The sequence below is a fragment of the Marmota monax genome, unplaced genomic scaffold (genome assembly GCF_021218885.2).
Source record: "Marmota monax isolate L192 unplaced genomic scaffold, Marmota_monax_Labrador192_F-V1.1 WCK01_AAM20220418_F8-fsc00043, whole genome shotgun sequence".
In the NCBI taxonomy this organism is placed as follows: domain Eukaryota; kingdom Metazoa; phylum Chordata; class Mammalia; order Rodentia; family Sciuridae; genus Marmota; species Marmota monax.
This window is the reverse complement of record NW_026691982.1, coordinates 11,416,637-11,560,815: the sequence shown is the minus strand read 5'-3', so window position 1 is coordinate 11,560,815 and position 144,179 is coordinate 11,416,637.

Genomic DNA, 144,179 nt, shown 5'->3' with positions numbered 1-144,179 from the left:
TCTCGCATTATTTCATTGAATAGGTTGCTCATTCCTTTTGTTTGGACCTCTATACCTTCCTGTATCCCAATGACTCTTAAGTTTGGTCTCTTTATGTTATCCCATATTTCTTGGATGTTCTGCTCATGGTTTCTTAACAGTCTTGCTGAGCTGTCTATGTTCTTTTCCAGTTGAAATACTTCGTCTTCATTGTCTGATGTTCTATCTTCTAAGTGTTCTACTCTGCTGGTAGCATTATCTATTGAGTTTTTAAGTTGGTTTATTGCTTCCTGCATTTCTAGGATTTCTGTTTGTTTGTTTTTTATAACCTCTATCTCCCTGTATAGTTGATCTTTTGCTACCTGGATTTGTTTGGGTAATTCATTGTCGAAGTGATCTTTCATTGTCTGATTTTGCTGTCTAATGTCTTCCTTGAGACTCCAGATCATCTGAAGCATGTATATCCTGAATTCTTTATCTGACATTCCATCTGTTGCAGCTGTTACCTCTTCTAAAGTTGAGTTGACCTGCATTGCTTGTGGTCCTCTCTTTCCTTGTCTTTTCATATTGCTTGCATTTATTTCTGCTTGGTGAAACTGTTGTGTTTTTGAAATGTTTTCCCCCTCTATATTTATATTGCTCTTGTATAGTTGAAAAGTCTCCCTTGCAGGGTTGGGCAGTGGTCTGCCTACCTTGCAGGTGCGGGCGGCGGCTCTGCTCTGCCCCTCCTCCAATTGGTGTGACGTGTCTACCACGCCTGCGGACCCCGGGGCCTGTTCTGCCAGTCGGTTGCAGATCTGCCTACCTTGCAGGTGCGGGCGGCAGCTCTGCTCTGCCCCTACTCCAATTGGGTTGACGTGTGTACCATGCTGGCAGGCCACCGGGCCTGATCCGCCGGTTGGTTGCAGGTCTGCCTACCTTGCAGGCACAGGCGGCGGCTCTACTCTGCCCCTCCTCCAATTGGTGTGACTTGTCTACCACACCCGCGGACCGCTGGGCCTGTTCTGGGTGCGGGCGAAAGCTCTGCTCTGCCCCTACTCCATTTGGGGTGTCGTGACTACCACGCCGGCAGGTCGCTGGGCCTGTTCCGGGCGCGGGCGGCGGCTCTGCTCTGCCCCTATTCAAATTGGGGTGACATGTGTACCACGCCAGCAGACCGCTGGGCCTGATCCGCCAGTCTGTCGCAGGTCTGCCTACCTTGCAGGCACGGGCGGCGGCTTTGCCCTGCCCCTCCTACCACGCCCGCGGGCCTCTGGGCCTGTTCTGCTGGTCGGTCGCAGGTCTGCCTACCTCGCGGGCACGGGTGGCGGCTCTGCTCTGCCCCTACTCCAATTGGGGTTACATGACTACCACACCGGTGGGCCGCTGGGCCTGATCCGGGCGCGGGCAAAGGCTCTGCTCTACCCCTAGTCCAGTTGGGGTGACGTGTGTACCACACTGGCAGGCCACTGGGCCTGATCCACCGGTCTGTCACAGGCCTGCCTACCTTGCAGGCGCGGGCGGCGGCTCTGCCCTGCCCCTCCTACCACGCCCGCGGACCACTAGTCCTGTTCTGCCAGTCGGTCGCTGGTCTGCCTACCTTGCGGGCGCGGGTGGCGTCTCTGCTCTGCCCCTACTCCAATTGGGGTCACGCCGGCGGGCCGCTGGGCCTGTTCCGGGTGCGAGCGGCGGCTCTGCTCTGCCCCTCTGGCTTGATGATAAAGTGAGAGAGACTCAGGTGTTTGTACACACTTTCCAATTTAAAAACTTGTAACAAGCTGTAGTAATCAAAAGTATGGAATACTGGCATAAGGATCGGCATGTAGATCAATGGGAAATGAATTGAGAGTCTAGAAATCAACCACACATCTATGGCCAATTGATCACTGACAAGGATGTCAAGAACACTCAGCAGAAAAAGGATGGTTTCTTTAATTAGTGGTGCTGGGAAAACTGAATATAAAACCTAGAGCTAATAACAGATGCAGCAGTGTGCAAAAGAATGAACTTGGTCCCCTATCACACACCTTATGCCAAATTTAACTCAAAAATTCATCAACAGAAATACAATAAATACAAAAATTACATGGAGAAATATTCATGACCTGGATTTGGCAATGGATTCTTAAATTATGACACCAAAAGCATGAGCAAAAAATATAAATTGGACTTCATAAAAATATCATTTACTTTTATATTACCAAAATGACTAATAAATATATCAGTAGTACCCATAAAACTATATCAGGGAAATTAAAAGAATTAACAACTACTTTCACTTAAAACAGAAATTAACTTAGGCACTGTCAGTGCTTTTTCCCTATCACTTGTACTGCACTGAACTATCAAATGCCTATATCTGTTTCTCTATTTCTGAAGGTATTTCATTCTAAACTGTAGGAAGCCACTTTGGTCACAGCAAGACAGACTGGAAGTAACAGGGAATGAACATTCCTGGGAGTAGCCTTTAATCCACTTTCAGAAGTTGGTGTTTAAATATACTGGCTCCATTACCTCTTGGTAAAATTCTGACTCATGTGTTTTGCAGTATGCCCAGAATCTCTGTGGGGTTAATCTTTAGTTGCCTGTGATAGTAGAAGACAGCATAATGCACATTTTATTGCATTTTATTGATGCCTTCCCTTCTCTATATTACTTTCTCATTCCTTTTATCATGACCTAGACTTCCCCCAAAATCTCCATGCATTGAAATATAAATCCAAGCATCAAAATTTACAGATGTTAGAAAACCAACAGGAGAATAAGACTTAGATTTCAGAGGATGATGTAAGACTGAGTAGCAACTGCTTTCTAGACTCATTGGAGAAAATAACAGCCTAAAAACCCAGGAAACATAAGATTTAGAAACAAAGCCTTTGGGATTGAAGAGTGAATGCCATGTTGTGCTGTGTGACTGGGACAAAAGAGAACATGAACTTTTTGCTTGTATGTTGTACTCTAACAAATTATATCACATGCCCCCAAACAAAACAATCATATAGCTATACCTACAATCAGAATTTGAGATGTGTAAGGATAGGTAGTCATTTGACAGAATAAAGTCCTCAGCATAACACATGACCTTGTAGATACAGCACTCCAAGGGTCCAAAGTCAACCACATATACAAAGCCTGTTGTGTGATGTGATTCTCAACATCTCCAACTGCTTCTCTCTTTTTAACTGTTCAAAGATGAAGATGATGGGGCTGAGAAGCATAAAACTCAACAAACAGAAAATACAGGAAGCCTCCATTCCTAACCAGACTGAAAAATCAGGTTTCTCCCTGCTTCCTAATGCATTTACTCTCACAGTGCCCTTTCTGCTATGAAGAATTCAGAAAGCAAAGAGACTTATTATTATTATGGGCAAGAATTGAGCAATAACAGAAACTGAATTGAACTGTTTAGGGCTGTGGAGGAAATCAGGTATTCCCTTCAAAACCAACCTTCATTTTCATTTTTTTTTATAGGAAGAGTTTCCCAAGAATCAAGATTTTTCTATACCATCTCCCTTGACCAAAGAAAACCTGCATTTTCTTCACCTTATGAAAGTCCAGTTACACACATGCAAACACCATCAAGAGATAATAGAATGTTTAAATGTCTTTGGTTTCAAGTTCTGAAGAAAAAAATAAGTAGTCACAGAGAGTTTATATAATCTTCATGTGAATTCTCAGGGTAGAAGAGAGCCCTGGGTCTGGGCCAAGCTAAGAAGTGTTGAGTTCTCAAGAATGACTTGGTTGGTCAGGAGGGTATGATAGTCTGCGACTAAAGCAGTTTCCATAAAGTATTCATTGGCTCAGCTAGAACAGTTGCCTTCCTGTTGGCAAAGAAGTCGTAAGGGAAGCAAAATGTGAAGACCCTGCTGTTTCTCCCATCCATGATTGTTTTTCTTTGATTTGTTTATTATGTCAGAAGGAGAACTCTCCAGATGGGAGCAAGGGACAGAGTCTAGACATCAGTTATTGGCCTCTGACTGGTGGAAACAAGTCTGCAGCGTCTAGTATTTTTCTCCTTTTGGACTTTCCCTCTCAATTTACTACTTGTTTTACATTGCAGGCTCTGAAATATTAAATGATTTTGACACTTAGAATTACTTAAAAGCTAAAAAGATATTCCTAACTGTATTGGGAATGGCTGCTCCCTTTTCCCAAGACAGTTACTCTGGCTAGTTGCTGCATCAGGAAGGACTGTGGGTACCATCACTTCTGTGCTCTGTTTTCCTGGTACCCCTAGAATATGGGTAGCTAGTAAGCAGTAAATAAGCCAGCAGTTTATCACAACATACCAAAAAGCAGCTATTTCTCCCACTGACAATCTTCCCCAAAGATTCTTCGGGACTTTAAGTTGTTTTTCTTCATCCATTTCATAAAATTTTATGTTTACTTTTCACACATAAGATAGTAATATTAAAAGTACAAATTCAGCAAATCAAAGCAACCTCAGTGGATTGACAATCAGTTTGTAGGACAATACCTAAGTCAATAATTTCAGGTCCTTTCTGTGTGGCCTGGTTGTTGCCACCACCCTGTGTTCACCTCTTACCACTTGTTGCTTACACACTGGACTCAAACACACAGGGATCTTCCAGTCTCTCCAGCATACCAGCTGCTTCTTGATCCCAGCTATAGACACAGGGTACTTTTGATGCCTGTGGTACTCTTCCAAATTCTTCATACACCAAAGGTGTATTTAGTCTCCAGGTCTTGACTTAGATAACACTTCATCAGGAAGTGTTTCTAGACCTCTGGGACTGAGTTGAGTGCTCCTCCAACCTATTCCCATGGAGCAAGGTACATGTCACCCCATATCATATGTGCTTAAGCTCCACAAGAGCAGGGATTGAGCCAAGTGATGTATTTCTAGAGCATGACAACATGTCTATTACATAGTATGTAAACTCATAGGAGGTTGGGGAGTTTCTGTGTTAAAAATGTTCTCATTGAAGTATAAAATAGAATCTCAATGTTTATGTCACTATTATATAACATTATTATGTAAATATTTCCACATTTTAATAAATTTAACACTTTTTTTGTTTGTTTGTTAACAGGGAATGAACTCAAGGGCACTTGACCCCATAGCCACATCCACAACCCTATTTTGTATTTTATGTAGAGACAGGATCTCACTGAGTTGCTTAATGCCACACTTTTGCTGGGGCTGGCTTTGAACTCTCAATCTTCCTGCGCCACTGAGATTACAGGTGCGTGCAACCATGCCTGGCAAATTTAACACATTTTTAAGCCACTACAATCTGACAAGAGAATAAAAATTAAATAAGTTAAACTGGAAAGAGGGAAGGCACAACAAGAAATGCTTGTTGAATGGGTGAATGAATAAACCATAGCTATGAAGGAGTCATTTTCCAATGTCTATTTGCTCTGGGTGGTTTTTACCTAGTTTCATGAGTTCCTTCAGTGTTAGAAATCCTCTCATTATAATGATGTATGTTATTATTTCCAAAATGTTAGTTGGAGATATTTTTACAAAGCAAAGCAAAAAAAAAATTATGGTTAAATAAATTGGCCAAATTCTGAGTTAAACAAAATAAAACACGTTTCTTTATTGTAAAAATCTCCAAACCTTCAAAATACTAAAGGTTGCTCTAAAGTATGATCTGAGCTTGCTTGGGCCAAAGAATCCTTTTATAATCTACACATTTACACTATAAATAGTTCTTGGCTTTCTACCCTATTCTAGGCACTGCTTATGGCCCTGAAGAGAAACAGTGACCCAAGGCGTGCCTGTTCTCAAAAAAAACTAGCTGACCAGTGGGTGGATAAACAATAAAAAGTCAAATAAACCCATGATCAAATGAGCAAATAAATAACGAGAAATCATTCCATTGGTGCTACTAAGAAAATCAAGTGTTCAATGAGGCAATGATTGGAAAGGGTGGTTTCTTTAGGAAGAGGGATCAGGGAAGTTTTATTCAACAGGCAAATAAGATGAGAAACAGTCTTTAATGAAAAGATCTGAGGGAACAGTGCCACAAATAGGGACGAGCAAATGTGAGGATCCTGATGTAGAAGGAGTTCATTATATTTAAGAGCGGTAAGGAAGTCGAGTGGGGTGGACCCTGAGGAGCAGTAAGTGATGGGAGATGAAGTTGGAGAGGCGAAGTCAACCAGGTAGTACAGGGACATATGGCTCCAATTAAATATTTATTAAAACAGGAAGTCATTAAAGGATCTTAAACAGGGGATGTATGACCAGAAGAATGTTGTGTTTCTTTTTAAGATCATTCTGTGACCTTTCTGTCATGTTAAAACTTATTATTATAGAATTGAAAGAAGTGTCAATTAGTGAAATGCAAACATGAGTAGCAAAGAGTAGCAATGAAATCATCAGAAATTATGCTGACATTAAGAAGCAAGTTGTAACAACAAAAACAATACTGATCACACCAAAAGCTGTAACTCATTTAGAGGAAGAGACAAGCTTCAAAAAGAAATAATAAATAGCCTTTTGGACTGTGCCCTTAATAAAGAGAGTAAATTATATGAACACTCTGGGAAAAGAATTAAATCTCTTGCTGACACTGACAAATATAGTGAGAACTCATAACACACCACTTCCATGAGGGAATGTGTGTTGTCAGTTCAAAGAGTGTGTAAGATCAGTCATGGCTGAGGCACACTCAATATGACTTGAACTCTTGTGGCTCATATTATATGAAAGAAACTTGATAGAGGATTACCCTAATTTAACAACAATCCTAAAAATCTAATGTTACCAGTGATGCGTCGGAAACTAAAGGTAATTTTTCCAAATTATTTTAATAATTCTGGGGGGGAGGTAAATGCTGAAAGATTCTTTTTCATCTATTTTCTCATAGAAACCGGTTTCACACACACACAAAAAAATATTATATATGACAAGGCAAAGAACAAACAGTCCAAAAAATTAGAAGGAAAAAAAATGTCATGAAGGTGGGTTATACAACTAATGAATCTTATTTGCCTGGATTTTATGATCTTTATATCCTTTATCAATTTTTAAAATTTGTAATTTGTTGTGTTGTTTCTTTCTCTCCCTCTCCCTCCAAAGTAAATTTCACTTTTGTACTAATTATATATTTGTAATTTTATATTATTTCTCTTAAAGAGGGCACTGCAAACCTGTGTCTACCCTTCATTGGGCATAGGAGGCAATTTGAAATAGATGGCGGGAGAGGGGTAAAGAGGAATAATAGACACAAAATAAATAAAAGGGATGAAATAAATCCCCATTTTTAAAACTTAAAAATTTTTTCAAAGATTTAAAAATTACTTCTAAATTAAGGAATAGGTCAAAGAAGACAACATAACATTGGAAAGTTTAGCATGCATTTTTAAACTGTTCTGGAACAAAGACCACTCTCTCTTTTATTCACTGTGATGTTAACTTCACATAACTCATTATGAAGATAGTTCTAATCTTATTATTTAAAAGAATATGTTACACTATAATAATGTTAGTAAAATTTAATTAATAACATTTAGTAAGCTCAATTTCTTAAAATATATTTTAATAAGTACTAGAGAAAGTATCGTCTGAATGCTTAGAAATTTTATTAACATTTTCTCTGAAAAAATATACATAATGGAATTACAAGTTTTTAACACAAAAAATTAAATGCCATCTCTGTGTATTGAAATGTAGAGATTATAATCATATTTCAAAATTTACATTTGCTTTTTTTGAGTGATATAATCATTGCTTCAAAAATCAATAGGTACATAACATTTTAAAATAAATATATCCCTCTGTAGCTGTTTCTCAGTTACTAGTTTCCCCTTTTTAGTGGAAACCAGTGTTGTTTGTGTATTGTTTTTATTTTTGTTGTTGTTGCTATTGTTGTTTATTTTATGGGGCTGGGAATGGAACACAGGGCTTGGCTAATGCTAGGAAAGTTCTATCCCACTGACATACATTTCTAGCCCAGGACTTTTTAAAGCATGTCAGAGATGTTCTATTAATTCTAAAAATGTGTACATAAATATACATACATACATATACATGATACAAATATTACATGTATATATATATTATGTATATGTACATTATATCTGTTATGCTTTTTTCCACATTCTCTACCTTCCTTATTTCACTGAACAATATGCAACAAATTATTTTACATCAGTGTTTTAAAGTTCAAATTGATTTTTATGGATGTGTTGTAGTACATAAGATAGATAAAACAAGCTTCTTATTAATGGATATTTAGACAAGACTAGGTTTACTTACTATTAAGATATATAAAACTATAATAATTGAAAGGGGCACAAGAATTCCTAAGAGATCAATAAAACAAGTCAGAAAATAAAATTTTATATTTTTTGGAAAATTTCTTATTAAATTTACTCTAAAGTGTTTTACGTTAGTCTGATATGGCAAATCAGGTATTTTTTTTTTGGCTGTATATATTATGTATATAATCTGTACCCACATCCATTTCAAATGCCTTTACTTCTGCAAGTTTTTCAGTTAGTTCTCTAGAATATTTCTAAATATTATATTACACAATGTGCCAATAAATAAAATTATAGCTTCATTTTTTCCAGTTTAACTTATTTAATTTAATTTATTGTATTAAATTTGCTGGGCATGGTGGTACACACCTGTAATCCCAGTGGTGCAGGAGATAGAGGCAGGAAGATTGAGAATCAAAGCCAGCCTCAGCAAAAGTGAGGTGCTAAGCAACTCAGTGAGAACCTGTCTCTAAATAAAATACAAAATAGGGTTGGGGATGTGGCTCAGTGGCAGAATGTCCCTGAGTTCAATTGCTGGTACCAAAAAAAAAAAAAAAAGTCTTAAATTTGTTAAAATGTTGAATAACAGTGAAATATATTACATAATAGTGGCATAAACATTGTGATTCTATTTTTTATACTTCAATGACAACATTTTTAATACAGAAACTCCCCATCCTCTGATGAGGTAACATACCAATAAACCTATTGCAGGTTTAAGATATTATAAAACTAAAACACATTTTAGAGAGTGGCACACACCTTCTAAGGGATTCCATTGACTTGGGACGTTGAGTTCATTCTTGTTATCTTAGAGAGATCCTGCCTCAAAACAAAAATTTAAAAGAGCTGGGGATGTAGCTCAGTAGTAAAACATTCCTATGTTATATCCCCAATACTGCAAATAAAACTAAAAACTTACTGAACATCATAATTTAGCACCACCACTGTAGTGGTGTAGAATATCAGTTGGTTCTCAATGTGATCCTGGAGCTTACTGGGAGCTGTGACTTGGTACCACTGTCCAGCATTAAGAAATAATATAAAACTACATGTTACTAGTTAGTTCAAAGTTCAAAATTTGAAGTACAGTTTCTATTGAATGCATAGGGCTTATGCACACACCATCATTGTCAAAAAATCTTTTGTTAAATCGCTGAAGTTGGGAGCAATCTGTTTTTCCTTGTTAATCATGAGGCTAACTCTAGAGTTATTGTAAATATATTTTATCATATTGATGAAGAATTTATCTACAGTAGTCCCTCATTATCTATGGAGAGAGATTGTCTCAGGAATTAGCAAGACCACACTCATTGCAAAATCATGGTGTAAAATTGGAAAATTACTTGGGAGATTGCACAGGATTGACTATAAAACTGCTTCTCAGGGTTTATTTCACCATGATGAGCCTCCTAGGTACTCAGAGGCCACTGCAGCCATGGTCCAAGGGGTCCCAGCTACTGCTCGAGCAGGCAGCCGACCTTGATATCATCCACATGATGCTGGTTCTACAGAAATGCAGGATGCTGGAGTTCAGCGGTTATAGAGGCTTCCACCAAGATTCCAAAGGAAGTTGTGGGAAACTAGGCAAAGTGTGGTAGGTTAGGAATCCTGTGGGCAGCCCCTGAGAGGAAGGAAACCAAAGCTGCAGTAGAGACCCGTAAGACTAAGAGATGCCAATAATGTGGACTGTCTGCCAAGGAAAGTTGCTGGCTATAGATATAACCAGGCTAAAAGAGAGGCCATATTTGCTGCAACCATCATGGCCAAAGGGAAGGAGCTGCCTAAGCCCTTTAGCTATGATATCTCACCACCATGTGCTAGAGGTGAAGCACTGGATACGTTTGGCTGTTAAGGTCTTGATATCTTTCTATGTCCCTATTCCTCTCATTTGGAATGGGAATGTTTACTTTGTGCCATTATAAATTGTATGTATGAAACTTGCTTTTGGTTTTTATGGGGGCTCACAACCCAGAGTTTGCCTTGAGTCTCAGATAATACTTTGGACTTGGACTTTTGGGAAATACTAAAACTTTAAAGACTGTGAGGACCCTTGGAGATGGACTAGATGCATTGTGCATTGTGAGATGGACATGAGTTTTGGTGGGCAGAGGCAGAATGTTATGGTTTGGTTGAGGAGTTGTCTCCAAAACTCCTGTGTTGATGCAAGAGGTAAAATGTTGAGATTATGAGAGCAGTAAGTTCATCAATGGATTAATCCATTTGTCGAATTAGTAATTTGAAGGACTAACTGTGGTAACTGGCATGGGGGTGTGTGACTGCCAAAGGTGGGTTATTGGGGGTGTGCACTTGGGGATTATATCTTGCCCCATGGCTCCTCCTTTTCTTTCTCTGCTTTCCAGCTACCATGAGCTGAGGAGTTTCTCTTTTCCAGCCCTTTTTAGTAGGATGCTTTGCCTTGCCTCAGGCCCAGAGCAATGAAGTTGGCCAACCCTGGGCTGAACTTCTAAATCTGTGAGCTCAAAATAAGCTTTTCTTCCTCTGTTTTTGACAGGTATTTGGGTCAGTGTGACAAAAAGTTTACTAACACACCAGACTACCTAGTGTTTTTAGTAGAATTCTACAATCATCAAGAGAGTCATACCTGAGCTATCTTCTCAGGATGGGTGTCAGGAAATACTAGGCCTGGATTGCCTTCCCTTGTTGGATTTAACAGCCCCCACAATTAAGGACACCCAGTCCTATGTTGTCTTTCACCATGTAGGATCCATAGTCTCTTTATTCCTTTCAGTATTCTGCCTTGGTTGTTTCTAGAGTTTATAACTATATTTAGCAGGGAGCAGTAGGAAGAGAGAAGTCAACATCAACTTGTTCAGTCAGAATTCCTTGAGGAAACTATTGTCCAACACCAGTCTTTTTATACTATTATTTGGTTAACTCAATAAATATTACATGAAATTGCAGCACACAAAAGTGATGTCATTACCATCCATTTCAGTGACAATAGATTTAATTAGGAAGACATTTTCATTCCTCCTTTAAAATACATTTAATTTTTTAATGTCATCTTCCACTCTGTAAATCTGGAATAAACGAAATGATCAGAGAAATGAATAGGTTCCATTTGTTTCCAAATGTTAGTAACTTTGGCTTTTTTTCCCCTAAAACTTATGTATCATTACAGGGGGGAAAATTGGCTTTTTGAATTCTTGCTTTGCTAGTAAAGAGCTAAAAATTTTCCACCCTCCATTTTTTTTCCTGTGTGAGTAGTCCCTTTCTGTTCATATGATATCCCATAATAATTTTGTTAACATGGTGTCAACAATGACCTTATATGCCTCAGCAGACCAGATCCTCATAGTGAGTACTCATATTTAGGCTTCAGTAGCATTAAAATATTTTCATACTTGATGGTGCCTAAAATTATTGGGCCATGAGTGGAAATCTCAGTATCCTAGGGTATGTTTTTTTTAGTTATGTAGAAGGGTCACAAATGTGTGTACTAGGGTGGAATATATGAAGACAAATGAAGCTTCTTTATTTCTGGGGAGTGATATAATTTCTCAATCTGATACACTTAGTCTGATCCCATTGTTTAAATAATTGTTGAGGTAAATCCTCAATGTTCCATAGCTCCCACTCCTCTCCAAGACAACACATAGAATGTTGTAGCCTTGCAGTAACACACATGGCCAGGGAGTGGGTCCTACAAATAACTGCATAATATTTTCCAGTCTCCACAGTATGGTGGGTGTGATCTGCTCCACCTGGGCCTACAACCACTGTGGTCTGCCTAATTCCATGAACATCCAGGTATTTTGATGACTCTCTTTACAAAAATCTTTGGTCCCTGCCACCTGTCACATACTCATAGCAACCTGCACCCTTGGTCTCAAGACCAGATTACTCACTCCTTCACCATTTTTTGCACAGATTTTTAAAATATCCTGTACACCATATGTAGGCAATAGCACGATCCCAGTCATATCCCTGTCCTTTTTGCCCCAGTACTTCTGCAGATAATACACCATGGTGGATGCCACCATGAGCACAACTTTTATTGAGACAAGCAGCTGCCCCACTATTGTACCCACTTTTGAGATGTCCTTAGGTTTTTTTGTCCCACTGTTATCTGCAAATGTCATCCATCCCGATGAAGAAAAGAGATGAAAGGTGAAGACTTTCTATCTTAACTTTCTTTTCTTCTTTTTCTATCAGTTTCCTGAACGTAAAGAGATGAAATATTAGGGCAACTCTTTATTCTGTTTATTATGGTTTGAATTTGAAGTCTTCTCCAAATTCTCCTGTGTTGAGGCTGGTCCACAATACAGCAATGTACAGAGGTGAGGCTTTTGGAAAGTGATTGGATCATGAGAGCACTGACCTCATCAATAGATTAATCCACTGACGGAATCATAATTTGATGGACAATTAGGAGGTGATGGAGACTAAGGAGGTAAGACCTGTTTGGAAGAAATGGGTCATTGTGGGCAAGCCCTTGAGAACTTGGGGATCTTGTTCTCAGTTCCTTCCTCCCTCTCCTCTGTCTCTCCCTCTGTTTACTGACGGCCATGGGATGAGCATCTCTGCTCCAGCATGCCCTCTACACCATGATTCTTTGCCTCACCAAAGGCCCGTAGCCATGAGGCCAGCTGGCCATAAACTGAAACCTCTAAAATCATAAGCTAGAATAAATCTTTCCTCCCTTAAACTGTTTTCCTCAGGTATTTTGTAATGCCAGTGGAAAGCTACCACACTCCCTGTGTTAGGATGTAGCCTCCTCAATTTAATATTTTCTTCCTTGTTCGAATGGATTTCATTGTTTAGGACTCTCATTCTTTAGGACTCATTCTTACAAAGGGAGAAGTTCTCTTACCAAGAAAGACACACATACCAGAGATGTCTACAGCATGGGGCCTGTTCCCCATAGATGCACTCACTGTGTAAGTTATTTTGTTCTGTCCATTTGTAGCACCCCTTTCCCACATTCTATGAACTAATGAACACTATCAAAATTCTTGCGCTCATTTAATGTTGTTTGGGGTGGGTGAAGGTATATGCATGCATTTCAACTTTAAAAGCAATGAGAATTTATAATGAGATAAAATTAGCAACACCAGATTTAATAATAAGACATACCACATTGTCATTTTCTTGCCATAGGAACACTGGAGACATGTTCAAACATTTATTGCTATTTAGTATCCAGTTTTCAAAAAGTATTTTACTGTCATCCCTAATTAATTCTACCTTTCAACAAGAAATTTAGGATTGGCTGCTATTGTTATCCCATTCATACATGTCAGGGAACAGAAGCAGAGAGGTTAATTAAATGACTTACCCTGATACCTGTAGGCTATGTTGGCAAGCCTGTGTCTTTACAGGGTTGCTGGCACAGATGCCCCAAAAGATAAAAATTTAACCAACCCTATTCCAGCAGGGGGCACCAGCTCCATTATAAATTTGGATACGCCCTAGCTGTCTGCTGGTACAAAATCTTACAAGATGGTATACCCAAGAAGAAAATAGACTTTAAGGGCCATGGATATGGCAGACTTTCCCTACATCTCTGACACAGAATATAGTTGAGGGTTTTAAGCAGACTTTGATAAATCAACAATCATTTTCCTAATATGTTTTTTAAAAGTTCAAAATGGGGGTCCTTACCCCCAAGGTTCAACCCATTATGATGTCTAGAATCCCAGTTATACTTTCATTCCTTTGGCTCTTCAGAATTTAAAGTCTCATTTTTAAAGGCTGTCATAAAAAAATCTGTAGGAAAGGCAACTCCATTAGTAAATATGTTGCTTTCAAGGCCTAGGGAATTCTTAGACGAGAACGAAGCATGAGAAAGAAGTGTGGTTACAGGACCAGCAGGAAGGTCTACAAGAAGTTTGATGCAGGAAAGCCAAAAATCAATTTCCTGCTTCACACTCTTGCTCTGGGTTATGTCTTTTAGGTTTATTAAGTTCTCAACTCTTGCCTCTTTATATCCCTTAGGCAATATGGTTTAAAGTAAAAAAAATTAGACAGAGTTGAATTCAAATTTGGGGTCCATTGTGCCAAATAATATTTTAATAATAATATATAGGAAGTATTTAATAGTACTTTGAATAACAATTTGAATTTTCTCTCCTTCTACTAAAAAGAAGGCTCATTCAAATAGCCTGGAGAATTCTTTTTAATTTAGCATAAGAAAGCAAATTGATAAAATGAACTCATCCAGTATCATAAACAAACACCAGATCAGTGCTTCTCCATTTTTAATGTGAATATAAATCACTGAAGGATTTGTTAAAGTGAGGATTATAATTTTGCAGGTCTGAAGTTCTGTATTTCTAACAAGTTCTCAAGTGTGGCCAATGTTGTTGACCCCTATCGAATAGGTATTGAGTGGCAGGATGCTAGAAGACAAAAGACAAAACCCTCTCAAAAGAAATCAGAACCCATTATCTTAAGCTTTCAGAGATATGTTGTGTTGAAAGCATTCTAGAAATCACCAAGGTACCCTGTCTCTTTCTCCCTCAATAGACCATTTTAAAAAGGATTTCATATAAGCAAAGGGCTTGAATGCTTTCAACTCCAATTTAAAGGTGGTGTCTGATGAATGGATTGCTTCTGGTTCTTCTAGAGAATGAAGGAAACATGAAAGTCCCTAGGGACATAAAGACTAAAAGAAACCCTTTTATGTCTTTTCCAGTAAGATAAAGATGCAAAAACTTGAGACATCTATTTCTTTGAGGGGATCGTTTCTTATCTAGGAAAGCAACATAGCAGATGCTCAACATTTATTTTGTTTTAAATGTATTGGAAATGTACCCCAAATAGTTTCTTGGACCAAACTAATTTAAACTAACTCCTATAAATAGTCAATAGATTGGTCTAAGGAAAAGGGTGTGGGGAAGAAGGAAGAAAAATGCTGTGGATGGAAGAGGAAGAAAACATTTATCAAACAATGTTTGTTGTGCCATGTGTTAAGCTTGGTCTTCCTAACAGTTCAATGAGTAGATAATATTAACTTTATTTATACAGATAAGAAAACTGAAGCTTGGAGAATTCAATCTACTGGTTTGCAAATCTCTCCTAAATCATGGCACTGGGTCAACTCAAGCTCTTCAAATTCTGACTCTTGTGCCCTTCTCATTCTTCTAAAAATACTTCTTTGAAAATGAACAGACACAAACTTTCAAGGTGCTCTCATATACCAAAGACTAGGACATCTGTCATTTTTTAGGCTATATTTCAAGAATTCCTTTTATGCTGTCTACTTACTTTCACATCTTTCAGATAAAACCTGTCCATTTTTGTACAGTTTGGTATAATGTTTTTGTATCATTAAGTTGTGTTTAAGAACATACATATCCACATGCTTACACAATACAAATATGTGAAGCATTCATAAGTTCTTTTGTTGAGCTAAATACTATGTTGAGTGTGCAGAGCTAAAGTGGGTGAGGAATATTCAGACAGATCTCCTTTCTATATGGAGCAGAAGTTGATCCCTAATAGCTTATAATGGTTCCAAAGGGAAAAAGTAAATTTCTTTCATCCCATTCAAAAATATTTATTCTCTCTTCTCACCCATCCAAGGCCATAGACCAAGGAAAGGCAAGTTTTGTGCTCTAGGGGTTTGGCTCAGTTACAATATGGAAGTTGTTGCATCTAAGCTCTAACATTTACCTAAGATAATGGTCCTTAAACTTTAGGTTGTATCATCATCATATTTTAGTCCATTTTCTGTTTCCATAGCATAACACATGAGATTGAGTACCTTATAAAGTAAAAAGGATTTCTTGGTTTATGATTCTGGTGGCTGGCTATGGGGTCCAAGAAGCATGGTACTAGCACTCTGGTGAGGGTTCTCTGGCTGAGTCACAACATGACAGAGAAACAGAAAAGGAACAGGCTGTATATAGAAAGGGTCAAGCATGCAGGTTACCCTTGCTTTGTAAGAACCTGATCTTAAAAGTACCACCTCTGTGAGGTCAGCATCAATCCCTGCTGAGGGTGCAGCCTTATGGTCTAATCACCTTCCACTATGCACCAATTCAGCACCACTTACTGGGGTCCAAGCTTCTAGTATATTGGTCCTATTTGGAGGACTAATGACATTCAGACCACAGCACCTGTTAAAACATAGATGTGCAGACCCAATCCCTAGAGTTTCGGACTGATGAGTTTGGAGTAAGGACTAAGAATCTGCCTTGCAGACAAGTTCCCAGTAAATGTTGATGCTGCTGATCTGGGGACTACACTGAGAACCAAGATCTGTGTTAATTTGTTCAGTGGATGAGATCCAGCTTTGTAATTATCCCCGACCCCCCCCCAAAAAAAATCAAGTTCTCAAGTATATACATCTGCTTATATACATTGTTTTCCAAAAAGAGAGTCCATGTCCTTAATTTGATTTTCAAAGAGGTTTTTACTTCCAATGGTGAAAAAACAATGCAGTTAGCAGAATAATTAAAAACCTGAATCATAAAGTAGGTGACCCAGGAAGCATTCATCTTAATGTTATTGTATTTGACATTTTCTGGAAAAAAATTAAAATTTCCTTTGGCTTTATTCTTTATGTTTTTATTATTGGTAGAGAAAAAAGTAAGTATATATATATATATATATATGTATATGGAACAGGACACAAACACAGACCCATAGTCTTTACACAAGAAACACACATATCTTTGGGAGGAGTTAATAGTTTTAGGAGGTATATTCTTCTTCTCCAGCTCAATCTTTAACCATCAGCCTATTTCTGTCTTTATATAGTATAAAAATAATCTGAAGAATTTTTTAAGGCATACTTTACCTCAAAAGACTGTCTCCTCCCAGTAGTGATGAAGTCTCCTCTTCTATATTTCTATATTCTTGAGGAATATTTTAGAATTTGGAACCAGTCTACATGACAGGTCTGTGGGGATCTCTAAAATAAGGCTACCTCTATGTATATGAGTGTGTGTGTGTGTGTGTGTGTGTGTTCCAACTGGATTATCAGCAGAAACCAGTGTATATGAATGGTCTATTGCTGAGTCAATCATATTCCTTTGTGAAGAGGCTTGGAAGAATAAAACCCCAGCACCATCCAGTACTGTGACTTGTACCTTGAAAGTACTCCAAGTGGATCAACCACACTGCAATTCAATACACAATACAGAAGTTGCCTCTGTGAGAAAAGTAAGAAGGAAAAAGAACCACACCTAAGTGTGGAGTGTTGATTATCATGCTCTGTAAAGTAATGGTGTACAATGGTTTAATAATCATTTCTTCCTCTGCTAACTTCAATTTAATCGTATCTTTGTAACATGATGAGTTCTCCTGGGCAAGAAGCAATATAATTCTAGTTTAGAAGCTCCTTGATGATAGCGCAGCCATTTCTTGTGTACTTTGGTCTCCTCCTACTTTCCGTACTGGTCCTTGACAGGTTGCAGATATAATACAGAAGCAAAAACACCCTTGGATGTTTCATCTGCTTCTGTTGTTTTATGCCATCTCCAAGTCAGCATCTTCTACTATCCTTCTGTGCCTACTTACAATTCTTTGGCTGAGAACTGGTTTTAACAATGTGAGAACTGCATTGTTAGGCAGTTGCATCATTGTGAACATCCTGGAGTGCACTCATACAAACCTGGATATTCTAGGCCAGTCACTCAATGTGGCCTCTTGATGCATCCAAGAGACACCATAAATACAAGATGAATGAGACCACTGCTAAAGGCATACAGCTTATAGTAAACTTGTTATATTTTTTAAGTAGAAGAAGGACCTCTAAAATAATAATAAACATTATAGTAGAGCAAATTGTAAACCAGTAAATAGTTGTTTATCCTTATCAAATTTGTGTACTGTACACAATCACATGTGCTATCCTTTTTTACCACTGGCAGCACAGTAGGTCTGTTTGTAACAGTATCACCATAAACACATGAGTAATATGTTGTGCTACAACATCATGATCTCACTAGGGAAGAGGAATTTTTCAGCTCCATTAAAATCTTACGGGAACACCATAGTATATAGAGTTCATTATTGACCCAAACATTGCTATACAGCACATGGCTTTATATACCCTAAACCTTTGGAGTTCCAATGTATTTTGGGGTCTTGACTTTGCTGTTGCCCCTAAGCACTGTCTTCAGTATTCTCTTTTCTTCTTGCCTGATGATATGACCCATATCTGTCCCCTGGGAACTCATACAAAGCTCTTGGAACCATGGTACTGGTCTTACCCTTGTCCTCTGCTGGCCCAAATGGAAGAATGTGCAAGAGAGAAACAGCCTCAATACCTAATAAGTAACTGCATGTCTTATTCAGCTTTTTCACTGCTGTGACCAAAGACCTGACAAAAGAACAATTTTAGAGGGGGAAAAATTTATTTGGCACTCACATTTCCAGAGATCTCAGTCCGTGGCATTCTGGTTCTGTTGCTCTGGGATGAAGGTATGGAAGAACATCATGGCCAAAGTGTGTGGGAGAGGAGAGCAGTTTAGGGCATGACCACCAGGAAGCAGAGGAAGAGAATCCCCTCATCGCAAACAAATATAACACCCAAAAGCATGCCCCCAATGACCCACCTTCTCCAACCAAACCCTTCCTGTTTGTAATTAACCCAGTTAATCCCTGTTCAAAGATTAATACACTGATGAGATTAAGGCTCTCAGAACCCAATCCTTTCACTTCTGAACTTCCTTACATTGTCTTACACATGAGCTTTTGGGGGACACCTAATATCTAAACCGTAACACTGCATGAGAAGAGTTTCATAAGAGATGAAGGAACAAAGAAAGGAAAGGAAGAGGGAGGGTGGGAACATGAGACGCTATAAGGAAAGGTACTCCAGCATGCCTGGGCATATCTATCACCAACAAATGGTTATAGAAAAAGCTGGTAAACAAGGGTGGTCACAAGGTCCAGAGCTGATATCCACATGTCTCCTTTATCCTGTTTCCGCCTTTGCTATTAGATTACAAATTTTGTGGAGATATTTACTTTGATAAACTTAAAAAGGTATTTTTATAAAATCTTTGTACTTTCATACTTCCTAACAAGGCTCTCAATTCTATCCCAAGAAAGGCATTATATTTTGGTCATTTTTTACTTAGACAAGTCTTAGGATAAATACTTTTCTTAATCAAAGACCTTTGTAAATGTTTGTTTATCTTCTGCTGCCATTCACAATCACTTTGGGACCAAAAAAAAAAAAAAAAACAAGAAGTTGAAGATTCTCTCAATTCTCATACTTGTTCTCGAATAGTAAATGTTTCCCATCTCTTATCAGAGTTCATTTTATCAGAGTTCATCTCATTTATTAATCAGAGGAGCATCGTTGAAATGCCAGATTGCTGCTGGTGACCCCTTACGACTTAGAAAAGTTCTAGCTATTAAAATAAATAAGTAAATAGAGAAATTTTATTCATCATCTAATCTATAAAAAATCACAAACAAAATGTGTGTGTATGTGTGTGTCCATTAACAATGATATGGAATTCATAACTTCATTCTCAGCAATCCAAATCTGTTGGTTCCTGTGGTGTATATGGAAAAAGACAGGATCACTGGAAATGCTGCAAAGAATTTTGGAAATAAAATTTTAACTCAGGCTTTGACACTTACCACACATGTACTTTTAAAAAGCTGCATTACATGATGTTACAATTAAAAGGAAAACATCAAAACATGTTGTCACATCCAAATTTAAAACAATAGGCCATGTCTTATAGCATCTGCTTCAAGTTAACTACATATGTGAAATGTTGATAGAAATTATTATCAATGGTGGGTGTTTTGTACTTTACATAATATCACAGTGTACTTAATTGCTTCAGACATATTTTAATAAATTTGACCTTAATCCAATCAGGCAGAAATGTTCTAAAAAATTTACATAATTGTTATAATACCTGAATATTCCCAAGTAAAGTGCTTTCAACAGTGTCTTTTATCTATAAAAATTTGGTGTTTGGTTTTTAGATAATCTATACAAATACCATGGAAATTATAATATAAAGTGTTTATTCTATTTGAAGAAATTTCTACTCCTTTTAATGCAAAATCCCTAAAAGAATTTTGGGAAAAGACAAGAGAGGAAGACAGAAAGACCCTTTTGTTAACATATTTGCCATCAAAACCTGTCCATATCTGATGTGACAGAGGTAGATCACAGCAAAACAGTCCAATTACCTAAGGCACATTGCTGAGAGAATCTTGGGGCTCCAGAGGAGAGTTCTAATAAAAAGCATGTTCAGGTCACCAGAGGGTCAGAGATAGTTTCCTATTAGACTGGGTAGCCAATAAGAGCTCAGAAATAAATACAAGTAAAAGAAATAGGTAAGCATCGATGTTGATGAAAATTGACTTCACACATAAAAAAGCACTTCATAAAATGAAACAAAATAAAAGAAAATGCCACCAGGTGGGATGAGGCATGCCTCTAATCCTAGCAACTCAGGAGGCTGAGGCAGGAGGATCGCAAGTTCAAACCCAGCCTCAGTAACTTAGCAAGCCTCTGAGTAACTCAGTGAGAGTTAAAAAGGGGGGGCTGGGGATGTGGGTTGGTGGTTAAGCACCCCTAGGTTCAATCGCTAGTACTAAAAAAAAATAAAATAATAAAATGCCGTTATCAGTTCACATCCTCAATTTTAACTGAAAGAACAATATATTAAAAATAAAGCATATATTATCACTTGGTTTCTTAGCCTACTCTAAGCAACATGGTAATCACTTGTGACAATATACATTTTAAATAATTAAAATTCAGTGACATTAAAAATTAGTTCCCAGTTACACTAGATACATTTCAGTTAACTAGCACTGACATATGACTCACAGCCACTATATAGAGAGCACAAATGTAGGATATTTTCAATATCGAAAAAGACCTACTTGATAGCCCTCCTCTAAACATTTGCCTGGAAGATATTCCAGGGCATATAACCTGGCTCTAAAATTTCTGATGGAGGGAATAGATACACAAAGTACAGAGGAAAAATGTGTTATATAGAAAAGTTAATCCATGTTCAGTGCCAAAATGAGCAAAGAAAAAATACATTTCTATGGAGATGTACAGAACATCTAGAGATTCATCTAGAAGACCAAATTCTGGGGGGGGGGAACCACTAAATCATCTCCTTCCACCTCTGTGTGTGTGTGTGTGTGTGTTGTAAAATACAAAGAGTAAAAATCATCTTTTTAAATCTTATGCTAATAAGACATTATTTAACTATTGTCATTTTTAGTGTTCAATATAGACTTAAAGTCAACACTTCTCAGAGTGAAATGATCTGTGATACTTGGTGACAAGCAAAAGTACAAGGAAATAAAAATTTATGGTACAAGGCATTAATTCAAATTTAGTTTTTCCTATTTTTCTTTCAGTGAGAAGATAGTGAGTCTCATCACTTACAGGTTTTTTGTGTGACTTATGATGACAACCCACCTTAGTGGTTCAATGCACCATTAAATTTTATCTCCAGTATATTCCCCACATGAAACCTAAATCTCTATTAAGCCCCGGCAATATAATGCAGTAAATTTCTCCGGAGTAGGGATCACCATTATGTCTCTGTAGAAAACATCATTTTTTCCACATATGAAAATGGTTAAACTAAAAATTTAATGACTGAATCTAGAAAAGCTCCTTTAGGCCATAGAAAATGAGTTTAATCTGTGAATGTGATTTACGGCTGTCAGAGCACCAAACTTCATCATGCAGCCATACCTCACAATAAAATGTGCTGTGGTACTTGCCCTTGTTAATGATGCCTGTCTTTGTCCTATGGGTGGCATTTAGTACCTTGGTGATTCTCTCTGAGCTGCAAGAATGTCTATATCCACCACCTATCAAGATTATTGACCTGTGACTGAAAAATGGCTCAGAAGTAATGTTTTTCTACCCTTAGAATTAAAGCATTTTATCTCACCCTGAAGATAATGTAAAATACAGAGGGAGAGGGTGAAAGGATTAAGACAATGAATTTAACAAGACAGCTACTTAAATTAAGTCACATACACACCCAATTAGCCCATGTGCTGGGAACTACAGCCACTTGCCATATTGTTGGGTATGTAAATTTATAACAAATTTTCATCGAAGAACAAATATCGTGCATGCTTTCAAGGAATTTGGAATATTTTTGTTATGCAGGAAATGCTAATATAAAGGAAGGTCGAGGGACATTGATTTGATTATTTATACTGCCTGCTGAATAAGTGAGATTTAATTTAAACTAGGTATTCCAATGATTAATCAGGATTTATGTAATTTCTTAATCATTTACATATGTATTCATAATTTTCATGAAGTTAAATACACCAGGAATGAATAAAATATGGAGGAAAATATCTTGCTGAAACATCAAAAGCAATATGAGCTAAAACACACTATTTTAACACATCCATAGTAAGAGGTATTTAGAGATTATCACTAAGAATTTCCCTCATTAATAAGTTCACAAATTTCTAATTTTGATATAATAATATTTGTGTCTGTTTCTTCTTCCTTCTATTAGCTATCTATCACTAGAGAAACACATTAGTGCCCTAAAACTTAACACCCTAAAATATCACTCATTTGTTGACTTCTAATTGTCAGGAAAGAGGGTATGGTTAGCAGAGTTCTCTTCCTCAGAGTTTCTCATGAGGCTGTGATCATGAGGCCATCTAGAGTCATAGCAATCTTGGGGTTTGACTGAAGTAATATCGGCTTCCTGCCTAACTTTTTTTTTTTGTAGTTGTAGATGAATGGAATGCTTTTATTTTATTTGTTAATTTGTATGTAGTGCTGAGGATCCAATGCAGTGCCACGTGCTTTGCCATTCAGCTCCTATCTTGATGATTGTAGGCAGAATTCCTGTCCTCACAGCCCAGCCGGCTAGGTCAAGGGATTCATTTCCTTCTGGCTTTTGGTCAAAGGCCACCCTTAGCTCCATACCATACGTCCCTCCCCATAAACGAAACCACAGGGAAGAGCAGGGAATATATACCAACAAGATGGAAGCTGAAATCTTTTGTAACCTAATTTCAGAAGCAACATCCCATGTCTACTATATAAGCTAGAAGCAAGTCCCTGGATCCAGCGGACACTCAATGGAACTTGACTCTGATAAGGAAACTGAATGATCAAAACAAGGTAGTTAGCATTTGTCTTCTTAAACATTTTTTAAAATTTTTTGACTAAAGTAAAAATTGCACATTTCTATAGGGTACAGTGCAATGTCTCAATACATGTATATAATGTGTACTGATCAAATCAGGGTAATTAACATTGCCAACTAAACTCTAGAAATATATACAACTAAAATAATAATTTTAAAAATAAAATAAGAGGATTGAATGATTCCAGCACCCTAAAGGAATAAGTGAAAAGCAAAGATTCTGACTCATGTAAAGAATGAAGAAGAAAGCAATGGCTGTGGGTAGAGGTTAGAATGATTCAGTTCTGTTCAGTTTGAAGTTTCTGTACAGTGATAAGGTGAAGAGTATCCTATAACTGCCGCATGAAGTGCCCATGAGAGTTCAAGCTAATCACATGACAGGAAAGACATTAGCACACAAAAGGTAGCTTTGGGAACACTGCAGCAGAGTTAGAGCAGATGTGCACAAAGGCTAAAGACAGAACAACAAGGCACAAAAACATACAAAAAATATTACAAAGGTGGGATCTCCATGACAATAATGTGGCGGGGGGGAGGAGGATGGCTGGGGGGCACAACACAAAACAGACAAAACCTGAAGCCAAGAATGAGGAGAATAACAAGGAAAAAAGTCTCTATTACATTTCTGAAAAGCCATAAAGAAGTAAGGCAAGACAAGAAATTAAATGTGTCCATTTGTTTTGATAACTAAGAAGTCATTAGAGACTATTAAGAAGTACATTTTCATTTGCTTAATGGGGTGGAAGATAGATGGTAATAGGTTTAGCAGCAAATGCAAGGTAGCAAAGTGAGACAGCACATACAGGCTGCATTTCAAGCTTAGTCAAGACAGGATATTGGGGGTATTTTTGGTAAATTGTTGTAAAGTGTGCTGGCAGTGGTATAAAATCATTATATTATTCTTTCTGGAAGACAATGAATATTGACAGCTTCTCATAAGCCCAAAATTTCCTATAGAAATGATCAAGGTTATGTGCAAAACAACATAGATTAATACTATTTTAACAGTGGAAGCCTAAAAACATCTAAAATGCCTAATTGTACACAACATTTCAAACAAATTTTTAAAGTCTTACATGTAAGTAAAAGTAATAATTTCTACCTGTCGTAGTCAGCTTTTTTGGTCACTGTGACAAAAAGACCATCGCTGAGGAGGAAAACTTGGAACTCACAGTTTCAGAGGTCTCAGTCCATAGGTGGCCAACACCATTGCTCTGGGCTTGAGGTAAGGCAAAAACATTATGGCGGATGGGTGTGGTGGAAGAAAGTCCATATGACTATCAGGAAGCAAAGAGAGCTCTTGTTCACCAGGGCCAAGATATATAACCCAAGGGCATGCCCCAGTGACCCACCTCTTCCAGCCATAACCTACCTTCCTAGAGTTGCTACCCAATTAATCCCTATCATGGGACTAATGTACTAATAGATGAAAACTCTAAAATCTAATCACTTCACCCATAAACTTTCTTGTATTGTCTCACACACAAGCTTTTTGGGGACACCTCATATCTAATTCCTAACACTATCATAACAGAAAAACCCTGAATTTTCAGTGGTTTAACAAAGTACAACTCTATTTCTCCATCCAGTCACTAATGGATAAAGTCTGACAGAGGTTCCACTCTGTTCCATATGCAGAACCCCAGATCATTCTCCTGTCATCATTCAGGCACACTCCTAAAGACAGGTAGATTTCATAATGCTTTGTCATAGTCTCTGATGGAGGGAAAAGACTAGTAGGCTATGGTCACATAGTGTGAAAGAAAACATTAAGAAATAATTTAGTGGGTATTTTATCAGCTTTTTTCACCACTGTGACCGAAAGATCTGACAAGAATAACGTGGAAGAGAAAAGGTTTATTTTGGCTCATGGCTTCAGAGATCTCAGTCTATAGATGGCTGACTCCATAGCTCTGGGCTCAAGATGAGGCAAAACATCACAATTGAAGGGTCTAGCAGAGAAAAGCAGCTCAAGACATGGCAACCAGGAAGCAGAGAGAGCTCTGCTCACCAGGGACAAAATATAAAGCCCAATGTCATGCCCCCAGTGATCTATCTCCTATGGCTACATACGCCACCTGGCTGCAGTTACCACCCAGTCTACATAATTCCTTATGTCCATAAATGAGGACTGGTGTTAGGTATGCATGCACGATTTACTTTGTTTCTCACTATTACCCCGGATCTTTCTGAGTCAGATATACTCAAATGTTCTTGTTTCCACACAAAGAGTTCCACCTATCCTTTTTCTTTGAGGAAAAAGGACACCTGCTTTTTATACTTTCCACTTTGAATAAAGAATACCTGCCAATACTCCCAACATGTAAATCAATTGACAAATAAGTCTTAGATACTAATAAAGGGAATACAGAATACAGTGAACTTCACACACTGCAAAAATGCTAGAAGTCCACCTCTCCTTCTCTTTACTCTCTAATGTCTAGGACTTCTTTCATTTGCTCCTTGAAGAAAGGTTTTGCATATTCTGGTGATACATACCTACCAATGTTTATAGCAGTGCAATTCACAATAGCTGAATTAGGGAACCAGACTAGGTGTCCTTCAACAGACAAATGGATAAAGAAAATACAGTATACATACATGAAGGAGTTCAAATCAACCATAAAGAAGAATGAAATTATGTTATTTGCTGGTAAATGGATAGAACTGAAGAATATCATGCTAAGTGAAATAAGCCAGATTCAGAAAGTCAAGGGTCAAATGTTTCCTCTCACGTGTGGAAGCTAGGGAGCAATATGAAATATTTTGAAAAGAGGATCTCAACAAAATGGAAGGAAATGGTGAAGTAGAAGGAGGAAATCAAGGGGAGGGAGGAGGAATGGGAAAGAGAAAAAACTGCAGAATAAAATTAACCAATTTAATATCACAGTAAATTACACTTTACTGCATAAATATAATGCACCAATGTAAAAATTATATTAATAGATGGAAGATCAATAGAATAGAGGAAGAAGAGGAAGGATAAGGGTTAGTACTGGGGATTGAAATGGAGCAAATAATGTTATATGTGTTTATGAATATACCAAAATGAACCCTACAATCATATAAAACTATCATGCCCTAATAAAAATACAAATTAAGAAAAGAAAGATCTTAAACCAATCAATGGGGAAATTTTTTTGTTGTTGTTGAAGCCATTAATCAGGGAGTGAATCCATTATTTGACCATGAATATTCTGCAGGCTATTACTACCGATCCAGGCATGGTATTCTGTGTTATCAAAGTGACTAGCTGCTCTCAGCAAACTGCTGCTATATCACAGCTTGTGCATGAAGAGTTATAAAGACCACAAGAAGTAAGAAATCCAAGCTGTGCCAAGACTACTTTGAAGAGAATTATGATGGAAGTGTTTATTAAGATCCCTGATAAATAAAATACCATGTATGGTATGGTGTATTTGTGAATTTGAGCTGTTTCAGGCCAATTTTCATTATAATCTCACATGTGCTTACCAGCTGACCCATATCTCAAAATCATCTGCTGGATATTACTCAGATAGTAAGAACATTCTCCTGGGATGGGAGTGGGGAAACAAATCAGTTTCCTCAAAGTAATGTCAGTATGTGTGAAATTTGCCATAACCAGAGGATTGTCAAATACTTATCATTTGATAACCCTTGGTTAATTGTGTATTTGCAGCAAGCATGGGATGAAAAGCACTAGTGTATTCATGAGTGCCACAAAACACATTAAAAATTATCTAGAAGCACATTGGCAATATGAAATGTGGCCTCTTTAAACTGTGAAATTATTGCCTTGTAGTCACTACAGAAATCAATGAGTCCAAATTTTATGGGAAAAGAAACATCAGCTAGATGTCTGATTGGTAACAGTTGAGATTTTGATGGAAGTCTATTAATTCCTGTCAGTATCTCTTTCAGACAATTATAATGCAGCTTTTACTGTCAATTTTGTATTATTTGCTAAATAAAGTTTCCTTTTTAATTTACTGTGTAAAATTCATGTCATAAAGGTTATGCCAATTGAGAAAGAAAGTAAAAGGGGAATTAAATCAGTTCTTCAGATAATTTAGGCTCTAATCCTATCCACCAAGATTTTTCTCTGGTGACCTTCAGATCCAATAAGTTAGGGACTTAACTCACACAGATAAAGCTTCAATGTTTCCTTTCATTTTGTTTGGGTAAACCATAGACATTATATTTAAGAGAAGACAGACATAATTTCCTGCTATTCATCTAAGGACAATTCAGGCTTAATACATGGAAACAACATTTTTTAAACAATCACTTAACAAACTAAGCACTTGCTAAACAAAGATATTGACGTCTTGTAATTACCATGGGTTGTAGTCTGTCCCTTGTTGGAGCTGTGCACATCAATTGTAGTACATCTCCATGTTGCTTCCTATATATAAGCAAGGCTAGAGAAGCAGAGGTAAGCAATACCTAGTAACTCCTTCATGGGCTGCGCCCCTTAGTGCTCTGTCTATTAAAGGCAGCTGGGTTTAAAACCCCATAGGCCCAACTTGCAATGACAAGGAAACTAATACAGGCTATAGCCATGGGCACTGATCCACCTTTCGAGGTCAGCAGCTGCTCCTCTCTGGTCTCTAAGACCAAAGCATGGGACCATGATGATGGATCTGTGAGTACAGCATGCTTCACTCTTGCCACCATCACAACTCCAACAACCCAACTTCATTGTTAAAGATATAAATTTTTATCTGATTATTTATGAGAAGATTCAGACAATTGTCTAATTTGGATGAGAAACTCAAACTTAAGATATCAATAAAAGCCAGAGTTCTATGCTCAACAATCCACTTGATTAGTTTGTGAGCTCTCTCAATCTGTAGGAAAACAGGGTAGGGATCCATATATTCTGTAATAAGCCAAGAAAGTGCCAGAGTGGGTAGTAAGGAAAGCCTCTGATGGAATCACAATACACCATCATCAATGTAGTAACATTGCACTGCATTCATTTGACAATATTAACCCAACTCAGTGGGACATCCTTCATTTGGCCAGTTGACAGCTTCTGCTGGCTTCTTAAATTTGAAAGATGTATTAAATTCATACCTATTGAAGACATTGGCAAATTACTCCTGACACTGTGCAATTTTACTCAACGATATCCAGAAAATGTGTCAGCAAGTTGGGTACAGTCACTTGTGAAAAACACTCTACATTCAAATAGAAAACCAAAACATATGTTACACTTCTTTTGCAACTAGACATATTTAAAATTGCATGCTTACACATGAATATATGAATCTGGATTCCCATGTCTCTATAGTGCATATCCCACTAGAAAATGTAATCTTCTTAGATTCTAGAATCACTAGGGGTTTGGGAGAAATTTTTTTTAAAAGCATTTTGGCTCAACTTGGTATTCTCTATAGCTGTCTTTTACTGACAGACAAAGCAGTTTGAGTGATTTTAACATCTTATGTCCTGTAGCCTGTTCATTCTACTAAAAGATCTGCTTTCTTCACAGCCATAGACATAGCTGTAAGCAAGTCTAACCACAGAAGAAATTTTAATTTTTAAGCAGCTGATGAGATGGCGATCTGTCTTGGTTGCTGCCATAATCTTCCATTTACAGCTGACATGTTTATTCTTGGGCATTTAAACTGTGGCCCAGAAAACCATGAAGGGAGGCTGGTTATAAATGTTAGATTTGATTGGAAATGACATTTCAAAATAAACATGCCAAAGTGCAGCCGAGCATTCTAGTGTGCATCTACTCTGCATTATACTCTGCTGTCACACAAACCCACAGACACACAAATGCTCACAGGACATTCTCCTTTGAAATAACACTACACCCATGCATACAAACACCCAGAGAGAGGCACACAATTACCATGTGACTCAGTAAGAAAAAAGGAGAGTGAAGTGAGCCCTGGTCAAGCAAAGGGTGTAAGGAAGGCAGTCAGCCCCATCTTCCAACACCATGAAAACATTTTGTAAAAACAGAGAGGGAAATATTTTCCCTGAAAGAATGGCTGGGAGGTCCCTTTTATATACCAGTCAATTCTTTGATGAGAAAATAAATGAATGAGAATAATAATCATAAAGGAAGGAATCATTTTGAAAAGAATATAGTAGACACAAAGCAATAGAAACCAGACTGGGCTTACTGCCCAGAAAATCAGGTAAACAAAAACAAAAACTGGAGGAAAACGAAAGAAAATTAAAGAAAAGGGGACATTTAAAAGGCATAGTTAGCAAACTATAGGAAAAAAAGGAAAACAGCATAGGAGAATGTATTTAGAAAGTGGGATAACAGGGGACATCAAGAACAAAGGGAGCAGCAAGTAGAAAAGTAAGAAAATACAACTCTTTCTCCATAGCATTCTACCTTTAGGAATTAGCCATTATATCAAATATCACTCAAAGAAGGAAATAACTAAGTTGGAAACACTCAACTAAAACTTTTTACACTCCAGGCCTGTGTTCATCACCACCTGGTCTGGGGTTCTAGAAGGACACATATCTTGTATTTAAGTTATTTAGAAGATAACATTTCTCCCTTTTAACCTTTTAGCATGTGTGAAAAGTGTGTGTGTGTGTGTGTGTGTGTGTGTGTGTGCGCGCGCGCATGCGTGTGTATGTGGGGGCGGGGGCTGGAAGACTTAACACTGGGAAAGGAATATTTTTGCTAATTTGTTAATATTTTCCAACCATTTTAAACCTTACTCTAGGGTGTCATTAGCTTCTTTTGCTTTCATATTTCTTCCAGGATCTCCTTTCCAGACAACACACATTCTACCACATTCCCAAAACATTCTTCACAAAACATCAGCTAAGTGTTCCATGCAAACCTTGCACCATGGTTTGGAGAGCTCAGTCCTTATATTTTATTGTGGCCATGTGTCATGCATTTAATATTAAATGCAATGTTTGGAGACATTAATTTAGAGGATCCCAGTTAGGACTGAGTCATATGCAGGTGAACAATCTGTCATCTTAGATAAGCATATAGAAGGTTCAGCCTTGAGATGCAAAATAGAAATTTAAATCAAATAAAAGCATTGCCCACATTGTGTCTAAAGTAATAACTTTCAAATGAGTATGTTCCACATTGTTATTTTCTAGAATTCCATCATCTCTCAAATGTAAAGTTTTTCCTTTTTATCACTTTTCTTTAATTTTCACTTATTTTTTTGACTTGATCAAACAAAGTATATGCCATTAGACTGTATCTGCAAGAGGTTTCCCTGGGATAGTTAGATGGAGATAATATTATAACAAAACAAATTACCAAATGACCAATTTAGTCTGGGCTGTGGGCATGGATGATGAACTGGTGAAATGCTAAACTGCTATAATAGGGAAAAATTTCTGATAATGTTACATAGGCAGAACCATAAAATTTATGTTTTTGAATGAAGAAGGAATTTTTCTGTTCGGAGTCAAATGCTAATTTAATTCTTCCTGTATTTTTAAAAAAAAGCAAAGTATAAATTTTATTCTTCTAAGTGTGGGCTGCATTCCCAGAGAACTCAGATTAGGAAGCAAGAGTGGATCCGGGTCACCTTCAAAACTGAGGGATCAGAGATTTACCTATAAGCTAACAAGTTGGTCTGACATGATTTCATGGATACCACAGAAGATATGGGATTCCTGGATCAGAGACAAAGAATGTTATTATTCACAGCAAAAACAGTAGCTGATATGTCAACATAATTGCTTAAATTCCCTAAGTCCCACTTGAGCATGGAGATACATGACAACTCTACCCACACTGGATGTTATTGCAGAAAAACTAGACACAAGAATGAGAAGGGCAGAAGGAAACATCATTAACCTAAAAGACATAACAACATAATTTATCCAATATTAATAATAGGAAAAAATGAAAAAAAAAGGAACAGAGCCTGAGGGACATATGAATCTATAACAAAAGATCTAACATTCTTATTGGAATCTTGAAAAGGCAGAAGAGAGAGAGAGAGAAGCTGATAAGTATTCAAAGATAAAATGGTTGAAACTCCCCCAACTTGGCAAAAAACTATAACTTACATTTTAAAGAAACTAAGAGAATTTCCAAAAGGGTAAATCCAAAGAAATCTACCCCAAGACATAGCATAGTCAATTTCTGACAACTGAAGAAAAGGGGGAAAGTGTTTTAAAAATCAATAAACACCAATTTTTTCCCTCAAGGAAAACGTAACTTCAATGATAGCACATTTCTCCTCATTGTAAACTATGGAGGTCAGAAGGCAGTAACCCATCTTTCTAATTGTCCTAAATAAGCAATCCAGTGAAAAATATGATCTTCAGGAATGAACATAAATCAAGGGACTTTTAGGTGGAAAAAAAAAAAAACTAATAGAATTTGCTACCTGCCGATCTACCTTTAAAACTAAAGACACTTAATCCGCTTGAATCAAATGTATGAAATATGATATGTCAAGAACTTTGTAATGTTTTGAACAACTAATAATAATAATTTTAAAAAAAGAAAAAAAAATAAGTAAGAAATGATAAAAGAAGGGATTTCGGAACACTAAAAAGGAGGAAAGGGGGTTGGGATATGGCTCAGTTGGTATAGTGCTTGCCTAGACGCATAAGGCCCTGAGTTCAATTCTCAGCACCACCAAAAAGAAAAAGGAGGAAAGATGCCACACATGGTGGCACACGCCTTTAATCCCAGTGACTCAGGAGGCTGGACAGGAGGATCACAAGTTCAAGGCCAACCTCAGTAACTTAGTGAAGCCCTAAGGTACTTAGTGGAACACTGTCTCAAACGCTGTGGATATAGCTCAGTGGTAAAGCACCCCTGGGTTTAATCCCCAGTACCAAATAAACAAATAAATAAATAAATAGGAGGAAAGAATAAGAGAGAGCAAAAATATGGGTAAGTACATTTCTTACAACTTCGAAGTTTCTAAATAATATTGAAGGTTATGATAAACCTTCTGATGTGGTTCTGAAATGATGTATAGAAAATATTTATGACAAGTGGAAGAAGGCAAAGGAATGTAAAGAGATATAAGAATTTCTTTTTTAATATTTAATTGATTTTATTTTTTAAATACATGAGAGTGGAATGCATTACCATTCTTATTATGCATATAGAGCACAATTTTTCATATCTCTCTATATAAATTATGTTCACACCAATTAATGTCTTCATACATGTACTTTGGATAATGATGTCTATCATATTCTACCATCATTGCTAACCCCCTACCCCCTGCCCCCTGCCCCCTGCAGAAGTAAGAATTTCTATATTTAATTTGAACTGTTAAAATGTTAACACCAGTAGTCTGTGAAGCACTATGGAAAAATCATAATAGTATTATAAAAAATGTTCCAGTGACCCACAGGCAGGCAAGAAAAAGAAAAAAAAAACCAAGTTAGAACAGAAGGAACATAGAGGAAAAAATAATAAAATACCAGACTTAAGCCCTAACATATCAATGTCACATTAATGGTCCAAATACATCAATTCAATGACAAAGATTAGGAGAACAGACTTGAAAACACAACCAAACTATAGTTTTTCTACAATAAATTCTATTCAAATATAATAAGAATAGCCTGAAAGTAAAAGAATGGATAAAAACTCTATTATGCAACTATTAATCAAAAGAAATCAGGAGTCACTATACTAATATCACATAAAGTAGGCTACATAGAAAAGACAGTTAAAAGTCAGAGAAGAAAATTACATAAGTACAAATGTATAAATCCACCAAAACAGAGCTATTCTAAACATGTATAAACCAAAAAATAACGCTATGAAATACATGAAACAAAAACCAATAAAACTGATGAGAGACATTAACAAACCACATTGAAAACTGGAGACTTCAATATACCTCTCTCAACAGTTGATAAAACAACTTGAGGGAAAAAAAAACTACCAAAATCTAAATGAACTCAAAAAATCATACCAACCAACAGAATATCGTCAATGTTTATAGAACACCTCATCCAGACACATTCTTTACCAACACTCACAGACCACCAGAGACCATCAACTCACATACCACAAGAGACCATCAACTGGGCCATTAAATAAACTCCAAAATTTAAAGGAAGTAAAATCATACAAGGGTGTTTTATGACTATAATGTCATCAAATTGGAAATAATAACAGAAAAAGCCCCAGATATTTGGAAATTAAACAACATACATTTCTAAAAACTCACAGGTCACAGAGGAAGTCTTAAGTGAAACTTTAAAAAATAAGTTTACCAAACTGAATGAAAATAAGAATATAGTGCATCAAAATTCATGGGACATACTTAAAGCAGCACTGAGAAGACATTTTATGAAATTAAATGCTCATATTAGTAAAGAGAAATATCTCAAACAAATAAGTTAAGCTTCTACAGGACCCTAGACAGAGAGGGAAATAAACCCAATGCTATCAAAAGGAAGAAGATAAGAAATCAATTAAATTTAAAACTTAAAATTCAAGATAGAATGTTAACATTTAGAGTTGATTTGGATTCAGAGGCTATAAATAGCAGTGTCCAACCATGATCTTCCTTCTGCCTTACATAAAAGATAAAGGACAAAAAGGAGACCATGTTCTGTATTTTTAAATAATGTTTCTATGTGAAGTATCATCTTTTATACTTTATGTAATCAGAAATAAAGTTCTATATTATATTTTTACCATATAAAAACTTATAATATTATATATATAATATATAATATATATTATAATATATATTATATATAATATAGAACTTTATTTCTATATCACATTTTTATATGGTAAAAATGTAATATAGAACTTTATTTATCCTATTAGTTGATTGAATTACATGTATCCTCACTTAAGATATTCATGAATGAACTATAAAAAACGTCTGAAAATTCAGTTTATACCTTCCTAAGTCTGGATCTTGAATGTCCCCCAAAGGGCCATGTGTTAAAGGTTTGGTTATCAGCCTGTGACACTAGTAGAAGATAGTGGAACCTTTAAGAACTAGCACCTAGTGGAGGAAGTTAGATCACTAGGTGCATACCCTTGGAGGGTACATTGTGACCCAAGCCCCACTCACCTCCATTTCTCTCTCTCTCTCCTCTCTCTCTTCACAGCCACCATAAGGGTGAACAGTCCTCCTCTGCCACACATCCATACCACAATGCTGCCACCACAGGCCCAAAGCAACAGGGCTAACCAATCATAGACTGAAACCCCTGAAACTGTGAGCCAAAATAAACCTTACTTCATTTTAAGTTGATCATCTCAAATATTTTGTCACAGTAATTACTTGACACACCTTCTATCATGGAGGAATATTGTGATAGGATGTGATGACGTACACATGTGATTCTGTTCTTTAAATCTTTGTTAAGATTTTTTTGATGCCTTGGTTGATGCCATGAGGTTGTACATTCAAATGAAAGAACAAAATTCAAAGAAAATTGAGGCACATTTGGCATGAATGCAATTTTGTGAATTTTTCAGCTTGAGGCATATCCCTCATGGTACAAACCTTGTCATTCTACCTTAGCTTTCAAATTCTCACGTATTAATATGCTCATTTTAATGATGACAGCATCATTAGAGACTTTTGTTTTTTTGAGGCTGTGTCAGCATTATTTAAATATTAGTTTCACTATTAAGGTATTCTATCACATTTTTCAAACAGTTCCAAAATTAATAAAACCAATGACAGCATCACTGACACAGCTGGCAGGAAGGGGACTCTATATGTGCCAGTGTATCAGTTCCTACACATTGCGGTCATGACACAAAGTTTCCAAAACCTAACCTGATGTAAGTTAATGGGATGATTTACACTTACAAACGTTTATACCACATAAAATTATGCAACTGAAGTAAAGATAAAGTATTATTCCTAGCCATATTAGAAACTGTATTATTAACTTTGTAATCTAAAGGTTGAAGTGAAATCTACTTTTATTTCTAATACAACAAAATAAAAAACAATGCAGGCTTTGGAGAGTACAGACCTGGGTTAAATCTCAGTTTTAGGTACTGTATCTACTGTATTTGAAAAGTTATGTAAACTCTCTAAACGAGGATTTCCCATCTATTAAAAAATAATAACATACATTTCTGATGCTAATTTACTATACTAAGTAAACTAATTTATTTTTCTCATAATTATCCTCTCAGTAAGGTCTGTTCTGCCATGGGAGGAAAAAAATACAGGATTTGGAGCAGTGAATTGCATGTGGTCACATGAGTCACTTGGATAAACCCAGGATTTGGATCTAGGATGTCTGATTCCACATCCTTTTCATGAACCACAGTGCTCTGCTGTTTCTCTAACACATGATTTTATTTCTCAGATCAAATGTGGTACTTCTATAAAGTATCCTGCAAGTACATGGTAGATAAGAGCTATCCATTATTAATAATGTTACCCATATTACTCTTAGTATTAACAATATTTGCATGTACAATATTCCTAATGCCTTCTGAAATAAGCCAATGCCTATACTAATCAAATGGTATTATGGTTTTGATGTGGTATCCCTCTAAAGCTCATGAGTAAGGCAATGCAAGATTTGGAGGAGAAATGATTGGGTTATAGCCTTAACTTAATCAGTGAATTAATCCCTTCTGGAATTTAACTGGAGGTAGGTGGGGTGTGGATAGAGGAAGTGGTTTATTAGGGGCATGGCTATGGGGTACATATTTTGTATATGGAGTGTGGAGTCAGTCTCTCTCTCTCTCTCTCTCTCTCCTTCCTGATCTTCACGTGAGCTGCTTTTCTCTGCCACACCTCAAGCCCAAGGGAATAGATCCAGCTGTCTATGGATCGAGACCTCTGAAACCTTGAGTCTCCAAATAAACTTTTCCTCCTCTACAAAGGTTCTAGTCGGGTGTTTAGGTCACAATGGTGAAAAACCTGACCCCTAAAACAAATGGTAATCATTCTGTAGCCCTTCTCAAATATAATTTAAGTAGTCAACCTTACATATAACATAACTTGTCTTGATGCAGCTTGTGCTCTTCATTTTAAAGCTAGTCCTAACCTGATTCCACTTCTGTTATTCTACCTCTTTTGTGACACTTTTGACACCCATCACATTCCAGCTCAGTACAGAGACATCTTTATATTGTATTAGACATGAAGATCCTTAAAGGTAAGAGAGCATGGTTTTATTAAAACTTCCCAAATCTTCACATAGCACTACCCAGAGTAGTCACACTATGAAGATGTGATGAATGAATGAATGGTGACTTTTTCTAGCAACATCTAATTTTTTATTGTGAGGAAGCAAAATGTCTAATAAAAAGATTACTCACTGGGGGAAGCAAGGATTTCCACCACATCTGATTTTTTATAAAGTGAATAAAATAATTTTTTAAGACAAGAAAGCAGCTTCATGTATAGAACTTGATGACTAATTCACACCCTTGGAACAGCATATAAAGGTAAACATTTGTTGTAATAAGAAAAGAAACATGGTCTAAAAATGCCTGGCTGCTTCCACAGGCAGAGTGATACAGAAATTAGAGGATTTCTCCATGTGTCACATGTTTTGATGAAAGTGAAAAGAAGCAAACATCCATACAATTTTGTGACCAGAGAAGCTCAAGTCCATGAATCCTTAGCCTCAATGCACAGAGTAAAATGACCAAGGCCAGCAACTTTGATGGAAAATTAAGAGTGGAACAGCCACGAAACCACTTCTCAGCTGCCTATGGCACTAAGTGTTTTCAAGAAATTGAAGTCTGTATCAATTATATTATATAGTGATGTATGCATATTATTTAATACACCTGAGGTTACAATTCAAAATTTAGAAACAAATGTAAGAAAGAAATCCAAGTGCCTTTCACAAGAATGTTTGCTTTATGTGAGTGGAACTTGTATTTCAACATTACAGTGAATTCTTAATTCCAAAGTCAGTAATTTGAAAGATATTTTGTGATTATAGGTTCTAGTATGACATAATACAAGAAATAAAATTCCTAGACCAAAAAGGCCTCTTGTTACATTTCTTGGCATGTAATATAGAGACTATTATAAAGATCAGGGATAGAGATTAAGAATTTTGCACATAGGACATAAGCAACAAAGATTAAAGTGTGTCCTTTATTTCTCCATCCAAAGGTACAAGAAATCACCCCAACAATATAGGCAGTTATGTAGACAGAAACTGATTTGTTCCAGCCACAAAACCCTAATAGGTTCAGCTCCAACTCAGGCTGTCAATGAGTCAAAAACAGTACATGTGGTGTCACAAAATTAGTTGTGCATGAATGATTTCATAATTTTAATTACACTAATGATGCATTTTGCCACATTTGTAATGAAATGATCAAACAGCCATGTGCCCCAAACCTTTTGTAACTTACTTTTATAAATTTATTTTTGACAAATAATATATGTACCTGTTTATGGGGTATAGTATGATATTTTGATACATATATTATTTAATGATCAAATCAGAGCACAATTAACATATCCATCACTTCCAACATTTATCATTTTTTGTATTAAGAACATTCAAAATTTTGAATGTTTAGTTATTTTAGCTATTTTGAATTATTATTGATAACTAGGGTCACCCCACTGTACAATAGAAGATGAGAACTTGTTTCTACGGATTGGAAGAAAATAATTGAACCTGACAAGAATTACAAGATTACTACAGAGAATATAAAGAAATTCAAATAACTCAATAGAAAAAAATATAAATAATTGATTTTAAAATAGGCAAAAGACCTGAATAACAAACATTTCTCAAAAGATGTATAAATGGTCAATGAACATGAAAAATGCTTGATATCCCTGTATTAGTTTACCATTACTATAATGAAATATCTGAAAAAATTGACTTATACATAAAAAAGGGTTATTTTGGCTTTAGTGCTGGATGTTCCAGTCCAAAACTGTGTGATCCCATTGCTTTGGTGCTTAGGCAAGGATAGCACCTTATGACTAGAGCATGTGTTGCAGAAAACTATTCACACCTTAACCCAAGGAATAGGGGAAGAAATGGAGTCCCCCCAATTACTTTCCAGGGTATATACCCCATGACCTAGGGCCAGTCTGGAAGTCCTTATTCCCTAAAGGCCCACAGCACCTCCCTCCAGTGCTACCCTGGAGACTAGTCCCTTAAGAAGTAGGCTTTCCAGGGACACTCAACAACCAAACTACAGCAATCACTTACAATTAGGGAAATACAGATTTCTCAATCTTTAAAGCACCTCTTCTGTTTTCTTTACTGCCCACAACTTCCATCACAGTCTTGGCCAATTGTGATGGTTCCTAGCTCAGACCCTAGTTCAAGAGTTGTCCCTCTACCACCAAGATCCTCATGGTCACTTGAGTTTCCTAAAACATAACCTCATTATTTTACCTTCAACCTAAAACATTCAAGTGGTTCCTCATCCATTTCAGGACAGACTGCATTCCCTACACTCCATATCAATTCCTATTCAACTTGGCCTCTGCCTGCTTTGCATGTTTTTCTTACTTCCCTAGATGGCCAATATTCCAGCCATACTGAGCAACCTAGTTTTACACTCTTGCATTTTCTCAAGATATTACTCTGCTTGTAATTCCTCTCCAGCCTGGAAAATATCTAGTCATATATTAAGGTTCAGTTGGAAGTGTTTGCTCCTCTTTGAGGTTTTCTGGACGTCATCTTCTTCAAGGTGGAACTCAATACTCTCATCTCTGAGTCTACTCTATGTCTTATATTTACTTCCATAGTTTCTGTAAAGTCTTACTTCATTGATGTTGGTATTTATTAGTATATCTACTGAACAGTATGACAGGAATATCATCCTACCCGATGGCAAAAGTGATACTGTTCATTTGTATTTATCATATATATAAAAGGTGAATAGGACCTATTTTCTGAATAAATAGATACTCCAACAATGCACCAAGTCAAACCTCTAAATCTAATTTCGTAACACCCTTTTTCAATAGTACTTGGTGCACTGGTATCAGTATATTTCAACAGATCTTGCAAAGTCTGATAAAATTCAGAAGTTTATCCTAAACAAGTGTCAAATCCTTCCCATTTAAATAAATTTGGAGCCTTTATGACCAATTAGACTGTTCCAGAGGTTTGGGGGGAAGGAAAGTCCTTATTTCCTCTTGGAGGGAGTATAATAGTAATCATGTATTCTCTTTTTCCACTGCATCTAGAAAGTCACAAGGATACTAGAGGCCTTCCAATTCAGTAGAAAAACACTCGACCAACTACCTAGAGAACTCTGGAGAACTCCTTGCTGGTATGAGAACTGAAGGGGAAACAAAGTAGTAGACATTGTTATTCAACTTATAGTATTTTAATAGCACTCTGTAATGTTCAAGAGCAGCAGTGCTCAAAGTTTGGTCTTATCATGAGATCTGGGAGGTTAAATTATCTTTATACTAATGCCAGGGTGCCATATATCTTTTTCATTTTACTGACTTTTGCACTAAGGGTACAAAAATTAATGGATAGAATTTTTGGTTCTTGGGGCTGAGGATATAGAGCACTTGTCTAGCATGTGTGAGGCCCTGTGCTCAATCCTAGCACTGCCAAAAAAAATGCATTTAAGTAAGCTAGATGTTATGGTTTAAATATGAGGTGTCCCCAGAAGCTCATGTGTGAGACAATCAAGAAAGTTTCAAGGTAAAATGATTGGGTTATGAGAGCCTTAACCTAATCAATGCATTAATCCCCTGATAGGAATTAACTGGGTGGTAATTGTAGGCAAGTGGGTGTGACTGGAGAAGGTGGGTCAATGGCGACACCCCTTTGGACTTTATATTTTGTCTCTGATGAGCAGCTTTCTCTCTCTACTTCCTGTTTGCCATCTTCTGAGCTGCCTTCCTCCACTACACCATTTCACCATGGTGTCCTCCCCTACTCAGGCACAGAGCATCATAGAGTCAGCCTCTATGAACTGAGGACCAAATAAACTTTTTGTCCTCTGCCATTGTTCTTGTCAGGTCTTTTGGCCAAAGCAATGAAAAAGCTAACTAAAACAATAGACTACTGAAGAAAGAATTAAGATTCAAGAAGCAAAAATAAACAGATTAATCATAATAAAGCAATGATAATCATATATATATATATATATATATATATATATATATATATATATATCAAATTAAGTTAAAATAATTAAAAAATATAAATATAATCATAACAATAACAATGGCTTTTTCTTTGGGTTTTTTTGTTGTTGATGTTATTGTTGTTCGCAATTTAGTTCTGGGGATCAAACCTAAAGTCTTAATGATGCTAGTTCAGGCAATGGCTACGAAGTGATGTTTAGAAGGGTCAATAAATTACATGCATATCTTGCACTAAGCACTGGACTATTTAACAAATAAGACAAAAGAGTTGGGAATTGACAATCAAATATTATCTTTATTACTAAAAACAATTTTTTAAAAGTTGATAATTAAGAAAGTAAGATAGAGAGTACAACAGGTTTTTGTATGCTGAACCCCGAATTGTACCTATCAACTATTGTAATCCCTCTTTCCCATGGAAGAGGGGACAAAATGGCCCTAATTTGGGGAAGCTAGATGCCAAGAGGAGGAAAGGAAGAAACAGTACCCTGCACCCTGAGCTCCATTCCCTAGCTAACTAGTAGGTAAGTTTGATGAGCTGATTGGTGAACATAGGTCAGAGGTGTTACAGATTGAAGTACCTTCCATAGAAGAAAATATTAGAAATGTAAACTATGTTATTTCATTCTGAAAATGACTAAATTGATATGAAAAATTGTGCTCTATATGTATAATATGATTGTAATGCATTCTGTTGTCATATAACAAATTAAAATTTAAAAATAAAACAGAAATGAGAAAGAAAAAAAGTCAGTCAAGGGATTGGGTGGCTCAGCAGTAGAGTGCTTGCACTGGGTTCGATCCAGCACCACATAAAAATAAATAAATAAAACTTTTTAAAAAAGTAAAAAGACTACTACACAAAATTGAGAAAATAGGAATTTAAGCCACATGCATATTAATATCTTGAAGGAAAAGACTCAAAAATGGGAGGGAAAAAGTTTGGACAAATATAAATAAAAAGAGGAATAATGTAAATTCAATAGTCCATAAGAACATTAAGGAATAAAACACAAATAGAAAAAAAGACTTGGTATATAAATATAGGTAGGTAGGTAGACAGATATATGGATACTAAGTGGATAGATAGCAATAGTGATATATAGACTGATCTTTTGATAATTTTAATACGTGGTACTGCACATTTTGTATTACACTCTCTTAACAGGAAGTCTTTATTATTAAAGAGATTTTCAAAAGGTATATATAAAATATTACTATATTTCAAAAAAAGAGGCTATTAAACTAATAAAGACTTAAAAATTCAATATTTTTTTATTTCTGTTTTCTACATAGTCTAATCTATTGGATACAATTTTTTATTTGATTTATTGTATCTTTCTTTTTTTATTTGTTTTAATTAGTTACACATGACAGTACAATGATCTTGACATATCATATATTTGAATCAGATGGGATATAATTTCTCATTTTTCTGAGTGTACAGGTTGCAGAATCACATTGGTCATTCAGTCACGTATATACACAACAGCAATAATAATGTCTATTTTATTCTGCTGTCCTATAGACATCTCTCAAATACATATTGCCAAATGAAAACTGCAGCCAAAATACTGAATGTTATCAGAGGAAATTAAAATATCTCTAATTTAGAAATATCTGATATCAGAACTGACCCACATGCTTTAAATAATGCCAGAACAATAAATGACCACAAATACCTGAAGAATATTCAAAATAAAGGAGATGAAGAGATGTGAGAATTAAGTTCATGATCTTGGGATACACTGCATATTAGAAAGTGTTCTTATAAAAGAAATAATTGAGACAAATGATAAAATTGATACAGACACTGAAGATTATATAACAATATTGTATCAATGTCAATTTTACTAAATTTGATAATATACTTATTCTTGTTTTAAAAAAGAAAAGAAATACTGACATATTAAGATGTCAAGACACATAATGTATATAACTTACTTTCAAAAAGTTTTAAAAAATATTACATATAATGGGACAGCATATGTGTGTGACTATATATATGTGTGTGTGTGTGTGTATTGTATATATATATATATATATATATATATTATATAATATATATATATGATAAAAAATGTGACAAAAACAACTCATCTGCTGAATCAACTAGCCCTGAAAATGGATGGTGCTGGAGCCTTGGGTCCATACCTGGCCATCACTGGCAGTCAGAACACAGTGGACCTGGACAGGGGCCAAAGCAATTCGCAGAGGCTATGCAGTTGCTGGTGAGCCCTGAAGCCTAGGGCACCACCCAGGTGGAGCCGCTGCAGGTACAGATCTTGGTGGTAGTAGAAAATATTCAAATAAGAACTTTGAAGGCTGAAGTGGAGAAGAGTTCTGTGACAAAAATGACCTGTAATATAATTCATTTCTCTTTCAACTCTTTTTGATAAAGTTTTACACATAAAAATTTTAACTACAATATCATCTAATTTTTCAGGTTGTTGTTTATTTCATATTTTTTTGTTTTCCATTTCTCTTCACAAAGTTACACAAATATGTTCTTTAAAATTTTTAGCATTTTATACATTACATTTTAATATATAATAAATCTGGTATGTATATATATATATATATATATATATATATATATATAGCCTGTGATATGAGATGAGGTAGGTATATTTTACTCTCTTATAATTTAAAATCCATTATTCAAGATTCAAGGGTGGAAAAGATCAACTGGAGTAAAAATTGTTTAATAAGGTATTTATAAAGGTAAGGGCAAGGTTGAGGGTAACTAACAAATTTTGTGAAGCACCTTTCCTTCTGTAAACTTAGAAAGGTAGGAGGTGAAATAAGAGAAAGCCATTATGAAAAACTTGTAGGAGAAAGTGACCTTGAAGCTAATTCCCACCAAAGCATGTAGAAACCAACTCACAGTCTAATAGAGTCTTACAGGGAGGAATAAAACACCTCGCTCTACTCTTGTGTATTCTAAGTTTATCTCTTTGGTGTCCCTTTCTAATGGAACTCAACAAGAAACCACATAACAAGGGGACTTACCACGCAACCTACAGCGTATGTCTCACCAAAAGGTGAAAGATGGAGAAAGGTGCCAATATGGCAGCCATTGGTTACATGAATATTTGAAATGTGTCTAGTATGTGAAATGTGTCTAGGCCACTGAGTATTGAAATGTGTCTAATCTGAATTGAGGTGTGTTATGTGTTAAATAGACATTAGATTCCAAAGAATTACTAGGACAAAGAAAATAAACATGAAATACCTTACTAACAATTATTTTATTTGCAAACTATGTTGGTAATCCATTGGGTTAAATGAAAATACATTAAAATTAATTTCTCTATTTGTTTAAAAAAAGAAGGAGAACAAGGTAACATTCTGTATCTTGACAGTAGTACTATCTATCTATCTATAGTTATTTTTATATTTGTGTGGTCAAAATTCATATAATTATAAAACTAAATGGGGTAAATTGTACCATATATAAATTATATCTGAACAAATATGGCATTAAAAAGAAATCTAGTTCATGAAGTGTTTTAACAGTATTGGGCATATACTAACCACCTGATAAATAATGACTATTATTATGATTCATTAAAATAACCAGCATCAAGCTCTTTCATAGTGGGGTAGGGAGGGGGAGCATGGGAGGAATAGACAAACTCTAGATAGCACAAAGGGGTAGGAGGGGAAGGGAAGAGGCATAGGGTTAGAAATGATGGTGGAATGTGATGGGCATGATTATCCAAAGTATATGTATGAAGATACGAATAGTGTGAATATACTTTGTATACAACCAGAGATATGAAAAATTGTGCTCTATATATGTAATATGAATTGCAATGCATTCCATTGTCATATATAACAAATCAGAATTTTTAAGAATGTGACAGAACATTAAAAACTGGCAAACATGAGTTAAGTGTATATGGGAATTGATTATTCAGATTACATAACTTTTCTTTTTTAATTAATACAAAGCTTTAAAATGTTAAGACAGTTTACAATAGAGTTAGTGATCATTTTAAACTTTAAGGCACATGCATATTAAGGTATTAGGAGCTTTCAACTCATGAGTGAGGATATCACTATGTTTGGAATAATGAGCATTTTTGGAGAGGGAGAAAGAAGGAAAGAGTGAGATAAAAGAAAAATACAAAGAAATTTTCAACTATCTTTTCTTTCATTTAAAAAAATGATTTGAATAAAAATTAACAAAATTCTTACATTTAAATCTGGGTGAGAAATCCTTATGTTATTTTCAAAGCTTTTTATGTGCTGAAACTTTTATTATTAAAGATACATTTTCAGAAATTTTATACAAACACACACACAAACTACTACCATACTTAAGAAAAAAAGTGATTATAATACTAATAAGGAGACTAAAACTTCCATACTAACACAGTTACATATTGTAACACAGTACATATTGTTGAATGAAAACAGGTACAGATAACTATACATAGTACAAATCCATTTGAATCAACATTTTTTAAAGGTTCATATGAAAGAAGAGATGTGCCCCATCATAATGTGTGATATCAAATGCACCACATTTGCTAATGTTATTCCCAAATGTCACTGAAAACCAAGAAAATATATTGAGCAACCTTTAAAAAAGTTCTTCCCAATGACATTGAGAACACAAAGATGGGTATACACAACCTCTTCATTCATGGAGTGTATAAACTAATAACAAGCGATGAGGAGGTTCTTCCAACAATGATTGCTCTAACCTTAGGAGACTTTAGTAATGAACATGCTAAAATCTACCAATGTAAGTAAGTGTGGAATAAGGAGGTTTAATTTGGCTACAGAACTAGTAATGGACCATAGGATGGCCAAAGGGAAATGATGATATAAGATTTGATTTTGGTGAGATCCACATCAAGGATGTAAGTGGATAAGAGGAAGCAAAATAAAATAGCAGATTGTATCAGTCATGGCTCCAGAACAAAATATACAACAATCTCAATGGGGAGACTGAAAGAGTTTTAGGAAAGCAGAAAGAGATAGGAGGACCCAGAGAAAATGGCAATGGGAAGCCTCTGCCACCTAGGACAGCAGTGGGGAGGTGGCATGACCCTCCAAGAGCAATAGCCCTGGGAAAGGGGCAGTCGTATTGGAGCTTAAAAAATGCACTTACTTTCCAAAATCATAACCTGACAGGAAAAATCTGAAGAAATGAATGCCTAAAACTCTTGCTGCTCATCAGCCAGTGCTTCTCTTTGACCAAAATCTGACAAGAAATCAGACAACAAAGGAGCCTAGACAATGCAGTCTGAGAGGCCAGCCACCCGGCCATGAAGGACAAGGGCTAAAAATAGATCTGTAGAAGTGTCTCAGTGCATTATGTTACTATACCAGAATGTGTGAGACTGGGTAATGTATAAAGAAAAGATTTCTTCCCTACCATTCTAGAGATTGGGAAGTCCAAGAGCATGGTTGGAATCTGGTGAGGGCCTTCTTGCTGCTTAACAACATCTTGGAGGTCACCACATGATAAGGATATGGGAGTATGCAAACTCAGGTCTCTTCCTCTTCTTATAAAGCCACTAGTCCCATCACAGGAATCCTCAAGACCTCCTCCTAATCACCTCCCTGAAGCCCCAACTCCACATACCATCAACATGTGAATTTGAGGATTAAATTTCTAACATGAACATTAGAAGAACACATTCAAATCATAGTATGGGAAAAGTAGAAAGTGACCAATACACAGGTGACCCTAAACTCAACCTGAAGGTCACAAGTAGTCAGTTGATTGATTATTCTTGGACATTGGTTTGGGGCAAGGAGATAAGAGCCAAGTAGAAGTGAGGTCATAGACTAGGCACTTTTTTAAAATTCCTAGTCCATAGATGGCCTGTAGACTGTACTCCACACAAGGGATAGATGCCAAAAAGAAAGCAAAACAAACAACCGTAATGATGGTGCAGAACGTACAATGAACAAGTGCCAGAGGTGCTGTTCTCGTAGATGTCTATATGATGATGCTCCCTAGTCAGTGCAGTGCACGATCTGTTTGGTGGCACATGGGAGACTTGCTAACTCATTACCTAAACTATAAGAGATTATCAGATATTAGGGAAAGATGAAGGATGCTTTATCTAGAGAAATTTTCTGATTTTTTGTGCTAAAAGTGGATAAAGAAATGAGCAGTCTGTAGTGCTCTTGTTATCATTAATGATCTCCAAAGGCTACATAATAGAATGTTCTCATAACTTAAATGTTAGGATTTCTAGTTAAACTAAAATCCTTCTGAAACCTATCACACCGGAGGTCATTATTCCACAAAAGTAAGATTTCAGGAATATATTATTTGCACAGAAATTTTTCTAATTCATTTTTCTTGCCTTAAAAACTAAGGAAAAATTGACTTAGATTCAGGTTATCTCCCTAAACCACGACTGTTAGAAAGCAAGAATGATCTTCTTCTTTAAGTATCCCCAAAGTACAATATTGGATTAAAAAATAGGTCATTACTAAAATAAAAGATATTTTAAAAATAGAAATAGCTGTTCCCTTAAAATCTGTATATAGAGAAAAATATTATATTTTTGTGTGTATGTATAAATATGAATGTACATATGCACTCCCTCTCTTGCACACACACCCTCAGTACTCAACCATACTTCTTTCTTCCATAAATAGTTGAATGGTATTATGAATGCTAGTCACTGAGGAACAAACTAAGAAAGGACTCCTGGAAGACTTTGTTCATCTAATTGGACGATAATAGCAAGTCACTTGAACAGCCTGGGTCCCTACAGAGCTAGTTATGTGCTGTCCAAAACTGACACTCCACGTCATTTCAACTCAACCATATTGGCTCTCACTAGTGACACCTCCCACTCATTCTGGCTACAGGGTTAGTTGAGGAATAATAGCTCTGAGTTATTTATGCTTTCTGCTTAATTGACAACTCTGTAAACTTAGATCATTTGTGAGTTCAGTTTTGATTTTGTGGAATTAAAAAAAAAAGAATCCCTGGCCTGCTCAAAATTCATATGTTGAAACCCTAATGGCCACTATGGTATGTTAGGAGGCAGGTCCTTAGGGAACATGGAGCATTGTGGATGGCATTAGTGTCCTTATAAAAGTAATCAGAGAGAGCACTAGTTCTCTTTCCACCATGGAAGAATACAATCAGAGGACAGTAGTCTGCAACCTGGAAGAGAGCCCTCATCAGAACCTGACCATCCTGACACCCTGATCTGGGATTTCCAGCCTTCAGATCCATGAGACTAAAAGCTTGTTGTCTAAGCTATATGGCTATATCCATGGTACTATTATTATAGCAGTTCCAACTGACCAAGGACAACTGTGAGTTGAGGTATTTATGCAGAAAAAAGGCTCTGAACCCTGGTGCATTCCAAATGCCTTCAATAAATGATTATTTTAATGAATTGTCATTAAACACATATGAATTGCCCAGGCCCATGGTAGCTGCTGGGGAGAGAAACCCAGCCTCACAGACACTATGTTCAGAGAATTGAGAAGCCAGGATGGCAGAGATATGAGCCCACACCATCTGAGGTCTAGTGTGGGGTGCAAAGGAAGTAGAGCTGACACCTCTCTGGGGTGGAATTGGGGAAATGGAGTAAAAAGAAGGAAGGATGCTTAGCCTAAACTGCCACTTCCAAGCTGGGTAAGAATTGGCAGATGGACACAGAGATACACAAGTGTCCTGTGTGTAAATGCTGCAAAGCCTGAGAGCACAGCAGTTTGAGGGAAAGGGAATGTGAATACAAGGTAGGCAGGGGTCTTGCTTATCCTGGATGAAGGGTACTAATATTTACCAACAAAGAAATGATAATATTTCCACTTGAAAATTGTCTCCATATCAGTTGTTGAGACCTCTCACTAACGGGTAGATCTACCACAATTTAACCATCCAGTCAGCGAAATATGACAAGTTATCAGCAGCACGGCAGCTTACAGAGCTACATTGTACATTCACAGGTCCCGAGATAGATTATGTTCAGGCTCCAAGGCAGACTAGTAAGTGTTATTATCATGATTTGAATCAACAGTTTCTTGTAAAGATATGTATGTGTATGTGTCTGTGTCTGTTTTTCAAATGGGATAATTCTAAATAATGCATAAAGGAACAATACATGAAGTCTCACTTTAAATGTGTTCAAATTTGTATAAGGTGAACATAAAGTGACACTTTTTTTCAGTTTCCCAGAGCAATGTGGCTTCAGAATTTAGAGGTGGTTTATAAGATTCTGGGGCCATGCACCACACCTATGGAATTGGAATCGATGTAATTTGATGCCAGATCCATATTTTAATGTAAGGATACTAAACTTGGTGAATCTACTTTTAGGCCTCAAAGCCTTTGAGAGGCACTGAGCAGGTGAATTCCACTGAAGGTCTTTAGTAGGTGAACTGCTGAACACCCCCTGTACCCCCGCTTCTCTCAGGAATTTAAGGATAATTCAAATATGACTGAACTGTCATGAAGGTCTATAGATAGCTTTTCAGTTCCTCCCAGATCCTAAGGCACTAAAGTTATTTTGTTTGATTTAAAATATTTCAAAACCTTCACCCACAGTTGCAGTGAGTTGAAGGTCAGAGAAGTATAAGGAAATAGGAATTATAAACCAAAACCAGTATCATGAGTGTACACACACATACATTCACAAACACATGCAGGCACATATGCACATGTCCACACAAAAATGAACATGTACACACATGAATGCATACATGCACTTTTTTTTTTGAGAACATGCCACAGAAACACAGAAAAATAGCCAAAAATCACCATCCTACTTTCTAAAATGCATCAAATTTCTTGTATAGAAGAGGAAAGCAACTGAGCCTGCCACAGTTATCACAAGTCAAGCTCAGTGTTTATTAAAACCTTAGGAGATTAAGGCTTCATAATTTGCCAACAGAGGTTTAAAAAAAAAAGAAACTTATACAAATGCCTGTCTGGGATCTTACAATAAAACTCTCAGTGCAGTCAGAACCTGCTTTGCAGAACAAAGCAATAAAGGGAATCCAGAGATATCCTAAGGATCCTGGTGTCAGGGGCAAAGCCAAGTCAAGCAAAATGAAAAACAGAAGCATCTTCTGCTCAGATCACAATAACCCAAAAAGAGTTGCAATTGCTATGCTTGTGAGAGTGGCAGGTTTGGAAACTGTGTGGAGGGTTAGATGGTGGGAGGGTAGGAGAGAGAGAGAGGGTGGGCAGGTAGGCAGGTGTTCAGGTGGGCGGTGAGGGTGAGGAGAACAAAACAGAAACAAGGACACTCTTCCTGAATTAATAAAGCCAGCGGGCACTGGGCCACAACTGAGTGGCTTCTCTCAGTTGACCTGACTGAGTCCCATTTTCCGGGCCCAACCCCTCAGCAAGGAGGGCGGACAAGGGAGAGAACATGAAGGAGGAAGAAGGAAGGGCAGCACTGAGTTCAGAGGGGACCCACTACTGGGAGATGTTTGAAAGTTGAAAACCTATCCAGCAACTCTGAAAACCCTCTCTTTAAAACAGTTCACAGCTTCACACAGAAACATACCCTCAGGGGAAAACAATGCTAAAACTGGAGGTGTAAGAATAAGACAGAGGAGCCTAATTAAGCAGATCACAATCTGTTCCTTGCCTGGGGTCACCAGCAGGCCACTTCTAACCTTTCTGTGAAATGATGCTGGGGAGCTGGGGAGGAGGGGAGGGAGGGCAGGAACCAAACACTTCAAATAACCCTCCTCTGCTCTAGTTCTCAATTAACACATTAATTAGGAAACCACTGGAATTTCAGCTTTGCTGGCTCTTCAGTCAGTCTCCTTCTACTTAAAAGTTTCTGAGATGCTGACACCAGCCTGGAAGATGGAATACCTCTCAGCTCTGCCAGCAGCGCATGCGCTCAAATGGGCGAAAAATCAAGTGGCTAAGATTTATATAAATGAGGGCATTGTGTGTTCAAAAGGAGATTGGTATGTTTGATCTTGGCCATTATTGATTTACCTTTTCCACATGATAACATTCATTGAGTCAGATAAGTAAATGTTTGTGTGTTCCCTTTCCATCATCAACAGGTAACAGAGGGGCACCCATCCCAGTGGGTGTAACTTCCATCCATTACCAATGAACTGAGACAAAAACAATTTTCCTCCTGCACCACTACCTGAGATTCCCAAAGCACAAAACTCCTCTTAATTTCATCATCTTGGTTTGTGGATTTGCATTGCAAGTTCAAAGGACTAAAGACCATCAAGAAAGGAAGCTACTTAGTGAAAGTCTCCCAAGATGTTTCATGCTTGACTCTAACATCTAATTAAAATCTGTGTTGACCCAGAGCAAAGTTGCTTTTATCCCATCTCTCATTTATTTAAGGCCCTGGACCTGAATATCCTCAATAATTTGTAAAACTGGTCACTTTTTATAATCCCATGCTTAAAATAATTTAGTGGTGACTGAGTAGTGTTAATGATTGAGTCAGTTGGATTTCCATCTGGCATTTTTTTTTTCTAATCAAGCTGAGATATTTTAAAGAGCTACTGCCATTTTCCAGGATCATTGTTAATTTAAATTAAGGCGTCCATTTCTCCATACAGCCCCTAAGGTAGTACCTGTGACTCATTAGGTAGCGCCAGATATCCAGGGCTATCTGGTCTACCACCTAATAGACTCTGGACGGAGAATAATGAAGAGGCATACCAATAGGACTCACTCTTTGGTAGAACCTTGCACATGTGGGAACACCTTTAGTTTTCCCCCAAATCTTCATCTTAGAGTTGCAAAAACTATTAAGAAGTCAGAACATTAGCTATCCAAATAGTCATTTTTTAAAAAAAATTCAATCATCTATATTGAGTTCTCAATTAAATTTCACAGCTTCAGAACATTAAGCATTTTTTTTTGTCTTTACATGTGCCCTTGCCTTCATTAAACTGATATTATTCTTGTTCTTCTTTTTTTTTTTTTTTTTTTGGTTAGTTCCCCCAGGAGACTGTTGACTCCTAAAGACAAAGAACTTTATTTCTCATCTTTGTGTCTCCTAAACTAAAGGCAATACTTAAACTAGTGCCTGGTACCAAGATTTGCTGAAGTGAACTGGGGCTGGAACCAAAAAAGCAGGTCTTCTGATGACATGGGGACTAAAGAGAAGGGGTCTTCAAGTAGAAAACAATAATTAAAAAAAAAATGTTCCCAGGTTTCCTTCTAACCCAAGATGTGCATAGAACACAAATTATTCTGATTACTTAAGTAGGTTAGGGTTGCCCACCTTTCCCACAGGCATAAAAATTAGAAGAGGAAAAAAATGATGATAAAGTGAAGGAATGACAGTATGTGGAGCTGAGCAAGCTGATCACTCAACTCTCTTGATTCCACTTAATCCCAGCAAATTGCAATTTGCAATCTAGAAACATATGTATACCTCTTTTAGGCCCCAGACTTTGTGAAATAAGCCAAAGAATAATTTGAGAAAGAGAACTGAATCACAAGATTTAGGTTCTACATTTAGTTCTGCTACATGACTTCAGGGAAATCACTTTATTGCTTAAGGCCTCAATTTCCTTAAGAATAGAAGAGTCTGGATTATGTCATTCATTCAACACATGCCACCTCATGGGCATTTACCATGTACCAGATCTTGTTGAGATGCTGGGACACAGAAGTGACCAAAACAAAGCCCCTATCCTCAAGGAGTTCATTTTCTGGGGAAAACAGGTAATATCAAATAAATACCTAAGATGTTGAGAGGTGATAGGTTCTGTTAGGCAGCTTTAAAAATAAACTAAACTTGCTCTGTTAAGCCAGGAATCGAGTGCTTATTTGAAAAAAAGTATCATGAGTAGGATCCCCAAATGTTAGAACCGGGAACTACCTTAGTGATTATCTGGTTCCACACTTAATTTTAAATTAAGAAGGAAAAGAAGTAAGAAAATAGACAAGAAGGAAAGTAGGTGAGTGAGTAGAGTGAATGGATGAAAGGAAGAAAGATGAATGACGAAGGATGGACAATGAATGATGGAGAATGGAAGATAGGTGTAGGATGGATGGATGGATGAATAGATACATAGAAAGAATTCAAGTCATGCAATACGTATACATTTATATTCCATTTTTCCCTCTCTACAGGGGTACACGACTATTTTCTGTCATTCTCACATGATCAGCACTGGATAGCTGAGCTGGATTGTACCTTACACAATAGTTGATCTCTTCCCAACTTCACAATCAGAGGAGTAATGACTTCATGTTGGTAGATTAAAATCAGTCATGGTAATATATTTGTACCACGGAAATTTTCAAATACCACACATCAGGGCTTTTTCTCTTTAAAGGTTTTGGAGAGCTAGTTGTGTAATATTTACCAGCATTCCACTGATCTTAATGTCCCTTCCAACTCTATACTGCTCTGTTTTGGCATAATTTGAGCCTATTAAGAGAGTTAATATCTCCTCTGAGAACTATTATAATTTTAATAACTAAAGGGGCAACCATTTAAAACAAAAACAAAAACTTTTCATTCCAAAAAATCTGCTCCTCTGTGTCTTGAGCTAATGTCAGGTTTGGTCCACTTCAACAGACTCCTCCTCAGTCTCTAGAATTTGTCTAGTCGTTTGAGTGTGAGAATCCTTTTTTTAGTTTTATTTAATTGCCTCCAGCTGTAGGAATCCCTTTTGCCTCTGATCTATTGAAACCAGCTTTTTGGTTAACCTTCCTGTTTATTTAAACTCCAAACCCACAGACTGTTTTTCCTTCTTTTGTTTTATCTTCTGTTTCAGACACTGGGAAGGTGGGATAGAGGAGGTGGCTCAAAGGCTATGGGCCGGCCATGAGCTCAAGGGACCTATTCTTACAAGTACCGGGGCTCATTCTTCTGCGGCAGAGGCAAAAGGCTTTCAGATCCAACTCTTATGGGAGATTGCTGATCAAGCAGTTCCAGTGAGTCAGAAAATCCCAGAAATTGAAGTTCATGGTCATACTGGCACTTTGATGCTACATCATGTGGCCTTGAGTAAGTCACCTGCCCTTCTTTTAACCTTGAATTTCTCATATGGAAATGAAAGAGATGGAATTGGATACCTCTCAATTACATTTGGCTCTAAAATTCTTAGATTCTCAAGAGGGAAGTGCAACTTTCCTAATTCAAAGCTCTGCTTATTCAGTAAGGGAGAGTAAGCATTCCCACTGGAGTCCCGAAAGCTCCATACAGCATTGAATTTACACAATAACGTTCCAATTACAGGAAAGCCTCTATTTTAGATGGTTCCATGTATTTCAAATGGATCCAAAACTAAAAAAGAACCCCAAAATAAGTTCTCAGCAGGAAAAACAGCAGAAGTGATGCTAAGTGGTGATGCCAGTCTCTCCCACGCTTACTCAGATTCTGGGGACTCCTGACAGTCAACACAAATGGAGTTACATGCTTTCCCATCTCTCAGCAGATTAAAAACAGGATATGAGAAGGGATTCGTGTTCTACAGTCAGACATGCTAAAAGATGCAAAAAGAAACAAAAAAGAACAACTTAGAGCCATGTGAACAGAGAAAGGGAAAAGATAAAAATAAAACAATTAATTCTCAAAGCTAAAATCCTAGGCCATTTACTTTAGGAAACATCCAGCCCCTAATCTGACTGATGTTATAGTTCAATAATTTTCAAGAATGAGTAGTTAAGAAATATCACTAAATAATGCATAGGACTTTTATGTAGATAGGAAAAATTGTTTTTAAAAATTGTAACTATTTTTCAATATGATAAAAATTTTGCTACTTAAATAAGTAAGTTTTAAAGAACTGTAAAAAAGGTACTTTTTCAAATAATCCAATTTCCACTCCAGGAATATCTTTCTTGTTACCTGTGACCTCCCTCCCTCCACCTGCCATGAGGCCAACTTCTCATCCTTAGGTCACCTTAGCTAAATGTTTGTAGCACTCACTTTATGCTAAGCAGTGCCCTAAGAAATTTTTCTATTAACTCATTCAATTCTTAAAGCTACTCTATGAATCAGTTATTAGCATCATCACTATTTTATAGATGAGAAAACTGAGATCATATATAACAAGTTAAATGGCAGAGCTCAGATGTGGAGGTGGCAGGCTTACTCCAAAATGCACTGTCCACCACAACACACTGTACACACACACACACACACACACACACAAATTGTCCCATTTCCCAGCATCTTCATGTTTTATTATTGTTCACTCCTTTAGTTATGTGCTTGTCTCCTGTCCTTCCTTCTGGAATGTAAACTCTATGAAGAATGGAACCAGAGTGAGCTTGTTCACAAGCACATCCTGTGCATTTGGCCCACAGAATGGCATCCCTTTGCCTGGGCAACTGTTACAGAGCCAAGATCAGCCTCATTTCCAGGCCTATAGACAGCACCTAATCGTTGAAGACAAACTTTTCTTTTTTAAAGATTGATTACTTGTAAGGGTCCATCTTCAGGACAAAAACCAAAAACATGAACAAAAGGTAGTCTATCTCCACAGATATACTTTCAGCTTATTAAGTCCTCCTGAGGGAGAGGGGGGAGTCATACATTTCATCTTTACCCAAGAAGAAATAAGTGAGAGGCTGCAAGTTTTGCTTAGAGTTACTGAATAGTAAACAGACTATTTGTGCCACCAGGCGATAAACTGAGATGCACTGCTCAGTTATATTTGTTGTATTTCTATGGTTCCATATGGTTCTAAGTGAATCTCAGTTCTCAGTTTGTGGATTGAGAAAAAGGGGGTGAGAAGAGTGGACTTACTTTATATATATACAAGAATGGCCCATGCTTTGCTAAAGCATGGCCAACATTTAGATTAGAAGTGTGTGCATTATGTTTTAGGCATTAATTCTTAGCCAGGCAGCAGAGCAGAGTAGGAAGGAAAGCAGCCAGGAAGTTTTGCAAACCTGTGTTTGATACTGGCTTTAACAATTACTAGCTCTAAAGTTCATTTCCCTCATCTATGTGATGGAGCCGGTGATACTTAACCTGACAGAGTTGTTAGGATTATTAAATGAAATGATACTTCTAACATACTTGGGATATACTAAGCCTTCGATACCTGTGGTTCTACCATCTTCTGCCTGCAGTAACTTCTGCAAACAAGGATGAGTCATTAAGAAGAAGAAAAAAAGAACTTGCTGGGAGATAAACTTTTAGATCCATAAGTTTATAAAGTTTAGAATATTTAGAAAGTCATTTTAAACACAAATTGCCTAGGATCCTTAGTCTTGGAAGAATATAGTCACACACAGGTGACTTTGGAGGGTGGCCAGGGGCCCTCAAGGCCTGGGGTTTACTGGCTTTGTGAACAATCCTTTCTGGAACAGCCTTGCTTAAAGGCATGGACACACACTGCTGGAGGGAGCCCTGGTTGCTTCAGCAACTCTGGAGAGAGTCTTATCGGCTTCATTACACACTCTTCAGAGTAGTGGAAGGTCCGCAGGAAAGCACTTTTTCCTGCCGGAGTGGTAGATATTTACTTCTGCTAGCCATCAGTCTGAGAACTCTTCCTTGGTTCAGTTGCCCAATATCCAGGGACAACCTTGAAAAAACCAGTAAATAAATGACATGTTTCTTGAGTCCCTCTGTTTCACTCTTCTCCCATTTATTACAAATTTTAGCCCCTTGTTTTGCCAAGAGCCCTTATCCTATGTCCACATCCCTATCACACCTCTATGCTTTAAAAACTCTGCTATTTTGTTTTCCCCATTAAGTTGACATTTTTAGTTTGATGTTCTAAAGAAAGCTTTAATTAGACTAACTGATTTCAAGATAGCAAGGGTTTAAGCCACTTGAGAGGAGTGTTGGCCTGTTAAAAGAGAATCTGGTTATCTGTAAAATTAGATCATTGATTGATAAAACTTTCATCGGGGAAAAGTGAAATTAAGAATTTTTGGATGAGCTGTAATGGATTGTTGTGGAGGGAGACATCTCAGAACCTTAGAATGTAACTTTCACAAGGAAGGACCACCTATTCCTCACACATACACCTACTCTAGCACCACACAGTGTGCCCCCTCAACAGGTGCATCTATGTAGAAATACATGCAAATACATGCATACACATACACAGGTGGGACATTCACATACACACACGTGGGCAGCCAGACACACCTAGGCAAGTGATCTGTGCTATAGAAAGTCAGCAGGTACCACCCATGAGTGCATTACCTGAGTGACATTTTATTCTTCCTTGGACTTTGCTTCTAAAGCAAAATATTTCATCATGTTTTTCCATCTGACTGTAAAGAAAGCCTGAGTGCAGTTACCAGGTTCTATGTAGGAAAGGATCTACTTATGCAGACAGATGAGCTAAATCCTCCTCCCCAGGATTGTTGCAAATTTCGTTTTACTTCCTACCACATCTTTCTTTGTATTCACTTTAAGATCAAAAACAAGAGGATCCCTCCTGAGAAGTCTGGAGTTTGGGCTATTTGGCCACATTCTCCTCCTCTGCACCTCTCTCAGCAAAGCCTACAGTTTGGAAGTGAGGTGGGGGCTGCTCCTCTCTGTGCTACTGGCATAGTTCTATCTACCCCTTAGGAATGAAAAACTGTGTCCTCTGTATAACCTGACTTCGTGTTAATCACATGGTGGTGACATCCTCTCTACAGAGCTACAGAGCTGCTGTGGAAACCACTCTTCCACCACCCCCACTCGGCCCCCCACAGAGCCAGCCCTAACAAGGGCCTGCAATGTCAGGGCCTCCCCCTGGAAAGGAAGCCCCTAGTGTCTGGAGCAGCCTGGGTTTAAGAAGCTGTCACCCAACTCCTCAGTGACTCAAAAAATAAAAGCATCTGTTGTTGTTGGTTTTGTGTCTTTTTTTTTTTTTAAGGATATAGAAGAGGAGAAAGGGCTCAGTAACTTGATCCTTTCCTAAACCCCGCCCTTCTCTGAGTGTAATCAGGTAATATCCATTACACAAAGAATTTCAAAGGTTCCTTTTTGGAGACTCTCAGCCACAATGCTGCCCATTGTTTATACTTTAATTAACTTCTGTTTTACTGATTTATTAAAAAAAGAAAAAGATGAATTAGCCTTATGCTTGGAGTTGAATTATTGCAATTTGAAACTCCTCATACCTATCTTGAGAACTTCAAAGAACAGCCAAGGTTGTTTATGTGCAGGAAATCAAATTAGCAAGACTATTACAGTGGCTTAATGGCATAGGGTGGTCAGGCTGATGAGAAACAGTAATTGGAAAGTACCCCCTCTCCACCCCCAGCCTGCATTTGACTGTTTCAAAGCAATTCTCAACTGCAAGTAGGTTTGTTGACTTCTGGTTGAATGGTTACAAAGACATGGATGCATTTCTGTTTGCACATGTAAAATCCTATCTATTTGACATGGAAAGGTCCAAATGAGAGAGAGGGAAGGAGTAAGTAGAAGTTGGTTGAGAGGGGGAAAAAAAAATCTTTTGAAATGTTGTGAATGAAGACAATAAGCTGGAAAATAAGAAACATATTTGAATGTGTAATGAAAAATGAATTGTATAATTCAACAAAAACAAATGCTGGTCCATTCAAAAATAAAATACCACAGACTGCAGAATATGCACTAGAAATCTAAAGAAGGCTGACTGACCACACTTGAGGCAGCCCAGGAGAATAATTATATTCTAGTGTCAGCACATCCTCTTCCCACAGTGGCCATCCATGTAGAAAAGAAATAGTTATTTTGGATGGCTACACAGCTCCGAGGAAACGTAAGTGTGGAAGACTTAGAAACATCCTCGTGGAAATCACACACCCTGATTAACAGTCTTGTCCAAAAGTTTGTGCGTATGGGAATTTAATAAAAGGATGTGTTCTTATGAACCATGATGATGCCTGGTAAGGATTCTGGTTTAATAACATCAAATACAGATCTAATAACAATAATCATAGATTCAAAAACATTTGGCCCTTTATGACCAAAAAAATAACTGCATTCAATCTGCTGTGAATGATGTACTTGCTATAGTCAGCGCAATGTCTATGGAGAAAGTGCCAAACCAAACCTTCCAAACAGCCATGTGCTCTCCCAAACACTCAGGTGGCGCGCTGTGAGAGGGAGTAAATGAGAACAGAAAATAAACCTTCGAAGCACCAAAGCATAAATTACCAGGTTCTAATCCTTAGTTGTTAAAATGAACAGATCCTCCGGAACAAACCTTTTCCTGTAACACTAAAATACGTAATTCAGTGTCTTAAGCTTCTATAAAGAGTGGCCAAAACTAAAGCCTCCATAGACGCGGTCAGACAGCAGTCTTCCAGAATCTGATACAGGCCTTAAAAAGATTAAGCTATAATTTGTTGGCCTCTGTATAATTTAGAATAACTTAACATATGCCTAGAAATCAGGCTAGTCCTGCAGAATTCTATATAATGAACTATAAAGAAATTTCATAAACTGTCTCTCTTTGGGGTTGTAATAAAAGGAAAGCTAGAACTGAAGGTTGGATATTTGTGTTGGTCCCGGTGGTTTCCTTCCACTTAGCTCTGTGACCTTGAGTAAGTTTCTACAAATCTCAGTATGTCCGTATATCAAATGGGTATTTAAAATCGAAATCTACCTTCTCAGGGATGTTAAGATGATTAAGTGAAAGGACATTATAATCTGAAAGCACTGTATACCTGCCAGGGTTTTGTGTCATATAGAATCTGGTTTTGTTAAAATATTTTTGAAGTTTTCTGCCACTGAAAGCTGCACTTTTTAAATTGTAATTATATGGGGAAGCATACATTTTGAGTCAGAAAATTTTTCAATAGAGCCGATTATTTGGGGACCAAGCCTATAGCTCTTTTGAAAGACTCAGTTATATTTAAATAACAATTATATACAGGCAACAACAATGTGTCACAGGAAGGAAGTGACAGCTTTTATCAAGGAGCAATATTGGTTTGCTTTTGCTTTTGCTTTTTTTTTTTTCCTTAATGTTTGAACCTGGATAAGGTCATGCTTTCTCAGAAAATTTTAGAAAGAACAAACTTAGAGACTAGGATAGCATTTTATAATTGACCACTTAGTCCCTGAATAAACTCAATCAAAATTAAAAGACTAGAAAGCATATATTTTTGAATGAAGCATTAGCCTAGATAACACACACTTAATAAAATAGACAACTACTTTCAAAATTACAAATAAAGAGGTGGGTAAAAATTTAGCAGGTAGATTATGGCCAATCATAAAGAAAAGTTTAATTGCATGCTTTAACAAATAATCAAATTAAGAGTTTGTTCACATTCTTAAATAGTATTAAAGTGCTTTTTAATCCAACAGCACTTCATTAAAAGGTATCAAGTGGTGTAATTTCCATTTATTGTATTGGAATCAGAGATCTGGCAAGTTTGAGAAATTTACCCTGAGTCATAAACACAGTGGAGCTTTTGAGTTCAGAGTTTCATTTGTTTGTTTGTTTGCTTGCTTGCTTGACTAAGTTGGCTTTTCTGCCATAATTTTTTTAATATTTATTTTTTTGGTGTAGATGGACACAACACAATGCATTTTATTTTTTATGTGGTGCTGAGGATCGAACCTGGGTCCCGCCTGTGCTAGGCGAGCGCTCTATCCCTGAGCTACAATCCCAGCCCCATGCCATAATTTTTAAATGAAAGGAAACAAGGACATTTGATACATTCAGACATGATTCTATATTTCAGATTTCCCCCAGACTGCTTAATAACAGCATTTTGAGAAGTATCTTAAACCAAAATGAAACTATTATACCTAAAACACCTGGAGGAGTTAGATTCCAGGTCCCATTATAAGTATCTAAATAAACATATATCCCTCCAGTGAATACTACATGAGAGGATCATCCATAACTTTTTTAAATCTTAAAGGAATGGATCCACAGAGAAAAGTCTCTAGACAGGAAAAAGACAAGAGAAAAGAATTTTTAGCTAGAAGGGAACTGGTATGGGCAGTCACTGTCCATGGACCAGCTGAGCCCAGCCTGGCCAGAGTGCAGAAACCAGCCATGCTAGATGAAATGCACTTCCTGAAAACCAAGGGAAGGACCCAGGCTAAGAATAGGTGGGACTCAGGAGGCTGGACTTTGAGCAGAACTAAGAAAATATGTCAGTCAGCTTTGCATTACTATAACAAATCTCTGAGAAATTAGCCTATTAAGAGAAAAAGTTTATTTTGGCTTACACTTGTGGGGGTTTCAGTTTATACTCAGTTGATCCTGTTGCTTTTAGGCCTGTGGTGAGGCAGTACATTGTGGTATAGAAGGCATGGTGGAGTAAGTCACTCACCTCACGGCTGAGACAAGAAAGAGAAAGAGACTGGGGTCCCGCGATCTACTTCAAGGACACACCCCCAATGACCTGAAGACCTCTATAGTTTTTACCACCTCTCAATAGCTCCAGGCTAAGGACTAAGCCTTTCATGCATGGACCTTTGGAGAAATTCCAGATCCAAACTATAGCAAGAACTTTGCAATATAGCTCTTAAACAGATTAAAACTTTAAAACGGAATAAACTGACCCATTGACTCAGAAAATGGGGAGACTAAAACAATGACCACCTAGACTCCTTGTATCATTAAGGCTATTTAACAGTATTCCGTGGACCGCGCTCTAACACTGAATTTATCTGACAGGGAATCCTCTTCAGCTCAGACCTCACTCAGGAAATGACTTTTATAATCAAAAAGTGAATGAGAACAGGAAAAAATAGACCACCTTCTCCTTCTTCCCAGAATAGAGGGCACAGAAAGCAAATACAGTGAAGCCAAGCCTGCTCACTCTAGACACAGAGCCCAGAAAGAAGAGGCCAGCAAAGACGCGGTTGCCAGGTAATGCATCATGGGCATCAAGTATTTATCACATGATAGAAGAACCATTTCCAGAGGTACATTATTGATAAAGATTTGGAATTCTAGTGAACTTAAAGAAATTAAAGATCATCTGCAAAAAGAGAAACATCCCAGTGGGATAAAAACAATTTGAGCAGAAATCAGACCACCCAGAAAGCATAACCTTCATCAAATCAGAAGTCCAATTCCTTAACCAAACTTGGCTAAAGGTTTTCACAATTGGTTGGTGAGTCTAAACAAATTAATGTTAACATCAGAACCCCTAACAAAACTCAAATTACCATTATAGTTATGCGATTTTGTTCTCTTGGTTAATCATTCAACTAGTTCCATTATGCAATACCTAGTAAAAGAACCCATCTAGTTATTGTTACAGATAACAATTTGATCTGGCAAAATCAGATCAAAGACACCTGAGGCTATAAGAAGTTTTGTTACGTATTACAATACCCAAGTATTTTCTGTTCTGTGGACCACTTTATAAAGATGGGTAGGTGAATGAATGGATAGATGGGTGGATGAATGGATGGACTGACTTCACTTATTCTACAGTTACATGTTTACAATCTATGTAAATTGATTTTGTTTCCCTTTTATTACTTTCAACCTATAAGATCCCAGGTGACAGGGCCAGGTCTCTATGTATTCGCTCCATAAAGGAACTAGTATAAAAACCACATGAATTTTGTTCAAAATTGAGAGTTTGATGAGATGATAAATCTACTACTAATTATGCTAATCGAGAGACAATTTGCATTAGTTTCAATCGAAAATTTGAAAGCAAAATGCCAAAGGAGAATTACTACTAGAAGGCTGGCTTATAAATGCAAGAAATATCAGTCAGTAAGAACTAGAGAAATAAATAACCCTAAAACATTCAATGAGAATATGGTGACAAGAGCTTACCTCTACATTCCCTTAAACAGTTCCCCTTGAAGTACAACCATATAAAATAAGAAATTCAGCACAATCAAAATAATAACAGATGTACTTTAAGTGTTCCCAGACCTAAACACCTTGGAAAGCTGAGGTCGCATTCATTAAAACTGATCCCTATCTTAAACAACTTTGACACATCATCTTGGCTTTAGTGGTAAGCAAAAGGAGGTCTTTGAAGAAATCTACACCAGGCCAGCTAAGCTCTGTCATACACAGTTTTTCTGACCTTTTATTTCATATCACTTGTTCCAGTTTTGTCAAAATCATGGAGGTTTTCAAGTGATGTTTCATTGTAATGACATTTGAAAGCCAAATAGGTTGGCCTGTGAGCCTGTACTTTGGAAAATCAATATTGTAGGTTTAAAGGAGCCCCCACTCCTACCTGGAAGCCCTCTCTGCATGGTGGTTGGGGATGCTAGCGCCTTCATCCTGAGCTAGGAACCCACTCTTCTTTCAGCAACACTGCAGTTTACTTCATTAACATCAGAAGGCCAAATCTACCTTTTATCACATCCTGAGATGGTGAGTGTTCAATATACATTCTTTACTGATTTTTGTGCACCTGAAAGCTTAGGCAATGTCTTGAAATCTACTTGAAAATGTTGCTAAAATGATTTCCCTGCTGAAGGAAGAAGAATGGGGAGACCTGTGGGTAATCAGAGGCCTGGGAAGGAAAACCGTCTCTGGGCAACACAGTACTAAGGACACTGGGGATTCTAGCCAAGAAGGAATGGGCTCTGTCTGGAGGGTTATGGGCTGGGGTTATGGGCGCTTGTGTAGAAATTCTGTCTCACACTTCTTAACATTCTTGCTTTTTATCTCCACATGACATGAAAGAGATAGAGTCTCCCATGTCTGGAGATGGCATCCCTGCAGCCTGAGTTCCCAGTAAGCCTGTCCCTCAGTGCATGCAGGGCATACCTGCTGACCATGCTGAGTGGTACTCATTTGAAAGGGAAGGGAATCCTCCTATTCTGTGTGTTTCATTGTTTATTTGCTTCCTTGTTTTTTCCACAAAGTTTCCTAACTAGAATTGTTTAATCAAAAGTAATGTTAACAATGCATCATTTACTTAAGCAAAGATCCTGCATGTACTTGTATTTTTAACAGACTGGATATTCCCCTGTGGCATCGTATTCAACGTCTTCCTAAGTTGCTTGTCTCTTTTAAAATGGAGGCTGTTCTTCAAGAAGCCAAACCTGCCCTATGAAAGTGGGTCCTACCTGCAAAAAGTGGGTATTTTGGCTTAATGAACAGGCTGGAGCTTTCTAATGTGTGTGTATGTGTCTGTATGTGTCTCTGTGTGTGTGTGTGCGCACATGTGCATGTGTGTGCACTGACAAGAATAGTGTTGGCAGGTCCAGTAAACAATTAGACAATTATGCATCTATGAGTGTATAAGTTTCACTGAGAAGCAAGGGTCCTCAAAGAGCCACATTGCAGGTGGTCATGATGAGTGTCAGTCCCAAAGCCTTCACCACCAAAGCAGCCCATGAAATGTGCTGGGATCATGCACTGATGTCAGAACTCAAGGGAGACTGGCTTTGTCCTCCACTTGTTCTACAGGCCCCTGGTGTTGTCTGAGATCAGCAACACTATTACCACCCAGGTAATCGTCAGAAACGCACAATCAGGGAGCGGGTAGAACAGCATCTACGTGTTAACAAACTCCTTGGATGATGCATAAGCACATTAAAAGTTGAGACACACTGCTCCAATGTAGATGGCAGGACTCAGAATTTAGGAACCACTGGGCACATCCTAGAGACATTGCTCTACTGTCATCCCTGAGCTGAGACCAAACAATATTATGGGATTGTCTACAGCATTTCTCCACCCTCTCCTTCGCTAGTCCTGGTTTTCATAGCACAACTGCTCCTCTGGGGTTTCAGAATGTCTTGGACATAATGACTAGAACTGGAATAAGAAGAGACAGTTCACTACCATCAGGTTTGCAAATCTCAGCAATCAGGATTTGCGAAGCTCAGTGCCTCCCTGAATTATCTAAAGGCCTGATAACTGGTAAGAAGTTAAAGAAAAGGGGAGAAATGGCTATTATTATTTGATCTTAAGTGTCCCCCAAAGGTCCATGTTAAAGTATTGGTCATCATCCTGTGGTACTATTGGGAGGTGGTGGAACCATTAGCAGGAGGGGCCTAGTGGAAAGAAGTTAGATCACTGGAGGCTTGTCCTTGTGAGGGATATTGGGACTTCAGTCCCCTTCCTCTCTTTGCTTCCTGCTCACTGTGAGGTGAGCAGCCTTCCTCTGCGATGCACTCCCTAACACGATGCCCTGTGCCACCACAGGCCCAAAAGTAATGGAGACAACTGACCATGGAATGAAACCTCTGAAACTGTTAGCCAAAACTTTTCTTTCTTAAGACCTTTTAATCTCGGGTATTTTGTCATAGTGACTGAAAACTGATTAACACAGTAATGGAAGATTGAAACAAATCTACCCAAGTGTCCAGCAAGATGTGTTTTCAAGTTTCTGTGTAGAAGTCTAGGTCAAAAGGAGATTGATGTACCTGAACATCATTTATTAAATTACCCAAGCATTCAGTCAATATTAATCAAGAAGCTACTCCACACTTGGCTATGTTTCAGCTGCTGTTATACAGCAACATTACTGATACAAGATTTGACCTTATCCACTGGAAAGCACCATCCTAAGAGCCACATGCGACTACATGAAGTTTCCTTCCAGATACGAACCCCTTTAAGGCAGTGTGGACTAAGTATATAACGGCCTCCTAAAAAACCAAGGAATTGTTTGGGGTGACTGGTTTTCAAAGGGTAACCAATTAATCTTTAGAGAAAATGCCCTTTGTGTCTCTGTTTAGGTGGCTCTTAAAGGGTTAACATCATCCTCAATGCTACCCTCAGATCTTAAGCAAAAGAATATTAAAGCACATCTCCAATCAATTGCTATTTTATCCACATGCATTCCCCACCCCAGCCTAATCATGTCCCTACTCCAGTCTTTTAATAAGAAGGTTGGTGTAACAAATGGCAATTTAAGTTCTCCTTCATGAGCAGATGCTTCTTCGCTCTCCAGATTCAAGCGAGGCACCTGTCTGAGCCCCACAGTCTGCCTGCCAGTTTTTTATTCCTGTTCATTATTTCTTAGTTCAGAAAATTAACTTTATTTCATGAGGCAAGAAAAATCCCTGTCATTTTCTGGCATTATTAAGAATAAATTCTTTTTAGTCCTTAATCCCAAGGCCTGAACATCCAGTTGCCCATTGCAGGAGATAACATGTGTCCATGTGCATACCTGAGATAAGGGCCTGTCCTCTTGGCCTTTTTATGAGGACATTATTTTAGATGCCTCTTCTTCCTTCACTGCTTCAACATAATTTCATTTCATGTTAATGGGAGTGGCTCTCCAGAAAACCCAGTCCTGGTGAGAGATACATTCAAGGACTTTCTGGGAGGGGTGTTGAATATGGCTCATAGCCTCCCATGCCCACGTGACCACAGGAATAGAGACTCAAGGGCAGCCTTTGAAGGACATACAAGTATTTCTCTTTACATGTCATCAGTTATGATAAGGACTATGTGGACCATAAACAATCTTCACAATAGGATTTTTCTCTCAATTCTAATAGGCATATTTGCAAGTCATTTCCAAATTACACTGTGGAAATGATCTACTTATCAAATGCATTATAACATAATTAGTTGGCTGCACCCACTTGAATATCTTGAAATTATTTCTACAACAACATCTAAAATGGAAAGTTCCTGTTTGAACAATGAGAACTAGAAAATCACTTTTATTCTATTAAGCCTTTCCAAACTAAAGATATTTTTCTTTCCTATATACAATAAAGTGATTTTTGTGATCATTTTCATGCAAACAATTTGTATAACAAGAGCCAGCATTTAAATACTGTGTCTGTGTAGCTGTCTCCAGGCACAGATTAAGAATGTGGGGCTTTAAGATGTTTTGCCATTCTGTCATTCTTTGACATGAGTGGACAAGGTTTGGATGGAGCCTGGAAGTAGCATTTTCCAGAAGGTGCTGCATATAAATGTGGAAGTGTATATACAGTATATCTGTGTATATATACATATATATATATATACTCATTATAACTGGTGGATTTTTTAGCTATGTCTCCATGTGCAAATTAGTTTATTTTAAAATGCTACATTATTATCAACATAAGGCAGTTGGAATGGAGATGACTCTCAAGATTAATTAAAAGAGATCAACTATTCAAGAGAGTACAATAAACGTGTCTAAATTGGAGAAAGATTAGTTTGGAAGCAGACAGAGGAGTTACCCAAGAGAGGGCTATTGGCTTTCTGCCTGCAAGCCTCTGGTGGGTATGAGCACAGAAGAGAAAGGCTGGGACTGGAAGAGAAGGATATTAAAATTTAAAACAAAGATGAACCCTCAGCTCCTAAAGAATGTTTGCTTCTGATCCCTGTAGGCTAAACCAAGTCCCCCCAAGCAAATGTGCTGAGTTATAAAATCAAAACCGTAGAAAACTCGAACATATGCACCTCAAAGGACGAGATGTCCTAGCTAAACTTATGTAGTTCTGAGTTTCTGCTTTCTGAGCAATGTGGGGCTCCTAGACATGGAGGAGAATCTTGCACGGCCTCACTCCTGCTCTAAGGTGCTACCTAGTGCCCCAAATTCCAGCCCAGCATCCCACAGCTGCCCAGCTCAGAGTGGCAGTGCATCTGTGTGAGAGCACTTGGCACTGAGACCAGAAGGCTCCACCCTTGAGGGAAACTTCTTAGCATGCGTGTCCACCTAAGAGACGGTGGCATGAGAGCATGCTTTCCTGAACACCTGGCCTGATGTCTCATTTATCTCTGGAGCAAAGATTGTTCCCTAACTCCAGGAAGTTGCATCAGGAAAGAAGGCGTAGCTCCCTATGATAGGCTGCATGATGGACAGTGGAAACAGCCTTGAGGATTAGTCTCAAAGGTGACGCTCCCCAGAGTTAACAGTAGAACCCACCACTCTGTAATGACTGAAGGTACTGCATACAACACAGATATCACTGGCCCCTCGGCCGCTGCCTCTAAAAACTCTGTTTTAGTCAAAATTTTCACCACTGTGACTAAAGGATCTGACCAGAACATTCATGAAGGAGAAAAAGTTTATTTGGTGGCTCACAGTTTCAGAGGTCTCAGCCCATGGACAACCAGCTCCACTACTCGGGGCCGAGGGAAGCAGCTTACATGGTGGTCAGGAAGCAGAGAGAGACCTTACTCTCCAGATACAAAATATGTACCTCATTGCCCTATCCCCAATGAACCACTTCCTCCAGCCACACCCCACCTGCCTCCAATTACAACTCGATTAATCCCTTCAGGGATTAATTCACTGATTAGGCTAAGGCTATAACCAATCATTTTTCCTCCAAACCTTCTGGCATTGTCTCACATGTGAGCTTTTGGGAGACACTCCATCTAAACTCTTATTATTATTACTCAGGCCAATCTCATTGTATCAAGGGTCCAGCAGGAATTCTTTACCTCAAATCCCTGCTATTTTGCTGCTGCTTTTCCCACCTGGGACCACAAAAGAAGCAAGAGTTCAGAGAGAAGCACCCAACATACTTGCTTCTCCAGTGACCCATGAAGAGAGGAGAATCCTTGAGTTTGTAAACTCCCATGTAACATAGCAGGGATTGCAACAACTGATAGATGTCCTATAAATGGGATTTCCATTCCTGTCCCCACCCCAAATACATACACAGATCTGCCACCTAAATTCTCTTTATACCACATGACTATGGTTCTCAACACCATGAACTTTAAAACCAACACCCAGTACCTCCAGACCTCTTATTTAACTGGTTTCCCATGATTTCTAATGTGTAGCCAGAGTAGAGAACCATAAATCAGTTTGTCTATCAGATGCTTAAATACCAAAAGGTATAGGTGACAGCAGTCTAAGTTTTATCAGTTCCCATGTCAGGGGATCCCAAATATCAAGTTTTCTTGAGAAACATCAATAGAGATTTTCATATTCTCCTTCCCCTCAATTTTTTTTAAGAGAGTAATATAAGTTATACTAGACATGAATTAACAGGTATAGCTTTAGTTACTGAATATTTCTGAGGCTGTTCATTTTGTGTTACTATAGCAAAATATCTGAGGCTGTATACCTGATTAATAAAAGAGGTTTATTCACAGTTCTGGAGGTCCAAGATCATGGCTCTGGTGAGGGCATAACAGCAGATAGCATCACGTGGTGGCAGAATGTATGAGAGAGAAAGCTCTCATGGCAGGAGAAGAAGCAAGAGAACATGGAGGGACCAGGCTTACTCTTTTATGACAGCAAATTCTCCAGGAAACTAACACACTCTGAGAAACCAGCATTAATCCATTCTGTGAGCAGTACACACATGACTTAATCACTACTGCTAGATCCTACCTCCTAAATTTTCATCCTTTTTCAGCATCACCAACCTGAAGACCAAGCTCCCAGTGCATGAAGCTTAGGGAGTCGAATTCACCATATTCAAACCACAGTAATAGCAGAACTGAGGTAGAAAACTGAGCCATGCCATAGCACCCTCCAGGTGTTTACTACCAAGATACACCCTTGTCCCAACAGAACAGAACAGTTATTTCCCTTATTCTGGGCAATGAGTGTCTATGTAGCCATACTGGAACAAAAGGGTAGTATGGATAAAAAAAAAAAAACAAAAAAAACCCAGAAACTTTAAGGAAAATCTCACTTCCCATCATTAGCTACCTGTAGAACCTGGAGCAACTCACCTACCCTCCTGTACCTCGTTACCTCTATCTGTAAAAATGATATCCACAAGGCAAGATGATCCAGAAATGTGAATACCGTGTATATAAAATGTTCATGGATCATGATGCTTAGTAATGGCACTAGCATTGCTGTAAGGAGAAGTGAGAAGACCCAAGTAGAGCACCTGTTCATTTGCTGGACACAGTAGTACCTGCTCAGAAAACACTCATTTTTATTTCCTTTACTCTTTATTCATTTATCTAGCATTCATTTTAAAATAGGCAACTAAGTCACATTTGCCTCATTTGGTAATTTAGGATTTATACTTTAGGATCTAAGTTTAGGTCTTTGTTTTGATTTCCATTATATTTGGAAGTATTAAAATAATCATTTCAACTTCTCAGACTATTCTTAGACCCTTATTAATTCATCCAGCATAAAACTATACCTTAAAATCCATGCTGTGGGCTGGGATTGTAGCTCAGTGGTGGATAACTTGCCTCACATGTATGAGGCACTGGGTTTGATCCTCAGCACAACATACAAATAAACATACAAGTAAATAAAATAAAGGCATTGTGTCCATCTACAACTAAAAAATAAAATATTTTTAAAAAAATCTTTGCTATTGCAAACTTGATAAATACACTGCTCATCACTTCGTTTGTTTAAAAAATGACTTTAAACCCTTAAAAATACATTGTGCATTTCCATGCCATATCAAACATTATACAACATACTTTCCATTTGCAGTGAATGTAAAGCTGGTTAGTCTAAAATAATTGGCTACCTTTTCAAGGTCAAATATCTCACTTCCCAGTTAGATTATAAGCTTCTGGAAGCCACAGATAAGTCTGTATACATTCTTCCTTCCATAAAATAGGTGCTCAATAAACTTTTATTGAACCAAGTGAGCCAAGTACATATAATCAACTGATTGCCACTGAATTGTCATTAATTTGCTAGTGAAACCAACCCTCAGTTTCCTCCAATGGCTTTCCTTCTCCTGCCTGCCATTTGTGAGAATAGTGTTTACAACTTGCTCCTGAACCCCTGGACTTCTCAAACCATAGAAACAGTCCTTGTTTCTATCTAGTGGGAATAACAGTCTGATCTGCTAGGATGCTCATCTTATATACCCATTAGATAATCTGCACTCACTTTACTAGTCTTTCCAGGAACTATCCCATCTAGAACATCTTTGCAAAAACAAACCACCATTTTCACAAAATGTTTGCCAAATTTTCCAACACTCACTGATCAGGATAGATTCAAAATCTAATTATTCCTGGCTAAAAGACTTCTCGAGATTGATAATTTATAAGCAAGTGATTATTACAATTTAATAATTCTCAATTCTGCCAGGAGTATAAAATGACACAGTGATTTTTGGGTAAGTATACATGTTCCTCATGGACAAAACAAATTCGTTCCAGGGTTTCCTGTTACATAACTTTGGGAATAAATAAGATGATGTGTGCAGCACTTTCGTCCCTGAGACACTGAGAAACATGGAGGTCATCTCCATAGGGACCTATATGAGATAGACAGCATGTTTTATTCTCCTCCCAGAATTTAAAATCCTTTGTATTTTCTGTTCTGATAAGTCCCACTTTTAACACAAGTGGATATTTTTCAATGAGTCAAAGATGGCACCTTAAAAAATGGAAGCCTTGACACCATCTCAATTCTGTCCATTTAAACACATTGTTCCCGTACTGACCTACAACTTCTCCTTTGGGTGCAGTGATGACACAAGCATTTTGCTTTTCACACCTGAGTTTTAACGATTACTACCAAGGGCAGATCAACCAGAGATGGAACTCACAGAGTATGAACGCACACTATGTCTTATTTGAAGTGGTTGCATGGTCCATCAGCCTATTTAGTAGTCTCTCTACCAGTTCTCCTTTTAATTAATAGACTTGTGAATAGCCATAACTGCCTTGTGGGACATGCCAAACACTAAACAGATGACTAAGTTGCAGCAAGCAATCTGCTCAACACGGGGTGGCTTAATTTAAGCCATACGTGGTGAAAAACGAAGGCATGGCAAGCATGCGGCTCAATGTATAGCTTTTGGTCTGTTTCAAGTTATATAAGTCCCTGGCGTACAGAAAGTAACATTCATAAAAGGGAAAGCAAGGGTTCTGATTTATTGCCACCTGTTAGCATGACTCTGACCTGCTTGAACGGGGCAGGCATCATGGTGCAGGAGAACAGGGCTTAGAGTTGGGCAGGAGCTGAGGTCTGGCTGGCCAAGGAAGCATTAGACCGTGGCTGGACCACAGCCCCTGTGAAGGCTTCCTACTGCGTGCTAGCAAGCAGGTAACTGCAGATGCCTGTCACAGGGTGGGCAGCCGAGAATGTGCTGCCACTGTCATCTGGCCCAGTTTATGGACAAAACCCATCTCCTGGGGGCTGCAGGGAGGGGTGGGGGTGTCGGGTCCTTCATTAGAACCTGGCCGGAGGGCAGCTCAGATCTGTAAAGGACAGCTGTCTAATTGGATTTGCTTGTGTGTACTGTCTTAGCTTTTACAATGGGAATAGGCTACCCAGCCTTTCTAATTAGATTGTTAAACATAATAGCTGAATAGCACAGCAGTAAAGAATTTGCCCTTCCCTTTGTAAGCGCAAAATAGGGCTCAGAAAAGATTCAGGATTTTTCCAGCCCATTTCCCCCATCATTGTATCTGATGGTAATGAGACGAAGTTTATTTCTTTTTAAAAGCTCCCAAAGGAGCACAGGCCAGGTTGAAGTTCAAACTAAATGTCAAAACACACACAGGCAATACAGTAGCAAACTTCTGTTTCCCTTTGGCCCCTTGTTTCCCCTAATTGGTGCCTTGTTGGTAGTCTCTACTGAATGACCAAGAATGGAATGGGATTGGAAATTGAATTGCCCTGTCACCCCTCAAGGTGGTCTCCAGACCTGGGTTGAGAGAATTAGAGGAACAGGGTGGGAAAAAAAAAATCCCTAGTGAGGACTCTGTGTCCAGTCTCCAGAGGCTCCTAGGAAGCAGCAGGAAGTGGAAAGAACACTGGGGGACAAAAGAGAAGGAAAGAGCAGGAAAAGAAGAGAATGTAAGTAGAGGGAGATTAAAGTCAGGAGATGTCATTCCAGCCTGCGGGTGCTGCAGCTGTGAAGCCATTCCCATCACAAATGACATTTTCCCTTGAGGGGCCATGGTTCTCTAAGATTCAGTCCTGGTCTCCTTTGTGGCTCATGGTTGTCACATCCCTCTGTTCAGCATCCAGGGAACCTTTATCAGACACTTGGCATGATTCAGGCTTGGTATGGAGAGGATGAACCCATACAATTTTCTTTCTTTATGTAAAAAAGAAATACCTTACACATCCGTTTCCCCTTTTTCTCCTCATCTTTTAGCCTGTCAAGTCCTGGCAGGTGGCAACCTTATCTCCAGGAGCCATCAGAGCAGTTCCCCACCTGACATCTGAAACACCACCCCTCAATCACATACTGAGTTGCCTTGCTCCTTACCAAATGCAGCGTAAGAAGAATTTCTTCTTTTCTGAAACAGATATGCCAACATTGTGTCCCCAGAGTCCCACCAGCCCGTAGATGCTGCAACAATAAAAATAAAAAATAATAAAGAAATAAATTAAGGACTCTCTTCTCAAATACACTCAGGAAAGCAAGGCGTGAACCAGCGTGACACTGTGCAGATGACCCAAACATCATCTTTGCCATTTTTATTCTCTTTCGACATCCTCCTGGAAAAATGACTCTTTGACTTTCAAGAATTATACATAATAAAAGCAGGCAACATAGGACTCAAAACCACCTTATAGTTTAAGAAAACATAAAGGAATGAATAAACGAATGGATAAATGAGGAATTGCCCACCTTTCTGAAGCACTCGTACTGTTAGCCTGTCCTCCTCCCCTTGCTGATGTGAATGCCCTCCTTCTCTGATTGTGATCTTGAAAAATCTTTGCCAAGATTCATCAGTGACTCCAGAACTCAGCTCTATTTATAGTCCTTTGTTCCCCACATGGAGTTCAAACATTCTGTCTGTGCTTTGGGTTTGTGCTATTCTTTTGCTGGGATACACCCTGCCCACAAGGAGCACTTGGCTCAGGACTTGCAAACTCATAGTCCTTGATTTTCATAAGGTCTATACATTCATTCATTCTTTAAATATTGAATTCCAGTCCCTGGAGCCAGGAAAATGTTCTCTGGATTGCCACAAGTCTGCCTGCCCACTGTGTGTGAGATTTGATCCCTTCTCACAGTCAGTTTACCTGTCTGGGTCCTGAGAAGAGTGATGTTTAGGACTCATTTTTTCCTCAATCATCAAGTACTTCTGTCTGATTATATCCCAAGGCAGATTTATCTTCCCACATCATGTGAGTCTACCCTCCACACTCAATAACTCCTCCCTCACAGCAATTCACAGAAAATGTGCATTTGTCAGTCCTCATCATTGTTTTGTAACTTTCCTTAACATTCATTTCTTGGGACTGGAGAGGTGGTAGCTCCACACATGCTTAGTAGGCAGGAAGCCCTGGGTTCCATCTCCAGCACCAAAAATACCAAAGCAAAACAAAACACACTTCTTTGGTTCGTTGCACACACCTGTAATCCCAGCAGCTCTGGGGGCTGAGGCAGGAGAATGGAGAGCTCAAAGCCAGCCTCAGCAAAAGCAAGGCTGCTAAGCAACTCAGTGAGACTCTGTCTCTAAATAAAATACAGAATAGGGCTGGGGATGTGGCTCAGTGGTCGAGTGCCCCTGAGTTCAATCCCCAGTTTAAAAAAAAAAAAGTCTTTGAAATGTGGCTTCGACTTTATTTCCTTCAAACTTTACATAGAGAAAGGATGTAAGAGGAAAAGATTAAGGAAGTGATTCTCTAGAATGGAGGTCTATCACAGCAGGAGAGCCATCCTGTGCCTCCCTGTGCTTTTTGTCTCCCAGCATTGTTGTATGTCTCCTTCGGGTTATGGAAGCTGAATCTGCGTGGGACTGGATCTACTTATGTACATGGTTCTACATGATGCCCGTGTAGAATAAATGATTACTATGAAGTACATTTTTGTGCCATGACGAGAATAAATAACTATGTATAAAAATTGCATAAAGGAGTTAGAATGATCTTTTCCTTATAGCTTACAAATTTTTGATAATCGAACCATAAAATCAGCACAGACCCTGACCCCGGCTCTAAATCTTTGAATCAAAGAGCTCTGCGCCTGCAATGACACTTGTGCAAAAGTACAGTTGTGCAGCCAAGGCAAACCCAAATATTGGCTTTGTTTTGAAATGAGAGCCCCTTCTGCATTCTGAGGCCGTGTGATGTTTCTCATTCCATTCTTCATTCTGCACACATGGGTGACTTTCAGTCGGCATTCATGGAAACAGTTTTAAAAGGTCCTGAAACTGAGAAGTGGATTATGTCAAGGACTAAAATTACTTGAGAACGTTTTGATCATATACGTTTTGGAGTATGATCAATTTGACACATGTGTCCATAACGATATGAAGATGTGCATGCCCATATTCCTGTGATAACACACAGGGTGTGAAAGGAATGAAGTTTCTCCCCATGCTCTCTCTCATGTTTTATTTAGTTTAGGACAGGTGTTGCAAATAGTGTCTGAAATATTACTAGAAATGCTCCGTGACACTCACATTCCTAGCAATCCTGTACTTTCCTTCCAAAAGCTTATTGACAGCTGATTTAACTCCTTGAATTTCTCAGAAAATAACTTTCCATCTATATGTGAATGTATTGTTCTTATTTTGCAAAGATAAGTATCAGACAATGTGGCTCTGTGTAACAAATGGGAGCTGGGAGGGGGGCTTACTAAAGGGCAGGGGGGGATGCCGATAAATCTTTCCTTAGGTTTATCCCACTTCTTTGCCCAATTCTGGACTGAGTTCCAGAAAAATACTAATGAAATTAAAATGCCATGTGATGAAGTTGGTTTCTGATGATTCAAAGTCGTATTTTCCCTACATTTCATTTCATTTCAAAAGTAAAATCGAAAGAAAAAATTAGAGTCTCAAGAATTGCTCTCTCAGAAACCTAACCAGGTATGACATCCAGACTTTTAGTTAGTCTAATGGAAAAGTCCTGGGAATACCTGAATTGCTTGAGTCAGTCATTACCATCAGAAAAAAATGCTGTTATGTGAAGGGGAAAACAACACTAAACTAAACCTCTATTACCCTTTCCTATCCCTTATTACTACAAATTGTATATCCAACAACCTGCAGCAAGACTGGAAAAGACAGGAAGGTGTGCAGGTGAACTCTGTGACATTGAAGACATCTGAAGAGGACAAAGAGAATCCTAGCTGGACTGGCCTGTTTCCGTCTCCTCTCCAACAGCCCCGCTTTGATCTTTCAGTGTTGCAAATGCTGGTGTGGTTTGGATATTGTTTGAGTGTATACCCCAAGGGTTTGTGTGCTGAAGAAACGTTGTCCTCAGTGTGGCAATGTAGGGAGGGGGTGAGACCTTTATGGGGTAGGACCTACTGAGAGTTGGTTGGGTCATGGGGTTCTGCCTCAGAAGGGATTAAGGTGGTCCTCATGGACTCTGAGTTGGTTCTTTAGAGAGTGAGCTGTTATCAAAAAGCCCTTTCCCACACTCTGTCTTCCTGTCTCACCCTCCTGCACGAATTTCTACTATTGTGATGCCATCTACCATGAGGTTCTCACCAGAGGCAAGCAGATACAGATGCCATGCCCTTGAACTTCCAGAACTCCCTTGCCCCCTTTATAAAAGTCCCAAACTCAGGTATTTTTTATAGTGATGGAAAATGGACTAATAGAGATGCCATAGGATAATGTTCTCCAATCCAAAAGCAACTCCTCCCTACAAGCAAAATAGGCACAATAGTCATGATGTCATGTTACAAAGCAAATTACTGGCAGCAATATGTCTTCCACAGAGAAGACACCAGGACTTCAGAGTTTTGACTTGTAGCCTATTAAAAAAAAAAAAAAAAAAAAAAAACGTGGAGGATCAGAGGATAACACAAGCAAAGGCAAAGTGCTAAAGCCTGGAGCAGCCTTAAGAACCATCAAAAATTCATTTGAAATCAATTGAAAGGGTAAACAACAATGCTGTTCTTTCATGCTAGATGATTTCTGCCAGTAGGAGTGCTGTAATTATCCTGATCCATCTCATCTGAGGCTCTAGATTGGTTCCCCCTAAAATAGTAAGTGTGCATTTTGCATGCATTACAGGGTCCCAGCAACATACAGCCCATAAGCTAGGAATGTTTTTTACATCTTTAAAAGATCTGGGGAAACAAATCAAAAGAAGAATTACTTGTGACATGGAAGATTGCAAGAAATTCAGATTTTAGACTTTCCGGAGCATAGGCATGCCCATTTGTGCACATGTATGTTGTCTATGTCTGATTTATGCTACAATGCCAGAATGGAGAAGTGGTGACAGAGACCCAAAGAGAAACAAACTGTAATATATTTATTACCTTGCCCCTTACAGAAAAAAGTTTGCAACCCCTTGGGTATGTGACTGCCAAACCACCAGGATTCCAACATGTTCTAGATTGTGGAACCATGCTAAGTGACTTGATTTGAATTCCACGTAGGGCCCATCAACACTGGATGACCATCTTCCCAACCTGTGTGCATAGGTATTAAACAAAACACATACGTAACCTGTTACTTTTGCAAACAATTCTGCCAGGAAATAACAACGGTTCAAAAGCTGAAATAAACACTTTTAGCACTTGTAAAATAAATGTAATGAAGTATTAAGGAAAGCGTAAACTTTGGCTATTGGTGAATTAAAGAAAATTATGCAACTCCCGAAAGAAAGTTATGAGTGCCTTTATCGGTTATAGAAAGTTGTACTATACTGTTGAGATTCAGGACAGAAATTTTTATGTGAATATATGTTGCTGCAATTAAGAGAAGATGTGTTTATTCTGAGTGTTTGGTGGGATACCTCTGTGTAAAATGATGGTTAAGTCCCCAATGACAAATGTAATTTAGTATTCATTCATTCATAACATAGTTAATTTACTCATTTACTCATTCAGCAAATATTTATTAAGCATAGATGATAGATGAACTAGTAAGCAAGCAGGTTAGTCAATGGAAGGAAATAGACACATAAGCTAAATAAAACAAAATGCAAATATTCCTAAATAGAAAAGAAGACCACAAGTATAAAACACCAGAATCAAGTTCTTGTTTCTTTGTCTGTTTAACGATTAGCTCCCACGGCCTGCCTTCCCAGGGCCAGGAAAAACTGTCAGACAATGTCAACCCAAGATGAGTGCAACTTCAGAATTTACAGCAAACATACCTGCAAAAGTCTAGAGTGGGGGAGACTGAAGCGATGTTCCCTCCCCCCAGGCCACCCCATCAACAAGTACCCCTTCAATCCAGCACAGGAAATATATTTATTTTTTCCACTTAGCAGCTGTTGGCATACAGAATACACAGCCTAAACTAGGCCTCAGGAGAAAAGTCGCGCTGGATCTTTATTCATGGTATGTGGTTAAACATGTTTTCGTGTTGTCAAAGATTAAATAATTAGGAGAACATGGTCAAGATCAAAAGGCAGCGCCATGTCACAGGCAATTAGGAGGCTGCTGCAGCTGGGACAACGAGGGATCCCTGCTGGTGAGGTACCTGCCCTAGCAAACCATGTGGGCTCAATATGAAGCCTAGATGGGGTGCTTCAGAACTTTTCATTTAAATCTCATTAAGAGGGTTACAATCCCATAAATACAAAAATAATAGTAAAATCGGTGTTAAGGTAGTCACGAAATAAAAGGGAGGAGAGAAAAAGAAAGTCACAGGCTTATTAATTAGCAATCTTTCCTCAAAGAAGTCCCAGTGGAAATGTTTCACATATCTTAAAATAGATCTCAACCTGATATATTTGTAAAATAAGCTTGTTCATCAGGTCTGCATATCCTCATCAAGAAAGAAATACGTCGATAAATCAAGCGAGTTCCCCCGCCCCCCCCCCCCGGGGTCCCTACATTGTCATAGCCTCATGAAGTAGATATTTTTTTGGTGATCCTACCTGTTGCCTAATTTTATGGATATGGATTTATGCTTTGAAATATGAACCAGGAACATCTCACCTGAAATTCTCCCCTACTTAATAGCATTACGAAAGTTCAATTTAAATGATATGGGAACCACATGACTAAGTCTAAAATTAAAGTTGTAAAAATGATGTAGTCTCAAACCTGTAAGGTTTAACCAAGGTTTAAATATCTTGTGTGGTCTGACCTGGTCACCAAACAGTTCGAATCTCCTAGACTTCAAATGACTTTCTCTTTCAGGGTGCTTGGGGGGCTGGGTGGGGCTCTGCCATGGGAATCCAGCAACTACTGAGAGCAGGAAGTGAATAGAATTACTAAGAGCTCCAGGATCCACCCAGTCCACACACACAGGTTCATCCCGGACATGGCTCAGCTCAAGAAGTCACAGAATCAAGCAGCTATTTTCTTCTGCCTTATTTCTCTCCACAAAGCTTCAGTTTTGTCCGATGTCCAGATGGCTACCGGGCATAAGAAAATACCTAGGACTCCCAGACCTGGTTATCCATGCCTCTCAGTCACATCTACAGACTCGGATGTTCTCATGGACTTTGGCAGAACCTCATCTTTCCCCATTCAGCATCTTCCTTCCAGCAATTCTCTGGACTGGAAATCACAGAGGTAGCTCATCTACTTCAAAATCACTGTAGCCTACTTCTTGTATCTCTAGGGTGGTTTTGATCCTGGCACTATCCAAACCATCATTTAGAAGACAGCCACACAGCAAAGGGTGGCCTCTGCCCAAGCCAAGTGTCTTATGGCCGCAGATCATACCACCACTTCTCCCGCCCACCAGATATGGCAGGAGGCTCTTACAGTCCTGAGAAATGCCTTTCAGTCCTTGCCTCAGACTCAAGCACCTGCCATGTTCATGTCTCTGCAGGGCTCCAGAATACCTGTGCCTCTCTAGACAGTGGCAGTGCCCCTGGCTGCCCTGTGCTCACCTCTGCCCTCTCCTCCTCTTTGCCTTAAACCCCAAATACCACAACAATGTCCTCCCTTGCCGGCCTCCCAATCAGATGGGCTGTGTTTCCCAGGTTGCCTTCTCTCTGCAGAGATGTGTTAACCACTAGGGGTGGAGCGTTTTTCCTTCCTCCAAATGTGTACCTACCCTAGGGTACTGGGCCCAAAAGGGACCTCCTAACAGATATGATAGACCTCACTACCCTCAGTTCTATTGTTGAGGGTCTCCTTCCTACTGGCTACTCTCCCAGGACCCACTATCCTGCATGGGGGCTCTTTTTCCTGAAACCCTGCAAATCTGTACCTGGAGCACAGACACAAAGCCTGGCCCCAGCTCCCTCAGTTCTAACTCCCTCACCTGATGAGTTTTAGGTATTGGAGCATGGGTTTCAGATGATGACAAACTTTGTATATATTATCTGTGTGACATAATCAGTGACAATGCTAGTGTTGCCTTGAGCTGCAAACCTTTACCCAATGGTACCTGATGGGAAGAAGGAGCAGTTCTACCAGGCAGAGATGCAGTGCATGCTCACATCCACCTCAGGATGCCCTCTAGAGTGCAGGAAAAGCACTTTTAAAAAGAGCTTTATTATTATACATAGTAGTTGGGTTTGTCCCAACAAACTCATACATGCATGGAAATCAATTTCGGTTCATGATCCCCTTTTCCTTCTCTTCCTCCTGCCCCCAGCCCCGTTCTCCTTCCTTCTACTCTACTAGACTTCCTTTCACTCACCTATTAATATTTGATTGGTTCTTTATACTGTCCTATATCTTTCCCTCTTCCTTCCCTTTATTTTACTCTAGCTTCTGCATATGAAAAGAAAATTCAACCTCTGAGTTTCAGAGTTTGGCTAATTTCACTTAGCATTATATTCTCCATTTTCATTCATTTACCCACAAATGCCACAATTTCATTATGTTTTATGGCTGAGTAAAACTCCAGTATATACATATACCACAATTTCTTAATCCATTCATCTACTGATGAACATCTGGGTTGATTCCATAATTTAGCTATTGTAAATTGTGCCGCTATAAACATTTATGTAGTTGTATCACTAGTCTGCCAAATTGAAATCTTTGTGGAAAATACCATTGAGTGGGATAGCTGGGTCGTATGGTGGTTTCATCCCTAGTCTTTTGAGTATTCTCCATACTACTTTCAAGACTGGTTGTACTAGTCTTGCAGCCCCACCAACAATGTATAAATATTTCTTTTCCCCCACAACCTCGCCATCATTTATTGTTGTTCAGATTCTTGGTCATTGCCATTCTGACTAAAGTCAGATGAAATCTCAGGGTAGTTTTAATTTGCATGGGAAATGCCCTTCTAAAAGAGCATTTGACTACTACAGTTTGCTAACTCAGATGGTATGGGGCGAAAAGCAATCCCATCTAATGGAGAATTCAAGGAACTGAGGATGTGTAGAACAGTAAAGTAAAGGGGAAACATGCTTTGGCTTTCATAGTGGAAAGGGCATCCAGCCAAAGAAGGGCTTGCCCAGTTCTGTGCTGTGCAGATGGGAATCCAGGCCAAGTACCCAGAGATCCCCAGAATGTCAAATGCAAATAATCATCCATGTTTTATACCTCTCCCTCCACACTTCTCTTCCTCTTCCACTTCTATTTTATATTCTTTCTAAATATAGGGGTGCTCAAGAAGGGACTCTGACCTAGTGAGGTAGTGATCTCTCTTCAACTGGGAGTGCTCAGGTAGGGTGGAACCATGCTCTCTAGTGGTACACAGGAAACATGCTTGAATTAGATGGAAGCCTAAACTGGAAATCTCTACTATTTCTTCAAAAGCCCAGATCCTATGACCAGGGTCATCTTAACAGAATGAACACCTTGAACCAGCATGGGCCAAATGATTTTATATGCCTTCTTTTTCAATTTTTCTCATAGAAAAATTAAAGACAAAAAGAAGGAAATAAACCACTAACACAATTATTAGGAATAAACACTATTGATGATATGTATTTTATTATGTTCATATGTGCCCATATATTTACAGTAAATACACATATGTATAGTGTATATATACACTATGTATACATAATACACATAATTTTGCTTTAATATGTACATGCATATGTGTATAATATATATACATGTATATGTATTATATTACAGCAATGATATAGTAATATATAGCAATTATGCATATTATATATGTACATATACATAATAATATGTTATTATGTATTATATATACACACACACATATACCTAGTAAAAATACATGTAATCAATAATATTTATATTTCCCTATTTTTTCAATCATGGCAAATTTTGCTAATTATGTTTTCTGACCCCCCCCCCTTTCCCTCTTGCAGAAGTTTTCTTCTTAACTTGTATGTACTGACATTTATTATGTGTTTTTTTTCTTTTGATGCTGTAGGTATTCCTTGGAGATCTCACAGCATAAATGGGGTGCTCTACTGGCAAGAAGGCAGCTGAGGAATTTCCAAATGAATTTCCAAATGAAATGAGGTCAAGGGGCCATGGCACTCTGCAATTCAAGCATGGAAAGGAGCCACAAACATGGGCAGTCTGGCTCCGCCCACCACCCGATGTGCTAAAGGTGTGTTGAAACTTTAGTAAGTAGTGACATTAACTAAACACTATTTTTGCATAAACCCCACATCTGAAACTCTAGTTATGCACATTAGAGGTAGAGGGGTACACCAGCAGAAGAGAAATAAGCAAATTAAGCATGAGGAGGCCACATTGCTGGGCAGGTAGGTGTGTTAAGGAAAATTCTTTAATGCCTTTAACAGGAAGGAGGGTCACTTTGCTCACAGCTCTGCGTGTCTCTCATCCTGGGCAGAAGAGCAGGCCAGGGAGAGAAAAGATAAACTCTGTGCAAAGAGCAGATCCCTCTCAGCCTTCCTTCTACCCTGTCCTGTGTCTAGGCTTTTATTTTAAGTGGAACATAAGAGGCCAGCACCCCAAGGCCACATGTAGGTGCCAGGAGCCTCATCACTCTCTAAAGCTCCTTGGGGGAGGAAGCTCATTCTTCACTAAATTCTTAAGAGTCTGCAACTTCTCTCTCTCTCTCTCTCTCTCTCTCTCTCTCTCTCTCTCTCTCTCTCTCTCTCTCTCCCTCCCTCCCTCCCTCTCTCAATGAGAGGCAAGAGTTCAGTGGGAGAATCAGAGAAGCCTTGGCTCCCTGGGGGATTGCCTTGTTTAGTCAAGTAGATGGCCCCCAGCTGGCCCGCCCAGCCCCTATGAAATTTTCTGGGGGCTTGCTCAGGCACCAGCTTTCAACTCTGCTTCCGAAGTTAGTCTGAACAATGGAAACAATTCCTTTCCATGATTAAAATCTTCCACCCTCTAAAATTAGTCCCAGGAAATTAGAACACCCGTAATTGTAGGAGGCTACACAATCCCCGCAATTTAAAGTGGAGTCATTTACGGAAAACACCAAAGCAAAGTCCTCAGAAGATATTTCCTCAGTAGTTTTTGTCCTATAACTTGAGGCCACTACAGGGTCATCAAATCTCAATGGCTCTCAGTCCCCCAGTTATTAAGTCCATTCCAGTGAAGAGATAACACAGAATTGTTTGCCAAGAGAAGTTGTGACATGCTGGCCTTTCTTTGTTCAAGGAGAGGTGGGTTGATGTATATATACTCTCTGTGTGTGATCAGAGATTTAAGAATTCAAGATTCTGTCCTTTTACGTTTTCTTTTTTTAGTATTTTCTCAAATCACAAATAGAAAAAATCAGAATCATAAGTTTTCCTGTCCAATTTTAAAACCTGATAACAGAAGAGCGTTGTAGAACAGGAGGCATGCCCGTACTTCAATCTACTAACAGACATCACCAGTCAGCTTCACTAATAAGCCAAAGGAAAACGACTGTGCATTTTGCCTTTACTTTTCTAGAATGATCCACATTTTTCTTCTGTGTTCATTTCCTGGCTAAAGAAAAGAGGTGGGGGCACTAAAGAGGAATTGCTGTGAGCTTAAAAAATACAGATGACTGAACCCTGATACTAGGTGATGCCATTAGGGGGCCCAAGTGAGCTTGTGCACATTCAGACTCAGTCACAGCAGTGGAGTTGAGGCTGGACAAGAGGAATAAGGGGTCAATCTCCACTTCCTCACTTGGGATCAGAGTTGTCAAATCATATTCCAGAACACACTTGCCTACTTCTGAGGCCTTCCCACGTGTTTATCTTGTTCCTTCATTTTCACTCACTGAGTATCTTGTTTTCTATCTCTAAGGTGGTCATTTCCAAAGCAGTGGCTGCAGAACTGAAATACTGAGCAGAATTACCCCACCCAGGCCAGGTTGCCTTTTCTGGGCGTAACTTACTATGTCCCAGTGTGTACGATAGACATGAGGTACCCCAGAACAAGCTCCATGTCCTGATTTCATGTATTCATCCACAAAACAAATATTTATTGAACATTTGTTGAAAGAAGCATGTCACTCAGGATGGAGATACAATACTAAACAAAGATAGACATAACCCTTGCCCTCATATGCTAACCACCTCTGGCATCCAGCTTACACAAACAAATATAAAATCACAAATTGTTCTTGATATTAAAAGATGAGTTATCAAGTACTACGAAGCTGCACATAGTTGGGTGTTTTTACCTAGTTTGTGTGGCTGGGGGAAGTTCATGGGAACGTGAAGAGAAATTAAAGTGTCAAAGATATGTGGACAACTAGGAAAGGGTAGGTGGGACAGCAGCCTCCCAGGCAGAGGCAACAGCTCTGGACCCTACTAGAATGTCTTTCCCACTTATATGTACCTGCTGAATCCTGCAGGAGAACCTTCATGCACTGTTCAAATGACATACTTTAGGAATCCTTCCTGTATTCTCCCAAACTAAACTTCCTCTTCTTTCTTCCATTGGTGACTTAATGACTGTATCTAATAATATATGAACAGTTCTCATATAGAATGCACTTTGAGGACCCAGAGCAGGGGGATGGTAGGGAAAGAAACAAAGCCCTTACCTTACCTGTTTTTTAAAAAAGGGCTTTATTATTATTCGGGTTTGAGGGGCCAAAAGCCCAGAAGATGACTGCCATTAAAAAGATAATATATTAGGCACTGTGGCATGCAGCTATAATCCCAGTGGCTCAGGAGGCCGAGGCAGGGGGATTGTGAGTTCAAAGCCAGCCTCAGCAACTTAGTGAGGCCCTAAGTAACCCAGGAGACCTTGTCTCTAAATTTAAAAAGCAGGGCCAGGAGGATGTCTAGGGATGTGGCTCAGTGGTTAAGTGCCTCTGGGTTCAATCCCTGGTACAAAAAAAAAAGAGATAATATGTTCTCATGAGGAAGGGGCACAAGACACTTTGGAGGCCACACAAGAGGAAGGAAGCATCAGGGTCAGTCAAGAGGCAGAAAGAATGAGGGGGAAATATGGACAAGAGACTTTATTGTAGTTTCAGCAGGAAGGAACAGACCAGGCAGAAAGCAGGTTTAGGATTGGCTAGTTATAATAATTTCAGCAGGATGTGGGCAAAACACTGTCCCTAGTTATTGGCCCTGAGGTGACTGAGGAAGGGAAATGTGACCCACAGTACAGAAGTCCCATAAAGGAGGTGGAGGGAATGAGCCTTGGCTTGTGAAGGGGAGTGCAAAGTTGAGTCCTTACAGCCCTACACACTGGCTGGCCTGGAAGGGCCAGTCCCTCCAGGGCCAGCATCAAAATAGAGCAACATGCTTAATATGTCACCCTCCAGGGCTAACTGTTGGCTAGGGAGGTGGACAAGGAACAGAAAGTGTAACACAGGTGAACTGGAAGTCAAGGCCCATGGCCAGGCCGCAGAAGGTCGGAGCTTCTCACTAAGGAAAGGACTGGAGTGGGCTCTGAAGGACAGCCAGGAGCCTGTCAGGGAAATGGGGACATCTAGGCTGAAGAAGCAGGAAGGCCAGAGATCCAGAGGGAGGGGATTGGTCAGGAAAATCAACACTGCTCAAAATTGCTGGGAACCCAAGCATGTGAGCAAAGGTACCTGGAGAAACGCCCACTTGAGAACACAGCAAAAGGGGAGCATATCTGCAAGCCATGAAGACTTGCTCTCAGACATCCAGCCTCCAAAACCATGAGAAATAAGCGTTTCTTTTTTGACCACCCTGTCTATAGTATTTTGTTTGTCAGCTCTAACTGACTAAGACCCTACCTTACCTGGTTTTGGGTCCTAGCTACAGTTACCTTTTTACTCCATGCAGGCAAAAGTCTGTAGCAGAGTAAGGACAGCCATCGTTTCGAGCAGATTTTCTACCATGACTTTTGTTCATTCTGCACAAGGATTGTTCAGTCCTTCTCCCCCTCATCAGCACCAGTCACCTGTTTCCAGAGAATCCTGAAGCCAGCCAAGGGGAGCTCCCACCGTCTCCAGACACCATTCAGACAATTCCTACATGTTTGCAGGCTGTCCCAGAATCCCTTTCTCAAGGGAAGCCATTTCTCTTCCAGACATAACCAGAACACACTTGTGCCTTGGGGTCTCTCTGCTCCACAACCTCCCCTAACTTCTTTCACTCATTGACTCTTTCGTGTCCTCAATATTGACACCCTCACTTTCAAACAGCAACTCTTCCCTCCTCTTGCTGCAGCTTTCTCTCTCTCATGCCCTTTCTTCCACACAATTAAGCTAAAATCCTGTCTATTCCTTGTCCTCTCTTCCCAGCTTCCTCTCACTGCTCAGCCTACTCACTGCTATGACTTAACAATTCTTGCTAGGGTTACATATAGGCTCCATGGGGCTGGACCCAATAGACATAGTCAGCCCATTCTCTGCATCATTCAAAATGTTTGATATATGATGTTCTTTCCCCCTTTCTTTGATGCAATAATTTTCTGGTTTTCCTCCTGTCTCTCTGGATGATCCTTTTCTGGGTTGTTTACAACTTTGTCATCTTCTTAATTCTGAAGTTTCTATAAGGTTCAGTCTCTGTATGCCCCCCAAACTCTACCAGATAAATATCAAACATATACCTGAAGCTGAGCCCTCTCTCAGGCCACATCACCAAGTGACCACACGGGAACTTCAAAACCAACACGGAGCACACTGAACTCTTGCTTCCTCATGCTTCCTCCCGGCAGTCCCACAACAATGCTGGCCTCTCCCAGGCCTGTCAGTTGTCAGTGGTCCCATGGCTGCAGTATTCCATGATCCAGGCAGAAACTCACAAGTCAGCCTTGCAACCTCCTTTTCCCTGATCCCCATATTCAAGCCATCTCTGTCAGTTCCTTTCGAAAAATGAATTGATTCCATTTCCTTTCTTTCAAGGCCACAACTCCCAGGCTTTTTCCTGCTCTCATGACCTTTTCCTGGATCCTCCTGATTTCCCTGGCAAAGCTCATCATCCCCAGCCTCTTCAACCTGTTCTCCACAGGAAAGGCTTGGGAAATGCAACTCTCAACATGTCACATTCATTTCTAGAGCCCCTCCAGAACCCTTCACTCTCCCTGCACTTAGAATGAAGTCAAAATGCCTGAACGTGCCCCACAAACTGCTATGTAAGCCAGTCCCAGTCTGTCCCCCTTGTCACCTTCCATGGATCCCAGCCATTTAGTTCTCACAGACATATGGATTTATATTTAATTAATTGTAAGAGCACTTTACATAGTTATGGCTTTAACTTTCTGTAAGATATATTGTAAATATATCCCAGATTCTGGCTTGTGGGACTAAAACAGCCATGCCTTCCACACCCTCACAGAACAGCCCAAATTACCCATCAGGAGTTGTTCCTGATGCTTCCTCATCCTCAGCAGAGTGGAAGCACCTGCCCTGCTTTACCTGGCTGGTCTCCCTGGGAGGGAACTTGCCTGGAGCAAAAGGTCGAAGCTGCAGAATGAACCACAAATACAGGAACCTGAGAAACAAAGTTTGAGAAATAAGCACCTTTAGAGATAGCAGGAGCAGACATCCTTCTGATGAAGGCACTGAAATTGCAGGGAAGTGGCCCTCCCGGGTTACTTCACTGCAGCTCCTGAGTGTTATTCAAAGGAGACTATAACAATGTGGCCCTTGATTGCCTGCAGTCCTAATTTTAGCTCAGATGCACTCAATACAACTGAATAGGCACGATTCTCATTATTGTATTCCTCCACAGCATTTTCGTTTGCCCAGCAACAGCTGTGTTATTCGTCTATTTCTTATAGAAGGTGAGCCTGGCACAAGGGGCCCTTGCACAACAGGCCCTTGTTCCATGGCATCGTATGGTTCCCAATTATTTCCTTTTCCATGTCCAGACTGAAATTCAGTCCCAGCAAGTGGGCAAGTAAAGAGACTCAGAAGGAGAATTAGTGAAGAGACAACAGACAAGTGAGCAGCTGCCTTTTTATCCCTAACAGCAGAATAAGCGAGGTGCAGCAGGTAGCAGATGGAAGTACATTTAAATATCTTTATCATCTCAGGCTTTTCACTGAAGATATCCAAAGAGGCAAGACCAACTTCTCTCATGCCCCCTCCTATCGCCCAACAGTCAGCCAAAATGTCAAACCACAGAGGCAGACTTGGTTGCCTATGGAAGTCCCTGTAGCAAGTAAAATACTAATATTCAAAAATAGCATTTCACTCTGGGCACCTGGGACTGCAGTCACACATAACACTGGCTAGTTTATATTCTTGCATCTTTTGTACTCAGCCAATGTGTTTGCTAGCCATTGTTCAAAAAGGTCCCAAGTGAAACCAGCAAGCTGGATTTTGCTGCTCTGAGTCCAAAATGCATCATGACCATCAAGGTCTACTGATATGCAATCCCAAAAAGGACTAAGGAAAGGGTGTGTTGAGCTGGAAATTCACTGATTTTTTCCTCTTCAAGAAATATCAGAACTGAAGAAGGGCTGTGGAGCTCTTGAAATAGCTCCTGCAGTTAATGGTCCTAACACTGCCTGTGTTCTACTGTACTACGTGGGTACCCTTAAAATTAAGATGTGGCTGTGTCCCCTCCTGGCCAGGCTACAGCTTTAAAATCAAACAGGCTTGGATTTGAATGCGGATGCTGCCCCTTAATAGTGAAGTGACACTTTGCTACTATGAACCTCCAGCTCCTCTGTGAGTTATTCTTCCTTTGTATAAGGTCTTTAGAAAATAAGTCAAATATGAAAAGCAACTTGCATATTGCCTACCCAACAACACATTGTATTGTTAAGGAAATTCAAGATAAAATTTTAAGAGCTGGGGTTGTGGCTCAGTGGTAGAGTGCTTGCCTCACATGTGTGAGGCAGTGGGTTCAATCCTCAGCAAAAAATAAAAATAAAAAAAATATTTTAAGCTGATACCCTAAAGATATTGTTTATTTTTCCAAAATGAAATTACATCAAGGTTCCTATAAATGTCAAATACATTTATTTATTTCCTCAACAAATATTTCTTGGGCACCAATTATATTCCAAGCACCATTCTAGGTACTTGGAATATGCTAAGTGGTGTGCTGGTAAATATTTAATAACTAACTGGCATTCTCGGAGGCAGGTACAGAAAGTCTTGATCTGTGGCATTTACCAATTACCATGGTATAAATTTCCCCACTATGGTGAATTTCTAAGCACCTACAATATGCACAGTCAGCTCTGGCTTCTGCACAGCACTGGGTAAATCAATAAATCAACCATTATCTATCCATTCCTGCTGACATAGAGCTTCCTTTCTGACAATTCCCCTTATGGGAAAATGTGACATAGTATCACCCCCTCACAAATCTCTTATAAAGAAGTTTTTAGGGCTGGGCACAGTAGTGTATGCCTATCCCAGCAGATTTGGAGGCTGAGGCAGGAGGATTGCAAATTCAAAGGCAGCCTCAGCAACAGCGAAATGCTAAGCAAATCAGTGAGACCCTGTCTCTAAATAAAATACAAAAAAGGTCTGGGGATGTGGCTCAGTAGTTAAGCACCCCTGAGTTTAACCCCGTGTACTAAAGAAGAAGAAGAAGAAGAAGAAGAAGAAGAAGAAGAAGAAGAAGAAGAAGAAGAAGAAGAAGAAGAAGAAATCTTCAGAGAAATGACAAATGAAAAACCAAAAAGTGATAGAGTTGAAAATATTTGTTATCATCATTATATCATCATACACTATCAACTCCCGATCAACCTGTGCTTCTATGAAGGAACACAGCTCATTTCAAAACAAAAACTGAGCCCCCAAGGTCACATTCTCCCCAAACCATAAATGATTTACATGACTTACTTTACTCTGGCTTTGTCCAAAGCACAGTTGACCCTACACTCAATGAAGGAGAACCTGACATAATTTCTTTCTCTTGGGGACCATTGAAGTATAGAGTATGCTCAGTGTAGGCAGAAACCAAATAAGAAGGTGAGCTTTGTAGATACTATTCTTGGAGCTTTGCAAACACAAAAGACACAATTCATAGGTGACCCCCTGCCCCATCCCAAGAATAATCTCCCAGGGCCAAGGCGTATGAGGTTAAGAGATAGAAGAAGGCCAAGGATGGTAAAGTCTTAAGCTCCCAGAACACAGATCTATGACAGTACTAAATATTTCCTGGACTTTCTTTTTTAACAGAAAGCAGTAAAACTGGGGGAGAAAATGAATAGAACAGAATTTTTGCCAGTCTGGGAATTCACAACTATTTGCTACACTCCATTTTACAATACTACCCTGGTCCCCTGTGGATTCCATGTACAGGAGCAGAGCCTACTAGCAGCCTAATGGTAGGCCTGGATGACTGGAACAGACCCGAACACTGGGTATGCCCAAAGCAAACACATTGGAACCAATATTTAGCCCAAATCCTCTTGCTTCTTGGAGTTGTAATGACATCTATCTAGCTGTAATTACTCAATTTTACTCAACCTGCTCAAATGAAGTCATTCAATCATAACTATTGCTTGTGGAGTTGCAAATCAGAGTGACATTAAACATGCTGTACCTGAGTGTAGATTTGATGAGGCAAATGACTGAAGACAATGTACCCATTTCTATTGCCAAAGGCTCAGGGAGAATCCAGTATGACCTCAACTGCCCTACTCTTCCCCTATGACTTCCTATGCTAATCAAAGGCAAATAGTAACAGTAGAAACTAGTCTCTGTCCTCAGCTGGTTGATATACATTGATCACATCCAACCTTAGACAGTTTTGCAGAGTCAGTAAGAGCCTGAAGATGGTGGGCTTGGACAAACTGGGTCCAAGTCCTGGCCAATTGTTTACTTGCTCTGTAACCTCAGGTCAGTTATAGTGAAAATCAGATAAATGACTGTGTAAAGCTTGTAACCCAAAACAATGTCTGGTGGAAAATATGTACTATATATGTGTTAGCTACTATAGGGAAGAATTATGGGAGATTTGAAATGGGTCCAAGGCATTGTTGGATATTATTGTTCATTGGAATGTTGGTATTACAGAGATTATTACCTTGTATAGGGTGTGCACATTTTTCTTTGACTAGGCTACTTTCCAACTTTGTAGATACAAGTTAAATTCTAGAAAATTGATAGCTATGCAAATTATTCTTGAACCTAGAAATGAATGACATGTCTCATGGAAGGCAATTCATATCACCTTGTAGATATGGACCAATTTTGCCAGTTTACAGTCATTTGTAAATTCATTTCAGCTTTCCTTATCAGACTATAAATGAACTGTTTATTTGTGAACTGGCTGTAATTATATCTTATGGATTTTTTTTGTTAATTATATTTAAAATTTTTGACTCATGCTAATTACATATATTTGTAGGCAAATCATGAGAAGAAGATCACCATTAAACAGGGATGAGAGGGGGGAGGGAAAGAGAGAGAGAAGGGAGATTGCATGGTAAAGGAAGGAGACCCTCATTGTTATACAAAATTACATGTAAGAGGAAGTGAGGGGAAAGGGGAAAAAACGAGAGAGAAATGAATTACAGTAGATGGGGTAGAGAGAGAAGATGGGAGGAGAGTGGAGGGGAGGGGAGGGGGGATAGTAGAGGATAGGAAAGGCAGCAGAATACAACAGACACTAGTATGGCAGTATGTAAAAAAGTGGATGTGTAACCGATATGAATCTGCAATATGTATACAGGGTAAAAATGGGAGTTCATAATCTGCTTGAATCAAATGTATGAAATATGATATGTCAAGAGCTTTGTAATGTTTTGAACAACTAATAATAAAAAAAAGAAAAAAAAAAGAAAGTAAAAAGCCAAACCATAGAATGGAGGAAAATATTTGTGAACCATTTATCTGACAAATGGCCTGTCTCCAAAATATATAAGTAATTCTTATCACTCAACAATGAAATTAACCAATTAAAAATGGGCAAATAACAAAAAAAATTAAAAAAAATAAAATTTGTAATTTATTGCTAGTATCAACATCTCCATCATTTCTCATTTATTTATTCCCCCATCCACTCAACAAGCACTGCTGAATGACCAGTACATAGCAGGCACTATGGGCTTCCTCAATTTCTATATTACTTCAGTGTACAGAAGGAATTTGGTATTAGAAAGCCAGGAGTTGCCTTTTGTTTTGAGCCTAAATATTTTCCTACAGACTTGTTTCTAACCACTTTGTTCAGGTATGAGCATGGGTTCAGAGTGTTCTCCCCACAATCTGAAAGAAGTCTCCTCCTTTTCAGTTCCAAAATGTACAAAGAGTACTTAAATATGCAATGTGTTTCAACACCATTTCAATTTCCTCTCCTCGCTATTTGTTCTTAACTGAGTGCCATTTTTAAGGCCTACCCTGACCCATAGAAATCTCTCTCTCTACTAGAGACAGATCTAAAAGTAAAAGAGTATTTAAGTAGCTTTTGGATAAAAGTGTGATACCAGAGGTCACTGGTCCATTTGGTCTCTTAAGATTCCAAACATATAAATTACAAAAAATAAATAAATAAAAATTAAAAGCATGCCACAGAAAAGCCAGTGCCACTGGACTTAGTTATAGCTTCGATTCTCTTGTCAACTCACAGGTGAGTTGAAATGAACCCAAACTTTCTTTGCCACCCAAGTTTATCAAAACCAGCCAACTGGGGAGCTGGGGAGGAATACTGGCTCGAAGGTGAGTTTTCCACCCTTTTAAATAAAGCCCTTCTCCAAAGTTGTGTTCATGGTTCGACATCATCTGGAAGAAATCTGCTGATCCATCAGTTCCCAGACTTAAAGGCCAGGGCAGACAGGGGACACTCAGGGGGCCCCAGGTGCAGGCCCTGCAGCCTGAGAAAGTTCAGGTAGGCTGTAGTTCTCAGACATCATTTTGAACACATCCTGACCTTCAGGGACTGTAAATGCTCATCCTGGTGGGGTTATTTTAAATCAAAGGCTGGCATGCCCACAGCTGCACAAGTCAGGAACGCCTAAGAAAATAAATACTAGTTAGGGGGTGATTTAATACAGTTAACTGCAGTGGGTGGAGGCTGGAGGCAGTAGCTTTTAACAAGTTTTATTTGAAAGACTAACTCGGTGTGGTTGTCACGACAGTTGTGTTTGTGGCCGGGGTTGTATTGCTAACAGATGGAAACCTGGCAGCTTTTCCTAATTCATGCAGAGGCTCTACAAGAAGGAGTGACCAGGCTAAGTGATTCCAACGTTAACCTTACACAAACCGTTCTCCCCCATGTTAATAAACAGAATGTTTTAGGGCTGTTCTGGTCAAAACACTAGCAGAAACATTCAGCTGTTCCTCTCTTTTCATCTCCCTTCAGCCTCTGAGAATTCATTAAAAACATAAAAATTCTTCTGCAGAGAATCACAGCTGGAGCAAAAAAGAATAATTTGCAAATATTCCCATCTGTAAACTCCTTCTCTAGTCATCAAGTCACCTACCACATTAAGATCTCCAGGAAAAGGAGAATAAGCCAAGAGGATACCTTTGTTGGAATTTGGGTATTTAGGAAAGCCAGTGTCTACAGAGAATCTTCAATCCACCCTTGGCTTGGGGAGATCAAGTTCAGAACTACTTTGCAGTTCAAAATCCAACAAAACCAATGATGACAACCAAAACAAAAAATCCCTATGGAAAAGAGCTCAGTATTTCATATGGAATCACCAAGCTTGCTTTTAAGGAAGCAACATTTCTTGAACTTTGTGTATTTTTAAAACAGAACGTTATGACACATGGAGACATACCCAAACAGAATCAGAATCAGCCTGCAGTAGAAACTGAAGAGGTGAACACCCCACCCAGGAGAGTTCTGGGAACTCCTGCTACACGCGTATGCAAATCTTTTAACAGTGGTGCTGGCTGAGCTCCCAGAGACAAAGATTTCCCTTTCTGTAGCTTCTTTACCTTTGTACCAAGGTGGCTGGCCACATGCCTCTTCTTTCTGGGCCAATGACATGCAGGGTCAGATTTTCATTAATCCTCTATTATTTTAAAAGGGAAAACTGTAAAAGAACATTGAGTACACATTCTCAACAGATCTCCATGGGTAGATAATCATTGTACTTTTTCTTTTTTCTTTTTTTTTCTTTTTTAGTTTCGGATAATTTGTAGAATGACAAATACAAATGACTTTCAAATAGTTTCCTAGAACTCCACCTTTATTTTCAAAGACTACATAACTGCACCCAAAGAATTTGGTGAGTTTAACCATTTCTCAAGATTAAACTTGTAAAGTATTTCTCCTTCAGCACAGACTGATACCATGCTGAGAGGGAAACTGCAAAAATAAGGGGACCTGGGGAATGTATCACGAGTGTTTTTCCTTTAAATCAATCACAGAATTATTATTTCAACAAAGATGGGAGGGGGAATCAATTGTGCTAATTGCATGAATAGTTTAAAGTATTTCTTAAATATTTGCTGATGAAAGTAAGGTTAGGTAGTAGGAAAGAGACACCTTTGCCAACATCGTCTGTGCATGGTAATTTACTACTTCTTAAGCTACTTTTTGGTGATGCCCCTGGACAACATAACACAAAATCAGTACATTGGACAGCCTGGTAGTCAACAGGTGTAGGCTCTCTCTGACTCTTGGATATGACAATTGGAATCTCAATTGGTTAATGTTTTTTAAATGCCCTGTGTCTGCTTAACAGATGGCATCTTGGAGGAGGCAGTGAGGTCAGGACATGCATGCTCCTGGCTCCTTCTCTCCTTAGGTCATCTGTGGCTGGCCCAGTCCCTGGGCTGTATCTCCTCTCTATCCCCCTTGCAGGGAATGCCCTGCCCTCCTCCCTTTATTTCTGGAAACATGTACATCACTCCTCTGCAAGGCTGTCCTACACTCTGCCCACACTTTGTAAATAACTGCTTATGAAATCCTCTAATTATCCTAACTTGACTGTGTCCTCTATTTCCTGCAGGGACCCTGATTGAAGTACTATACTATCTGACATTGACTCTTAAACTGGGCCCCTTGAAACCCCTCTGCCAAAAGATTGACCAGTTGAAGCATTTCAATAGAATTGACTTCCAATTTAATTTTCTTTCATTTATTTTATGTATTTAAAAATACATTTCTGTGAAAGAAGCCTTGGGCTTCATCAGATCGGCAAAGGAGTATATATATATATATATATACATATATATATATATATATATTTTTTTTTTAAAAGGAGTGGGTGGGCTGGGGATATAGCTCATTTGATAGAGTGCTTGTCTTGCATGCACAAGGCCCTGGGTTTACTCTCCAGCACCACAAAATAGCAGAAGATACAACAATGTGATCAGGTCTCTATTTATTCTCTCCTCTCAATTGCTCTGTACTGAAAGTGGTTACCTGTGGGTAGGAGGTTGAAGTCATCTCCTCACATGCCCTTTTTCTCATATGCCTTCACTTACTCTAAGATGAAGTTTTTAAAAAGGTTGAAAAGATTAAGATACAAGGATTATTTTCCCAGGCATCAAGAGGTGCTATTTACTGGATAGATCCTACTTTCCTTGGGAGAAGGCCTAGTAGCTCTTTTACTAGATTCTCTCAGTCTTTCCATCTTTGGTGTGTGTGTGTGTGTGTGTGTGTGTGTGTCTGTGTTTCACTGAAGTTCAAAGCCTGGCTAGTTCTTGTTTTCTCTTGTACTTGATTCTTTTCATCAAGTACATCAAGTACAACAAGGAGCCTGGATCCTTTAGGCTGCATGGATCTCTTCCTTGAAAAGGCCCAGCCATTTCTTTCTCCTATTTCAAAATTCTCTTCTATGGTATGACTAAGCTCCATGGAACTGGGAAGCTATACCCTGGCATCCTTAGTCTTCTCCCAACCACACTCATGGTTTTAATCTGTATAAACATCTGATTGTCATTAAACAAATAATTAATGCTAAATAATTAGATAAACAAAAACAATGGCATAGAAAGTAACTATAATCACAAACAAGTGCATAAATTTGCAGAAAAGGTGGAAACAAGGAAGTAAGTCTCAAAACAAGAATGAGCAGAATTATCAGTCTTTTAATTGATAAGGAAATACAGCAGTAACACACAAGGTGAGGAACTGTGGATTATAAGTCAAGTCGGTCGGTCTGTGATGGAAATTTGAATTTATAGCTAACATGAGTTTATTTTAAAAAAAAGTCCAAAAAGTAGAAAAAACTCTGGTGAGCAGTTTAAAACATGCAACTATTCCAGAGGCAGTGGAAAGATGAAACATATGATACACAGACTAGGATAAGGGAAAGTTTAACATCTGAAAACCAGCTGGAAGGAGGAACAGAAGACACCCAATTGTTTCAAAGTAAGAAACATACCAGGGAGCACAAAACAAATCCTTAAGCCTATATTTACAGGCTTTGTCTGCACAAAGCAAGCATGTCCAGAATATATTATAAGATTGTCTCACACACACACACACACACACACACACACACACACACATACCCTTCTTCCTTCTTCTTGACTGAATAATACTAAAGTATTTGTTGAAAGGTTGAAGATATTTCAAATAGTAACCTACTGCCAGTTATGCCTCTTTAGAGGTGGTAGCAAAGGGGACCATAATTGAACCAATAATTTAATTCCTTTGTGAGTAAGAGAAGTAACTCTTAATAATAAATTTGTTTATTGATAATCTAGTCTTTACATCTGTGTGCCTTATAGAATTCCCTTTGAAAATATGGGTTTGTGATTGGAGAGATGAGGAATGGGATCCGAAGAGAGTCTGTGTTAGTCAGCTTTCCATTATCATAATGAATACCTGAGATCATCAACTTATGCCAAGAAAATGGTTTATTTGGGCTCACAATTTGGAGGTTCTAGTCCATGATGGATTGGCCCTGTTGCTCTGGGGCATGTGGTGAAGCAGTCACATCATGAGAGCATCCATAGAGCTCAGCTGCTCAAATGTGAAAAGTTGCAAAAAAAGTTCCACCACCTCCAAAAAGCACAAAGCACAAAATTAAGCCTTTAACACATGGGCTTCCGAGGGACCTTCAAAGAACCAAACTCGAGCAAGGAGGCTGCTTGCTTTCCCCTCCTCCCAGGCTCTGTTATCTCACCATTATGATGAGAGGCATCACCTGGACCCACAGAGTTGCCTTAACTTTGCATTTCCATCATCCATGCTTTCTCCAAAGGCCAGCTGGCCACACTGCAGATGTTCTCACTTGGTCAAGTTACTCTCTGATCCTCCATGAGACTCCTTCTTCTGACAATTGCCCTTGATTTCCACCTGAAGATCTACTTCTCCATGCTTAGCTCTGCCTGCAGCTTCAACTCCCTAAGTGTAAGCCCCTTCATCTCACTGTTTACCTGGTCAAAGTGATAAGCTCAGGGGACATGAGTGTATGGAAGCTAATAAATGTCCTGTTTTTGTTTAAGCCAGTATGGTGGCGCTTAGCACAGTGCCCAGATCTAACCAAATCCTCACTAAGTGACAGCCACTTTATGATTATTCCTAATGTTGGCCCAAATGGAGAGCAAACAAACCTCTACCACCTCCCTAGTTTAGTAGTGATAATATTAGACTATCTCCAATCAAATATTTTATGACTTCAATGCATGAAAGCATAACAGAAAAAATACTACCTATTACAAAGTTTATAATCTTAGATAAATTTTGGTTTGCCAAATTTAGTGAACACCTCGGTAATGTTCTCATCTAAACTTTAGACATTAAATAAGCATCATCAAAGTTCTTGTCCAAGGCATTCTTTGGCAGTTACAACTGTTGGGTGGGGGAGAAAAATACCTGCTGTTTCTTATAAGCTCAATATGGGTCCAGGTCTCCATTTCCTCCTCTGAGTGATATTTCATTATAAAACACTATGTCTGGTCTTCTCCAGTGACGTTTTTCTCCTTTGTTCTTAGGATGATAATACCCTTACAGGATCTTCTGAATTTCATGTCTTTAAGTGCTTAGTTTAGAGCCCCGTCCTTCACTCCCACTGAGACCACTCGGGTTAGGGCCATGGTGGCCTGTTAGATTCTCCTGGGAAGTTTTAGAAAAAATGCACTAAGAAAATCTTGCCTCAGACCAACGAAGTCAGTAACCCTAGTAATGAGGCTTCCCCTCAGAAGTTCTAATACACAAACAACACAGAGAACCACTGCAAAGGAACACAGGCAATGTGAACAATGGATCATCAGTTCAATAAATAGTATCCAGTGCCCACTGAGTGCCGCTCAAAATATGGTTGCACACTAGAACAAAATGTCTGAACAGTCACCATGAGCTCTTTATAAATTCAATAATTTAATAATTCAAGTATTGTGCTTTGTTTGTATTTACTTGTACTGTCATCCAATTGATCAATTCAATTCAGTACTTCAATTTATGTAATTGATTTTGAATCTATTTTTTAAATACTTCTCCAGTAACATAGATTAGAAACTCCATCAATCTGGCATATTTCTAAAATCTAATTAATTAAGAAGCCTTCTGAACAAAACTATGATTTAATATCTACACAGCAACCTTCCCATCCTACCACAGAAATCTATAAATCTAACATAATTTATTGGAAAGAAGCTGTAACTAAATGTTGCAGCATTACATTTACACAGACTTCTCCATGGACTCAGTGTGTTGCAAATTAAAATTTTTTTCTCCATATATATTTATATGACATATTTTCCACAAACAAGGACTCACTTTATGACCAATTTCATAAAGCTATTTAAAACATTATTTCTATCACATTTAATGAAAACAATTACATCTAACTGCACAGAAGGGATTAAAAAAACAATTGAGTGAAATATTGGTGGCAATAAAAACCCTGAACTAATGTCTAAAATCAGCTTGAAATAAAAAATGCTAGCATCCTATATTTTAAAACCTGTTATAGTAGCAAAAAATTCTCAAATCTAATTTAACACAGATGCATAACCACATTCTAAGTACCCCAGAGAAAGGTCAATGTGACTACATTCATGAATTTAAGAACTCTCTCAGAAAAATTCATTTTCATGGAAGGTGGTTTCTTTTTCTCCTGCATATGGAAACCTGTCTATATACATTAAAGTGACTAAACATAATCATGATCCACAAACTGATGCTTATCTAGCAGTTTGGACAAGAAATGTATTTTCTCCGCACTTTGGACTCTAAGTCTCCATGAGCTGAGCCCCTTTTTATTTGATTTCCATTGAGTAAAAAGCCATAGTTACTGAAGCTTTAATGGACCACAAACTTTACATCAGGACAAAACAAACTGCTCTCGGCAACTTAGATATTTGTATAATAAAATTATGTGTTCTTAAAAATGTGCTTGCTTATTTCAACTCACCTTCAATTCCGTCTCTGCATGACTCTCTTTTTATAAACTGTCAGGGAGCCTGACTTTTCTCCCAAAATGACAATCAAAATATTTTTGTTAATAATAGACCATTTCTTTCAGATTTATGTATGTATGAATATGAATAGATGGTTTTAGCATTATACATATAATTTTAGCTATAGATATGTAAAATTTTAGATTTGTATAATTTTAAAATATTTATAGAACACATAATTTTTTGAATGATGACTGAATCAGTTTAACTCTCGCCATGAAGTATGGGAAGAGAAATGTTTGTACTCCCAGGAAAGTATGCAGAAGACTATGTAATATTGGGAATTATTCTTTTCTCCATCTTAAAGATATCAATTTCTATGGATATTCTCAGCAAAGAAAAATTAGAAATCTAGGCCCAGCCAACCCTTCCATATTATATTCCTGTGTTATTTAAAATTAACTCAGACCAACAAAGATTTCATCCTAAAAGGCAGTGTCCACAGAATCTTTTTTTTTAATTATTATTTTTTTATTTTATTTTGAGACAGTGTCTCCCTAAGTTGCTTAGGATCTTGCTAAGCTGCCAAGGCTGGCTTTGAACTCACTGTCCTCCTGCCTCAGCCTCCCAAGCCGCTGAGATTACAGGTACCCGCCACCGTTCCTGGCTACACAGAATCTTAGTTCATGAATTATCAATGTTCTCCCACAAATCTTAGACTCTATTAGGCCTTCACCTAAATAGGATAGAGGAAAATTGTGCAAGCATGAAGGGTTGTAGCAAGCCAGAGTTTTAAGAAAAAACACTTGAATTGAAATATCTTTATGGAAATGCTGTTCATCCCAAGGGATGTGTAAAATGTTTATCTTTCATAAAAATAAGTGAATTGCCAACCAACTTGATAAAGAATAGGTTTGTTTCCAGTAAAATGCATTCCTTTTGATACCTCTTATAGATCAAAGGTGACCCAAAATGGGTTCTGTTTTATGTGTACTTTTATTTAAAGTAAGTGTTTAAACTGTATCCATTGAACTAACAACCAGTAACTCAATATCTATTGCTCCTGGGAGAACAGAGAAATTTTGATGCTTACATCAGCTTTGAGCATATTTGAAGAGGTTACAGTGAGACCAATAAGGGTGCATGTATTCAATGCATTTCTGACACACATACTACATATGATAAGGGTTAGCAATGCAATCTGTCAAGCAATATAAAATCATTTCCCGTGATTTTATCCAGAGAGAAGTACAAATGTACCACATTGCTTTTAGGGTGAAAAAATGAAAAAACAAATCAAATAATCATTATGATATGTTTTTAATATTCTCAAATGCCTGAAAAGAAGCTTATTGGAAAACAAATCTCAGAAGCACAGACTGGAACTCAGGAGTTGCTAGACCTCTTAATTTCTTTCAGATAGACATTTTGTTTGAAAAAACAGCGCTGTCAAAAGAAGGATCCCCCCAGCCAAGCTTGGGAGGGAACTACTGAAATTCCCCCAGCTTGGACTTATTTCTATAAAGGTCAGTCATCAGAGGCTGGCTGCAAATGCAGACTGAGGAAGTGTGAGCACTAGGGAACCAGGCTCGATGTCACAGATCCACACTCACACCCAAATCTCTCTCCCAAATATAGCTTACAAACTTCGCAGCTCTGCCTTTACTTTTTCAACTCCTTTAACTTTTTATTGACTTTTCCAAACACGAAAAAGCAAACAGCAACATTTCTTGCAATTTTTTTTTCCCCTGAAACTCGTCTGTAATTCAACATCTGTAAAGAAATGAGTCCATGTTTTATTTTTCTCTAGAAGGTTTTCATCTCTCCTACACACCCCGCCACCCCCACCCCCACCCCCATGCACACACAGGGCATTTGCTCTTCTCTCTCTCTTTTTTTTCCTTTATTCTATTTGCATTTGTTCTTCTCTGCCCATATATTAGCAAGTGTAACCAATAGGCTGCGTCACTGGGTCTTCTGTTTTCCTGCTCAGGCTCGGTGTTCTCAGGCACCACTATTCCTGGCTACTTTCCTTGTCTATTGCATACTCTCCAACACGGCGGGGCAGACGGCCAAGATCTTTGCCATTTTAGTGGCTCAAGGAGTCTACCAGATAGTGTTCAGACTGGAGGGATGACCTCACAAGGAATTTATTTTTCCTTTTGGGTCTCCATTTTGTGAGTCGGACACAAACTGATGTATTTTTCTAAGTCAGGCCAAGGGACCTGGAACTATTGAGCCAGAATGAAAGTCTCTGAAAGTGTTCTACAGCTCCAGAGAACCTGTAAAGGGGAAAAGAAAAAAAAATGTTTAAAGTTGGGACTGATCTTCATCTGGAAGCGAGACAGGAGTTCTACCCTGCATACCTTCATCAAACATGCCGTCGCCACAGATAAAACCTTCAACGCACCCACGTCAATAAATTCCCAGTAACTGTTTTCACAGCAGCTGACATTCATGGGTGGGTAGCATTTTCCATTCCTGCCATAGGTGTCAAATTTAATGGCATGATGCATGCAGGATAGCCAAGTCAGCTACTGAGTTCCCTGATTCTTACTTTTTAAAAATTATTATTATAATTATTAACACAAACTGATTGAATAAATTGATGGGATTCATACACACGTTATGTTGTGTGTTGATTGTACCAATCTCCCCTTCTCCCCCTTCTCCCTTCCCCTTTCTCCATGCTATCATTTGGACCCATTCCCATCCCTTCGTTGTCTGGCTTTTCTTGACTTCAAACCAGTTGGGCTCATCATTATCCTCTCCATGCAAATAACACTTATTAAGTTAGTCTCTATCCAAAAGAAGTCCTCAGTGCTCATGGCCTTGACTGAAAACAAACCCAAGGCTAACTTCAGGATAATCCAGTCACTCGCTGACTCCACATAGGGGATTAGAAGCTCAGAACTCCCCAGTTCACATATCCACTCTGCTTCAGATCTCTCTGCCGTGGATGGTTTGAGTTTTCTTTCTCAGTAAACACATGGAAAAGCTGAAGTACAAATGCTGGGGTGCTGGCATATTTGAGGTAGTTAAGCTGACTTTTTTATAGATCTTTGAAGTTTTATGGACTTTCCAAGTATCATCTTAAGCACTGAATTGAGTTTCAACAGAAACATCAAATATCAGGAATAGAAAAGTTCAGTTTGTAGCCTGATACTTTAACTGCTTAGTTAATATGATAGTTGTATTTCTTTTTTTTATCAGTAGCAAGTTGGTAGCTGATAACATTTTCAATGAGCTCTAAAGTTTCTTCATAAAAGCACATAATCTCAAGACAAGGTATTGAGTTCTACCTGCCTAAAATAAAGAGGCAACACTATTTCCAGTGAAAATAGCATTTTTGCCCCATGAAAAAGTTATAAACTAACCTTGGAATTCCTGGACTCTTGAGACCTGGTTGTAACCCAGGCCCATTTCACAGGTGTGTTGGATAAGACATTAAGGGTTATGGTCCTCTGTGTGAGTGATCCAGATAGGCTCATATTTGACACATATGGTATCTTTGAGTGAAGCAGAAAAGGAACCCTGCAACAAGCCAGGTAAGAAAGAGTCCTCAATTCAAGTTATAATTTAATTTCAGTTTTTTCTCCCTGATGACTGCCTCTTGCCACAGTCCAAGAATCCATCCAGCAAAGCTTGGGCTGATCATAGCTTTGCTAATATCAAAAACCAGGTGCCTTTGTGCAGGCATTGCCTTTGTAACCAACTGCACTGACCTTGATAATGGAAAACCAGCTCTGACCAAGCTACATAGGCATTATAACGTGGCTCAAAGGCTGGGCTCATTTATGCCTAGATATAAACCAGTTCTACAGTTCATTAATTACCACATCACCTAGAGTAACTGGCTTTCTCTCTCCAAGCCTCACTCCTTTCATATGTAAAACTGCCATAATATTATTTCACAATTATGAATTAGTATATACAAAGTCCTTTGCATAATGGCTGGCACATATTAAGTGTCCAATACCCTGTAGTCTATTGGAATGATCCTAGTTTAGGAGATCGGAAGTCTAGGTTTATTTACAAATAAATATGTGGCCTTAAAAATCATCTCATTAATCTTCAATTTCTTATCCTTCATCTCATGGGGGTTGAGATAATGAAAAGTAAAAATACCTGCAACAATATTCCCATAATTACTGCATTATCAGTAATTATGTATTCAGTTCATCCATAATTTAAAACTTCGGTAAATCTTAAATGTTCAAGTGAGAATACCAATAAATATGGTTAGAATGTAGTTTACCCAAAGAGGGCAGAAGAGAACCAGGGTAAAAAGATAACAGTAGTTTTTCAGGAAGAAACAGCCTGGCTCATCCAGCAACGGTAGTGGTTTCTTAAGACAAAAATAGCCCTGTTCAGCAATTCACTGCAATTAGCAAACCAGTTTTCAAGTTTGTTCGGCTACACTGGAGAGAAAGTTCTCACCAAGAAACTGATAAATATTGTCAACAGCCCGGGAGTGCCTATGCTTGATTTTATGAAGCTCATTTTTTTTTTAATGAACCATTCATTTTATTGAGGTAAATTTAAACATATAAACTGCACAAATATGAACCTTTAAATTTAGTTTTAAAGTTGCTTGACATGATATCTGTGCATATTTATGGAGCAGAGTATGATAATTTGATACTTGTATACAATGTGTAAATGATCCAATTGAGTAATTACCAGTTTCATATCTTCAAGCATTTATTATTTCTATGTGTTGAGAACTTTAGGACTCTTCTAGTTATTTGGAAACATCAGAAATCATTGTGGCTCTAGTTACCCTATACAGAACAGTTAGATAAATCTTTTTACATGACTTTTTCATGGCTATAAACTTCCCCAATGATAACAGCAAGATCTGAATGGGTTGCACACTCAGACAGTAAAGGATGTTTTGGAAACATGGCCATCACCCTTGGTTGGGATAAATGTTTTACTATAGGCATCTTCATTTGAGAGTAGAAAGGATCAGAAGGTCTCCTATACTTCTGACTCACAAAAAAAAGGAAACTAAAGGAGGCCTACATTGTCAATTCTTTTTGTCATAATTTTATAGAAACTTTTTAAAGAGATTAGTTTTGTTCATTATCTCCCTCCCTGACTCATTTTTGTAGGCTTGAAATGGTGCTGCTTATTTTAGGATTCTCCAACCTCCCCAAATTATACAACCATATATCCCCTTATTTAGACCTTCCATCCTAAGAAAAGAGAGAACAGGTCAGAAATTGGATAAGAGAAGCTGACCTCAAAGACGACCTCAAAGCTGACCTCAAGGTGGTGGAAGCAACCTGAAAATCTTGTGCAAATTAGCATGTTTATAGAGGAGTACACACATCTAATCTCTATCTCTATTGGGCTAAACAAGTGATAAAATCCCAATACTGCCTTATCTGCCCTTTCTAGTCTGGAGAGATCCAAAGGTCAGGAATCTGTAGCTGCATTACTGATAAAGACAACCAGCTTATTAATTTAAAATGTCACTGAAAATAAATGAGGATTCCTTTCTATGTGTCATCATCAGCATGAGATTTATGTTATAAAATATTTCAGCATTCTGCTGTTGGACTTTGGAATATGCTGCATATCTGGGACTTGATTGTTTTTTGTTTGTTTGTTTTGTTTTCAACAATCTTTTATTATAAGTTTTCACATGAGTCAAGCAGAATACTAAGCACTAGAGATGGAAAAAATAACAGGATAAATATCATGAAATAGTAACATTTGGGGGGTCTACATTTACAAAGAAAGAATTTTTAAAAACAAACTACTCATTTCTCAGATACTCACAGTGGTAGTTATAGAATTTAAAGCACATCAAAACAATATATAAGGATAAGTATTGTAATAAAGAAGAAATGTTTTGTGTGAGCCTCTAAAGTAGGAAATAATGAACTTGCTAGGGATTTAGGTAGGACATAAGAGGAAATATGTGATGACATTCATTTTCAGTAACATAAAAATGAATTAAACCAAATGCAACTTGTTCTAGGTATGCAAGGCTGTGCCAGCATTCAAAAATAAATTAACATAATACCTAATGTTAAGAGACTAAAAAAGAAAAATTATGTCTGTATCAATAGATGCAGAAACTCTAGTCTAATTCCTAGGTCCTTGATCTACTTTGAGTTGAGTTTTGTGCATGGTGAGAGATAGAGGTTTAATTTCATCTTGCTACATATGGATTTCCAGTATTCCCAACATGGTTTGTTGAAGAAGCTATCCTTTCTCTAATGTATGTTTTAGGCACCTTTGTCTAGTATGAGGTAACTGTATTTGTGTGGGTGGTCTCTGAATCTTCTATTCTGTATCATTGGTCTACATGTCTATTTTGGTGCCCATACCATGCTGTTTTGGTTACTATTGTTCTGTAATATAGTTTAAAGTCTGGTATTGTGATGCATCCTGCTTCACTTTTCTTGCTAAGGATTGCTTTGGCTATTCTGGGTCTCTTGCTTATCCAAATGAATTTCATGATTACTTTTCCTAGTTCTATGAAAAATGTCATTAATAGGAATTGCATTAAATCTGTATAGCAGTTTTGGTAGTGTGACCATTTTGACAATATTAACTCTGCCTATCAAAGAGCATGGGAGATCTCTCCAACTTCTAAGGTCTTCTTCAATTTCTTTCTTTAGTGTTCTGTAGTTTTCATTGTAGAGGTCTTTTACCTCTTTTGTTAGATTGATTCCCAAGTTTTTTTTTTTGTTGTTGAATGAGGTATTTTTCCTAATTTCCCTTTCAGTAGATTCATCACTTATAAATAGAAATGCATTTGATTTGTGGATATTGATTTTATATAGTGCTACTTTACTAAATTCACTTATTAGTTCTAGAAGTTTTCTGGTAGAATTTTTTGGGTCTTCTAAATATAGAATCATGTCGTTGGCAAATAGTGATAGTTTGAGTTCTTTTTTTCCTTTTTACATATCCCTTTAATTTCTTTTGTCCGTCTGATTGCTCTGGCTAGAATTTCAAGGACTATGGTGAATAGAAGTGGTAAAAAAGGGCATCCCTGTCTTGTTCCAGTTTTTAGAGGGCATGCTTCCAATTTTCCTCCAGTTAGAATGATGTTGGCCTTGGAATTAGCATAGATAGCTTTTACAATGTTGATGTATGATCCTACTATTACTAGTTTTCCTAGTGTTTTGAACATGAAGAGAGGCTGTATTTTATTGAATGCTTTTTCAGCATCTATTGAGATAATCATATGATTCTTGTCCTTAAGTCTATTGATGTGATATATTACATTTATTGATTTCTGTATGTTGAACCAACCTTGCATCCCTAAGATAAACCCTACTTGATCATGGTGCACCATCTTTTAAATATGTTTTTGTATGTTGGCCAGGATTTTATTGAGAATTTTTGTGTCTGTTTTCATCAGGGATATTGGTCTGAAGTTTTCTTTCCTTGATATGTCTTTGAAAAAGTAGGCCCAAATCTTCATCATGTCAGATTAGGCCCCTCCCCAACAAGACTCCTAAAGCAGAATAAATAAAATCAGGAATCAATAAATGTGATGGATTCAAGCTGAAAAGCTTTGTTTCAGCAAAAGAAAGAATCATTAAGGTGAAGAGAGAGCTTCAGTATGGGAGCAAATTTTTACCACACACATATCAGACAGAGGACTAATCTCTAGGATATATAAAGAACTCAAAAAACTTAATACCAAAAACCAAACAACCGAATTGCTGGCAGCTGGAAGTTTACAAGGTCAATTATCTAAGGTAATACAAGGAGCTAATGAACCTTATGCTGAATTTGTAGATAGGCTTATTCAAACAGCTACCAGAGTTTTTGGGAATACAGAACAAGCAATGCCATTACTAAAACACCTGGCTTATGAGCAAGTGAATCGTTGGTGCAGAGATATCATTAGACCATGGAAACATGAAGATTTAAACACATATATTAAATTATGTAGAGACATTAATGAACAAGAGCAAGTTGTGGCAGCTGCAGTAAAACAGGCTTTAGATGCCAGAGACATTAATGAACAAGGGCAAATTGTGGCAGCTGCAGTAAAACAGGCTTTAGATGCCAGGCCAAGAACATGCTACAATTGTGAACAAACAGGACATTTTAAAAGGAATTGCCCCATTGGAGGAGGGTTTAACAAAACTAGGTATCAAAGGAGTAGAATACCAGGTATTTGCCCACGATGCCGTAGAGGGAGACATTGGGCTAATGAATGCCGTTCTCAAACCACCATAGAGGGTACTCCATTATCAAAAAACGAACAAGGACCAGGTGTTTATCCACGATATCGTGGAGAAAGGCATCGGGCTCCATTGCCAAAAAATGGACAGGGGGGCCCAATGCTCCGGGGCCCAAAACCACAAATATACAGAGCACTGGAGGAACCCAGCAACCCCATCAGGGTAGTGCCCAGGACACATTGTCCATCAGATCCCTCATCAGACAAACCAGAGGGAGCGCAGGGTTGGACATCTGCGCCTCCGCCAGAGCAGTACTAACTCCAGAGATGGGAGTTCAAATCATTCCCACAGGGGTGAAAGGACCTCTTCCCAAAGGAACAGTAGGCTTATTATTGGGACGCAGCTCTTCTACTCTAAAAGGACTTATGGTAAGTCCTGGGGTAATTGATCCCGATTATGAAGGTGAAATAAAAATTATAGCCAGTTCTCCAAAGGGTATATCAGTAATTTCACCAGGAGATAGAATAGCACAGTTACTAATAATACCCAGCCTACATGATAAATTTTCCAGTCGTACTGTAGAAAGAGGTTCCAAGGGATTAGGCTCCACAGGTGTAGATTGGGCTATGCTTTCTTTAAATTTAGATTCTCGCCCCATGCTAAAACTAAATATTCAAGGACATGAATTTAATGGGCTACTGGATACAGGTGCAGACCTTAGCATCATCTCTCGTCAAGAATGGCCAAAACATTGGCCATTATAACAAGCCACTCAAATGCTTCGAGGCCTAGGAGTGGCAACTAATCCCCATAGAAGTGCAATGGTATTAGATTGGAAGGATCCTGAAGGATGTGAAGGAACTATACAGCCATATGTATTGGATCATCTTCCTATAAATTTATGGGGACGAAATGTCCTAGATCAATTAGGTTTGACATTAACAAATAACATCAACCAAAATGCACCCACTATTATGACTAGACAAGGTTTTAGGAAAGGAAAAAGATTAGAAAAACAAGAACAAGGTATAGCAGCACCAATACAAATAGATCAAGGAACAGACAGACATGGGTTGGATTTTCAGAAAGGGCCACTGAGACAATAAAAATTACTTGGAAATCAGAAAGACCAGTATGGGTTCCTCAGTGGCCCCTGAATAAAGAAAAGATACAAGCAGCCCATGACCTGGTCAAACAACAATTAGCAGAAGGACATATACAGCCTTCTGTATCTCCCCATAATACTCCCATTTTTGTCATCAAAAAGAAATCTGGTAAATGGAGATTATTGCAAGATTTAAGAGCCATTAATAATGAGATGGTTATTATGGGACCTGCTCAATCAGGGATTCCTCAGTTGTCTGCTTTGCCAAAAACCTGGTATGTTTTAGTTATAGATATTAAAGATTGTTTTTTTTCAATTCCAATTCATCCTGAGGATAGTCCACGTTTTGCATTTACTATCCCTGCACTGAATCATGAAGGTCCTGATCAGAGATATGAATGGAAAGTACTCCCTCAAGGGATGGCTAACAGCCCAACTATGTGTCAAATTTATGTTAACAAAGTAATCCAGCCACTTAGAAATCAAAATCCTGAACTACAAATATTTCACTATATGGATGATGTATTATTAGCACACAAAGATAAAAACACATTGCTAGAATGTTATGCCACACTTACAAACTTATTAAAAAAATTATAATCTAGAGATAGCAATAGATAAAGTACAATTAAATTTTCCAATTAATTATTTAGGAGTTCTATTATCCTCAACCATGGTCCGTCCACCAAAAATTCAAATACAAGTAGATCAACTCAAATCACTTAATGACTTTCAAAAGTTATTAGGAGACATAAATTGGATAAGGCCTTATTTAGGTATACCAACAGGAGAGTTGGGACCTTTATTTGATATCCTAAAAGGTCCATCAGATCCAAATTCACCCCGAATGTTAACGCCTGAAGCAAGAAAGGCATTAAAAATCATTGAAACATATATGGAAAATATGCATTTGGATAGAATTGATATAAGTTTGCCTTTATTATTTATTGTACTACCAACAAAAAATATTCCTACAGGAGTATTTTGGCAAGAAGGTCCATTATTATGGATACATTTATCTTATTCTCCTAACACTATTCTTACTAGGTATCCTGAGGCTGTAGGACAATTAATACTCAAAGGAATAAAAGCAGCAAAGGGAGTGTTTGGAATTTCTCCCAATAAAATTATTACTCCATATACTATGAATCAAATTGATGAGTTAGCTAATGAGTTAAATACTCGGGCAATAATCATGTGCAAATCTAATGTTTCATTTGATAACCACTTACCATCTAATCCTTTATTGTCTTTTTGGTCATTGCATCCTGTAATTTTTCCAAAAATGACAAGAAAAACACCTATCATGAATGCTCCAAATATATTCACTGATGGGTCAAATAATGGTACAGCAGCAGTAGTTACCCCTGATCAAACTTTTACATTTTTAGTACCCAAACAATCAGCTCAAAAGGTAGAGCTTAACGCAGTTTTACAAGCTTTTGTGATGTTTAAAGATTCTGTATTTAATTTATTTTCTGATAGTCAGTATGTAGTTAATGCTATAGTATCTCTTGAAGATGCTGGCAGGATTTCCCCTTCTTCTACTGTTTTCTCTTTGCTTTCCACTATACAAAGTCTAATCTGGGACAGAAAAGATCCATTCTTTATAGGACATATCAGGGCACATACAGGATTGCCTGGAGCCCTTAGTTTGGGCAATGATTTAGCAGATAAAACTACACATGACATACATATTTTCTCTACACTGGAAGAAGCTATAAATTTTCATAAAAAGTTCCATGTCAATGCTAATACTTTACAAAAGCGTTTTAAAATAACTAAGGAACAAGCTAGACAAATAATAAAACAATGTCAAAATTGTGTGACCTTTTTACCACAAGTTAATCTTGGAGTCAATCCTAGAGGATTGATACCTAACCATATTTGGCAGATGGACGTCACACACTTGCCAGAATTTGGAAAATTAAAATATTTGCATGTTACAGTTGATACTTCTTCTGGATTTTTGATGGGCTCCCTTCATGCTGGAGAAAAAACTAAAGATGTTATAGCTCATTGCTTACAAAATTTTGCCACTGTGGGTGTTCCAAAACAGTTAAAAACAGATAATGCCCCTGGTTATACTTCTACCTCTTTTAAACAATTTTGCTCAACATTTGGCATTACTCATATAACAGGAATCCCATACAATCTACAGGGATAAGGCATAGTTGAAAGAGCTCATCAAACTATTAAAATGTACTTATTAAAGCAAAAAGAAGGAATTGGGAAGGGGTATATATTCCCCAAAGATAAACTTAAAATAACCCTTTTTACTCTAAACTTTTTAAATTTGGATTCATCAGGACTTAGTGCTGCGGAAAGGCATATGTGTCCAAAAAATGTACATAAGCCCAAGGTACTTTGGAAGGATCTTCTAACAGGACAATGGAAAGGTCCTGACCCAGTAATTGTCTGGAGTCGGGGGTCTGTTTGTGTGTTTCCACAGGGAGAACAGCAGCCGATTTGGATTCCAGAGAGATTAACCAAGGTCCTGACCCAGTGATTGTCTGGAGTCGGGGGTCTGTTTATGTGTTTCCACAGGGAGAACAGCAGCCGATTTGGATTCCAGAAAGATTAACTAAAGCGATTTCTACAGACCAAAAAGAAGATGATTTGGCTCAAATCCATAACAACTGATATCCAAAACTCCAGTTTGGCTATTCTTACATTTGCAACAGAACCAGGATGCTTTTTTCAATATCTATTTTATTATTGCCCTTTGCCATATCATGAAGTTCTATTTTGTTTTTTGAGCTCATACAGACCTAGGTTAATGTTTTGCTGATCAGTTCTATTTTTTGACTATAGAGTTTTTAAACATTGCAATGGAGATTTCACCTGTAAAAAGTTATAAGGCCTTTACTATAATGTTATGTGTTGTATGTATTATATTATGTGTGCACACTTGTGTTTTGTGTTATATGTTTGAATGTATGTATGTCCATATATCATATAAGATGAGCGCTCATGATAAAATGGATCCAAATATTTTTTTTTCACGTGATTTATATGGTTTAATTTAAATTGGGTAAACAACTGTTGAGGATTGTTTTAATATGTAAACAAAAAAGAAGGTTAACAGATCTGTTTGTTTACTTTCACCTTTCCTTTTCATTATATTTAATAATTCTCTTAAAGATAATGTAAATTGTTAAGAAAATTGTTTTCTTTTAGTGCCTTCTGTAATGTTACATAATTTTTTCTTTAGCCATTATTGCCAGAATTCCTATCTTCATCCCAGTGCTGGTGAAGTCAAAGATAAAACCAATCTACAGCTTCTACAATAGCCATCACTGAACTGCTTGCAGAACTTGCCTGGACACATTGTGAGCTCACCTGTATGCATTGTGAACTATCTGTTGGTACAGCGAATTGTGGTAGTGCTGGAGTATTTTTGCTGATGGTGTCACCGGTGGTACAATTTTTCAAAGGAGCCCTCAATTGGCTTAATGTCATGGCATTTTGCATCCTCCTCTACTAGTGATGGTCTAAACTTTGGGGGCCAACAGAGGTGAGGCAAAGAACCTCACCCCCCCACAGGTGCAAAGGCCTATCCACAAGTATGGCTGTATGCTGGACCGGTAGTCAGTGACGGGTAAGATCCAATTGCAGTGGTACCAACCTAAGACAGGAGGCTGACGCCTAGAGGTCAGTTCATCCAATGACGGGTAAGGACCATATGTTGAATTGGACTGCCTAACAGGCACGGTCCCTAAGCCACATGCTTGTTGTTTAAACAGAGAGGGGGAGATGTTGAGAGCCACAGCCAAAGGGGCCCCAGCAAACTTCCAGCTGCCAGCAAACTTCCAGCTGCTGGCTGATGATTGGCTCACAGCGGCCCCAGCAACATCTAGCTGATTGGCTCCTCGGCCCCAGCAACATCTAGCTGATTGGCTCCTCTGCGGTGATGCTCATTGGGCTGTTTCCCTGCCCTTTCAGACCACGGAGCTGCTCATTGGGGGACTTTTTTGGCTCCGCCCACGTGACCCAGCCAATCTGCCTCAAGAGCAGGAGGATTGTGGGAGGTGGAGAGAAGCTTGTGTGGGAGAGAGAGGCTTGTGGAAAGCCGGTGGTGGCAGTTGAGGCTCTGAGGGTTTTTCCTGAGAGGCTGTTTTGTTTGGCGTGTGTGGTTCTAAAAATAAAGTTAGTTTCTTTTGACAAGTGGCTCCTGATTGTGCCCAGCCAGACTGCGGCACCGAATTAATAAATGGGCTAAGGAACTGAACAGACACTTCTCAGAAGAAGATATATAAGCAAGCAATAAATATATGAAAAAGTGTTCAACATCTTTAGTAATTAGAGAAATGCAAATCAAAATTACTCTAAGATTTTATCTTAGCCCAGTCAGAATGGCATTTATCAAGAATACAAGCAATAATTAATGTTGGCAAGGATGTGGGGGAAAAGGGACACTCATACATTGCTGGTGGGATTGTAAATTGGTGCGACCATTCTGGAAAGCATTATGGCGATTCCTCAGAAAACTTGGAATGGATCCACCATTTGACCCAGCTATCCCACTCTTTGGTCTATGCCCAAAGGTCTTAAAATCAGCATGCTATAGTGGCATAGACACACCAATGTTTATAGCAGCAGAATTCACAATAGCTAAACTGGGGAACCAATCTAGATGCCCTTCAATGCATGAATAGATAAAGAAACTGTGAGATATATATATATATATATATATACATACACATATACATACATACATACACACAATGGAATATCACTCAACATTAAATGAGAATAAAATTATGGCATTTGTAGGTAAATGGACAGAGCAGCAAAGTAAGCCAATCCCCAAAGTCTAAAGGCCAAGTGTTTTTTCTCTGATTAGTGGATGCTGATCTGCAATGGGGAGGAGAGGCATGGGAAAAATGGAAGATCTTTGGATAGGGCAAAGAGGAGTGTAGGGAGGGGTTATGGAGTAGGAAAGATGGTGGCATGAGATGGGCAACATTACCCTAGGTATATGTATGATTGCACAAATGTGTGTCTCTACATCATGTACAGCCAGAGAATTGAAATGTTTCACTCCATTTGTGTACCATGAATTGAAATGCATTCTGCTGTCATTTACAACTAAGTAGAACAAACAAAAATAATAATAATAAATAAAATAATAGAATGTTCAAACATTCTCAATATCACATAATAGTTCTTTTAAAAAGTAGATGCAGGAAAAAAATTGATAAAATCTATTGGTCATTAGAATAAAATCTCCAAGCAAACTGAAAATGGAGGGGAACTTCCTCAATTTGGTGAAGAGTACCTGCAAAATCCTACAGGATGATATCTTACTTAATCTGAGAAACTAGGTGCTTTGTCTCTAAGATCAGAAACAAGTTAAGGATTCCCCCTCCCACCACTCCTACTCAGCATTATATTGGAAGCCCCAGCTAGAGCAATAAGACAAAAAAGTAAATAGAAGGTATATAGATTAGGAAGGAAGAAATAAATCTTTCCTTTTTTCTATGTAGAAAATGCTGAAGATTTGACAAAGTAAGAACAAAAGCAAAACCTCACACATAACTTCTAGATTATAGCAAGTTCTTGGGATATAATGTTAATATTCAAAATTAAATGACTTTCACTTATACCAGATATCAACATTTGAATTTGAAATTAAAGACACAATAACAGTTATATTAATAAAATAAATCAAAGAAGATCTGAAAGTTGTAACATTTTCACCAGCCAAATTAATTAATTAGTATTTTCACATATTCTAAAAACTAAAATAAATCCTTAAATGCATATTGATATGATTAATGAATAAATTCTTAAATGAAAAATAAACAAATCTCCCTTGCAGAACAATTCCAAATAAATTATACATATACTTTACCCTAAAACAAGGGAAACCTAACTTGCCACTTTTATTTTTTTGCTGTTTTTCAAAATTTATTTATTTATTATAATTTGTTATACACAACAACATAATACATTTTAGTTTACCATACACATATAGAACATCTTTTTTTTTTCATGTGTCTGGTTGCACACAAAGTAGAGTCACACCATTCATGTCTTCATGCATGTACTTAGGGTAATGATATCTATATCATTCCACCATCTTTCTTACCCCCATTCTCCCTCCCCACTCCTCCCTTTGCCCTATCTCAAGTTCCTCCATTCCTCCCATGCTCTTCCAACAACCCACATTATGGGTCAGCATCCACATATCAGAGAAAACATTCATTGGTTTTGGGGGATTGGCTTACTTCATTTAGCATGATATTCTCCAACTCCATTTACCTGTAAATGCCATGATTTTATTATCTTTTAATGCTGACTAATATTCCATTGTGTACATATACCACAGTTTCTTTACTTATTCATGCATTGAAGGGCATCTAGGTTGGATCCACAATTTAGCTATTGTGAATCGTGCTGCTACAAACATTGATGTCACTGATGTAAGCTATTTTTAAGTCCGTTGGGTATAGACTGAAGAGTGGGATAGCTGGGTCAAATGGTGGTTGATAAAATACAGCACCCCTTCATGTTCAAAACAGTAGAAAAACCAGGGATAAGAGGACCATATCTTAACATTGTAAAACCTATCTATGCTAAGCCCAAGGCCAACATCATTCTAAATGGAGAAAAATTGAAAGCATTCCTTCTAAAAATTGGAACAAGACGGAGATGCCCTCTTTCACCACTTCTATTTAACATAGTTCTTGAGAGTCTAGCCAGAGCAATTAGATGAAAGAAATTAAATGGATATGGATAGGAAAAGAAGAACTCAAACTATCACTATTTGCTGTCAACATGATTTTATACCTACAGGATCCAAAAAATTCCACCAGAAAACTTCTAGAATTAGTAAATGAATTCAGCAAAGTAGCAGGATATAAAATCAACACCCATAAATCAAAGACATGTCTGTATATCAGTGACAAATCCTCTGAAAGGGAAACAAGGAAAACTATCCCATTTACCCTGAACCTAATAGAAGAAAAAGGCCTAAATCTTCATCATGTCATATTAGGCCCCAACTTCCTTAACAACAACAAAAAAAAAACCTTGAGAATCAACTTAATGAAAGAGGTGAAAGACCTCTACAACAAAAATTACAGAATGCTAAAGAAAGAAATTAAAGAAGACCTTAGAAAATGGAAACTTCTCCCTTGTTCTTGAATAGGCAGAATTAATATTATCAAAATGACCATACTACCAAAAGCACTATACAGATTTAATGCAATTCCAATCAAAATCAAAAGCAATCATGAAATTCATCTGGAAAAATAAGAGACACAGAATAGCCAAAGCAATCCTTAGCAAGAAGAGTGAAGCAGGTGGCATCACTATACCAGACCTTAAACTATACTACAGAGCAATAGTAACAAAAACGACATGGTATTGGGCACTAAAATAGACTTGTAGACTAATGGTATAGAATAGAGGCACAGAGACAAACCCACATAAATACAGTTATCTCATACTAGACAAAGGCACCAAAAACATATAGTGGAAAAAAATAGCCTCTTCAATAAATGGTGCTTGGAAAACTGGAAATTCATACGTAGCAAAATGAAATCAAGCCCCTATCTCTCACCATGCACAAAACTCAACTCAAAGTGGATCAAGGACCTAGGAATCAGACCAGAGACCCTGCACCTAATAGAAGAAAAAGGCCTAAATCTTCATCATGTCATATTAGGTCCCAACTTCCTTAACAAGACCCCTATAACGCAAGAAATACATCAAGAATAAATGTGATGGATTCAAACTAAAAAGCTTCTTCTCAGCAAAAGAAACAATCAGTGAAGCGAAGAAAGAGCCTACAGAATGGGAGCAAATTTTTACCACATGCACATCAAATAGAGCACTAATCTCTAGGATTTATAAAGAACTCAAAAAACTTAACACCAAAATAACAAATAACCTAATCAATAAATAGGCCAAGGAACTGAACAGATACTTTTCAGATGATTTACAATCAACAAATTTATGAAAAAACGTACAACATCTCTAACAATTAGAGAAATGCAAATCAAAACTACTCTAAAATTTCATCTCACTCCAGTCAGAATGGCAGCTATTAGGAATACAAGCAATAATAAGTGTTGGGGAGGATGTGGGGGGAAAGGTACATTCATACATTGCTGGTGGGACTGCAAATGGGTGCAACCAATCCGGAAAGCAGTATGGAAAACTTGGAATGGAACCAGCACAACTTGCCACTTTTAAGGATGGGCTATGTATAGTGACTTCTTTCCGGAGAGTAGAGTATGAAAAGGGGATATAAAAACCAATTTCCAGTGGGAAACTTGACAATACTGCTTTAACCAATATCAATGTCAATGTCAACATCCACAAGTCATGTTAATAGTATGTGCTCTTGATATGATGTGGTGAAAATTGTGTCTGTCTCTGTGGTCTTCATTCCCTAAACTAAATATGAGAAAGATATCATGCAAATTCCAACAGAGGGGCATCCCACAATATATCTTATGATTAATTCTCAAAACTATTAAGATCCACAAAACAAGGAAAGTCTGAAGAATGTCAACCAAGCAGAACTTACAGAGCTATGATAGCCAAAGGTAATGTGGTATTCTGGATGGGATCCTGGAACAGAAAAGACAAACCAGGTAAAATATAAAGAAATCTAAATAAATGATGGCCTTCCGTTAATAATGACATATACTAATGTAAGATGTTAGTGATAGGATAAACTGTATATGGAGGATATTTGGGAATTCTCTGAACTCTCTGCTCAAAATCCAAAACTGATCTAAAAATAAAGTTCATTAATAAAGACATAATTCGAAAGAAAAAATATTAATTTCTCAGTGATAAATTGAACAAAATATGTTGAAGACCTGCTTATTAAAATCTATGAGGCATTGATGAGAAAAGCCCATGCCTGTATCCCAGCTCTTAGGAGACTGAGGCAGGGGCAAACCTCAGGAGTCTGAAGCCAACATGCAACATAATATAACATGTTTTGCAAAACAAAACAAAGCATCAACTAAATAGAGAAATACATTTCTCAAGATTCCTAAGAAACAATTCTAAAGAGCTAATTTCCCCTAAGTTGATCCCTGGTTCAAATACTTCAATCAAAATCCCAGAGGGATTTTGCAGAAATAGGCAAGCTGACTCTAAATTTATATGAAAATGTGAGTGACCTAAGATAGTCAAAACTACTTTTAAGAAAGAGCAACAAAGTTGGACACTTTCCTAAGTACTTTGAAGCTTATTATAAGACATAATAATCATGACAGATAGGTCCCAAGGAAGACAAATTATCAATTTGTCTCCAAAAAAATATAATCAATTAATTTTCAACAAGGGTTTTTAAGGCAGTTCACTTAGGAGATAATTATCTTTTCAACAAACTGTGCTTAAAAGTGCAAAAAATAAAAAATAAAAGTAAAAAAATTTAAAAACACCTTAACACTTACCACACAAGATGTACAAATGAATCCAAGGCCTGAAAGGAAAGTTAAAACTTCCAGAGGAAAATAGAGAAGAAAAATCTTAGTGTTACTGGGTTAGGCAAATATATCGTCAATAGGACCAAAAAAGTCACAAACTATAAAAAAAATCTATAATTTGGTTTTCAACCAAATTAAATCCTTGTACCTTCCAAAAACATTATTAAGAATATTGGAGAGATTGATAGACACTTACAAAGTCAATCCAAAGAAAGGACTAGGGGTAAGATAGTTTGAAGTAAAATAACGCACAAGACACTGGGGAGTCATACAATTGCTAAAAGTAACAGACTAAGGAGTCTAATATTCAAAGGAAAGAAAATTAAAACTTAAAGAGGGCAATAATGTCTACAGACATTACTTTGAGATATATAGGAGTATAAGATTGGCATCTCCATGGAGTATCTGTGTCCTCCCATGTGGCTGTAGAGACAGTGAAGATCCATGAGTGGGATCAGGAAGAAATAAAAACGACTAGAAAATTACAAAAAGCCTAGTTCTTGGGTCTGAAAGTGGCGAAGCTTAGGAGTCTTGACCAAAGGAAGGTGAGTAAATTGAAATGACAAGTTATGTGAGAAAATTAAGGTATTACATTTGAGATTTCAGAATAGGAAGAGCTCTCCAGGCAATGGCCAAGTCTAGAAGGAAACTGAAAGAGAGTTTACTGAAGGGAAGTGGAAGCAGTGACCCCTGACTTTTCAGCTTTATTGATAACTTTAAGGGGTCTAGTAGGAAGTCCTTAGGTAACTGGCAACATTCCCTTGAAAGGGATGGTGCTGTCCTGTTCTCTCCACCCCTCCCCACCTCCGGCTCTTGTTTGAGATGTGGATGCTCACTCCAACTGATGCTCCTGACATGACGTTCCACCATCTGCCACCCTCACCAGAACTGAGCCAAAGCCAGTGCCATGCCCTTGAACCTCAAAGACTATGAGCTAAATATGTTTTTTTCTAAATAAACAATTGGTTACCTCAAATGTTTTGTTATAGTAGTACAAAACTGATTAATAGAGCCTACCTTCATGAAACCATTACCACGATCAAGATAATGAACATATCCCTAATCCTAAAAAGTTTTCTCACACCTCTTTGTAATCCTTCATTTCTTCCTACTCCACTATACTCACCCCATTCCCAATAAAAACTGATTGTTCTAGTCCTCTCCTGTTGTTATAAGAAAATACCATAGACAAGGTGACTTAACAGAAATTTATTTCTCCCAATTCTGGAGGCTGGGATGTCCAAGATCAAGGGCCTGAAGATTTGTTGGTGTTTGGTGAGGGCCCACTTCCCAGTTCATAGATGGCAGTTTCCTTTTTGTGTCCTTACAAGGTAGAGAGAGGTCACACAAAAAAAGTTACCCTTGTCTTCTCTTTTTCTGCACTTTGCCTACAATGCATCAGGAAATTCTCTTGGCTATACCTTAGAAGCTTGTTCAGAATCCAACCATTTCTAAATGCTACTAATCTCACCATTTTGGTCCCAGCTCTTGCTTCTTCACTTTGATCTTGCCATGGTCTCCTACCTGGTCTCTTTGCTTTTTCTGTTGCTCTCCCTTTGGTCTATTTGTTCACAATACATCAACAGAGTTGTCTTTTCAATATGTACAGAAGCCACATCAATGTTTATAGCTGCTCAGTTCACAGTAGCTATGGAACCAACCTAAATGTGGTATATATATACACAATGGGGAATTGTTCAGCCATAAAGAAGAATGACTTTATGACATTTGCTGGTAAATGGACGGATCTGAAGACTACCATGCTAAATAAAGTAAGCCAGTCCCCCCAAAACAAAGATAAAATGTTTTATCTGATATGTGAAAGTTAATCCACAGTAGGGGTGGGGGTGAGGGGAAGAACAGACGTGCAATAGATTAGACAATGGGGAAGGGAGGGAAGGGAGGATATGCAAAGGAAAGACAGTGGAATGAATCCAACATAACTTTCCCGTGTACAGACATGAAAACAACACAGTGAATCCCACCACCATGTACGTTCATAAGCATGGGACTCTTACTAGAATAAGATATAGTCCATGCTTGCATATTTATATCAAAATGGATTCTTCAAGTGAAAGGAGGGGAAGGCAGGGGATGTAGGGATAAGAAAGAGAGTAGAATGAAACAGACATTATTACTGTATGTATGTATGTGACTGTATGACCAATGTGATTCTACAATATGTATACTCAGAAAAATGAGAAATTATATCCCATCTATGTATGATAAAAAAACTAAATATTTTTTTTTTAAAAAGAAAAAATGAAAAGAATGTTTCTGTCACTTCTTTGCTCAAAATTCTGCAGTGCTCCCCATTTCTCTTAAAGTCAAAGTGCCTTGCACTTTCCCCAGGATCTTCTGTGACCCTCTCCTATGTCTCTCTCTCACCACTTGCCATATGACCCTCCTTGTTCCTTCAATATGTAGAGCACGGTCCTGCCTTAGACCCCACAGCTCTTCTGTCAGATATCCACAAGGCTCTATTTCTTGTGATATCTCATCCCTCCTTCAAGTCTTTGCTCATATCTTACCATTCAGGTGAATCCTAGCACTACTTATATCTGTGCCTTCCTCAGCCCCCTAACCTGCTCTGTGTTTTCTCTTTTCTGTATATTGCTTATCATCTACTACAAACTTTATGGTTTAATTATTCCATTTCTTACCAGTATGTTTTTGTTAAAAAAATATGAACACAAGAATCACCACTAGTTTTGCAAACTCAAATCAGTGCTTGACACATGCAAAATATTTGACTGATATTTGTTGAAGAAGTTGTTGAAATTTTGGTTCTTCATAGATACACTATTTCATAAAAGAACGGGTTTTAGATATCAAATGTTGGGTTCAAACGTGCCTCTATCAAAATACTTCATCCTGTGCCTTAGTTTCCTCATCTGTAAACTAGGGGAGGTTGTTGTATGTGGATTACAGAGTTATTATGAGGATTAAAATAGTGAATATATTTAAAGTAAAACACTGGTTGACGCACATTAAGCACTTAGTAAACATTAACAATTTCCTCGTCCATTCCTCTAAAGAGCTATATAAAATACTGTCTATCCTCAAGCCTACATACTTCAGAATTTTCAACAAGTAAATTTGTCTCCTGTTCAACAGAAACAAATATACTATATCAAGCAAAACTCTTTCCTCTTTCCATTAAAATATACTGATGCTTTCACTGATCTTTTCTCATTTATTGACTAAATGAAGGAGGTGACCCTTCTCCCAGGGGCACCTGCCACCACTTGTGCTCTGAAACCCTTCTTCTTCTATCTCAAAGTTGGTGTTCTTTCACTTATTCTCCCTTAATCTGTCTTCCATTGTTGAGGGCCACAGCCAAGTCAGAATGACGCCTGGCATTTTGCCAGAAGTAATGGTTGAGAGGCGAGCCATTAAGATGATGTTGGATTGAAACAGGTTGTGTATTCAATTGTATACAGACCCCTGTTGTCCCCCTCGGGCGCCCGCTACTTTGGAGTTCTCGCGGGGATTCCTGGGGAGTTCATGTTGGTTGGTGAAGTTCCAGTGGAGGGAGTTCCGGTTGGTGTGTGGTGTGCCTGGAAGGGCAGCGTGGGTGGCGTTCCCGGGAGTTCAGAAATAAAGTTTGTTCCTGCTTGAGTGGCTCATGATTTGTGCCCAGCCAGACTGCCGCATTCCATCCTTCTGCTTCTCCTGAATTCCACTCTCAGTAGACACGCACGTGCGCACACAATCAAGCACACACACAGTGTCCCCCTACATTTATATTCCAAAAACAAATTAATAAAAATTTGTGATTCACTTGCTTCAAATTGAAATCCTTTTCTAAACTCCATTCTCTTCTCCATTTTTCATAGTGAAGCATCTTAAAGCAGCATAGTGTATTGAATATTCACCCTTTCTTATTTTCGATGTTCTTTCCAATGTGCCACATTCCACCATTCTTCCCACAATTACAGCAACATTGCTCTCACCAATGACACTAACGTCCTCCATGCTTCCCTACCCAGTGGTTGGTTTTCTCTTCTCCTCTAACTTGTTCTCTGTGTCTTTTGACTATGGGAAGCCCCTGTCCTTCTCCTTCTGTGACATCAATTGAGCGTTCCTGATTCAGAGTACCATGATTTGTCAATCTGGGGTGATATCATTGTTTCATCCTTTTCCTTCCCTTAAATTTCCATGTCCTCCAGATCTTTGCCTTTGACTCTCCTGACACAACACTACATCATTTGGTTCCTCACATCTGGAAGAAAAGCCCAGACCTCATTAGACATGTCTCTTTAAATACATTCAAAATAAAATTCATTCAGTCCCAAACTGGGTATATATCATCAAGATGTTTTTCTTTCAGTCTTTTATATCTCACTGAATGATGCTACATCTATCGGTGCACTTGCCCACAGCAGAAATTTGGCAAGCATCCCAGATTCTTTTTTTTTTTCTCATTTAGCCTTCAAATCAAGTTACCAAGTCCTACAGATTCTACCTTCTTAATATCCACTCATACCCACGCCATTCTCTCTATCCCCAAAGCCATTACCTTAATCCAGGCCCTCATCACTTCTTGCCTGGATTACTGCAACTGCCTCCTAACTACTCCAGCCTGGCATGACTCCAATCCCTACTCCACACAGTTGCCAATGTGTTATTTCTAAAACACAAATCTGATCATGTCATTCCCCTGCCTAAATTCCTTTAGTGGCTCCCCATAGCTTCCAGGATAAAATTAAAACTCTAGCTTAACACAGGGTACATCATGATGTGATGCCTGTACACATTCTACCTCTCCATCCCCACATCCCCACCATCCATCCCCACAAACTCCTCACTCTTGGCATTATGCTCCATGCTGTTCACGCTAACTCCTCATGCCTCCACAAAGGGGGGGAATGGAGTGCACTTCCCTCATCCCACCTTAGTAACTGCTTTTCATCTTCTAGGAAGTCAGCCCTGATTCACTAAGGAATAGTCATTTCCATATAATTTAACACATCACTTTCATAAACACTATTTATTGATCTCAATTATATACCATGTAGTTTTATATACTTTTCAAATATTATCACCTCTAATTCTTGCAATGGCACTTCAAGATAACAATGTTATTTTCCCTCTTGGTGATGAATAAATTAAAGTTTTGAAAACTTCTGTAACTTGCCAAAGTTTATAATAGCTTAAAAAGTTTGAAATTTCCCTTGCTAAAGCCCATGCTTCTAAAGCAGTGCTCGAACTGCTTTACCCATGAGGATGTTCATGGTTGGATCTGCTGCAGGGCAGGTTATGGATAGGCAAATATGTGAATGGGTTTGGTTCTGGATACACTGACTTTGAGGCACTGTAGGTCTTCCAAGTTGGCATGGTGTACCTGAGGCTTTGGATCTCTATCAGACAATCTAAGTCAGAGGAGACTTGTGACTCAGCACTAGAAACATCACAACCAAGCACAGGATTGAGGGGAAAGCGACAAGAGCCAGGGTCTAAACTTGAGAAAAAAGGACATTGAGGAAATTTAGTAGAGTTAGAGCCTGAAACAGAGACAAATGTGAAGTGGGAGGCACAGGAGATAACTCTAATAATGTCTCTATTGTTAACAGTAGGGAACTACCAACAGGAAGGATGAGAAGGAAACAGGCTCATTCCTACTCTGTTCTTGTCCTTGACTGATTGGCCAGGTTGCCTCCCTGATCCCAGAGGCCCTCTGGGGGCAGTAGGGGGCAGGACTACCCCAGGAGGAGAGACCCTGGCTGCTCCCTGTGACAGGGAGTCATCAACATCCTCTAAGAAGGGAGAAAGAATTTTGATTTTATCTTCTTAATCATTATGGTGCCTATTGAGGTAGACAGACCATACATTTAAATATTGAGAAAATAAAACAAAAAGGACCCACATATTCTGGATCATAACTAGCATCAGTACTCCAGTTTCCTGATGAATTTTTTTTTTAAATTTCTTTCTTGGAAGACAGAGGGTACATTTGGCTTAATACAATAAAGAAGCCTAAATCTGCTTTTCTGTTTTTTGCCTCAGGTAGGATTACCACAGGGGACTTTTGCTGCATTCTGTAAAATACATTGACTTGTCAGCCTTCTTCTCAACAGCTTTCTTGGTCTTGTTCTCACTGTTTCAAACATGTATGTTGCTGATTCCCAAATGTTCAGGCCTCACGGGTGAGGTATAGAAAGCTGTGCTTTCGTGAAAAATTCTCCCATTCTCACGCATCCCTTCTTGGATGGTCACAAATGTTCTTCCTTCTGATGTGCTTGAAGTCATCAAAACCAGGAGGGAGATCTTGAGGTGGGAGTCACCCTCTGGGAGAAATCTTAAAGGGTTTGAAAATGTAACTTTCCCAAAAACAGACAGACTTCTTATTCTGCATTATAGTTTCCTCACATATGTTCTTATTTTAATTCAGTAATGGAAGACCAATAGCAAAGATTTTCTTTTTTAAAAAAATGAAACAGATCTGAAGCTGTAGAATGAGATTTAAAAGGCTCTTCCACCAGCACAAGGCATTCTTCCAGGACTATGCAGCTGTCCTTGAGGGTCATAGAAAGGCTCCATGTGGATAGAGCCTACATGGTAATAGACTCAGCTGGTCACAGGATTGAAGGATTTTTTGCTAAATTTGGTGCCAAGTTTCCCTGCATGACTATGATCAGTCTCAATTGACCTTCCTGTCCCTTTGCCAGGATCAGCAATGCAGCAGAGCCACAGACATGCAAGGCTTCCAAGGAAGTTGGGGTTGTGGAGGATGAAGTCTTTTTTTAATGAAAGAAAGAAAGACAGAGGCCAGTGGTACAGCACATGTTCTATCTCAGCTCTGTTTGCTGCAGGTTGGTTGATTGTGAATGGTTTGTTTTTTTTCCTTTTCAAATTTAAGACTTATCACATGTGACTCTAATAGTTCCAGAGATTAGAATTTCATAGTCATAGGCAGCAAGGGACAGGAATCCCTGCCACTGTGGCCTTTAGGAGAAATGCAAGAAGACACACATGTGGAAAGGGCCACCCTGAGATCAAGGCATCCACAGAGTCTCCTAGTAGCTGAGGTCCCATCAGGGAAGGGTTTACCAGCAAAGGTATTGATTCCATGGGTGGAGGCCAGGTTTATCTTTTTCTTGCAAGGACAATTATTTTGACAATCTTCTTACTGGTCAATTTTATCTACCCCTCTTGTAGAATGTTGTTGCATTTTTTATGTTATCAGATCCAAGGGGTTGCTGATCTAAGTCCTTAGATTCCAATAGTCAATCTGAGTTGCTCTGTAGAATAGAATTGTTATCAACTACCAACCAATGGGCACTTTCTCAACAATACTTCCTCTGGAAGCTCCCCTTCAATGTTCTACCTTTTGCTTTAAAATAAAACACAAAGTATTGTTCTATTTCATGACTTAGACCCTCACACATGCAAGTGCTCATACAAACATACACATACACACCTGTTGGTTCTGTTGACCTGAGTATCTTATTAATGGGAGTAACAGCACAAATCCAACTCTTTTGTCCCCAGAGAGTGCAATGAGCTCCACAGACCCCACCAGTTTGTACCTTTAACCCCCCTTATAGTCTTGATGTCAGATCCTTACTCAAGTTAGGATTCCTGTACATTTTTTTCTGGAATATTTGTCAACTTGAACACGGCCAGAGGAGAATAAAGATGACTCATCAGAAACACACCTTCAGTTCTGGAAAAGAACAACTTACATTTCATTCCCTATGACTACTGGATCACCCATACGCCCTGGACTATACATACCACAGTTGCTCATATGCTTTACTCTTCTTTTCACTACTAGAGCAATAATTCCATGCTGATTCCAAGGATGGCAACATTTGATGTGAATAGGTTCATAACCGAAAGAAAGAACAAGGCTCATCGTCAGAGAAAATGCCCGTTTATTGAGGAACAGCTTTGCACATTTATAGAGCTGGGGGTGGTTTGACAGTTATGACAGTTTAACGGTTTAACAGTTTGACAGTTGACACAGGGTGCTTTCTGATTGGAGGGTAAGGATCATGTGAGTCAGCAGGGCTCACCATTGGAAGGCTCTTCTCGCCGGATGGGGAAGTTAGTCTTTGGAGCCGGGGCGACTCCCAACAATAACTATCTTCCCTGGACAAGAATAACTTCTAGCAGCATCTGTTAACCTTAATAATATTGAATATGAATCTGGGCCATGTCTTTAGTCCATTTAATTGCCTAATAAAGGGCTCATAATTTTATAAGGATAGTTGGTTAGCCAAAATCAGGGTTATTGTCTTAGAGTAAAAACAAAAAGAGGATGGGTGGACAGCAGGAAGCAAATTATTTCTTATGGTCCCACAAACACATACACACACAAAAAAAAAAAAAAAAAAGCTCTTCATTTCAATATGGTCTTAAAACTACCAGGGACTGAGCATGTAGCTCAGTGGTAGGGAGAGCTTGCCTAGCTCTCTTGACCCTGATTTCAATCCCCTGCACTGTGACAACTACGAAAGAAGCTCAGGGAAAACCGCTTCTAAAGAATCATGAATGATAAACATGGATCCAAGTACCACCATGAAAACTGACCAGTGATCTTTCATGCCAACTGGTGTGAACACCTGCCAAGAGATTGATAAAATCTCTTTGAAACAGAAAGCTAACTTTTCTTAGGCAAAACCAGCAGGATAGTAAAGAACAGCTTTTCAGACAACAAAAAGGGTAAGTATCACTGGGTTGCAATAAAATACTATAAATTTCCCTCCTGGAGGCTCCAGCCAAACGTTTTTTCCTGTGTGTTTAGCTGATGGGGTCAGCAGAATTTGGGGTGGGGATTAAGGGGCATTAATCTTAAATTCTCACTTCAGCTGAGAAGAAGTAAACCAAGCATTACTGTGTGCAAAGCCACTGTTGCCTTTTCTCTTTACCATCTCTTCATCTGGCCTTGCTATTAGCATTTCCTTTCCTCCAAGGCTCACTCTGTGCAAAAATCTAATGATTTTATTTCTGTTAGACAGAGAATTGTGGTGGTATGTGTGGAGAACTGTTCCAAGAGCTCTAAAGACATTGCCATGGAGAAGAAATCTCTCAACATGGTAAAGATGCAAAAATCTTTAAAATATTTTTCAAAAGCTTTCCAATTCCTGAATCTTTCTATCTCATTTTACCCTTGGAGAAACATTCTGGACATCACACATGCCACATAAGTTCTGAAAAATGTTAATGTAAATCCAGTATCTACACACACACATACCTTTAAAAAATGTACCAGAGTAACGTTTATCTAGCAAATATTTCTAATCGAGAAACCTTGTGCTCAAAAGTGTGCTAAGTCACTGATTGTACAGTCAAGAACCATGGACATCTTCCCACCCTCATAGAACTTCAAGTCCTGTACGAAAGACAGATAAAGAACAAACGAGAGAAAAGTATGCAACGGGAAGCATTCAATGCCACACAGCCTCTTCACAGGGGAAGCTAAGGTCAGGAATGACTTCCTGCAGAAAGAGAGTCAGCTACATTAAGAGATAGAGTTATCTGAGGGAAAAGTGGAAGGAAGAACTTTTAGGCAGAGGGATTAGCCAGCGTGTTAGCCCTGAGACCAAAAAAATAAAAAGAAGAAGAAGACTAGACCCACCAGGAAGTATGCAAGTGGAGAGTGAGGAAGAATATTACAAGCTGATTATTATCCCTTATCCCCAAATGATTGAGCCTAGAAGTATTTTGCTTTTCAGAGTTTTTACGATTCTGGGATATTTGCATCTTGAGGATAATGAGTATATTAGTACATTTTCTGTTGCTATAACAAAATATTTGAGGTTGAATTCTTTTTAAAATAAAGAGATTTATGTAGCTCATGGTTTTTGAAGCTAAAAGTCCAAGACTGGATGGCCCATCTATGCAGCTCTGGTGAGGACTGTGTTGGCTGCATTGCACGTTAGCTAGCACAATGGCAGGAGCACTGGTGAGAGAGGGAGAGATCACAAGGCAAGACAAGGAGACAGAGATTCATGGGTCAGACTTGTTCTTTTAGAACAACTCTCTCTCTCAAGGGAACTAACTGGGGTCCCTCAAGAGCCACATTAATCTCTTCTGAGCACAGTACCCCCAAGGACCTAACCACCCTCCACCAGGCCCCACTTCTTAAAGACTCCACCATCTCAATACAGCCACACTGAGACCAGGCTTTCTGCAGTCAAACCTTTGGGGAACAAACTACATACAAACTACAGCAGACCCCACATCAAAACATGAAAGTTATTGATACTGTATGTATAGATTTTACACATATCCTGAAGGTATTTTATGATATTTTTAGTAATTTTGTGCATGAAGTATTTCACAATATGGAACTTTCCACTTGTCTTTGTCATATTAGTGCTCAAAAAATTTGGGATTTTTATAGCATTTCAGATTTTGTATTGGGGGATTAAGGATGCACAACCTGTGTTGGATGAAGACAAAAATGCTGGCAGAGGTCAGCCTCTAAGGTCCTTGTAAACTATGTTCAAGTTTGCAAGTTGGCACATCTGTATGCTTTTGTGATGGATGGAGCCAAACCAAACTAACTCTTCATGTAAAGTGGAGTTTTTATATCCAAGAACCATAGAACGTTGGAGTTAAAAGTTCCCTTGGAGGACAACTAATCCAAATGCCTATGGATTAATTGGTGCAGAAATTCCTTAAATACACCCTACGGTGTTTTAGAACACATCATTTGTTTTAGCTATAGCTCAAATTGTTAGAAATTTCTTTCAACTTAAACCTGCTTCCTTAAAACTTCCACCCCTATTCATGCCCTCTGGAGTTTCTCAGAATCAGTCTAATCCTTTTCCAATCTGACAGCTTTTCAAATGTTTAAAGACAGCTATCTTGTCCCCATTATGTCTTCTCTTCCCCAGGCTAACATCCCTAATTCTCTCACCTGCTCTTCATATTATAAGTTTCTAGACCCACTCAGCACTGTGGTTATGCTACTCAGGACAGGTCCCAGTTTGCGAAGAAAAAAATAAGTCACATTTACTTTTGAAAAATAAATCTCAGTACATACTCTAAGCTACTAACCTGTTTTGCTTATAGTTATACATTGCTTAAGGACCAGGATATGTTATGAGAAATGAAATATTGGGCAGTTTCATCTTTATGCAAATATCATGGAGTATATTTACACAAACCTAAAAGGTATAGTCTATCTATACAAATTTTATACAGTAGGCTATATGTTAGAGCCTATTGCTTCTAGATTACAAACCTGTACAGCATATTACTGTACTGAATACTGTATGTATTGTAACACAATGACAAATATTTATGTACTTAAATATATCTAAACATAGAAAAGGTACAAAAATACTAGGTGATAGAAATTTTTTCATTCCATTATAATTGTCTGAGGCCGCCATCATATATTAGATCTCTCACTAACCAAAATGCCTTTATGTGTTCCATAACTGTATATATTTTCTTTGCCTTAGAATATGAAATCTGGAATGCCTGGAATTTAAGAACCGTAAATTGTCTTTGTAGTTAATTTTCAAGGACTAGATACAGTGCCCTGAAAAATAAATATTTGATCAATGTCATTAATGAACTGAATGAATCTTTCCATAGTTGTTTCTGAATAAATGATAAGATTTAGCACAGTTTACAAAAATCTGAGTTTGTGCAAAGGCATGCAGATTTCAGAAAGGCTAACAAAAATACACCTGCATTAGCCTTTAGGATCAGCAGAAGTCAGCTGACTCTTCCACAGCTGGCCTGCAACAATAAAAACAGCAGCCTCAGATAAAATGCATCCTTGCAAAAAACGATCACTTGTGGTTCATTCACATCCATTGCAAAAATTTTATTTTTACTATTAAATCCTGCCAGTCCATCCAGCTGCCAGGAGAAAGCCCAAGTGCTGCAGGTCATCTGTGTGACACTGTGATCACAGGACTTCACTGTGGGGTGCAGGCAGGATGGAGGAGGAGATGGGGGGGTGAAAAAGCAGAGGAATTGGGGTGGGCTGGAGGAGATTGAGTTATGGGCTGGGGGAGGTCAAGTTGCTTTTTGTTTTGTTATTATATTATCCATTTCACTTCAAATTTTGACTTAAAACTGCTATCAGGAAATTTATCTATCATGCTAAAAACTAATGAGTCATACATTTTTCAGTCTAGTGGAAAAGAAATGCATGTTAATAAACAACAGTGAGAGAGCAAAGTGAGAGGCATGCATGGCAAGTCCAGCAGGCTGAACAATGAATTCAAAACACTTTCCGGCCTCTGACAAACAACACTGAGAAGAAGCAAAATAAGCTGCTTGCTCCATGCAGATAAGACACAAACCAAATCAAATAGCTTATTTATTAAGACTAGCCCTTGCTCAAGACCCTTATTTCACAGTGGCATCAATCCAAAGCTATCATGTCCTCAACTCTGGGCAATCCCAGGAGCTCTCTACCTTGCCTGCCCTGCTGTGTAGTCACACACCCCAGACTCTCCCTTACTCTTGTGAAGCCCTTCTAGGCTGTCACAGTAGCATGCCTCCTGCCTGGAGGACAGATGAGATGAGATGGTGTCAGTTCCTCCTTCACCTACTCTTTCTTAGTTCCAGATCCTAACTCTGACCTTGAGGTGCCTTTGCGAAAGGACTTCACAAATATTATCATTTTATGGTTCATGAGCACTACCAGATTCTTTTATAGAGAATTGTTTTCCTTTTTAACCACATCTTTGGCATATTCCTTCAGTAACATTCAACACATTATGTCAAAAACTGTAGTCAGTTTCCAAAAGCAGTGAGTACATAAATGTAATACAAATTTTTGGAGAAAAGGGTCAGAGGGTCCAAAAATGTGGAAAAGATAAAAAACAAACAGGCTATATTCTCTAAATTGTTAAGATGAGAAATGGAAGCAAAAGGAAATAGAGGAAGGAACAAAAACAGTAAACAAAGAAAAGACAGCCAAAACAAAAAGAGAAAGAGGAGCAAAGACAGAGCAGATTTTACTTTATATCCATTCATGAAAACTAGTCCTGAGTTCCGATTGTGATTTGACTTTCAGTGAAACCCACTTGACTTTTGATAAAAGTCATAGAAGAGACCCTATAGTTCAATTAGGATCTCCAGTTCTCCTCCAGCAAAATTTCTCCATATTGAGCCCAGGAAACTCTGAGGAAAAAATATTGCACAGACTCCCTTAGTGAGCTTTTGGCACCTCACAGTGCATATAAATTGAAAATACACCCTTATGTCACATTTGAGCTGGAGAAAGTCATATCATGATATGTTAGGAAGTAAATTATTTTTTTTTAAAAAAAGGAAGAAAACTCCAATGGTTTTTAATTAGATTGGATCATCTTGTCTCACCTGTTTTCTAAGTTTTCTTTAAAGGAGTATTAATTTCTGACTGAAATATTTTGTGTGTTCACTGGATCACATAATGGAGCAACTGCAAAATCCCCTCCTTTCAGCAGCCAGATTCCTGCAGCTGTGCACATTCCAGAGCAGGGTTACTGCTGAGGTTGCTGTGGCTGGCCCATGGCTACCATCTTGGATATGGACATGCTGAAAAGGGAAAGCCATAGGAATTCCTTAAGAAACTGCAAATCAGGGCTGGAGTTGTAGCTCAGTGGTTAAGTGCTCGCCTTGCATGTGTGAGGCACTAAGTTCAATCCTCAGCAACACATAAAAATTTAAAAAAATGGTATTGTGTTCATCTCCAACTAAAAAAAAAAAAATTAAAACAAAGAAAGAAACTGTAAATCAATGAGGGAAAAGGAGAAGAAAAGGTTTCAAGGATGATGGAACCAAAACAAAATTTGAAAGCACCGAAAGTAGCCCTGGGAATCATAATAATCAGTCAAGAACAAAAAAGCAAAAGTAGAATTTCTGAGAAATGCAATGAACTTTGACAAGCTCTACAAATCTGTTAATGCTGGATCTGCTTATTGCCTGGAATGCCTAAAAAAGAAAATAAAATACATTTTGCAATAGCTAGAAAATCAGCATCCAAGCTGAGATTCATAGTATCCTGTTTAAATGATTTTTCCCTTTTCGGTTACCATTATCAAAATCAATTTGGCATGTAAGCAGATGTTCATGCCACATAGTAGTTGAACAAGATCCACCACGTTGCCCAGTGAGATCTTTAGAAAGTTGTCAAGCATCATAGAATAATTGCATTTTTCATTAATCAAATATAACATTCCCCTTCATTTTATATAAAGCGAATGTAAATCATACACATACATGTGTGCACATATATTATAGATACACTATACACATCTACAAGTTTTCTTTAAATTTTGAAGCATTCCAAGTGGCACAAAACTCAGTAGAAAACAGTTTGCAAGTATCAGAAATAAAGTTTTTATTATAATATATAAGACTATCTGTATTCAGTATAATTTTTATCAAGATGCATAAAATATTTCAAGTCATAGAATTAATCAAGATGCTTTTGTCAGATGGATAATTACCTGGAAAAAAATATTTCCTTAAGAAAAATATTTGTACTTCCAAAGAGATAATGAATAAAGAAGCTATTTTTTTATGCAATATGGCTTTCATCAAAATTTCTTTCCTCTGAAATGCTGACAACATTATGGAAACCTGACAAAATTATCAGGTTGTTTATATACAACAAGACTCTGTTATTTCTAGAGCTCCAAAACTGACCTCTCATGTGCCAACAATTTTTATTTTCTATTATTCTTATTACTGGCATGGCTTTCGAATCATAATCTACTACATTATTGTGGATGTACCAATGAAATTTTAATATTCAAACATATATATATTAATTGGGAAGAAAGAACTCAATTGAGACATGATTTCAAAATTATTAGAAATTTTATAAAAGTTAGTGTTTTATATATGAAAATATATGGCTTACTTTGTGATTAAATTTAGAATGATGAAAAAATTAACATGTTCTTACTCAACAAAACTTAAAACTGGATCCTTATTTGTTTGGTATTCTGGAGTTTCATTGTAAAATATGAGAATTTGATTAAATTATCTCTCAATGTTTTCCTCTTTTAGGAAAAAATATATTTTCTATTAAATTGAATTGATCTCCCTAAACTCATTTCTAGTAGGCCTAGATCAAGAATTGATCTGGGTAAGCCTTGTTAATAACCGAAAAAAAATAGCAGTTTATGTCATGAAAACTTATAAGTATCACAAAGTAAAAATGTATATGTCAATATTTCTTCTACTAAAAATTTGGCAATTTTTGATAAGTACAAAATTAACCTATTGTTGTTGTTGTTGTTGTTGTTTACAGACAGTGGAAGTTCAGAAAGTGGGTATACTTCAGTGGAGACACAATTTCATTTGTGTGTTATTACTCCTCCTGTCAATAAGCTTACTAATGTGGACTTCAGGAGAGAGCAGCATTTCTGCAGGATAGAAAAGCTTCGTACTGAATAAGTCATCACCTGTCATTTCCCAAGCTTCTAAGATAACTTGCTTGGACTGTTCTAAGAAATATTTTATAATAGCATTTTGTTCATATTTGAAATTTATCTTGAACATATTACTCATGATTATGAAGTTGTTCCTCTCAATAATCACTGTTTAATTTTTCCTCTTTCCCATAACATGTAATGCTCTTAAATAGTACAGTGTTTCTTTACTCACTAAGTGATTTTATAGGGCTAAATAAAATAGAATATACTGCTTGCATTCTCACAATAGTCTTAAGAATCGCCCTATTTCCCTACAGTCTGCTGGAGGTTCTGGAGTACAATGGACTAGTTTATCCACATTGGCTGAGTAAAATCCTGATATATTTTCCAGATTTCCACTTGTTACTCCCTAATCCATAGCAACAAAATAGGAAAACTAGTATATGAGTCATTTATACCTAGGCTAAGAGTCTAAACATTGCTGTGGACTCTTCTCTAAAGAAAAGAATAAAAGTAATATACTAGAAAAATTATCACAAAACACAGTGAAATAGGAAGCTCCAAGACTCTGTCCTTCTACCAAAAGCCAAGCAATAAAAACAATACAAAATAAAAAAAAAAAAGCACTACTGAACTGGCAAGACATATCCGAAGCAGTAATTTCCAAAGTCTGGAAACTAGACAAATATTTTCAACCCCTAGGGAAGTACTTAATGAAGAAAGAGGCTGATAAATTTCACTAAATTCTGGTAACTTCTTTTTTGACTAGCACTGTGTATCCCCAAACCCTGTGGAGTTAGGATGAGGATGGTACCCATGGTGGGGCTAACTGCAGACAGATTGGGCAATAGGGACCTTGTTGCTCTCAAAATAGGAATTATGCATTTTGATCACTTGCTCTGATCATAAAAGGACCAGACAAAAATGCCCATACCATCAGAAGCACTATACAGATTTAATGCAATTCTATTAAAATTCCAATGACATTCTTCATAGAACAGCAGTCATGAAATTCATTTGGAAAAATAAGAGGACCAGAATAGCCAAAACAACCTTTAGGAAAAAAATTGAAGCAGGAGGCATCACAGCACCAGAACTTAAATTATACTACAAATCTATAATACCAAAAATGGCATGGTATTGGCATCAAAATAGATACACAGATCAATGGTACAGAATAGAAGACACAAAAAGAAACCCACATAAATACAGTCACCTCATACTAGACAAAGGTGCCATAAACATACATTGGAGAAAAGATATCCTCTTCAACAAATGGTGCTGGGAAAACTGGAAATCCATTTGTAGCAAACTGAAATTCAACCTCTCTCTCTAACCCTGCACAAAACTCAACTCAAAGTGAACCAAGGACCTAGGCATTATACCAGAGTCCTTGTGCCTACTAGAAGAAATTGTAGCACAATTCTCCATCATGTTGGCTTAGGAACTGACTTCCTCAACAAGACTCCTAAAGCACAAGAAGTAAAACCAATAATCAATAAATGGGATGATATCAAACTAAAAAGCTTCTTTACAGCAAAAGAAATAATCAAGAATGTGAAGACAGAACCTAGAGAATGGGAGAAAATCTTTGCCACCTGCACCTCAGATAGAATATTAATCTCCAGGACATATAAAAAAACTCAAAAAACACGCCCCCCCCCAAAAAAAAATAAACCAATCATAAATAGGCTAAGGAACTGAATAGACACTTCAAAGAAAAAAGAAAAATGATCAGTCAACAAATTTATGAAAAAATATTCAACATCTCTAGCAATTAGAGAAATGCAAATTAAAACCACACTGAGATTCCATCTCCCCTCAGTCAGAAATACAAGTAATAATACATGTTGGTGAGGATGTGGAGGGAAAGATACACTTATATGTTGCTGGTGAGACTGCATATTGGTGCAACCACTATGGAAAGCAGTATGGAGATTCCTCAGAAAACTTAGAATGGAATCACCATTTGATTCAGTTTTCCCACTCCTCAGTTTGTACCCAAAGGACTTAAAATCAGCACACTATAGTGACACAGCCACATCAATGTTATAGAAGCTCAATTCACAATAGCTAAGCTATGGAGCCACCCTACGTGTCCTTCGGCAGATGAATGGATAAAGAAAACATTGTGTGTGTGCACACACGCACACCCACACACTATTAATATATTCCTCAGCCATAAAGAAGAATGTAATTATGGCATTTATTGGTAAATAGATAGTACTGGAGACTGTCATGCAAAGTGAAATAAACCAATCCCCCAAATCCAAAGGTCCAATGTGTCTGATATGCAGATGCTGACACAGAACAAGGGGGCAAATTATTTTTTATTTCCAAATTATTTTTGGAAAGCTTACATTCCTTCTCATGTGTGGTCTCTGGAGTACCTGGTATCTCTGCAGCCGGTCAACGATTTGACAGTGATTTCCTTAAATACGTGGATCCAAGATCCAAGAATGAATCAGGCATAATTTTTTCTATGTTCATATATTAATACATGACCAGGGAAACTCCACATCATATACAACCACACACTGGAATCCTAGTTAGAATGAGTTATATTCCAAGACTTTAAATCACCTGTATTAAATATTCTCAAAAAAATTTAAAGAAACCACAGACAAAAAAAAATTAAAAAAGGGAACATCGAGAAAGCAACATGTGAACAAGTATAGAATATCAATAAAGAGACAGAAATTATTCTAAAAGAGTGATACAGAAATAAAAAAAATGGATTTGAGAATAAAATAGTGAGAACAAAAATCGAAGAGTGTCACACAAAGTAAATTCAAGCAGACAGAGGATTATTCAGTGAATTTAAAGACAGCTCCATTAAAATTACCCAGTCTGCAGAGCAGAAAGAAGAATGAAGAAACAGCCTGAGGGTCATATGGCACACTGTTAAGTATACCGACATACCTATTATGGAAGTCCTAAAAGAAAAAGAGAGAGAGAGAAAGGGGCCACAAATTTATTTGAAGAAATCATGGCCAAAAACTTCTCAAATTAGATCAAAGATGTTAGTCAACACATGGAAGAAATTCATCTTCAAACAGGGAAAAACTCAAAGAGATCCCCAAAATACATTATAATTAAACATTTTTAAAATTTTTTATTAGTGCATTATAGTTGCACATAATATTTAGATTTATTTTGACGTTATTATACAAGCATGAAAATTAATTTGCTTCACTTCAGTCCCCAGTACTTCCCCTTTCTCTTTCTTCCTCTAGCTCCCTGTTCCCTTTCCTCTATTCTACCAGACTTTCTTCTCTTTATTTATAATTTTTTCTTTAATTAATGCATTTACTGCATTATACATAAAAGTGAAATTCACTGTGGTGCATTCATATATGTACATAGGAAAGTTTGGTCAATTTCAATCCCCTGTCCTTCCTTGTCCCATCCTTCTTCCTTCCCACTCAATCTCCTCCCTCTGCTCCACTGATTTCTCTTTCTATTTTCATGAGATACCCACTACCCAGTTTCTTCATTATTTTGGTATAGCATATGAGATAAGACATTCTCCCCTTAACTTTCCATGTCTGGCTTATTTTACTTAGCATGATGGTCAAACAAACTTTTGCAAGCCATAGCAAAGACAAAACTGTGAAAACGGTACGTGAAGCAACTTGCCATATACAAAGGACTCTTAATAAGATAACAATTTCCAACAGAAACTATGAAAGCCAAAAGGCAGATATATTTAATGAACTGAAATTGAAGCTGACGGCCAAGACTTTTATAGCTAAAAAAACTATCCTTCAAAAATGAAGGCTAAATTAAAACATTTCAAGATAAGCCAAAACTAAGGATACTTGTCACTAGCAAACCCGCCCTACAAGAAATGCTAAAGGGTATCCTTCAGGCTGAACCTAAGGGACATTAGATGGTAACTCAAAACCATATGAAGAAATAATGATCACTGATCAAGATAACTATATAAGTACAAAAGCCTGTATTATATATTTGGTTCCTAATTATTCTTTTGGTTTCCTATATGAATTGAGACAAATGCAAATAACATATAAAGTTAATAACAATAGCAACATAAAAAGGGATGACATTAGAGTCAATAAATGCTATTGAAGCTAATTTTGTATCAATTCTAACTAATATAATTTTAAAATGTTAACTAATGTCCCCTTGTAGTCACTAAGAAAATAACTAAAACCTAGGCAAAAATGAAATGAAAAAAGAATCAAAATAGCATACTAGAAAAAAATCAAATACAAGACAAGATAATGTAGGAGGAATTTAAGAAAAATAACAATAAAAGATGTTTAGACATATTAAAAACACTATAGCACAAGAAAGTTTGTCATTACCAGTGATCAGTGTTAATGGAAATGGTTTAAAACTACAAATTAAAAAACAGAAATTGGCAAAATAGATAACACACAACTTGACTATATGCTGCTTATAGAAGATTACCTTTAAACCCCAAACAGAAACAAGTTGAAAAGGGAAAGATGGAAAAGATAGTCATGCAAAATAGTACCAAATGGATTGTATAACCATACTATTATCAGAAAAATTAATATTCAGTAAAAATTGTTACAAGAGACAAAGACAGACATTTAATATTAATGAAAGGATCAATTTATTAAGAAGTTATTTATACATGCATGCAGCAAACAACAGAGAACCAAGAACATGAAGCAAATATTGAAGAAATGAAGGGAGAAATAAGCAATTTTATAATGATAGTTAAAGACTATAACACAAAACTTCCTACAGTGTACAGACTATCTAGAAAGAAGATTAATAAGAAAGTAAACAACATGAAAAATACTATAAACCAACTGGATCAAACAAGTACAGAACACTTCACCAAACTTAATATGTATACATTCTTGGCAACAAATACAAATAAAATATTTCCAAGATATAAAACCTGTTAGGCCATCAAACAATTCTCAAGAAATTTTAAAATATAAAAATAAGGACTAATATCTTTTCTAAGCACAGCGGAATGAAACTAGGAATCAATAACTAATCAATAACTGAAGGGAAACTAGAAAATTTACAAACTTGTAGAAATTAAACAACACATACTTAAGTAACCAATGGGTCAAAGAAAAAAATCAATCACTAGAACCTGGAATACAGTTTGAACAATTAAAATGAAAACTCAGTATAACAAAACTTATGTAATATGTAGAAAGCAGTATGCAGGAGAGAATTTATAGCTATAAATGCCTAATTTAGAAAATAAAAAATACCTTCAATCAACAATTTCACTATACTACTTAAGGAGATAGAAAAAGAAGAGCAAGCTAAACCCAGTCTGTAGGGTAAAGGAAATAACAAATATTAGAGAAAAAAATAGAAAAACAATAGAACTAATAAATTCTTAAGTTTGTTCTTTGAAAGCATTAAAAAATTGACATATGTCTAGCTAGAACAAATGAGAAAATGAATGAGAACAAGTAACTAAAATAAGTAGTGTCAACTTTACAGAAATTTAAAAAACTACAACACCAGCAATTAAGCACACAAAAATTATCAAAGCCAACGCAAGAAAATAAAAAGTGAACAAAATCTCAAAGGACCTCCCATAAGCACAAAGACTAAATTAGTAATCAGTAATCAAAAACCTGCCAATTAATAAAAGTCCATCTTTAAGTTATACAAAGGCAGTCTTATTTTTTCAAGGGAACATCTTATTTTTCATATGAACATTTAGGTAAATAAATGCCATTTTTAGAACAAAAATCATAAATATTTATAACAACCATTGCTTTATTGAACTGTGACAAAATGCGTGTTTATCCAGTTCCAAGTTATTTTGCTATTGCTATTTTCAAAATCAAAGAAATCCCATGTATTAGACCCTTTATATTGCAAAACATCTTATTTTCTGCTTTATATATTTATATGGACTGATATTAGTCTTATCTCCCACGTTAGCAATATTTTCAAACATAAACACACACTGAAAGGAAATTTCTGGAGTGTGGATTGTAGGTGACATTAAAATAACTTTTCGTTACTGGTTTCTGAAGCTATCAAGGCCTTGAATATGTAGCTTACCAAGAACAATTATACTGAATGTCACTATTGTATACAAATAAATCAACTCTCCATTTTTCAAGTTTTAAGATGCTTTAAACTACAAAGTACAGCAAAAGTCAGTGAATCATCATAAGATATTGTAAGCTAGAAAAGTCTGAAAGATTCATTCATTGATAGCAGAATTCCTGTCTTCTCTATTTTAATTAACTTCCCCTAGTTAGTGTTTACTGCCTCTTAAGCCAGGAAATATACTCTACTTCATTTCATTTTTATAATTTCTTTTTTAAAACTGACTAGATACAATCACTGCAATGTCAAAGCGTGTTCCTTTTTGCTTTTTTCAATTTCTCCTTTTTCATGAATCAAGATGATGCAAAATTCTACTTTACTGATCTTTTGAAACAATCAAATTTGGGGTTAATTATCCCTTCTGAATTTTTGTTGTTGCATTTTTTATTTCATTAAATTTGGTTTTGATCCTTATTGACTTTCTCTTCCTAGTTGCTTTGGGCTTACTTTGTTTTTTGTATTCTAATTCCTTAGTTTTAAAATTGTTAGCAGTCATTCCTTAATATCAAAATACATGAAGCTAAGCAATGTCTCTCCCTGAGTTTAGATGCACCCCATCCCATTTTGGTGTGGTGCTTTCTCCTTATTGCTTTCTAGAGAGCTTGTGATTTTCCTTTTTATTCAGCCTTTGATTCAAAGATTTTATGAGAGTGTGTTTCTTAATATTCATGTAGTAAAATGTTATTAGGGTCCTCCTAACCGAAAGAAAGTAATCTTAAAATCTCATTTTATGAAGTTATTTTTTATGGCTAAATAATGAACATGTTTTTGTGTGAAAGTCATACCAAAAATGTATTACCTCAATTTGGGAAGTGTAAACTTCTGTGTGCAGCTGTGATTTTGTCTGTTGATTGTTATGGGTTAGATTTGAAATGCTCCCCAAAAGACCATATACTAAAGGCTTGGTCAACAGCCTGTTGCACTATTGGGAAGTGGTGGAATTTTGGAAGATGGGACCACTGGAAGAAGTTAGGTCACTGAGGATGTGTTCTCTTGAAGTTGATATTGGGACCCCAGTCCCTTCTTTTTTTCTTTCCAGCTCTGATGAGGTAAGCAGCTTTACTCTCCCACCTCCATCATGATTTAATGCCTAATCATAAGCCCCAAATCAATGGAGACAACCAATCATGGACTGAAATCTCTGAAGCCATGAGCCAAAACACAACATTTCTCCTTTTTCATTGATTTTCTCAGATGTTTTTTCAAAGCAACAGAAAGCTGATTGGCACATTCATTTATTATTGTTCAGTTTCCCTAAGGCCAATTTATTGTGTCTACTAGATCTGTCCATTTTTCAAAAAGATATTAAAGTTACCTGTTATGAACATGTTCTTATCACATACAGACTTTGCATCGTTATTGGCTTGCTTATTGAGTGGCTTTATTTTTTGATCAATAATGGCTTGGGAATGTGAGAGTTCTTATCATTACTCAGTATCCCTCTTTGTTTTCACTAGAGCTTAACTTTAAGTACAAAACTATTATTGCAATTTATTATGATATTAGCTGATATTGTGATAGTAATATTTACCTTCCCTACTTTATTTTTTTAGGTTTTTTAATAGATTTGTTGTTATCTTGTTGTCCTTTTTAAAATTGTTCTTTTCTCAAATTTATATTCAAGCTTTCTGCATTTACTTGTTTTAAGTGTAATTATTATATAGCATATAACAGACTGTGTGTTATAATACAGAAAAATGTCATCTTTAATGAGCATTCAGCCATTTGCATATACCACAATGGCTAATATAGTTAATTATATATTTTTTGCCCTACTTTATAATTGCTAAAGTAGTTCAAATAGTTGAGTTCTTTCAATTTTCTTTACTTTTGTTAATTTAACTCTCTCTAATTGTTCAATTTCTTACTCTTATTAATTTTCATATTCTACTATATACTTTCCATTTCATGAATAATTAGCAATCATAATTAGACATATATTTCCTACCATTTTTAAAAATAAGCTACCAGATATTTCCCCTATCATGCTGTAATGTTTCATGCTTAATGGTGGATTTATTCCCACCAAAATGCTTTTTCCCCCCTAATTATCTACATCTCTTTATAATTGTGCTCTATTTTGAGATATTTCATCCTTTTAAATTTCTAGTTTTCAAAGTTGAGTTTGAACTGTGACCGTCACATCTTTAGCTTAGGAGTCAATTATTTCATTGAAAAAATCAGGTTGTCAGCTTTAGCATTTTTTTTCTGGGCTTATTTGTGTTTTATGTGACTGATCTCCCCCATTTTGGGATATTGTAAGAAACTTGTATTTGGTTAAAAATGTGGTTCAGTAGAGAAAAGGAAGACTACAGTATACTTGCATGACATGAAGGGCAAAGTGGTCTCTCGCTCTTAAAAATCACATGCACAGAAGCAAAAAGCCTTCCAGGCCTTTCTGAGTTCCCTGGTCTTCTTGGAGATAATGAGAATCTGCACCTATTCACCTCTTTCTTGGTTTCCTGAAGGCCAGAAAAACCCAGTACTATCCCATGGAGCTGTAGTTGGCACAAAGATCACCATATTTCTATGAGCCAAGTTCTACACAGGATCTGCTACTTCTGGACTTCACCCCAGGCTCCCTGTTGCTCTTCTCCAAACACTTGACCAGACCATAGGGGAAAGCCTGCCATCATTCTCTGTAGCAAGACTCCCAGAAACCAAGGGCCTACCTATAGGGTCCTGCAGTCACCAAAGGAGGCTCGTAAATGAGGGCTGGGCAAGGAAGGTCAGGGTTTGTAGTCAAGCCACAATCCTTCCTTTATTGTATCCACTATCTGTCTTCTAAGCATGGCTTTAGCATATTAATTTAAAACATTCAGTGCCTTCTAATTAGTTGTCCCAATTCTATTCATCTCCCTTTAATCTAACAGTTGACAATCGTGGATGCAACACTGGAATCTTCTGGAGATTTCTTAAAGATGATGATTTCTGAGGTCCAATCCAAACTGGAACAGAATGCCTAAGAGCAATGTAGGACAAGGGTAATCATTGCTGCTTCACATGGGAAAGCTTAGCTCTCAAATTGACATGTAAAGCTTCTTGAGTTATAGAACAATGTCACTTTAGAAGGTCTCCCATAACAATGAAGCAAGACTAGTGCAATGCTGAGAACAAAACGTGAATTTTGGTAGGTTGGAGATGGATAGAAACATGAATATATCCTTAAGAAGATTCTGGGTAACATGAATGATAAAAAATAAAAACAAAGAATAATAATCTACTAAAAAAAAACTCTAGAGAATTGTTCTGCAGGTAAATATGACCTAAGAGAAAACATACTGTACCTGATGCAGGTGTGTGAGGGATGGCTTCCAGAGAAGGTGGCAAGCAAGGGCCAAGAGAAGGAAGAAAGCATTTTCTAGATGGACAGGACTTCCATTTCTGCATCTGTGAAGAGCATCACTAGTTTTGTTTTGTTTTTTTCTTAAAATTGTCCTTTTGGTACACAGAGACCATGACTTACTTATAGTCTTATAATCACCAGATTTTTAAAATTAATTTTCAAATTATTAAAATTACAAATGCTGGAAAGAAAAAGAGAAAAGGAGGGAGGAACAAATCTCATAAAAACAGAAGGGAGACCACTAGAGTAGAGTAAAGGGATGAGAGAGAAAGAAAAGTTTTGGGGTAGGGAGGGAGAAGGCACCAGGATGTGAAAATGACAAAATTATGTTGTGCTTCATGTACTGATATGTAACAACAAATTCCACTATTATGTGTAATTATAATGCACCAGTAAAAATATAAATAAATAAAAATAAAATTACAAATGCAAAAAGCCAATTTTCCATAAGCCTTCATGCAAATTATAACCAATACTTGAAAAGAGTCAAATTATTTTACACATTTCAATATTTCACATAAAGACTCAATTGCTCAATCATACATTTTAAATTCTAAACACACATAAGATAACTCAAGGAATTCTATATGCCAAATTCTCCCTAGTAGTACATATACTTTAACAAAAACATTCAGCCAATATTAAGATAACAAATATAAAGATAAATCAGCACTGTGTTCAAGATAAAAGTTTAAATTTCCAAAGGCTTATTTATTTATTCTTTTTTGTAGAACCTCCAGGAATAGGAAGTATACTCTCCTATCCAAGGAAGGGCTTTATATTGCAAAAAAACAGGTATCTTCTATATTCTTCTGATGATTTTCACTTCATGGGACTGGGAGCCATTTCTGCACCCAAAATAATCTTACCAGGATTTTTGATCCACATACTGAGCCCTCTTCATGATAAAAATAGTGGGTCATTTCTGGATCCTTGTCAACAAACTCTTGGATTCCAGTGCCTTCTGTATTACAGCTAAACTTCAACTCCTTCTTTCACTTCCAGAAGAAAGTTATACTCTATGTGCTGTCCATCAAGGTTCCACCCTGATTTGACTGTTTCTGCTCAACTCCAATGCCTCCTCCACCTTTGAGGTGGCAATACAAAGCCACGCTTGTGACCAAAATCACAAACAAGGCTTCTGTTTCACTGAGTTTATACTAAGGAACATATAGGAAAATCACAGGTTGGCCTTTAGGACTCTAGACCCAGCAGCCTTCGAATGCTTAAAAGTCGGTGATTTGTAATGAGAAGTTAGACGACAATGTCACCAGTATTATTCTCTCATTCAAAGTGGTAACATTAGAGGAACCTCTGCCTTAATAAGCCAAAGTACATGGGAAATTATATATAGTAATAAAGTATTCTGAATAATGCCACACCTTCAGTTCTGATATGACTATATTTAGTTCCAAGGACTCTCTGAGATATGAGTGCTTAAAAAAATCCAATCCTTATAAAATTAGCTTCCCAACTTACAAACAATGTCAATGAATATGATGCCTTCCTTTAAACATTTTGGACATCAGCAGGTTTGTCTGGAGATGTTAGTTTTGCTATTGGAAAATTTATCTTTGCTGATGATCTAAATGAATTCAGCATTGACTTCTCAAAAAGCAATTGAACTTCTCTCTTTAAAAAGGTTTTGTGGAAAACATTAGTTAAAAATGTTTCCAGACACTGAATTAATTACTAGATAAAACTGTAAAGTCTCAAATTATGTTCATGCCACAAAAACAAGACAGAGAAATGATGAGGATGTGTATGTGTTTAAAAAACAGTTACCCAAGGATTGCCACATTAGAGTAGGGAGGCGGCATAAGGAACCTTCCTGCTAAGCCAAACTCTCTCTCCAATCTCATAGATGCTTAAGGTATTAACCATCTCTGGAGGCAAACTGAATTTAAGCAACTGAAATTTACTTATGCTTCCTGAACATACAAATGCAAGACACTGGAACACTCTTCTACAATTATGGATTTGTTGTAATTGTTATATTTGTTTTGTTTTTATTTCCTCTATAGTTGCTGAAGATCTGATTCAGTTGACTTAATATTTCAAAGGGAGAGGTATCTGAAGTCCCAAGTTTGATAATAATGGAGCCTCTGTGGTAATATGAAGTATCTGGACAAGAGTATCTTTACAGTGGTAACAACAACTACTCTGATAACTATAATTAGAAAAATAGCTATATTTGCCATCTTCAGGAATTTCTTATATGTTGACCACCACCTTGTGGGAAACAGAGGAAAAAAAGAAGTCTTGAAAATTAGAAATAAGTAGAAAGTAGAAAGAAGCAGAAAATAAACAAAGCATCCAATAAT